This window comes from Epinephelus moara, chromosome 10 (genome assembly GCF_006386435.1).
Source record: "Epinephelus moara isolate mb chromosome 10, YSFRI_EMoa_1.0, whole genome shotgun sequence".
NCBI classification, from domain to species: domain Eukaryota; kingdom Metazoa; phylum Chordata; class Actinopteri; order Perciformes; family Serranidae; genus Epinephelus; species Epinephelus moara.
In genome coordinates this window covers 21,683,202-21,816,789 of record NC_065515.1, presented here as the reverse complement: position 1 = coordinate 21,816,789, position 133,588 = coordinate 21,683,202, and the positions used below count along the sequence as shown (strand labels likewise).

At 41.6% G+C, this 133,588-nt stretch overlaps 7 protein-coding genes across 19 annotated transcripts in view; 3 read left to right on the top strand and 4 right to left on the bottom strand.

The window, feature by feature from the left end:
- Nucleotides 1-4,542, top strand: part of tbxa2r (thromboxane A2 receptor) — a 17,432-nt gene extending 12,890 nt beyond the window's left edge. The window contains exon 3 of the mRNA XM_050053981.1: nt 1,484-4,542. Coding sequence (XP_049909938.1) covers nt 1,484-1,807 — 324 coding nt within the window. The 3' untranslated portion in view covers nt 1,808-4,542. The remainder of the gene's footprint in view (nt 1-1,483) is intronic.
- gipc3 (GIPC PDZ domain containing family, member 3) lies at nt 4,269-37,288 on the bottom strand. 3 transcript variants are annotated; one of them, XM_050053982.1, is made up of 7 exons: nt 37,166-37,196; nt 20,910-21,307; nt 15,131-15,316; nt 14,845-15,025; nt 9,187-9,296; nt 8,578-8,659; nt 4,269-6,114 (listed from the first exon to the last, which is right to left on the bottom strand). In XM_050053982.1, exons 2-7 carry the CDS (start codon nt 21,180-21,182, stop codon nt 5,963-5,965), a joined length of 984 nt encoding a protein of 327 aa, XP_049909939.1. In that variant the 5' UTR covers nt 21,183-21,307; nt 37,166-37,196; the 3' UTR covers nt 4,269-5,962. The 3 variants fall into 3 exon arrangements, with proteins under 3 accessions (XP_049909939.1, XP_049909941.1, XP_049909940.1); XM_050053984.1 differs by lacking the exon at nt 20,910-21,307 and having other exon boundaries at nt 37,166-37,288; XM_050053983.1 differs by lacking the exon at nt 37,166-37,196 and having other exon boundaries at nt 8,578-8,656; nt 20,910-24,594.
- On the top strand, nt 27,412-43,860 carry si:zfos-943e10.1 (GRAM domain-containing protein 2B). Of its 6 annotated transcripts, none has more exons than XM_050053975.1 (13): nt 27,412-27,617; nt 37,190-37,363; nt 38,094-38,157; nt 38,241-38,313; nt 38,406-38,509; nt 38,627-38,725; nt 38,898-38,969; nt 39,289-39,357; nt 39,465-39,561; nt 39,826-39,915; nt 40,297-40,402; nt 40,929-41,036; nt 41,575-43,860. In XM_050053975.1, the coding sequence occupies exons 1-13, from the start codon at nt 27,526-27,528 to the stop codon at nt 41,588-41,590; spliced, it is 1,164 nt and encodes a 387-aa protein (XP_049909932.1). In that variant the 5' UTR covers nt 27,412-27,525; the 3' UTR covers nt 41,591-43,860. The 6 variants fall into 6 exon arrangements, with proteins under 6 accessions (XP_049909932.1, XP_049909931.1, XP_049909933.1 ...); XM_050053974.1 differs by having other exon boundaries at nt 27,413-27,617; nt 37,187-37,363; XM_050053976.1 differs by lacking the exon at nt 27,412-27,617 and adding an exon at nt 33,085-33,242 and having other exon boundaries at nt 37,187-37,363.
- A 1,897-nt stretch (nt 43,861-45,757) lies between these two features.
- lim2.2 (lens intrinsic membrane protein 2.2) lies at nt 45,758-48,595 on the bottom strand. 2 transcript variants are annotated; one of them, XM_050055073.1, is made up of 5 exons: nt 48,473-48,595; nt 47,366-47,588; nt 46,928-47,068; nt 46,633-46,767; nt 45,758-45,924 (listed from the first exon to the last, which is right to left on the bottom strand). In XM_050055073.1, the coding sequence occupies exons 2-5, from the start codon at nt 47,541-47,543 to the stop codon at nt 45,854-45,856; spliced, it is 525 nt and encodes a 174-aa protein (XP_049911030.1). In that variant the 5' UTR covers nt 47,544-47,588; nt 48,473-48,595; the 3' UTR covers nt 45,758-45,853. The 2 variants fall into 2 exon arrangements, with proteins under 2 accessions (XP_049911030.1, XP_049911031.1); XM_050055074.1 differs by lacking the exon at nt 48,473-48,595 and adding an exon at nt 47,884-47,977.
- Nucleotides 48,596-48,997: 402 nt separating this feature from the next.
- On the bottom strand, nt 48,998-61,559 carry LOC126396633 (WD repeat-containing protein 47-like). Of its 2 annotated transcripts, none has more exons than XM_050054860.1 (15): nt 61,371-61,559; nt 61,064-61,147; nt 60,520-60,604; nt 58,606-58,914; nt 58,044-58,486; nt 55,410-55,506; nt 54,297-54,469; nt 53,956-54,201; nt 53,754-53,829; nt 53,485-53,642; nt 52,974-53,143; nt 52,527-52,697; nt 52,280-52,411; nt 51,825-52,043; nt 48,998-51,733 (listed from the first exon to the last, which is right to left on the bottom strand). In XM_050054860.1, the coding sequence occupies exons 1-15, from the start codon at nt 61,526-61,528 to the stop codon at nt 51,591-51,593; spliced, it is 2,664 nt and encodes an 887-aa protein (XP_049910817.1). In that variant the 5' UTR covers nt 61,529-61,559; the 3' UTR covers nt 48,998-51,590. The 2 variants fall into 2 exon arrangements, with proteins under 2 accessions (XP_049910817.1, XP_049910818.1); XM_050054861.1 differs by having other exon boundaries at nt 58,044-58,216.
- Nucleotides 61,560-65,514: 3,955 nt separating this feature from the next.
- camsap2a (calmodulin regulated spectrin-associated protein family, member 2a) lies at nt 65,515-126,288 on the bottom strand. 4 transcript variants are annotated; one of them, XM_050055476.1, is made up of 18 exons: nt 125,185-126,288; nt 119,459-119,718; nt 99,646-99,807; nt 97,030-97,113; nt 89,538-89,570; nt 87,911-88,052; nt 87,057-87,196; nt 78,465-78,561; nt 77,287-77,383; nt 76,995-77,026; nt 76,816-76,885; nt 74,550-76,605; nt 73,229-73,365; nt 72,900-73,123; nt 72,284-72,380; nt 70,251-70,366; nt 68,153-68,271; nt 65,515-67,930 (listed from the first exon to the last, which is right to left on the bottom strand). In XM_050055476.1, the coding sequence occupies exons 1-18, from the start codon at nt 125,321-125,323 to the stop codon at nt 67,625-67,627; spliced, it is 4,311 nt and encodes a 1,436-aa protein (XP_049911433.1). In that variant the 5' UTR covers nt 125,324-126,288; the 3' UTR covers nt 65,515-67,624. The 4 variants fall into 4 exon arrangements, with proteins under 4 accessions (XP_049911433.1, XP_049911434.1, XP_049911435.1 ...); XM_050055477.1 differs by having other exon boundaries at nt 72,284-72,356; XM_050055478.1 differs by lacking the exon at nt 89,538-89,570.
- Nucleotides 126,289-126,436: 148 nt separating this feature from the next.
- Nucleotides 126,437-131,967, top strand: ddx59 (DEAD (Asp-Glu-Ala-Asp) box polypeptide 59). Its single transcript, XM_050055831.1, has 8 exons — nt 126,437-126,555; nt 126,941-127,803; nt 128,183-128,365; nt 128,467-128,556; nt 129,061-129,312; nt 130,789-130,941; nt 131,384-131,512; nt 131,600-131,967. Exons 2-8 carry the CDS (start codon nt 126,958-126,960, stop codon nt 131,858-131,860), a joined length of 1,914 nt encoding a protein of 637 aa, XP_049911788.1. The 5' UTR covers nt 126,437-126,555; nt 126,941-126,957; the 3' UTR covers nt 131,861-131,967.
- The last annotated feature ends 1,621 nt before the right edge of the window (nt 131,968-133,588 follow it).

The window sequence follows — 133,588 nt, the reverse complement described above, 5'->3', positions numbered from 1 at the left end:
TAGATGAAATATGTTAAGAAAAAGTAGGCATGATGGTTCATTTCAGATATTTTAGCAAGTTCTCTAGAAACGGCGTTTTTGGGATTGAATATTTGAATAGGCTATAACAAATATCTAGAACAGCCGAACTATCACGTTATTATCATTATTATTATTATTGGTGGGAAATTATAACAGAGGAATATATTTGCCGTTTTAATATCAAGAAGTTTTTGTGTGTATACAGGAATGTTAAAGATATCATTGAGGAAAACGAGGTTGACGTGACGTGACGACGAATCAGGGAATCCGTGTGTCCACCACGGGAGAGGACCCTAATTGACTTTACATTGGCATTGTTTTCGTGGTGGCAGCACGTAATTTCAACCCATTACGTGCTGCCACCACGGAATGCGGTGTTAAGAGGTCGTGGTCATTTCACGTATTTCTGTGAGATCAGGTTGGTTTTGCAGTGCAGCCAGCATCTCATCCTGGTTTTGCTGCTGCTCTGTGCACTTCATTCCATTCCTAATCGGTAAATAAAAACCTCACTTAAATAGTTTCAGCCCTTTGTCAAGTTTGTTTATTGCCCTTGCGCCTGCTTTCATTCCCTGAAACTAACACAGATGGCTTTTCATCAAAAACCTGATAGCTTAACCATCTGCAGATTGTAGTTTTGTTTAGTTACTCAAGCATTTCTTTGAAGCAGAGCTGCAGAAAATCCTATAGATAAGAGTTAAACATCAAAAGTTGTTATTCAGGCTTAGTAAATGTGATGCAACCTTGCTACAGTAACTTATCGAGCTTGAAATAGCCTGTTGCCAGTAAGCAAGATCACAAATGCCACCTTCTGTGAAAATTTAAGTCATCAGAAAACTGTGACTCTGTTTCAGTGTCCAGAGCAACTCTGCCTCTGAGAAAAGTTTGCATAAAACTAAAACTATGGTTTGCACTTCATCTCAGCACTTGCATGCAACAGTTTTTTTAACATGATGAAGTGGATTTATGTAGCGGTTTCCTTAACACTGCTAGGGTGTAAACCACACTTGAACAGTTTTTTGTCACTAGCTGAATTTGGAACAGAGACAACAATAAGCCAATTTGTCATTTCTTAAGGAGCTTGTTAGCATGTTTTTCCCCCACAAGAGACTGGTGACCTGATGCTAATAAGGCTACGCCTCACATAAAATGCTGCAGCTTAAGTAAAGCAGGGGGGATAATTGTGTTGCAGCAGCCACTGCCTCAGAATGGACATGGCAAAATTAGTCTAGCCATTCCCTCAGTGGACTTAACACGTATGTGTGTGTCTGTGTGCATCTGCACTATTAACCAATTTAATATTTCCCTTCTTGTTCCTTACTTTCTAATCTCTCCTTCCCACTTATTTCAACTGTAATTTGCTGTCTGTTGTAATCTGTGTCTTTTCCCCCCTGCAACTGTTTGACTTCCTCTCTTTGCCCCCTTTCCTTCATCCTTATCCCCACTTCTGTCCCTCCACCAACAGGTCTTTATTGCGCAAACGGTGCTGTCCGGAGGTCCCCTCCAGATCAGATACCTGCTGCTATGGATACGCTTCGCCACCTGGAACCAGATCCTCGATCCCTGGGTATACATCCTGTTTCGAAGGGCAGTTCTCAAGAGAATCTACCCCCGCTTCGACTGGTCTCGGAGCTCCATCATGACCATGTACCCGTCTTTAGGTGAAACCATCCGAAGGTTCACACGCTCTTCAATCGGGAGCGCCCTGAGCCAAGAAGAAACAGGAGAGACAGAGAAATCAAACGTAACAACTCAATCTACACTGAAGCCACCACCTCTTTCTCCGTGATTGCTTGGATTTGATATGTTGCATCAGACTGAGTGTTGCAGTATGTGTTTGACTGTTTCCAAGCTCTGATGAGTTTCGTGTTAACTGTGACCAGGATAAGAAGCAGGATTGCACTGGTAATCTGGAAGGATTGAATCTTGCTATTTTATTGCATACCACTGAAATGTTTAACAGTATTAACAATGACACAATTTAGGCACGTGAAAAAGAGAGCAGGGTCTGGTTGGACACTTATGGATCACACCTGCAACCACTCTACAGTGCACTGCAGTCAGCTAAAACAGATTTCAAGCTATCTACATACACTGCTCTGTCTACATGTACTGCTCCATCAAGTGCTTTCATGATATTTGAGTTTTAACAGCTTTTCACAATGGATAAGCACACTTATGGTCATTCAGGTGATAGTTTTGATATGACACTTCATTCTGGCAGGACATTATGCTTTTAAGCTCATTTACACTTTGCTCAGGTGCTCACGAGTGTCATATTAGACCCACAAAGAATTATATAACTGTTTTTTAAGGCTCATGTTCTTTGTTCTTTTGTTGTTCCCTTTCTGAAAGTACCTTTGAAATTATTTAAAGATCTTACCTGTTGAAGATACAGTAACTGTGCAACAGTAGCATCTAACACTCATCCTATTGTCCAAATTGTAGAGATGCTTAAAGGTGAAGATGCTTTGACTAAAATAGAATATAGCTTAGATTGCCTGAGACTTCCTTTATAATCTCCACTCCAAGAGTTTATAGTACCTGACAATGCATGGAGTTTGTCACTGTTTTGATGATGCATGCTACCTAAACCAAACTTTCAAGACCTTGAAATGATCAGTCATTAACTTTTTCAGAATCCCTGGAATGGACCCTCGGGTTCAGTCCTCATGCATGTCATTAATAGGCACATGTTTGGCTGAGGAATAAAACAAAAAGGAAAAGGAAGTGGATGCCAATGAGAATGTCACTGTTGTAGCAAATTAAATTGTGACTACTTACGCAGACCCAGAAAATACAACATTTATGTGTCAGTGGTAGAACAGTCTTTTCCACTACCAACTTAAGAAAAATGTAGCAGTATTAATTTGAGATGTATTACACAGCATGAAAGGTCATATTTGCATAAGTAGCTTGAGTGCCCTGATAAATAAAAAAAAACAGTGCCTGACATTAGCTATTTAGTGTTACTGATATAAAGATCTGAGAACATGTAACTGTAATTGTAAAATGAAGATTTAAGATTAGCATCCTTGACAGTGTTATGTATATATAATAGATAAGTAATTATACCACTTTACTGGTTCCTCACTGTGTCACTGGTGTGGTTATTAATGTCCGACTCTCCCATCTCAAACCATCAGATCAACCATATCCAAAAACATCCGTTTTCTCACATACCACTATTGTTGCTTGCAAAGTGATTTTGCAAATAGCACATGTTCCTGGATCAACATCCCATGTTGCGTCCCTGGACCGACATTGTGACCAACCAATATTATCCTTAATCTTTGTTAGTTAACAATAATTCAAGCCTATTGGCAAGCTTATTCGTTAGCATAGCCTACCTACTTAGCAAGCTAATTGCTAAAATAGTAGCCTATTGGCAAGTTTACTTGTTAGCATAGCCTGCCTCATTAGCAAGCTAACTGCTAAAATTGTAGCCTATTGGCAAGTTTACTTGTTAGCATAGCCTGCCTCGTTAGCAAGCTAATTGCTTAAAATGTAGCCTATTGGCAAGTTTACTCGTTAGCATAGCCTGCCTCGTTAGCAAGCTAACTGCTTAAATTGTAGCCTATTGGCAAGTTTACTCGTTAGCATAGCCTGCCTCGTTAGCAAGCTTACTTGCTGATCCTGCAGTGGCTTGTAAGGATTTTGTTCAGTGTTACTGAGCCTTTTGTTCAATTGTACTAACTTCAATTTTGAAAACTTAGCTCAGAAGAAAGGAATTTTGAAAACAAAAAGATAAAGCACAGGTGCAGCAATGTTGATCCAGGAGCATGTCCTACTTGGCAAAATCACTTTGTGCATCAGTATTTAGCCATGAAGGTAGCTGTATGTTGTAACTGCCAAGATTTTGAGATATTAACCTCTGACATTTCTGCATTGAAGGTGAAAGGAAGTTAATTTGTGCTGCTCAGACTGATGGAAAATTACATTTAAAACTTTCAACAACATTTCTATAAGTGAGGAAAAGGTGCAGAAGGTTATTGTAAGTAAGGTTAAAATTGGGGGAAACTGGGTGAACTGACCACTTAAAATCAGGTTTACTCAGTTGTCTTACTTGACTTTTGACTTCAAGGTGTGTAGCCTCCTATAACAGTGTAAGGATTCTTTGGGGGATGATTTAGTTGTTGGATAATTCAGCTCAGCCTGATCATTTTAGCAGTGTAATGACAAACATTGTGATGTAGCTATTGTAATATACATTTGCATTATGATATTATAATGAGATTATAATTTATTGTAAAAAAAAAAACAAAACAAAAAAAACTGAAACAGTCATCTTTTGCTCTTCTTGATCACTCAGTCACCCAACTATTCATATTTATCTGTTTTCAACATTGTAATATCAGTCATACCGGTCAAAATGTCACTCAGTTAAGCAAATCACTGGCACGGTCATTGATAATAGGTAAGATGTGTTTTTCTCTAACTCCTGAGCAGCAGCATCCTGTAAAATGAAGTGTAAATGTTGAATGTGCTTTACAGAAATGGCATGTGATTGTACATATAAATAAACACCTTTAAATCTTCTAAATGGGCTTTTCTGTTAAACACACACAGAGAGACAGGCTTAACAACTGTGGTTTCAACTGTTTTACTTAAAATTTAAACATGTGAAATGTGCCATACATTTTCAGGTCTTCACAAAGAGGCGCAGTCATATACAAAGAGATTAAAGACAGCATCACGATCAGAAAAATACTGAGTGAAGTCGAGTCGAGTCAACACATGGTTTGATGCTCCCTTCTTCTTACAGTAAAGATTCTTCAATGCAGAGACAGACAAAAAAGAGCAGCATATTGATACTGAAGAATAAAGACTGCAACAAACTGGTCAAGTATTTACATTCTCTTATTGAAACAAACCAGAAATGTTTCCTGTAAGCTTATGGCAAAAGTGGAAGCAAGTGAAAAGTTACTTTAATATTAGTGGGCATGAAGACCTTCATTTTTTTCAGGCAACATCGCAGCAGGGAACTCCAAGGAAATGGTTTACACGCAAACAAGCTAGCTTAATTTGTTTGGGATTTTTTTATCGTGGGAAATATGGGCTTAGTTGCCAGTCACCATCATATGGGAAATTGCAGGACAGTGCCATCAGCTGGAGATCGTCCCTTTGACCTTCTTCCCCAGATGATCCCATTTCCAGATGACGAATTTGATTAATGTCTTAAAATAGTTTAGATCAGTCACTTCCTGAGGATTGAAAATATTTAAATTGGTTATTTCAATAGAGTAAACCAGTTCTATATAAATATAGTAACAGCCTGTATGAAAACATATTATAACTTATAGATAATGCACGTAGATCTCTAGCCTGTGTAGGTTATTGGTCATGGAGAACTAGACAAATACGTTCTCACCATTCCTCTCCTGTTTACCCCAGTTGTCCTTCATCAGAGGAAAAAGGCCGACTGTAGCTTATCTCACTTCCTTAATTCCTAGATGGCTGGCTGATTGTCCGCTGTTTTACAGTTGTGTTTCCTGACACATTGTTTACATATCCTATACACAGTGGTCTATATGTATGGAGAGAGAGCCCTTATAACATTTGATAAACTTTTATCTTTAATCAAAATGGAAGTAAGTATGTATTTATGTGAACCAACACATTTTACTGTCACTTTTTTCTAAAGATCATCAGCGACACACAGTTGCGGTTCAGTTCAATTTTTTTTGTTTTTTAGTCCAAATGCATTTAAGAACTACTGCAAATATCTGTGTTTTGTGTTTATTGGTAAATTTTGTCAAATTGCAGGAAAACATTAAGAGTGATGATCTGTTTATGGGCAATTTGTTGTCATTTAACTGTTCAAAGGGAAATGGTTGAATTAAATTTGTTAATTAATAATTAATAAGTCCCTTCTATACATTTTTCCCAGTAGGATGTACCAGGGAACAGAGCTCGCTCTCAATGTTGTGCATATGGTAAATGTCTACATTCTACCATTCTTGACGTCTCCAATAGCTCCCCATACATCAAACAAAAACACATCAGGGAAAGCAAAATCTCCCAGAACGGAGTCCAAGGCCTCGGCAAAGTCATCAGGGTTCTTCTTGTCTTTGCCCGCTTCCACGATGGTGGTTGCTGTGGAGAGGAAGGGACAGGATTAACTACAGCCAAATGCTGGTAGCTTCTGACTGTAGCAAGTATATTTTCTTTCTCTGCAGCCTAAGCATAAACACCAAGCACAGACAGAGTTATTTAGATGTACTATTCTGGTCCTTAGAGTCATGACGTATACCAATTAATCATGTGATTTACAAGCTAAAACAGTACTTACACAATGATGAATACATTGGTGGTTTGCCAGGATGGGTCTGGGGATTTGGGAACATCATTGATGTCACTGTGTTTATGAACTGCTGCCACTGATAGTATCGGTTAATATACTCTTGATCATTAATATACTTTGTTGGGACACTCAAATATAGCCTATGTGTGAGTACCATAGACCATAACTTTTAGTATCTACTTTATGTGGAATATTTTTGCATTAGGGCTTTAACAAACATGAAACTTAACATAGATTAAAATGTGCACGGCCAACTTCTTTATGCACAGGAAATACCCACATTCAAAATCTCCCACCAAAAACACTGTGTATCTTAATGTTATATTGATGTTCCAATGACATAGCAAACCAAATCGTTTAATCAGCAGGCAAAATGTAATCCCCACGTTTAACACACTATCAGTCTATTTAAAGCCCCATTTCCGCCAAACACTTTCGGTATGGTATCTTTGGAACCAAAAGTAACCCTTCAGACATGGTACCTAGACCCTAGCATTTTGTTAATCATCCACAGAACAAGGTTGAATGCCGACATTTTCAGAACAAAATAAAACAGGCTGCAGTGAGAGTCTCTCTCAATGGGATATTTAAAAATAGCAGCTTTGTGCATTTAGTCTTTCTCAGGCAAGCTCAGGGGTTAAGTGGTGCTGGAGCCCGAAATTAATATATATAAATGCTTTTAGATCCACTCATTACTAAAAGTGTATGTCATATAAAAGCTAAAGTGATGGTCAAAGCTGTCATATGGAATATTTAAGGTGTATTGATTGAGTCACGTCATCACCTTATGCACTGAGTAACATTGCGGGTTAACGTACCACCTTAAAAGTTGCTGGTAGTCGGCCCGCTGAGTTATTTTTTTACTCCAACTCCAGCTGCTGCAAGAGGCAGCAAAACATCCTTTCATTTTATAGTTACAGTCTACTAATAAAACTCTCCACAGTATGAACAGTGGTCACATGAGCCTCAAAACCAGCCACAGCTCAGCCCTGAGCAGGATGACCGTCTGCTATTGACCAGTCAACGGACTGCAGCGTTCACAGCTCCACCTTTTAGCACCAGATCTGTGTGCTAGGTACCCCAACAGAGGGGTGACCAAAAATGGGAACAGTACGGAATGGTTCCATTGGTACCATCCACAACTTTTCGCAGTGGAAATCTGCTCTCATTCAAGTGTCAATACTATCACCGTATGTACATGTGTATCCAGACAACAGGACCTCAAAAAGGGTTTGTATGGCAGCTAGATTTCCATGTGCCTACAGGTATCTGAGTAAATGAATGGCTTGGATCCCCACTGACACATTACATATAGCTGAGTGTTGTTGCATTAGGTCAGCAACAGACATTTGTTAGCAACGTTGTTTTGTCTCTCTAAACAAACTGTCTATAAGAGTGAATCATATTTTTTCAAGTATTTTTCCCTCCATTGTATTGGAAATAACCTTCCAACCTCAAAAATATTTGGGTCAAAGTATGCAACCAATCAAAGTTCATAGGGTAAATTCCAAGCATAAAACAGGCAGGCGAGCATATTAAAAAATCATAAACCCATTTCAAATGAGGTCCAAACAGCCAAACGTCCATCTGGAAATCAGGCCATTGGCCTTGGAAGTCTGGGAAAGGGCAAACTTGTATCTGCAATTTTAAGTACGCATGTCATCCAAATTCTTGATTCATCCCAGGACGTTGAGCATTGAGAAGCCTCTCTTCTTTTACTTTAATTCTTTTTTAGTGATGATGCTGCCAATTGATTTTATGTCTGCTTATACCATTGATGCTGAGTGTAGAAAGTATTCTTGACCTTGACAAATGGCAACATCTTGACTCAAGGTCCAACACAATGCACAGAATGATGAAGAGTCACACAAAATGCATGAACTCCATGATCCAAAAAGTTGAGGGAAAATAAGTTAAAAAAAAAAAACTAAATTACAGCACATATGAGAACATACATAACTGCTCCCTAGAGATGCATTTCATCATTATAAACTATTTGGGGCAAGTATAAATTCTGAGGAGGAATTTTCCCTTAATCAGGCGCAGGGCTGAAGTTGGCTGGCCTTTCTCAGCATGCCAGAGTAGACAGTGAGTGCGGCAGTTTGCCAGTCTAGTACAGCTCACAGTAAACCCCACTGACTCTCGGATCTCTGTGTGAACATCAGTTCAGCAACAGTTCACATTCGTATATTCAAACATCAACCCAAAGGTGAGGTCTATTTTAAGGCCCCCAAGTGTTACGTGGGTGGTCTTACCCAGCTCCAGATCTCTAATACCCATGTAGCTCTCCAGCAGGTCGTCCACTTTTTTGGTGGCCTGTTCTTCAAACTCGTTCTGCTGGCGGAGCGGAGAGAGAAAAATACAGAGGTGTCAGGGGAAATTTAGTTGTGCTCACGCTCTAAATATGGTGATACAAACTCTGTGAGAGCAGAATTGCTCATGCCAAAACATGCAAGAGCCAAATATCTCAGGCTATTGTTCATCACTTATCTTTATGTTATATAGATATAGCAAAGATTTTAGATTAAATCGAGTATGATTGGAAGGTGTTCACCAAGTGTTTTATATTTGTGACTTAAAATGTGGACCTTTTTGCTTCCAGACTTTCCCCAAGTGATATGATCTGTGGATTCACATCATAGCAGAAGTGTGGAAAGTAAGTAAGAGACATTGCTCGGGAATAACACGTACTGTGTGACTGTGTATGTGTGATTGTTAGTTTATGTGTGACCAGAGTCAAGTGGTTTTTTTTAGTTCAGTTCAGTGTGTGTGTGTGTGTGTGTGTGTGTGTGTGTATACATGTCATTAACTGAGTACACGACGAAGTTAAGAAGTCATTGTCCAGCAGAGCGTGTGAAACTCACCACTTCCTGAACTGTAGCAGCCCCCTTCGAGCGAAGACGCAGCGTCTCCCTGCCATTCACCATCTTGCCCTCGTTAGATTTTGGAGCTCTGGTCCTCATCCCAATCATGTCTAACCACACAATCACACACACACACACACACACACACACACACACACACACACACACACAAACAAACAGGATGCTAGCCATTAATCAGTTAAAGAGATGTGGGATTTTTATTTATTTCTTTAGCTGTGACATGGTGTCCTTTCACTTTGGATTTTTTTAAAGATTGAGTTTGTTTGTTTAACCACTGATATCTCTCACTGCTAACTATGGTGTCCCTCTGTCAAGTAGAAACCAAACCCCTTTTAACACAGCACATATTTCCTGGGAAAGAGGAAGACTAAGCATCGCACTATGGTTCACATTCCTCTGTCCTGATGTGAACTTCTTGCCTCACAAATGACAAAGCATTCAACTAATTTTAGCTAATATATAATTTATGACAGGCATCCTGAGTTTACCTGAGGACACCCAGCCACTGCTGCTAGTTTTAGAGCATGAGATATTGTTTTAATAACCAATACTTGGTGTGTGATGAAATGAGAAATCATTTTTATAGAGGCATGCTGCCTGTGAGCAAAATAAAATCAAATTTCAATGTGTAGTTTGTTGTGGTGTTGTGTCCCATCCACAGAGAGAACAGTGTTAATGCCAATCGTGTATATTCATTATTATTGTGTTTCCAGAGTTCCAGTAAAAGAGCAGTTCTATATGGAGTTTATGTGAATCGTGGATTTCCATTTTCCATTTAATCTTCCATCTATTTAACTGACAAGCCTCATAACTTTGTGTTAACACTCAAGTTGATATTACAAGAAAATATTGCCACAGCATCGTATACTTATTGCTAGTCATTCTGTTGGTCAGTCGCTTCACTACTTAAATCCAAAATGAAGTATATGAGGAAGAGTCTTACTGACTTTAATGAACCGTTGTCCATTTCTTCTGGTGCCAGCTCAAAGCTTTCACATACAACAAAATATCTCAGCATCTATTACACGGACACAGCTGCCACCATAAAATACTAATTTTTGTTTATGAGTAAAATGTCTTAACAACTATTAAAATGGATCGATAAAATTTGGTACAGACCAAAACTGACTCATCCTAGCTCATAGTTTTGTTGACATGTTGAATTCTCAACCTAGTTTCTCAAATAGTTATTTTTAACACACACGCTCCAGGGTCTGCGAAACGATGCACATCTGTTTTCCATATGATATGTCACTGATCACAAAAGGGAATTAAACTCTTTCCTGAGGGATGTCAGAGGTCAGCATCGGCTACGTCACGCTGACAGTGTGTGTGACTAAAACTCAGGAAGCTACGGCTGTTTGTCCCCTGATAAGTTTCATTATTTGACCTTGAAATATGATGAAAATACTGTATTCCTCTTTTAAATAAGATAATTTCAATACAGTAGAATAGTGATATCAGACCCAATGCTCAAACATACAGCTCATTGGAATTGAACTTTATGGGCCACTTTCACATCTGCATTTATTGCTTTATTTATTGCAGTTGTTGCTTATGAATTTCTGCCACCTTGGTTACAAACACGGTAAGCTCATGTGCTGTGGCATCATTTAAAAGTAAAAGTTTAGTTGGAAATAATCATTCACCCGGGCGGCACGGTGGTATGGTGGTTAGCACTCTCGCCTCACAGCAAGAGGGTTGCCGGTTCGATCCCNATGTCAGCTGGGATAGGCTCCAGCCCCCCCGCGACCCTCAAGAGGATGAAGCGGTTAGAAGATGAATGAATGAATGAATCATTCACCCAAGTATTAACTCATGCCACCTCTCATGCCTTTATAAATCATAGGTTAAAAAGTTTATCACAAGGATGATATTTTGTTAACATGTGCAGTTTGACTGTGTGTATAACCGCATTTAAATTGTTGGAGACAATAAAAATATTTTTCCTTTCAATCTGTAATTGCCAATGTGAATTACTCTCACTCTGTGCACCACCTAATATTCTCTCTCTAATATTTCTGACATTTAGGGCCATAATGAAGTCCCAGCTCTGTTACATTCTAATTAGTGTAATAAATCATTTTACACACGAAATGTGATCCATCGTATGAGGATTTGGCTCTCAGCCATTGTGTGTGTGTGTGTGTGTGTGTGTGTGTGTGTGTGTTACAACAATTATTAAGAGATTTATTACACACCCATGATAATGGTGACTGGCAGGTTTATACAGCGAAATGAGGGGACGTGTTTAACTGCTCTGCTTATCACTTCAACCAGATACTAAACTGTGACTCCTGTTTGACTGTACACAAAGCTACTGCGTGCCTGAGGACATTTTACCCTGATGTTACCTCCAAAACCAGGTTGTGGTTTGATAATATATACACATCTAAACATCCATGACAACTTAGCAAAGTCAATCTGCAAATGAAGGCCAGTCCAAAGCTCCAGAACATGAAAGAGAGTTTGTGAACCTTGAGTTGAGATTGATTTGTCAACTACTTTGCTATCTTTCAGCAACAACAGTACATGGTGACAATAGAAATACTATTTGTTCACAGGAAATTGGCACTTTGACCATGGATTTGGTTTCCTGTCTGATATGAGGTTGTGGACAGTTGGGCTCCAGCCTAGACTGCTATATTCACATTATAAGGGGACCTCTGTTGCAAAGCAGATGCAATAAATAAGCCTCTTATTGTACTTTGACAGGTAAAACACATCTTGGAAGGGAATAGGGAAAAGGGAAGAGGGAAAAGGGAATAGGGAAAAGGACGCCCTTATGTTTTAACCGAAACAAAAAAAGGTCAGAGGTTCAAAGTGCATGAAAAGAGCAGAATTCGGTCATCCGCAGAAGGCAGATATCAGGTGATGTCATCTAATATTTTGTTTAAAAATATTAAATAAACTTCTCTGATCATAATTTATCTTTTCCCAGTGTGACTTACAATATAAATATGTAATATAAACACAATAATAAATACAGCAGAAGTCAGAGAAAGAGCAAAGCATCAGAAGCAAAGCCAAGGTTTTGCTAAAAGTTCAAGTTGCTGTAACCCAATGAATTTGTTTATCCATTTTAATTCCTGGCAGATTAATAGCTGAAGTGTGTACGGAGGTGCTGTCCAGGCTCTCTAGCAAAGAAGAGAGTACAACAAGTACATGTGGATCAAATATTTACAGTAAGGTTTGGCCCTGTCCTCTGTGTGACTGCAAAGCGAATGAAAAGAGAGGCACTATGCTCTCTCTCTCTCTTTCTGTGTGTGTGTGTGTGTGTGTGTGTCACATTAGATGACACATTATTCACACTGTTATAAGGCTGATTGTTTATTTTAGGGACTTCATTTGGGGGTTATAGGGAAGTTGAATGTTGGGGTTACAAATTAACTGGTGAGGTTAGAGTGACCAATTTTAAATCCATACAATGTTCTCACATGCATAATAGTAGTATAAATGTGTGTGTGTGTGTGTGCTCCTGTACCATATTTGACACTTTGGACGGGTTTTTAAGGGGTTGAGATATTTTTAGCAGTGGATTTGGAACTGGATCTTCTTACACTATAATGACGAAAGCTCTGTCTGTCTGTGTGTCTGTGTCTGTTCCACGTTTTTCTCCTCACTGACTTGATCAATCCATGTGAAATTTGGCACAGTGGTAGAGGGTCATGGGAGGATGCCAATGAATCAATATTACATCAATTGGCCAAAGGGGGGCGCTATAGCAACCGATTGAAATTGCAAACTTTGAATGGGCATATCTCATGCCCCGTATGTCGTAGAGACATGAAACTTTGCACAGAGATGCCTCTCCTCATGAGGAACACATTTGCCCCAAGAACCCATAACTTCCGGTTGTATAGATTTTCCGCCATTTTGAACCGTTGACTGTGAACATAATCTAGGGACCAATATCTAAAGTTCCCTCTTGGCAAAAGTTGGAAAACTTACTAAAACTGAGCTTCTATAAGGCAATGAATATTGCGGAGGGCGTGGCTCATCACATAAAGGTGTATAACATCTCAAGGGTTTCACCGATCACCACGCAACTTTGTAGGCATATGACCACACATAATCTGAGGGGACTCCTCCATTATTAACCTGGTCAAACAAAATGGGGGCGCTAGAGAGCTAATTTCTTATCTAGGCCTAACCGCTATATCGATTTTTACTAAACTTGGTAGATATGTAGAACAGGACGCCTCAAGGTGACTGGAGAAATTTAATTCTAATTGGCAACTGGGTGGCGCTATAACAACAGAAAAATGCTTAAAATGGCTAAAATGCGACCGATCACTGTGGCTCCCCCTGTGGACCAATGTTTGTTTTTTTCTTCTAATTTTTGGTATGACTAAGTCATGGTATGGTATGTTGTACATAATCATGGAGACTGTCAGTGTGTCATTCTGTCTGTCCCATGTTTTTCTACTCACTGACGTGCTCAATCTATGTGAAACTGCACATAGGCATTGAGGATTGGCATAGGCAGAAGGTGACAACTGCACATAGGCATTGAGGATTGGCATAGGCAGAAGGTGACAAAGCTACCAATGGGTATGGACTTGTTTAAGTTAAAATTAAGGTAGACTCATAGAGGTATAAATTTGTGTGTGCTTCCAGATTGTTTATGTATTCCTATAAAAGGTTTGCTTTGCTTTTGTTTCATGTGTTTTATGTCTGGAGTTAAATTGTTAGCTTAAAAAAAAGTTTAACTATTGAAAAGAATACCCTGTGTTTCTCTGGTGGTTGTGATGGTGTGAAGAATCCCTTAAGCCTTTTTAATTTTGCCTGTACTTGATTGAAAATGAAAACTTATTTCAGTTGCTCATTTTAAGGAGTTGATTTCCAAAGCACTATTACCAATGTTCTATTTCTCTGTAATAATTACAGTCACTCTGTAAACAAGAGCTGCATTTACTTACAACCAAAGACATTTATTTTGTTTCTATGTTTTGCTTCAAGTTTTTCCAGAGTTTGAATTGATCTATCCTTGCAGAGCCATTTTAAATCATCTACTGTCACACAAAATCCTTTGGGCCGAGGCTGAATAACCACTGCCATAATACTGCTCAATTAATTGTAGCTGCTAAGTTTGAGCACTTTTCCAGGCTCACTGGCAGACAGCCTAGTACTCTCTAAAGTGTTCCTGTCTCTGTTTTCTGTTTGGATCGTGAGATATGAAAACATACCGGAGAAAGCTGAAATCAATCAAACACTCAGGCCAACTGTGGCTAAGAGAGGCTCCCTGAGGAATCAGCTGTTGGTGCTTTACCTTGCATGGTCAGTCCCATCATAAAAAATATACCCTAGGGGAAGCTTTTGCCACCTGGGATATTAATAGTCAGTGTTATGAATCCCGGCCAACACACACCTTTGCTTCCTGCGTGTGCTGAGACCTAACAGTAACAATGAAATGTTTGTTTTTCCATGATCTTTATTCCAGTGCCTGCACTTCCTGGTAGTCAGCGCCTCTGCTCTGCTGGTTTTTATCCTGTCGTTTAATCAGAAATGGATTTATACCACACAATATCAGTGATTAGCAGACAAGGACAGTGATATTTTTAGTCCAAATATTTGTAAAGACTACTGAGCATTAATCGTACAGTCCCCAGTCACAGAGAAACATTTTCCACTCACCAAAGGCCTTCTTGGGCCCCACCAGGCGGAGAGTGAAGGGTATGCCTCTCGCTTGCTCTTTCAGCATCTTAGCCACCTCGTAGTGTCGACAGCCTACAATGCTCTGGTCGTTGATGGCCTCGATGTGGTCACCAACACATACCGTCTTCAGCCGGTCTATGGTGCTGCCTTCCTTTATCCTCTGAAAGAAACACATTTAACATTTTTCACCTGCTTAGATTCCCAGTTAGATTTAAATTGAGATGACAGACAAGGCTCAGCTTGTTAAACCCTGCCACTTGTTCACCTTGATGAAAGCGTATCCGGCTCCATTGTCTGTGATAGTGAGGCCCAACGCGTCTTCTGTCTTTGTCACCTCCACCTCCTTGGTCTCCCCTCTGACGTGAGCGAAGATGAAGTCTTCCAGTCCGATCTGTCCCCCCAGCAGCTTCTGCATGTCCACTTTGTGAGAGTTGAGGGTGCAGAACAGGATCTAAGGGAAGATATGGACCAGAAAGATGCTTGTTCTAGTTAATAACTAAGCAGAATACAATCGATATTCATATATTATTATATGCACCTTAAGTTAGCCTGATTAGGTTTGGATGGGCACCAGGTGTAGCTCATTCATGGTACTCTATATATTTACCATGTAAATCCTCAGGCTGCAAAGACACTGCTTCTTATTTGTGTGTGTTGTAGCCAAGATTTTCATGTGATGGCCAGCACAGTGAGTGAGGGAGGGCTGGGGCCTGTCCAAGCCGGGGCCTAGCTCCCTAAGTATCCACTCTTATTGCATGGTTGAGTGTTGTTTTGCTGTTTTCACCTTGCACTTTATCTTACATTTTGTGTGTCTCTGTGTTTGTGTATATGTAACCTCGCTCCTTTTTTTGCATTGGCCTGAATGGGTCTTAACCCTAAATCCCCCCCAGCTGGGTGGACAGCAACTCCACCCACTGACTAATAGTTCTTAATATACACTCAGCTTTATGCAAAGCTCGCTCCTTTACCCGTACTGGTCCACCCATTAAAAAATCTCGATCTGACAATCTGGTTTGTTGTACTACCTTCAGCCCCATTAGTAAACAAATGAAGGAAATCATAACTAGACATTGGCATATACTATCTGCTGATGATGTGGGAAGAAGTCTATTTTCTAATCTGCCTCTTTTTGTTCACTCCAGAAGCTGCAATATCTGCGATATGCTGGAACATGCAGATTCTTTTCATACTGGACAAGGAGGAAGCATTGACGGACCCACTGGCTTCTTTCCTTGTCGTCACTGCACTTCTTGTCAAAACCACAAGAAGGCTAATTCTTTTGTTAGCCACACCACTAAAAACAATACAAAATTTAGAAATTCATTACTTGTCACTCTACTAATGTTATTTATCTGCTTTCATGTCCGTGTGGCCTACAATATATAGGTATCCGCCAACTCAGAACCAGAATCAGTGAACATGGGCGCTCCATCCACAGAGGTAATCCTAAATCCCCTGTAGCTAGACATTTCCAGGAAGCTAAACATCCAGCTACTGAATTTAGATTCTGCAGCATTGATAGAGTGAATCCCAGCCATAGACACACAAACCTTGAAACAAAATTTCTTCAGTCTGAAAGCAGATGGATTTTTCTCCTTAAAACTGAACAGCCTCTAGGCCTTAATGAAACACTTAATTTGTCTTGTTTTCTGTAGATGGCCCTTTTCCATCCCAATCTGCATGTGCCAGCATGGATCTCCTGTACCTATGTAGATGTTTTTATTCACATGCATGGTTTAGTGATAGTATTATTGTTGCTGTACATATCTTCTTTCCATATATATATACATTTGAATATCTCTGTTGTAGGGTCTTTTTATTACCAAGAATTGTATGATCATCACTTTTGTGACACTGCTTCTGAATATAGTAGTTGTACTCACAAATATGTCACATCTCGTTAATCAATATCAGCTTCAGCTGCTAGACTGGCCACACCTGGTAGGGCCTGCCTGTCTTTATCTCTGTTGGAAAACACATGTCAGCAGCACTGATGATAGTCTAGGACTGAAACGTTTGCTTGCTGCCTCTTTTGCACTTTTTTTTTTGGAGCACTTTTTTGGTTTTTACACTTATATATTAATTAAAGTTTTGGACTTCTTTATATTGATCTCAGCCTGTGGACTCTTTATGTGGCCTTTTCCAGCCCATTTCTTTGTTGTGTGGGTTACTCCTTTGTGGTTCCCCTCACCTCTTAACATACACAGCCATTTTTTTGTTTGTTTGGGTTTTATGTTCTCCTAGGACTGCCATATATGCTTTTATGGTCACCAACAAAAAATGTTTTTACATCTTGTTTTTAGTATATATAATTAATAAACATTATTGTCACTTTTTGGAAACCTTGTTTCTGCTATCCCTTTGTGTCAAATCTGTAAAAATGACTGAAATGGTCCCAGTCTTCACCCTCTGGTCACAATTATATTAACATAATAACATTTTATTCACCATTTCAGAGTGGCCCCTTAATCTTTGATAGCGCACATTTCAGTTATAAAAAAGTAAACTGTTTTACCTTTTAAAAAATGTCTGTAACATTGCCCAAGAATTAGTGAGAATTTCAAGTGGATGCAATTGTTTATGTATTGCTTGATCATCCTTATAAATTACTTTTTATAAAATGAATGAGTTATGTTTTGGAAAACAACAATAATTGCCTACGTATTCCCTACAATAAATGTGATTATAGTTTCTCTGGCATTTCCTGGTGTTTTATTTTTTACCTCCTGTTTTATTACCAAGCCAAATGGAGCCCCTAAGAATTCCTTTAGTTGTGCTGTATAGATGTTAACCAGCAGAGGGCAGCAGAGCCACACTTTGATTTTGCTCTTGGCCATTTTGTGTTGAGTTATGAATGTGGCAACTCATTCAGAGCATTTGTATATTTCAGTGTTAACAATAGAGTCAGTCACAGCACTCTTTGATTTGGATATATGATTGCATGTTTCTATTTGTTTTAGGAGTTTTCTGCCAAAATCATGGTTGTTTTCGAAGGTTAGTGGTTGAATTATTGATTGAAAGTCGAGAGGTCATCAAATATGACTTAATCTGTGTATGTGTCAGAATAATTGTGGTTTAAAAACCAGCATTGGCACATTTTATATTGTCGGACTAAACACGTGACTCTCTGATAACATCTCCAGCCCACACTTTTTATAGTTGCTTTTATAGTTCAGAACAGTAATTGCCTTGTTTTGGGAATAGCTTTAATTTTTGCGGAAGTCTTTTTGTTGTCTATTCTGAAACCCGTGGTTAAAGTTCAAGTTTGACTATAATAAACCTATAATCCATAGCGGAAATTCAAGATAACCCAGGTGAACTTTTCTCGTACTTGGAACAGTTCCTGTAAGATATTGCTCATCATAGTTGTCTTGGTGGGCGGAACAGTCTGACTGTAGTCCAAGGTCATCTTTGGCATCTAGCTGTACTGTAACTTTATGCTGCTGCTGTTCAGTCCACAGGAGGTCAAGGAAACTGATGTACTTCTCACTATCACCGACTAATTGCTTGATGTTTTCCATAGAAAGTCTTGTGACTTGAATATTGGCTGCAGTTCAAGGTCCTGATATACAGGCTATTAAATCAGCTATAATTTGAATAACGCCTCATAAAACATTTAATTTAATGTCTTAAAGCATTTAAGACCAGAAAAGGTGCGTGTTTATAGATTATTCTAGTCTTCTGCATTAGAATTAGAGACAGTCTACACTGACAAAAACTCAAACGTCTCAAGGTTTGAAAGATTCATCTTTACCATTTATCATTATGTATATGTTACAATGTCAGACTCAAGCCCTTGCATTACTTGCTATTATTGGTCATCAATCTGACCGTTACCTAAATTGTTTATTCCTTCCAGACCACTGGAGATTATCCCAGCACACACTTGGCAGAGTATACCCCGAACAGGCCGCCAAGTTACCGCATGGCTTACATAAGTATATAAGAAGACAAACACATTCACAGGAATTTAGAGTGTCTCATTCTGTTAGTACGAAAATGTCTGAGTTACAACATAGCATGCAGACAGCAGTGAGTGCAGATACAGAGGATCCCGTTGCTGTGAGGAAATAGCTAGAGCTAACAATATGAAATGAAAAAAATGTGGTGTGATATCCTGTGTTAATGAGCATAAGCTGACAGTGTCTTTCTAAAATAGATATTTAGCATTTAAACATTGGATCTTATGTAACTTAACAGGCCAAAATATAAGACACAACCAAGGCTGGGTGTTGCCTGATAAGATCATCAAGGTTAGCTCTCCCACATCGGTCTATATCCCTTCATCTCCAGTCATTCGTGTCCAACAGGTAGTGATACACTGATAGGGAGAGCCTTCATGGTGGCCTTCATAACGCTACTGATAAGTATTAGATAAGGCCAATGTGTAATATTTATTGCTGCCTTACCATAATATACAGGAGAAGCATGCAGAACAGCTGCATACTGTACATGACCACTGTTATATGTACTTAAAATCTAAAAAAGGTGGAACTCTTTCTAGATTTTATGTATAAAATTGAGGTGTACGAACAACCACAGTTGAGTTTGCTCCTCCAGTCCACATGTCAAAGTATCCTTGGGCAAGATACTGAACCCCAAATTCCTCCCGATGGCTATTGCATCGGTGTTACTGACTAGCAAGTGGTACCATGTATGATAGCCTCAGCCACCAGTGTGTGTGAACGTGTGTGTGAATGGGTGAGTGTGACATGTAGTGTAAAAGTTTGTGGTTGGAAGGCTAGAAAGGCACGATACAAGTGCAGTCCATTTTACCATTTAGCCTACTTTTGCATCCACTTCCAGGAGCTCTGAATAAAAGTCACGTTTGAAATACAAAAATAAAGTGTAGACTTTGATAGGTCTTTCTTTGCCATCTGCCTGAGACAGCCTGTGGCCTTGGCTGTGCTGAGCATTGAGAGCAGTATCAGGCTGCAGTGTGGTTTGGCCAGCCCTGACCTACTAAAGGTTTAGTGACTAGACTTCTTTTCAAGGATTCTGGCCTTGCGCAGCTGCCTGCTGTAACCTGACTTCAGACTACACCTTTGATCCCCTACAGTGCTTTGAATCTTGCTTTGTTTAGTCCCACAGTGTTGGATAACCATTTCGGAAATAGGGATTGCCTGAAATCTATTTTTGAATGTCTCTAAATCAGAAAATTCAGCCACTTTTTACAGCTTAATCAATGCTGTATTAAGATATTTACGGTAATGTTACTTCTTGGGGTTTTTGAAATGGGAACTCTATTTTTACACACACACAGTCAGTTTACCAGTCATGTGGGGTTATAGTCAGGCTATGGAAACAGCTTTTTTAATGTATTTTGGCTTTGGAGAAGCTTTGTTTAGTCTGAGGAAATAACCCTTGTGATGACATCAGGGGATTATCTTGGATTGGGTTTGGGAGTGACAACATTACAAAAGGAAGCTTATATTTCAAACTGAGTTTGAAAGATGTGGGTACTCACAAGGAATAAAGAGTCTCATGGAAAGTGTCTAATGTTTGCATTATGGGAAACGTAGGATCCCGTGTTTAAATCTAAATCTAAATCTCTGGATTTGATTATTTCCAATGAAATAGGCAAATTAAGTACAGTAATTGTTGTTACCACAGGATAGGATTTGGGGGATATTTGCTCCAACGTAACTGAGCACTTGTTTTTTTTTTACCCTACTTTGTTATCTGAATGACTTTCAAAAATGTTCATCACCTGGTTTTGTTTTGCAATAAAGTCACTACCACTTCTATTGGTGTTTGCTGACAACACAACATCATCTGTTTATTTGTTTCCATTATTGATCCTGGTCAAGGCGCAGGCGAGTACAAAGTCTGGCAGACAGTACTGCGGCCAAATGATCTTCAATAGTGCATCATGGAAAATAGCCTAGAATGGAAACCTAATACCTATTTGCAGCTGGCCTGCCTGAGCAGAAATGCAAGAAAGAAATAACACCATTTTTTAATCTTGATCATTTCTCATAAAACTGGAAATGTCACAATTTAGCTAAATCATGTTGACACGCAAAGCTGAGTTTGATTTGTACCTCTGAGGGGGAGATGTTGAACACTTCAGCGATCTTGGCGTACAGCTCCTTGACATTGGTGAATCCATGGATGCGGCCTGTGGGACTCCCGTGAGCCAACTGGGTGTGGAAGATGAGCCGAGGTCTGGGGTATTCTGGTGGCCCTGGTGGTGGCGGTGAGGGAGGAGGAAGCGGCGGTGCTGTGGGCTCCACACAACCCTGATTCTGGTGCTGGGCCTTCTGCTCCTCCATGGCCTCAGAGTCCTGTGGGCTCATAGCCTCCCCGTTCTGCATCGGGCCCCAGCTCAGGTACGGTGCTCCTCTAGGAGCCCTGATGGTGCACTGCTCTGGCAAAAAGGGAAATTCTGTCCTTCCCCCCGCTTAGCCGACCAACCACCCAACCAAATAGCCACCGAGAGCTTTGGGGTGAGGAGAGCAGATAAATAAGTGATGAGAGTAGCCTGGTAACAGTAGCTGGAGGAGGCCAGCCAGACCCTGCTGGGTTGAAACCCAACACCCTCTGAGCTGAGGACTGTATGTGTTACACCTGAGCCTCTGGCAGCTCACGCATAGAGAACACAAACAAAACACACCAGGTACAGGTTTCTTCATGCACATGACACGCTTAAGCTCTAATCCCCCCATATCAGTCTGGGTGCAAGACATACATGACCCCGAAAATGTGAACATCCCTCTGAAGTGTGAAAATGCCCAGCATACCTGCAAAATGTTTTCCAAAGTGGGCCGCTCGAACATTTGCCACAGACAATGTCCCAGTGTTACAGGTAAGATGATATCAGAGGGTAGGGAGTGAGGTGCTCCCCCCTTCACTGGCCTCATTAAATGAAATTGGCTGTTGCTGAGGTGAATCCTTGGTGATGCACTGACCTTTTTGACCCAACGGACAGACCATACAGAAGATGACAGTTAAAGCCACTAAACATGTTTAATCCATGTTGGCATGATCTGCTTCTTGTACTGACAAGGTTTTTAGATATCAGTTTCCAACGTTACTGTACCAGACTGTGTGTACACATGACAGGAAAGCCCTAAAATAATAGATATATTATTATTACGCTCCTAGAACTGAATTTGATATAATTGTGCCTTAAACAATTATGAAAGGTAAGCATGTTTTGAGAAATGATGGACTGTCTTGACTCGAAACAAAATGCCTGTTATACACGTGACAAATTATGGAAATAATGCTAAGATACTGTAAAATGTATGATGAGACACACATTTTTTTACATCTTAAATCTCAGAAAGATGGATTGAAACACATAAACACTAACGAGCCATGCATTCCTGTTTTGTTCTGCCATGATGGTCCGATGGTCTGATGGCCTTAACAATTTTATCTGTCACACTTTGTCCCATGTGATGCCTTACTCATGTGCAAATCAAGGAAGCTGTCATGCCATGACACAAAAAGCTATCTATCCCCGTTTAGCTCTGGAAATTCCACAAAAATCACATTTTAAAACGCCAGCTGGGAATGTGTTGGCATTCCATTGTGATTCCCCTCAGACAAAGATTCTTTCAGGCAGGATGTACGGTATGTATGAAAAGACGGTCTGAGATGCTTAAATTGAAATGACTGATTGAAATGTCTGAAGTTACATAACATATAACATACACACATACATCTCCTGTCTCTCAGTATTACATGAGTAATACTGCCATATATTGGGCTTTATTTAGAAACACACTTTTCTTTTTGATATGTGTACTCTGTTTAAGTATAACATCAAGCCAAACATTTACATTCAGTCATTGTACAGTGGGGATACAGCCTGTGATGTACTTTTATTTTACTGCTTCATAAGCATCCCTGCACACCTGTTCTATAACGTGCAGGACTGCAGCTCTCTGTGCGTCACAGCCTCGTTTTTCCAGGCCAAGGTCTTGCTATAGCCTCCCAAGGTCAGAGCGTTTACACCAGTAGCTGATAATAAGGATCTCACTGACAAAACATTCCTTCTGCAACAGATAATGGATAGGTAGTCCTCCAAGCAGAGGACATCTCACTCTTCTTGTAGAGACATACGTGACAGCTTCTATCTAGCTTTTCTAAAGCAAACAGATGTCTCACTTAGGCAACATCAGAGATAACAGACTGACTCAGGTTTCCCAGATTTGTAACTGGCAGCACAAATACAAACATTTTGTTGGAAATGAGCTTTTATCGTGTTTGCTAAACAGGAGAGGATCTTCATTTAAAGGTCCAGTGTGTAGGATTCAGGGGCATCTATCGGCAGAAATGGTGATCAGAAACTGTTTTCATTTGTTTAAAATCACCTGAAAATGCGAATAGTTCTGTTTTTGTTACCTGAAATTGAGCTGTTTATATCAAAGGGTTCGGGTCCGCTTTCACAGAGTCTGCCATGTTGTTCTACAGTAGCCCAGAACGGACAAATCAGACACTGGCTTTAGGTTAGGCCATTTGCATTTTTGTGTTTTCTTATGGGCCATCGTAGTTATCCTACATACAAGGTTGGCTTTGGCAAATTGCATATTTCTTCTTGGTGTCCGGTTCAAGAGGCCAACTAGCCTACTAGGTATTGCATTAAGTCATTATAATTTGAACCTGTACTAAAAGAAAATATGTGCTTGCTTTTTTCCTGTGGATGCACGCAATTAACGTTAGGTGGTGCTCCCAGTCCCAAGGACAATGAAGCTGAGGGACAGACTAACCCCAGTCGTGATGAGGAGGAGGATGAGACCAGAAATATGACAGGTGCATTGTGAAGGCATAGCCTACTATGCATTACATTTTAGCCAGAGGAAAACCTTTTTAGTAGTACTAAGTGGGATTTTTTTGTTGTAGTAATAAGTTGACTAAAAGTTGACTACAGGGCCTATTGCCCAATTTATACCTCCTTAGTTCATGGCTGTGAGCCATGGAGATATAAATTGGGCTTAATGTAATACAAGAGCAGGGTTGGGCAGGGCAGGGCAGACAATTACTGATGTCTTTGTATAGAAATTAGTCAGTGCATTTGTGTAGTGTGTACAAGCATATAGAGGATCATAGGTAGAAACGTGTGGGCCGGTGCGTGGGCCAGTGCGTGGGCCAGTGTGTAAGCCGGTGCGCCTGAATGTCCCGGGCTGAATTTGTGTCCCAGTCCGCCCCTGCTTGGCACATGGGAGAAGTTTCAGTTCTGCAACCTCACCACTAGATGCCACTAAATCCTACACACTGGATCTTTAAAGGCGCATCGTTTAAGATTTAGGGGGATTTAATGGCATCTAACAGTGAGGATTGCAGTTTGCAACCAGCTAAAACTTCTCCCAGTTAGAATTCTTCCACTGTTCGTTGTTCAGGTTTTGATACCGCTAACTGATAAAAACACTGAAAACACTGAATAACGCGGTTTCATGTTTTAAAAAACTGTTTTTCCGACGATGCTAATCGTGGAGGAGCTGCTAACTATGGTGGCTGATACAAAAACGCAAAAACATAAATATGTGAATGGCCACATCGAGAGCCAGAGTTTGGTCTATCCATTTTGAGCTACTACAGAAAAATGGCAGCGCAACATAGCTGACTCTGTGGACAAGGACCTGCTCCACAGATATAAAAGGATAATTTTAAGATAATGAAAACACAACAATTCTTATTTTGAGCTGATTACACACTAAAGAAAAATCCTTATTATATTATATTCCTTTTCTACCAGTGTATGTCCCTAAATCCTACACACTGGACCTTTAAAGTTGTCAGTTGTGGCTGTTGCCCACTTTGGAAGGATTTCCACCCACCAAGATCGTAACATGAACATTTTCATTGTTCACTGGCTCAGAAAGGAACAAACGAATCAAATCAAGAAGTTGATGTAGCTTCCAGTTATCTCTCAAAGCCCTATTCTTCATTTGAAATGTATTTTCACTCATACACCAACACTGCACAAAAGTTGCACCCTTCTTCTTATGTCATTTGCAGCTACTGCTTCGTTACAAGTTAAGGCAAAGACTTTGCTTGTAAATTTTATAACTGAAAGAACTAAAACTTTATAGTGACAGCTCAAACACTCCAAATGCAAACAATAATGAAACATGCAGGATTCATAACAGCAGCCTGTCAATGCTTCCTTTATCTACAGTGGTTATATATTACAGAGAAGTACAAACGAATGTAATAAAAGCCAGTAATGAAAGCTGCTAAAACATTTCTCTTGTTTGCAAAAGCATATTCTAAATACGCCCTTCTTATGTGACTCTCAGCTGATTGGCTGTGAACAGATGGCGTGTCATTTACAAATATTGACTACATCAAGGGTGAATAATTCATGCTTCATTACTCAGACTGTTAATATTAGCAAAATGTGTGGACCAAAGACATTTACAGTGACATATACTTTCTTTTATTCTATTTCATTTCTTTTTTTTATCTGGGCTTTTTTGATGCTTGGATCATTCAGCAATGACTGTCTGTGGTGCTGAATGTGAATTCCATGTCACTTTCACATCTCACTGACACACAGGGCCTCAAGGTCAGGATACTGCATTGTTCATATTCTCGAACAAAACACCTCAAACCAACTGACACACTTTGAAGCTGGGGCTTTTGTCAGTCGTACATCTTTGCGCAGTTCCCCACTTTGCCCAATTATCTGTCCAGCTTTGATGAATCAACATAGGAATGCCTGAAATTGCCTACGCTGCATCTACACCCCCTTATTACATCACGTACTTCCTTATGAAGCGTGATTTCCTCCTCTTTATCTGCTCAGTTTCCTGGCGGGGAAGACGGAAGGGAAGAGCGTGGGCTGGCTGGTGTAGGCCAGATTGTATGAGTAGGTGGGTGGTGTGTCTGCTGTGTCATGAGGCGATACATTGCCTCTGCTGTTCCTGGTGGCACGGCTGCATCTGAGCTGTCTTTTCAGGGAAAAAAAGGCTTTTACTTCTAAGATTTGTGTGAATTTCTCAAGCTGACTGATGTTTTTTTTTATAAGTGTTCAAGGTCTCCATCAATAGAGTTGTGAAATACTCTTGAGAAAGCTGTGCTGTAATCGGAGCAAATCGTGTTTCAGTGGGAACCCACTGATTTGTCATGATGTGACGTATCAGTGACATCAAGACAAAGACTGAGACAGGTATTGGAATTGACTAACAAGTCTCTTTTCTTAATAATGTAATTTCTAAAATATCAAAAAGCAATAATATTCAAGACACACATTCAAAGAAATTGATATTAAAGGTTGTAAAATGTTGTCAGCCAATATAGAAACTCTTCAACTGCAATTCAGTCTTAACACTAACCATAATAGGACATATTTTCCACCAGCAATGCCATGATCTATGTCATGTATTCTTGTTTTTATTTTTTGTACAGGATCTCCTCTCTCATGTAGGTCAATGTTTAGGGTCAGCTACAGAAAACCCTTGCACAACTGAGGGACACGTCAAATAATTGCTCTAACAGGAAGCTCAAACCCAGGCTTTTACGTAAAAAGATTGTCTAAGAAAACACAACCCCTCTGGAGCATATTTCACTGTTTTTAAATACATAAGGCAGGCACAAGTAACACACAGTCATCCAGTGTGACTACAATGTGACTTAGTTGATGATTTAAGCTCTGGCTTTGTGGCCCTGGTCTGCTGATTGTACAGTAGGTGTGTGATTTCACCACTGGTGCTACTATTGTTGCCTTTTTCTCCAGTAAAAGGGGGGAGGGGGTGAGAGACTTGGCCTTTCATTAGTTGCCCGCACAATGAGGGGCCAAAATTAAGTGTTTCATGCTGTGGCACTAGAATAAAAGCCACCAACTGAGCAGCTGACTGGCCTTCTGAGTCACTGGCCTCCACTTCCCTTCACAAGAGCAGGGATAAATGCTAATTGGATCCCTGGCTCATTATGATTCATGAGATTAGAGTAATTTCACTTTTTAACTTTATGGGTGCTGCCGGCTTTTGTAGTCCATTAAAATACCCTGTGCTTGTTCTGAAATATCACAATTTAGCCTAAAAGTCTAAATGTAGGCCTAATATTAATTGATCAGAAATAGCTGACAACCGATGTAAACCTTATTCAGATGATGATGTGTTTTGTTTTCTGTTACTGTTATCAATATTAGCATGCAGCAGTATATTTTGGGGATAGATTTATTGTCATACAATACAATTTATGTTTGTGTATGTATAGATGAATGTAAAACAGCCCCACCCTGGTGTACCAGTGCAGTTATTTATTTTATGTCAGATTAAATATAGTGTAGTGTGGCAAATAAAACACTGTTGTTGTGTATTCTCCGAGGTATTTGCACGTGAAATGTTGAAATCACATGTAAATGATTAGTTAAAAGGACTGGACCAGCACAATAATAATACATGCCCTACGTGTTAGATGTCTCAAGAATGGGAGTACCCGACTGCCATATATGGTAAACGGGGGGCCGGTGAAATCCAGCTGCGTCATTCTGATTGGCTAAGCGGTCTGACATGACCGTTTTTTCACAACTCGTCACCGACGCTGATTGGTCGGCTGACTTGGTCCGATTTAGGCTCATTATCTTAATCAGCCGTGGATGGAGTGAGAAGGGGGGGGAAAAAAAGCAGAAGCCAAACAAGAACGGTGGAGTCTGGCGTGGAGCGTCGTTTCTACACGAACCGGCGACCACTGGCTGAGGGAAGAATGCTTGAAAACAAGAGAGAGAGGTTGAAAACCTTCCTCAGGAAGATCGACGAGAAGGCAATCGTCAGAATCAAGCACTTCATGAAAGAGAGGTGAGTGCAGTGAACGCGGCTCGCGCTGAACCGCTATCTGCCGGGTGAGCACCATCAACAGGGTGGATGCTAACGGTTAGCATTTCTTTGATGACAACAACCTGCCCGACAAAACTGGATTGTTTCGTCTCTTGTCAATGTTACTCTTTAACACAACACCAGGAGACGTATTATTGGGGACTGACTTTAAATGAAATGTACGTAAGGGGAGAATACGTCTTTAAGCCAGTGGGTAGATAATGCTAGCAGGTTAGCATCCGCCTTGTTGAGGATGTGTTGGCATTTCAGTTATCTTTAGCTAACGTTAGTGACACATTCAATTTCACTTACTGGCACTATAACGAAACAGAAAAACAGTAACGGTTGGTTTTTAGTTAAAATACACTTGGTAGCGTCTTTACAATGCTAGTCTACAGTAGCACAACCAGTACTGGAGGCTCCATATTGGGGTTTACCATATGCTTAGTATTACGTTTTTGGCTTAGTCAACATTAGTCATTGATTGAGCTGTTGGTGACTTAAGCACCTGCCACCATTGATGTAGCGTGCTTAAAGGCAGGCTTGGAAAACCCAGAGTAAAATGCTTGTTATTGGTAAAATTTAAATACTTGGTAGCACAATGTTGTTGTCATTTATCTGGGAAGTATTCTCACGGTTTTAGTTTAATTGGTAACCATTTGTTTCTTTTGTCATTGAGTCATTTCCAAGAACACAATGATTGACCCACATTATCCCTGTAAATAGGTGTTATGCCTGTGTTGTTTATGTCTAGTAGCTGGCTAATCTAATTCAGGCAGTGTAAATAAACAGCATTGTATGGTAGAGTGGAATAAAGGGAAGCTAGTCCAGATCTGGTCGGTTCTTAATCTCGCCCAGGCCTCCTGCTCAGAAATCATGACTTCATCCGATGGCCTATGTGGGTCAGATTGGCATCACTTTTGTGTCCCTCTGTCATGGATGATCCAGGCCCGTTGAGATTCACAGCAGACCAGCCTGGCAGAGGTGCGTTTATGCACATCCAAATTCACTGCTACACTCTTTTAAACCTGCACACATATATTGTGTTACCCCCAGGGAAGCGCACACGCGTGCCTGTCACACTAGGGACATACAAGTCTATGTTTTCCCAGAAAAGCCTATTTTTAGCTCCCATGAGTCGACCACAGGTGGTACATGGTGTTATATAAATGCTCCCTGTATCTCACTGTTAGCACTCCTCGTCCTCTGAGCTTTGCCTTTCACTTTTCTCCCCATAGATAGCCATTTGCTGCAGAGCCGGGCCAATCAGACGTGGCCTGCTGCTTATCAGCATAGCTATGATGTGTCTGTAGTATGGTATATGGGGTGATTATCTGTTACCACAACACACACACACACACACACACACACACACACATACACATACACATACATATACAGCATTGTGTTGTGGCAGTGTCAGGCTGCAATAAGCCAGGGCTCGGACCAAGCTAATGCAGCATCCACACTCATTTAATCTCCTCTATGTTCTACACAGTTTTCTTTTTCTTTCTATGTGTAAATGTTGCTATATGAAGATTAGCCAAGTAATTTAAAGGAAAAAGAAAATGAGTAGATGCAGTAACACTGAGCACCTACTTGCTAGCTTTTAATTCACTCAGCATACAGGTTTGCAATGCACACATCCTCAAAAATATGACCAGCCTTGTTTCAATAGGGAAGAATCTATTGCTGCAAAGTTTGTTTAGATGAGGGAGCCTGGAATAGGCTGGGTGTGGCAGCTTTGCAGGCGTTTTGTTGGCTCCAGGAAGATGCTCCCAGGACAGAGCTTCCTTGCCGCTGTGGGCAGTGGAGACTGCGTAGGTCTAAATTATGAGATGTGCTGCAGGCGCAGAGGAAAAGCTCAAGTTAGATGGAAACCACATCTGCAGAAGGGTTTATCGCTAAATGAGGGGTTGCATACTAACCAGCTGGTCACGGTTGAAGTTATGTGTTGCCTCTGTCAAGCTAATGCTAATGACCACTCCTCTGCCCTTGTGACAGAGCCAAGGAAAAGGCTGTATTCTTCTTGGCTTACTCACCTTTTGGTTCTCACAGTAGCCTGGTGAATTCCACTTAAAGTAGATGTCACAGCACAGGTCAGTCTAATTTCAGACACATGAGGCTTATCTAAAAGCTTGGTGTTGTGCTCAGCTTTGATCGCCGGGATAACATTTGGTATGGTACTTTGCAGACAGAATACCCTTTCTTTGGTCATAAAAGACTGTGCAAGTCAGCTTTTTTTAAATACTATCTTGATTTTAAGTTAGACCCCGTCCTTTCGAAAGTGGGAACACTGCCTTGGCATCACCATGTCAAGGTGAGCTGTTTGTAGAAGGCTGGAGTAAATGTAGAGAGAGCAGCCAGGTGTACTCATGGTCAGAAGGAATTCAGCAGGGAGTTACTTATCAATGAAATCAACTGCTGTAGACTTCCTACATACACTTTTCCCTCCACGATACATCGATGAACCCTCCTACACTGTGATTCAAGATATCTAGAATTTTTGAGATGGATAGTCTTGCACATTAAAACTGGGTTGTAGCAGGTTTTGGGGTGTACAAGTGGGACTCGAAATGGCTTTGGCACATGGAATGTTTTGGATATGATAATTTACCTTGACAACATGGTCCTCTAAGGAGCTGAGTTCAACAAAATTCTTCTGTAGATTAGATCCAGCCTCCCGCTTGTATACAGTAAAGTGGCCTACTTTTACTTTTATGGATTTTAAAGTCAGGTTGGATTTTCCAGCCACATTCATTCCATGCCATCCCCCTGCTCACATGCCTGGTCACTGAAAGTACTCTTGAGTCGCCTTGAAGAAAGACCCTCTCTGTCTCTGTGCCCAGTTAACGCAGAGGAAGTGGACGGAGATGCTGCATGCACAAGGCCACATGACTTCCCACCAAACACACTCGCACACACAGTTATTCTGCAACACACGTACACAGGCGTGCTCTGTTCCACTTGGCGCACACACAGTTTTCCTGCAGACTGAGCCCTGGCGGGGCGCCACAGACGGCATGTTATTTCGCCATGACCACTGGCTCGCTTCCCTGCCCTTCCTGACTGCTCTTATTGAAGCTCACACACATACATGCATACATGCGCAGGCACATAACCCATTCAGTCTTTAATTTTCTTTTTGGCAATCATTTGTTAGTTTCTGGTTTTTGAAGTAGGTCAAATCGATTGAAAAGAAAAACTAGAAAACTAAACTAGATTATCACAGATTAGGACTCTCAAATGCTTTGTGTGTGGTTGCAAAAACTTGAACATCTTAACTATCCCATTTGGCTCAATAAAGCGCAGCTGCAACAATCTGTTGTTTTGCTCCAGAGTAAGCTGGCATTGATTGGGTGATGGTGAATCAGCTGTTCACATGACAAGAATTATCCACGGCTCTCCAGAAGATGGTGCTATCACACTATCTGGCTCTGCATTATTCTCAGATGATCTGATAGAGGTTGCACGGGTGTAAAACCTTTGTCAGCCTCGCATGTGAACCTGGGGCTCATGTTGTTGGAGCAGTCACACTGGCTGTAGGAAAACTTTGAGGTAGGCATTCTATATGGCAGCAATTTTGTCTTAAGGGCACTGGCACTTAAAAGCTGACGTATGGCTGACGTCTGCAGCAAGACTCCAGGGATCATATGTCTCAGCTCGGGACAGCAAACAGAAGCATCATAACTCTGTACCCAAAAGAGAGATTTTTTCTGCTGGAATGTCCTGTGCTGGAGAAATTAGCCCCCATTTCAGTGCAAGCTAGCTCCCAGTAAATTTAATCATCTTTTAATTGTACTGTAGATTTAATATCTAACTTTATGGATTTTGTTTAAGCATTACAGAAATGTGGTTATGGAATGGAAAGAGGCATTCTTTCCCTGATTCATATCATTGTATCATACAATTTGTGCAGTTTAATACTTATGTGGTGAAGCTGGTTTTCCAATTTTGAGATAGGAGGAGTATTTTAAATACGAGTGCTTTTTCAGCAACAGAGATGAACGTGACTTGTGAGAAGTGCTCTCGCACCGCCTTAGAAGTGGTATTGTGAAAGTCTTATCTGTAGATAAAATGGGGAGTGACAAACAAAAGGTGGAATTGCTCATAGGTATATATATATATATAGCTGAATTTGTTATGCGAGGTGAATGAATAAGCATTTCCTTTTGTCCACTTGGCAGCATTATGATGCAGATTTGTCCTCACATTGTAATTATCAAACTGACCTGGCCAAAAAAAGGGACCTCTGAGACACCCTTTTCCTGCCTCACTAGGATGAAGTGATATGTAAGAAGCTAATTAGACTTTTGGGAGATCTGGGTGTCAGCATTATGCATTTAAGTTGCCTGGTTAAGATGATTGTTGTCGTGTAAACTATGTTGTGGATTGTTTGTACTATCTCTGGGAAGTGACTTCATGCAGTCAGGATTAGCAGACTTTAAGGAAAAACAGCAGTCTGTCGAACCTTTTCTATCTATGGATAGCTTGCAGTCAAACACTTATTGTTAAAGGTATTAATGCATCGGACAAAGGTGTAGTTTGTTGATGAGCAAGCAGGAAGTTTAGTTTCACTCTCGAGAACTCTGCAAGGCCACGTGGCTGTAGCAAAAAGCAAACCTGTGCAGTTTTGATTCTGGGAAAATGTATTTATAACACAGCCCGCCCACTGACTTCATCCTACACCTTAACACCAAGAGGTGTGTAATGAAAACATAGGAGGTGGTGGTTACATTGGAGAGCTACAGAGGGATATATGGCGGCTAAATTAAGACCAATGTCACAAGTGCAGTTGGACTTTATCTATCTGCTTGAGTTTCCTGGATGGTGATATCATAGGTACAGAAATAGCCTATTGATCAGCAGCTCTCAGCTGTTTGTGATTGAAACAAGAGTCTGTTACATTTAGAGTACACTACATTAATCTATTGACTGTTTTTTATTATATATTCTGAGCTTTTCTCCCCCTCTAGTCAAACACAAATATTCCTGCATGTGATGGCTCCATTTACATCATCCACAAAGAGCTAGCTTTTGTCATCCACATTGCACTGGCTGCTTTTAAAGCAATCTCTTTGCTATTGAGAACAGGCTATTGAGTGTTGTTGTCCAGCCTCCTAAACTGAGAATAACCTGGCAATGTTTCACTCACCCCCACGTTTCTACCATCTACCCCCTACTGTTGTAGCTGTTTCCAAGACAACACAGGCCGAGAAAGGACTCAGACAGGACAAAGCTTGGGAGGGCCTTTCAGGCTTGAACCCCAACCAGTCTTTTTTGTTTGTCTTTTCACCCTCCTCTCTTTGTCGGCCTCTTTCCGGCCGTGTGTTTCTGGCACTATCATCACGTTGAGCTCTTTGGCGCTTTGAAACGTTGCAGTAAAACAGACCTTTACACCCTTTTGATTTGGCTATTAAAGCTCGGGGTCTAAGTGCAAAACTGCCATACTCTGTCCTTTGGCTGCCTCAACCAGTAGTTGCTGCAAGCTTTTTAAGATTGTGGGAAACGTGGAGGGAGAACTTGGTTAGTCATGGAGAGAGGGAAAGGCTTGTCGAACCAACATGGTGCTGTGGCTGATTCTCAAGCCGCTGAGGACCCGGGACGGTAAGGCTAGCAAGCAGATAGAGTTTTTGATCTCAGCCAGTGATTCTCAATTTGTCGCAGATAAGAAAGGGCTTTCTTGAGCAATATTGAGTAAATCTAGGCTTGTTGTTTGCCTATGTTTTCTTTCCACCAACCAATGATAGAACTTTTTTGTTGGACTTCTATTGTGTGGTCATCAATTTCATATCTGTGCTTCGAATATAAAAAAGTAATCAGTGCACTTGCTTGAATAAGTCGTGCTGATTTTTGTTTTCTCAATAGACCCTCTGTAAATCCAAGAAAATGTGCTACCCCCCCCCCCAAGACAAATTGTGCTTTGAAGCGAGTAACCTCGTGCATGTCCATTTTAATCCTCCGCTGCAGAGAATTTGTGCCTGCTTTGAATGTGCATGGTTGTACCACTAGGACTAACACTGAGTTTGTTAGGTGGTGTTAACATAGAGCTCCAACATAGAAGTAGGCCAGAGGTCAAGGCCTTTGCCTGGCCGTTACACACCCATTTCAGGTAAGCCGCCTCCTGCTTTGTAAACATGAAGCGGCGGTTAAGAAACATAGCTTTTATGCAGTGCAAAGTTCATTTTATAATATGGTGTTTTTCCTTGTTGTAACATTTCGTGATTACACGCATAATGTCACGCACGTGTTTATTCTTGATGGCTTTGGCCTTGAGCTTTTTTTAATAGGTCACTAGACTGACTCAGGGATGGACAGTTTATCATTTTATACATTTTTATACATATATTGATACTGTGATGTGGGACTAGATAAAGTCTTAGATTTTGGTTACTGTAATGATGCCTTTTCCTGGCTCTAGAGGCTGCATTGCATTAAAGTAATGTCAAATTCTGAATTAACCAGACTTTAATAGCTGTTCTATTAGTTGCCTTTACACACTCAGTATGATATCTACATAGCTGATAATAAATTTTCAAAAATCACATGGTGTAAATATTTTGTGAAAGCACCAATAGTCAACCCTATGATATCACTGAAATATTGATAACGATGTGTTGCATCAAAAATACTGTGAAATTAGATTTTTTCCTATTTAGCCCAGCCCTCAGATGACTGAGGTGGTTTCCGCCAAAAATGTACTTTCCACACAAACATGAATGATTCACTGTTAGATGTTAGATTATCAGTTTCCCGCAAGGGGGGGGTTCTGCCTGATGTCCATATGTGTAAGTGATACAACCTGCCAGTGCAGACACTATGCCAGTATTTCCTGGAACCTCTGCAATAAACATTATACACAGTAGGATTGAGTGGCTGACTGCCAGACTGTATTGAAATAAAGTGCATGTTAATGATGGCATAGATAATTGTTGTCTGGGGTCTTATGCCTGACTAATACAGGGACTTTATTTTGATAATACTAAACTTAGAGCACCTATGGAAAATTTGCAACCCTGCCCTTCAAATATAAAGGGCATCCTACTTTAAGCCTGAGTGTTACAGGAAGCAGCTTCAACGTGACCTTGTTAATGGTTACGGTTAGTCCTGAGCAAAGAGAGGAAGCTGTTGAGAAATTCAAACGGTCTATAGTATTTAAACACTGCCTATATTGCCCTGTCTCGTGGCAATAGGTCAGGTGAGCATATATGAACACAGACACCTGGTCAACAGTTCAGCACTGATGATGAAATTGTTCCCACTGAGTGCTGCCTTTGTCTAAACACCCGCCACAGTAGCGTACTTTCCCCAAAGTTTACCAGCTGCTTTGGATATTTTATTCATATTTTAGAGCATAGAACGTCTCTGTAAGTGTTTGTTACCTCCCTTATGTTTCAGGAGTAGTCAAACTACAAGTAAGAGCTACAATTAACCTACCACAACGGGTTTTATTTAACGTGGTTAGGTTAATAACTAACAGGCTTAAGCTTTCATGACACTTAAGAATGTTCCACTACACAATCAGGAAAACGTCTCTTGAATGGTTTTCTCTTTTGTGCTGATGAGGACGTGTTGCTGTACACTGTTTAATAGTCACGACTGATTGCAGAGTAGGCATCCACCCGAGGCTGCATTTCCTGACCTTTACTCCAATTACTAAAGTGACTCAGTAGTGAAATTGTTCAAGAGTTACTGACAGGATAAAAGACAGTAGTACCAAGATTGAAAATTATTTTGTCCATGTTCAAAGCAGTGAAACAATATACTTATAATATTTCTTTAAATGTAGCTAATGCTGCCAGTAAGAGTCTGTGTTTTCAAATGTCTGAGTTCGCACCCTGAGTGTGTTTAGGGAAGACCTTTGAGATTGTGTTGTTGCTGTACTGTCTCCTTGGTATGATTCTTTGCCTGAGGGGAGGTAGATAATGCACCACTCCTAGATCGGGCCAGATGGGCCAGTCTGAGCACCTCACAAGTATTTTACTTTCTTACTCATGCACATGTAGAACTGTTTTCTAAAGAGTCCTGATCCTGCTTCGCCCTAGCAGAACAAATCTCAACAAGACAGGATTCTGATATTGGATAATGTTTCAGTGGAAGATTTTTATGGGATGGGCCCTGTTTTCTTTAACATGTCAGTGCCTGTGTTGTGCTTGTGTGTGAGGGAGAGAGGGATTGTGTGTACGTCTCTCTCGTGCTTTTTTTCTCTGGGGGGGAGTGGCTGAGTTTGACGTCACTCACTACGGAGTGTCACACCATTCTCAACACAAAGTGGCTTCCTCTTAACAGCACATTCACAGAGCAATACACCAACAGTTTTTTTTTCTAGCAGGATAGACCCTCTCTTAACTAGGTCAACAACTTATCTTGGACCACATTCTTAAAACAGAGGACTATAAAAATCTTTTTGGGCTATTAGTCTTTATTTTGGAACTTCTCAGATTTGATGGCGTGAGGCCAACAAGAGCTTAGAGATAATAGTGTTTTGAGTTGTTTTTCTATAAGAAAAGGAAATGCCTACTGTCAGTAGGTATATGAGTTTCCGTTCATCAAAGCGATTTAAATTGACCAGGTAAGGTGATCTTTGTTGTTATTTGCTCTAAGAGGTTGTTGTTTTTTGTTTGTTTTTAGTCAGTTTGTTCTGTATTGTCATTGTTAATATAATTGGCAGGTTTAGATTTGTGTCTTAGACTTCAGCAGACTCCTCAGTCTTTGAGTAGATTTGTGTCTTGTTGGTTCTTGGTCAAGGACGGGCCATAGCCTTTGAAGAGCACTCTGACTGTAGTTTTTTTTTTTCTCAGTTTATTGAGATGACATATTTGCAGAGCCTTGTCAGTTTTAGATCAGGTTGTAAAGCAGCCAGGAGGTGTAATTGTAAAGGTGCAGCCAGAGCGCTGACGCATCAGTAAAACTAAGTGATTTGGAAAAGTGTGATCTTTTCCAAGACATCTCAGAGATAAGCCCATTGTCTGCCAGATATCAGTCGAGCCATCACATTGCCTTTCATTTGAATAGATTGGTGAGCAGCCAAGTCAATGTTAAGCCAGATGTTTGCTGTTAAAATGCAGTGTTTAGCAACTGTTCTTCGGTGCTAGATGATGACACTGTGTAGAGTACAGGAGATTGAGATAGGCATCTTCTCTGAGACAGTTCATAGATTTAGTGTAATTCAGCTGGTGGCTGATGTTGATTTCCCGCACTGACTTCCTTTGGGGTTTTTTTTTAACATGTTCTCATCATCTTGGTCTTCGATTTATCGTCTGTGTTTTTAGCTTACTGTGAAATGACTGGTGAAGTCATGCGCTATGTTTGAATGTATGCTTCTACAGAGGTGAAGAGTTTTATCAGTGGGTGTTTTGGCTCTGACTTTTTGTGCTTCTGAGAATAGTCATGCAGTGATAAAATTAGAAGTAGTCGTGCTGTGTTTTTTTGTTGTCCTCGCTGTAACTCCTCCAAGAGAAATTCTATATGCCCACACTGTGTGCACATGAAAATGATTTTAAAACATTTTGCATGTTTCTAAATCGTACCCTTTTTCCCTCCATGTCCAGCAGCTACCCAGTAGACAGCAGTGGTGGCGGGCTGCCAGCCAAAGTGAAGAAAAGCAGGAGCAGCTTAAGCAATGGCAGCATCAAGAAGGCGGAGAGCAGGAAAGCCTTGAGCTTGGAAGCAGCCCAGCTCGAGATCCAGCAACAGCACAAAACCCTCACCAGACAAGTAGCCGTCAGGTAGGACTGATGGGACAGAGGGATAATTGTACCAAATTCCATAAGGTTTCTGCAGCACCTGGGGAAAAATGATCTGAAAAACAAACAGAAATGCTAAAACTGTAGCAGATTCATAATGAATCACACGTACCTGTATGTTCCAATAAGCCAAGAGATAGTTTTGCTTTCACACTTATTTCCATTTTTAAAATTGTTTTCAAAATCCAAAACCTGAAATGTAAGTGATGCATCTCACAGACTCAGATTACCATGTGCGGGGAAAATATTATTTCTCAGTCTTCAAAATGCATAAAATCACACATTTGATGTAAGAGAGACTCACAGCTATTCTGAGCACAAATCACAAGACCAGACCTAACCCTCAGCTGGTGTTCGGTCGTGACACACTCATGACTGCACAGCCATCGTGGACTGGCTGTCTCTTCACATGATTCACATGTTTGAGGGTGGATTTGTGACATTTATCGCTGTGAAGAGCAATATTCATCCCTACTACTGCCTATGTGACGGAGCGATTACACAGCCGTTTGCAAAATATATAACGGATTGAGGGACATCACACTAACCAAAGTTGAGTCACGGAATAGGCCTGTTATAGCAGGTTTCTTCAGCAAATTAGAGTGGGTTGGAGAGAGTTGTGTGGCAAGTGTGGGGTCTGTATCTTCTCACATTAACCTGTTGAAGCCGCAGACTTCCTTTGAATTAACAGCTGTGATGTTTGTCTCTGTAGGTCGCAGACATTTGATGTTGACAGCGGAAGCTTTGAGAGGACGGAGGGCACTGGCACACAAAGTGTAAGTCAGGTTAAAGTACATACATTTGTGAGTCTTTTAGTGTCCTGGTTTTTGTTCTAATTTCCTTCTCTTCTCTCTTTTAGAGTTTCATAAAGCACAACAAGACATTCCACAAGTTGTTTCCAGACATTCCTGAGAATGAAGACTTGATACATGGTAGGTAAACACAAATTAAAGAGAGAGCGAATGACTGAATGAATGCGGAACCACATAAAACTAAAGGTGCCTGTGCTTATCTCCTCTCCCAGCATACATCTGTGCCCTGCAGAAGGAAGTGCCCTACCACGGTCGATTGTACGTCACTGACACCCATGCCTGTTTCTACTCCTCAGTTCTGCTCAAAGACACTAAGGTAAATTATGTTAATGTAATACCTCCATTTTAATGCATGTCTTTTTGTGTTTGGTATTTCACCACATTGTTCCACCTTTTCTAACTGTTTCCTGTTTGTTGCTTTGTGCTTTTGCAGTTAGTTATTCCAGTTTCCTGCATCCTCATAGTGAAGAAACAGAACACAGCTTTACTGGTACCCAACGCCTTGTCGGTCCGCACTACAGAAGGAGAGAAGGTCAGTTTCTTCTTCTTCAACTTCAGCCCCACACATTTATCTTAAACACTTTTAATTGTCAGAGTCTGTTTAACTAGAAATCTAATCAATGACTGCGTGTATTTTGTGGTTCAGGTTTGGTGTGTCATATGGCTAATATTCCCTTTTTTATTTATTCCCTCTCTTCGTGTAGTTCCTGTTTGTGTCGCTGCGGAACAGAGAATCATGTTATCAGCTGCTGCGTTCAGTATGTCCTCAGATAGAGGTGAGTTACTGCAGTCAAATATCGGAGATTTTAGATATTTAGATGTTCTGCAATTCAAAACAGAATCTCAAATTCAGTCAAAAATATAGTTGTAAAAATCTATTTTATAATGAAAAGAAGGCAGCAAGCCTGCTACTGTAACCTTGTTGCATATCTCCAGACATTTAAATGATTTATATTTTGACTACATGCACAGAGTCATAGCATGTAGACTATCAGTCCATTCGTCAGAACTAACCTTATGATAAGACTATCAAAATAGAAGTTACTATTCATACACACAACTTTGAATAAATGAAAACATGTCTGTCTGTTACAGGATGGCAGCACAAACAGTAGCCCTGTCTTCTCCTCAGCTGAGAACAGCTTCGATAAGAGCAAACTCGTGGTAAGAGACCTTTTCTTAATACTCAAATAAAAATGTATCGTCTCTTAAAGGTAACATTTTTCCTAGATCAGTTTGTGATGGTAATTCTTACTCTCTTACCTGGACAGAACTCCAGCCAGTCCAGTCTGGACGACAGCTTCGACCAATTTGATGGCTCCGAGTCACAGTCTTTACAGGACCAGCCTCTGTACAGACCACACAGAGGTAAGAGTCCTTTACATTATGTTTACATATATCTAGAATTATCTGGTATGATAGAGAACTCTAAACAGTGTCTATTTGGGGGGAATCGGTAGTAAGACCTATCTTCGGCTGACATCAGCCATGCGTAGTTGGACTAAAAACTGTTGACAGTTTGTTTTGCTTCTGTTATCTCATGTCTGTTCAGTCCAGTCGACATGCAAAGTCCAAGGTTGCATAGCGGGCTAACATTGATTTCCTTTTCCCCCATCTCTCTCTCTTCTTCAGAGGCAGTGCCTAATGGGAATGGCCCGACTTTCAGGAGCCTTCACATGCAGCAGAGTGATAGTTCGTCCTCAGAGGAGCTGTCAGTGTCAGGTAAGACACACTCGCACACCGATTGCAAGTTACTGCTAGTACTTTTTTTTTTAATCAAAGTGGCTGCTAGTGTAGAGGGCTGTCATTTTTAGCACTTGAGGGGCACGCAATAAAAAGTGGCGTGTGTCTGATCCCCAGAAAGACAGCTGCTAGCTTATATATATATTCAGACAGTGCTAGTTGGAAGATGTCTGTATTTGAAATCTCACACAGTTCATTTTAATTGTAATGATTTTCTCATAGCTACATTTTGCATCTCACTCTGTGCTGTCATCTACAAAATATGCACCATGTTGTGCAGAAGTAGAAATGCACCCTCAGTTACAACCTCCAAACAGGAAACCATTGATATTCATGCAATGATTGCATTTCCTTCTCCAGGTTCAGGTGGATCGTGGGTATGGAACGTGACAGAAAAGGCCAAGTCCCTGCTGGTTCAGAGAGAGGCCAGCACCCTCAATACTCTACTCTTTATTTACTTGATTTTGTGAGTAGCACTTCCTCTCTATAGCATGTTCTGTCTTCTTCTCTCTCCCTCTCTTCATCCTTTAATCCAGTGCCTTTTGCGCTGATCTAAAGCTGCTTTTCACAAGTCACTCCTTAACGGAAACTCTGAGGAATTTCACAAACTTACCATGGTAGTAACAAACTAGGTGATCTTGTAGGATCTCATTCCGATGTAGAAAACCCAAGCTTGCCAACTTTTTAGGGGGTTTTCAAGACCAGTTTTTGATAGCTCATATGCAGCATTTCCTTGACTTGTACAGTATTTGAAGCCTAACATTCCTTTGTTGTGAGTTTGAGTGTTGTAAACTGTAATGTGAACTGGTAGTGCAGTTAAATGCAAGGTACGCAAGTGTGACAAAGTCTTTAAGTGCAGGCTGAAAGGCCTAAAAAGTATTCGCATTAATTAAGTGTTTAGCTGTTGGTTCTTTTTGTACCTGCTATAAGCTGATATCATTGACCTTTATCACAGTGAATACACAGGACTCACGACTCATTTTTTGTTACAGGGTTGTGCTGCTGCTGCTGTCATCTGGCTACATTGGTTTACGTATCGTGGCCCTGGAGGAACAGCTGACATCCCTCGGGGCGCTGCCTGAGTTCACCTTACAGAGCGGGTGAGAAGTCTTTCTTTGAACATAAACACCACTCACAGGGTGGTTGCTAAAGAGATAAACGTTGAAGCGAGTAGTTTATATCTGTCCAGCAAAGCAGTTCTTCCTCTTAATTACACTGTGCCATTAAAGACAAATTCAATGAAGTCAGCATTATGTGTGCCCCGAGTGCCACAGTCATGACTCATTACTGCCACATGGTGGTCAGTGTCGTGTACTTGATACAAAGAATAAAACTGAAAACTGACTTCTTTCTCAAATAATTCTTTACTCCCCATGTCACAGTAATCCTTCGTTTCATAAAGCTCTTAAAAAAATACATGTATCCTGTTCACTCCAAGAATTTATTGAGAATTATTAGGTGTTGAGGTGTTGGTTACGTAATTTGCTTTGTTCTCTTTCAAGGAAACATTGGAAAATTCCTGTAATAGGTGCAGCCTTGCTGCCAAGTAACTAAATGATTGAGTAGTAGTTGTTAGGCGTGTATTTAGTTTGCTTTCGATATGCCGCTCTCAACTGGTTCCCTCTCGTCTTTTCACAGGTACCAAGACACATAACACTCAGCGACTGAAGGAGAGATTGGTTGACTCGTGATCGGAGGATGATTTCGACCTCTTCCAGCAGAACACAGAGGGAGAACTTTTATGTACTCAAGACTGTGCTCCCAACATGACCTCTGCTGTTGGCTAGAGGAAAAAATGGCCAACTTGTGCAATTTCAGAGACAACTTATTACCTTGAAGGGCTACACTTCCTCCTAGTGCAGTAGACAAACGGACATGCCACGACTTAGACTCACAGAGCCGAGCCAAACTGCATACACACACTGCCTGGTTGCAGCGTGTCTGTCGTTGAAACCAAAGCCAAACGGCTCTAACTTAGCAACGTGCCACGCTAGCCGAGTTGACGGGCACTTCTTCCTGACAGGAATTGTTCCACATCCGTCGCTTTTCAAGCAGACTCCTCTCCCTGAGCATGCAGTCTGAACAGGGCTATACCAGTCAGCATTAGCCTGCTGTAGTGCTTATTATTGCACCTCAACACCAGAGACGTAGTGCTATGCATAGCCAAAGATGCACACAGTGCACGTCTTTTGCATGAGTGCACTGAGATGATTTTTTAAAATGGTTTTCTATCTCTTATTTACCCTTCCATCTATCAGTGGTGTATACAAATCTGTCTCTGTCTGTGCACTCAGCAACTGTCGGGTACTTCTCTTCGAATGGTTCTCATCTTCCTAATCAGCTGTGGGTTGAAATGATGATCGTAAAACCTCAAAATCAGATCAGCCCATGGAGGCTCGATATTCTCCTGATGGTCTTATCCTTTCTCTCTTTCTCCAATCAGCAATGATTGCAGTATTACTTTCCTCGTCTTTGGTATGATTTAAACCAGTTTTAATGATCAATGCTCAGAGGTTATTTCCCTGCAGTCTCAACTGTGGATGAATGCATCATCAATGCACAATATTTAATACAGTAGGACACAAAAGGTTGTCTCAGAGGCATCAACATGTTTTTGTGTACGACTTTTCGATAGCTTTGGTCTTCAAGATTAGAGATTTAAAATCTGTCTGGCTCAGATGTCTGTCGATGTACTGTCTACCAGTCTGACCACGTTGTGTTAAAAGTACAAAACCTCTCTCTCTGACAGGCCTCTTGAAGACCAAGTGGCATTTCTAGAACTTTCAGGTTATGTAAAGTAGCACCAATAATGTATTTCTAATGTTCATGCATGTGTCTGCAATATCGACACTCGACTGATACTGTATCTGCGTTCTCACTCTGTCACCTGGAGAGGAGAATTTGCAACCACACTTGCTGTGAGGTCCGAGTTTTTCAACAGCGAAACAAGTGGTCCCAAGAAGAAATTTCAATATGCAACAAATTATTATGCATGGCAAAAAATGTGATTTATCTTGGTGTGCTGTTTTTAAAAGGAGTTCGATGTTTGTGGGGAAGAAATTGTGTAAGAAAAAAAAAAGATTAGAGTGAAAGGAACGGCTCGATCGAGCGTGCGCACTTTAAAAAATGTGTTGTGCCTGTCACAATCCAAGACACTTTGGATTGATAAGAAATGGCAAAGCTGGCGTTCTGTGGTATCTGACGGTGCTAAGACCTTTTTTAAATTGTTTTCACTCAGGGGTGGTGGGCACTACCTGCCACGTGGTTTTTAGGTTGTCATCTTTTCCTTTGTCATTTCAAAGTCTAGTGCTCGTGATGGGGTTCACATTTCGTACATCCTGGCTTTGGTGATTTCTCAAATGTCCCTTTGAGAAAGAACACTAGTCACTGACATTCACTTGACTTCACTATTTGATGTAATTGTATACGGCATCTCAGAGTGCTTTCTCCTCCCCCTCCCCTCCCCCATGACCCTTTTAAACTAACCTAACAATGCATATCCACGCCACATCTAAATGATTTAACATCACCCTTGTCGTGGAAGCTGTTGTTGACGAGGTGTAGCGAGCAGTTTTGCCTTTGCTACACCCTGTTTGAAGAGTCATATTCTTACCTTCAGCTTAGGTTCTTGTCAACATGCCATATTCAGTACTGTCAGATCTTATTATCCTCCACCAGGGGGCAGCACACACACACATCCACTGTCCTTGAATGGACTCAATGCAAGAATCTCAATGATGAGGGCAGTATTTGTGTGGTTTTGCACTATTCAAAGTGTTGTAAATAATTTTGTATCAATTGTTAATGTCCTTAATTCTACTATGGTCCTATATATATTTATTTGCATTCTGTGTAATTCAAAGTAGTCTCTGTGAGATGGCTTTGCTATTGTTCAAAATAAATCAAACGTTGCGAAGTAAATAATGTTTTGTGTATTTGCTGTTATTTACTGTTTCCACATAAGACTTGACCAAATGTATGAAGAATTAACATGATCAAATTGAGTTTTTGGGAGTGGTACAGGTAAACTGGATACGAGTGAAAACACTCACAGAACACACACCTGTTTGCATTTCACATTAATGTTTGTGATAAGACAAAGCAACTTTAAATCTTCATATTCAAGAAATTAAATTTAGAAATTTTTACACAAAAAATACAACTGCTGCAAAGTTGCAAAGCAATGTTTGACAGTAACTTGTTAGAGTTTTGCATCATTAAAACTTGACTGCAAATCGGACTGAATCTGAAATATAGAAAATACTTGTAAACTAACTTTATACTGCCCTGCTTTTGATATTTTATCATTATGTCTGTGAAAAGAAAGTCATCCATGTGAGGATATTTTAGAAGTGCAATGTCAAATGCAACTGTACTTCTATACAAAAAGATCCTTCGGTCCAGTTACCTGTGACTTAGCGTTAGCACCATATATTGTATTATTTCCCATTTATGTTGCTTCTTTTTTTTTATTCTTAAGATACAGTTAGATTCTCAATGACCTCGCAAACGTCATCTTTTGTTAAATTTGCTGCTCCTGAGCTGCTGATTGTTCTTAAGATTGGGTGCTCCAAAAGCCAACTAATCTTAAAAAAAAAGAAAAAAAAAAAGTCAGACTTTACTTTGCTTGGTCAGTGAGAGGATCCTACATATGGATGCTAATGCATTCATTGGAGAAAATACATATATTTTGTTGTTTATATAAATAAATAAGAGTATTATATCAGAATTATGGATAAGGTTTTCATGACAAAAAAATATCTTGTTTTTCTGCACTCCAAAAAAACTGTTCATGGAGTCAGTGGATAATGTTTGTCAGCATTGAAAAAATATATATATATCTTTGTTTAAGTTATTTTAAGAAGCTGGTAAAAAAAAATGACATTTTTGAGTAGATGGAATTAAAATAAGTATAGTGTGATCACAAAATATCAACACAACTTTTGGATAATTATTAACTTGGTTCAACTTAATTCCGCTTTTCAAGGTCAAAGCAAATCATGTTGGTTGTACTAAACTAACTTGAGTTTGTCACATTATGAAGGACTCATGGGATTGACTCATTAATGCCGGAGTTGGAACTACTTAAAAAGACGCAAATAGTTAGATTATTTTTTTTTTAGTTGGACCAGTGGATTATTTTTAGAGAGTGAATTAATGAGATAATCAAGGATTTTATTTATTTTGCTTTTTGGGCTGATTTTTTTTTCTATGAAAACTTTTCTCATAATTCTGAGATAATAATCTTGTTGATACAGAAAAGGGGATGCATTACGCTTGCATGCATTATTCTCACTCAGAGAATGCCAGTAATGTGAACTCACTTTGGGACACAGCAGGCCTTATCTTACAGCAGTGGTGTTCTGTGCCTCCTACATGTGGCATAAGACCGCCATCTAGTGGCAAATCTCTAACACACAGACATTGCTGTAGAAAACTACATTACATTTAGAACAGATGTTTTAATTCTAATCAGTGGCACACACCACCTAAGCAGTGTTACAGGAGGCCTTTGCTTGATTTAGTTAAATAAATAAGAATTTATCTTTGATTTCATTTGGTGAAAATAAGTGTAGTATTATTATGAAATGTGCTCTACACACCTATACAATAAAGCATGTTTAAACATAAAAATTGATAAGGGTATGATAAGATGTTTGAACGTTTGCTCTGCTCATGTATGGTGTCAAATACGATGTCCTGCCAATTTCGCTCACAAAAATGGTCAGATTTTTTTTAAATGTTTGGTCAACATCTACATATGTATATAAAAAAAGGTTGTTGTCAGTGAATCAGAGTTGCAGTAAAACCACACAGACATCTATGATTTCTATTTATTCCATTCTAGGCAGCCACTCAAAAGCAGCGGTGACATCCATTGCAACAGTCCTGGAGCTAATCGGCGTCTTCATCTTGTTCAGCTGTCCGGGTTATTTGAAGGAGGGGGTTCTGCAGTGGTCCGCTGGTAAGCACAGAGTTGGAACACACCTGAGAGAAACCACAGTTAACCAGACAATTAGGTAACACATTAAACTGATAAAGTTTCATTTTTAAATGACATGTCATGGATGGAAGTTGTGGAACATTGTTAGTTATTTAGTCTGTCATTGTCACCAAAGACTGAAACTTTCAAATCCAACATGTAAAGGTGCTAAATTCTTGATTTAGCCGATGATAAGAAGAAAGCAGTTTTGCTTTTCTGAAAACCTACTGGTTTAATTCGTTTATGCCTTTGGGCTGCTATGTTATCATCTAATATAAAGTAGTTTTACCACACAGTATTAAAGTGTTAGATCCCGGATTCACAATACAGTATGTACCACAGCCACTTAGTGTGTGTGTTAACTCGCTTCAGAGTATGGAGATCTAAAGGTGCAAAAATAATTGTTTTTTATTTAATAACCAATGAAATGAGTGCATATTTATGGTTCACTTCCTGTATATATTAACATGCTTTTGGGCTTTTCTTTGTAGTTATCTCATTTTATGTTTTATATTGCTTGTTTTAGAGCCTCATATTTTTTTATTCTCTATTTTTGTTCTATGTTGCTGCCTGTCTTGGCCAGGACACTTTTGAAAAAGAGATGTTTAATCTCAAATTTTATGGTTAAATAACCTGTAGATAGTCTTATTCAGGATGTTTTTTTTTACAAAATAAATAATCAAAATACACAACTAATGAAATATAGTAACTACCTGCTGCAAAAGCCAAAATGATGGCCACCCAGCCGATGATGTATGACCAGGAAAAGCGCCAGTCCAGGAAGCGTTTGCCAAAGAAAGTAACAGTCACTCCAGTGTAAATTGCCAAAGCCAGCAGAGCAAGAAAACCTGTGAATAAAAAGAGAAAGGACATTTAAAAAAGCACACCAGATGCATGTAAGAAACTCACACAAAAATAGCCTGTTAATATTGTGTGCACTTAGACTAACCTTTGCTGTAAAACCCATTGCAAAAAGTCCCAGACAAGCTTGCTAAATGTGCGTGTTACCTGACAGGACCAGGGCAATGCCGCCTGTACGGACCCTCCTGTTCTTGGTGCCGTTAGTGAAGGCGCTCAGGCCGAGCACCACACCGGCGAAGCAGCTCAGCACCGCCAGCAACATAAAGGCCCGCGTGGCGTCCCAGAAGGCTGGACACAAAAAGGTCAAGACCACATACACATCGACAGATACTTACACTTGGATTTGACACAAATACTCATATATTAGTTTGCATGCTGACACCTGTATGTTACATCACTCACAATGCAAAGTTCCTCTGTAGCACAATGCAGCATTTAAAAAGTTTTCTTTATATATTTATTATGGTGTCTTCCTTCAACCTGCTCAATTTAGGCACACTTTTAGACAGCCTAATTCATAGTGAAGCTCTCTCGGATCAGAGACTTTTAGTGCCTTTATTTTGCCCAAATCCCTCAAGTACTCACCTACAGTTATGGTGTGGGCATGGCATTTGTGGTTGATGCAGAACCTCCAAAGCCCCTGATTAGCCGAGCTACCCGAATATCGATACTGCATCCAGAAATCTGTCGCTGTAGAAACGATGAGAAGCACAAGGGCAGCCACACCGCAGAGCGTGCCCCCTCCTGCTAAAGTATACAGCATGGTGGAGAAGCCAGGGGTAGAGCTGTCCTCCTAAACATTCAGCAACTGTTCGGGGAAGAGAGGACAAGTATGGATAAGGGTGCAACATGTAGACCATGTACTCAGTGATACGCTTTGAATGCCAGAAATGATCCATTATGCATCATTATCTTCGTCCATTGAAGATAACAAAGGTCACGTTATTGTCTCTCACATCCTTCCTTAGTTGGAAGTCCTAACAACTGCAATAACTGTTGCCTCTCTTTTACTATGTGAGCCAGGTTTAGGTACATTTGTAGAGCAGACAGAAAAGACCAATCACACTCTAAAACTAAATGTCCTACAAGAAACCAATTCTTACTCTTTTAAGGTGATCATTTCAAACATACATGCGGGCACATGAGAGAAGAGAGCGAGTCATTCGTCAGTGCCACAGCCAGCAAAGCACTTGACCCAAACCGCCATACGACAATAAGCTTGCCTATCAGGCAGTTCGGAGCCATTGTTCACCGCTAATTCCCCTTTGTGCACCACAAACTAATCTTCTAGTACTGAGCAACTGAACTGTCAGCAGTGTCGCTCTCTGTCACACGGCCAGCAAACCAATGATTTCATACACTGATTTCTCCTCTGTGCAGCTCTTGCATGTCCAAATTACAAAATTACATCCAAAAAAAGATCTATGGTATACATCTGAATCCCAAATCTGTCTGACAATATTAATTTTTAGCAAGCAACATGAACAAAGATCAGGGTCCCAGCAGGCCTAGTTTGTTAGCTGCAATCTAGAGGTCTCCAAACTTCATCTCTTCTGCCCTTGTAGTCCAACTTGTTCTCCACATACAGGTTCTCAGTCACTGCTTTGCCTCTTAAGCCCTCAAAGAACGCAGCATCTTCCTGGAAGTGCAGTAAAAACAGGTTGTGTGTAAGTCCAAGTTTTAGTCTGATACCTCTGGGTCGGCCGGTGTCTCTCCAGGGTTGCTGGTTGTGACAGTGTTCGTATCCTTTTTAAGCGCTGCACCCCTGGCCCTCATTGTCCATCCCACAAAAGAGGGAATGATCGAGCGCAGCATGTGAGTGATGGTAAATCCCCGCTCGCGCTCCTCTCTGCAGTTACCTCCATCCCTCCCATCACCCCTCTGTCTCTTTAACCTCTTGCACTTTGTCTCTTTGTGGCCTGTGTGACTTCATCTTGTTCCTCCTGTTTTCAATTTCTGTCTACGTGTCTTCTGCAAAGTATCTGACCATACCAGACACCTAAGGTAAATGCATCAGATTTTTTTTTCCTGCTATCAGCATGTTCCAACCCCTACAGTTTAGCCATGCCAGTGATGGGACTCTGCAGGACATTAGCAGTCCTTACATGCATTAGCAGCAACACAGGCAATTACACAGAGCAGGGACATCAAAGGCACATTTCAATTTTTCATTTTAATTTGTACGCTCTATTTGGCAAAGCAACACACACACAGTAACAAGCAGTGTGATGAAACTTTCAGTCTTTATTTCATCACTTAACTTACAGCTCCAAAGAGTAACATAAAAATACCTTTTATTCATTTTTATTCAAAAGCAAGAACATTACACAGCCACTATTTGATTACTTTAACAGTTTGAACCCCGTTGACCCCGTGGCAGTTCCATCATTACACAGTGTGCACAAACATTGTCTAAAACCACACAGCCACTGTAAGCCACTACGTAAGGTAACATATGATGCATTAATACCCTCGTCTCTGTCACATCCATCAGGTGTCTGCATAGCTACTTAGTGAAAGCGAAGATAAAATTAGAGTCGTCTTTGTTTCAGTTGAAGATGTGACTAGATTTGTCATTTCACATTGTGCAGTCCTGCAGCATTCCTGTCTTTAAAGTGCCTCGTCTTTATCCTGCTACCATTTTGTCTTTGTATTTAAAGGTCTATGTTTTGGTGGCAACAGCTGAACACCTAATTTCTAAAAAAAAGAATTTGCCAGGATCATTTTTTCGTAATTTTTCTTAGGGTACTCCGGCTTCCTCCCACAGTCCAAAGACATGCAGGTTAATTGGTGACTTTAAATTGTCCGTAGGTGTGAATGTGAGTGTGAATGGCTGTCTATCTCTATGTGTCAGCCCTGTGATAGTCTGGCGACCTGTCCAGGGTGTACCCCGCCTCTCGTCCAATGTTAGCTGGAACAGACTCCAGATCCCTGCGACCCCTGACAGGATAAGCGGTTACAGAGAATGCTGAATGGATTTTTTGGAAGCTTCTTAATCTGTGAAACAGGTGGAAAAAACATACACAGGAGGCAGCAGGGCACCACTACCCCATGTTCTTAACAGAACTAGAAGCATTAATGGTTTCTTCCGGGTAACGGACATAACAGTAATGATACGTAACTTGCTAACACACAATATATACACCTTGCGTTTAAAGTGCACCCACCTGACAGAAAATGTGAATGCTTTTAGTCCTGTTTAGTACACGGGGTTATGGTGCACTCCAGCCTCTTGTGGCCAAAATGAGTACTACAACAATGAACAGAATACAACTTGAACACAACTACAAACACTTTTTTTTTTTTTTTTACCAGTTTCACAGACGAAAAAAAAAAGGAACTTTTTTTTTATCCTGGCAAACCTTTTCCCCCACCTTTTCAAGTCATAAACAAACTTAGAAATTGGCATGGTAGTGCAGTGGTTAGCATTGCTGCCTCACAGCAAGAGGGTTCCTGGGTCGAACCCAGGATGAGGGAGCCCTTCTGAGCAGAGTTTGCATGTTCTCCCTGTGTCAGCATGGGTTTTCTCTGGGTACTCCAGCTTCCTCCCACAGTCCAAAGACATGCAGGTTAATTGGTGACTCTAAATTGTCCGTAGGTGTGAATGTGAGTGTGAATGGTTGTCTGTCTCTATGTGTCAGCCCTGTGATAGTCTGGCGACCTGTCCAGCGTGTACCCCGCCTTCCACATTCCCACCATGGAAAATGAATTGATTTTTTTCCCCTCTTTGCCTCTCAGGGCTTCTGTGGTACAACGCCAGTTACTCTCTCTTTTTTAATAGTAACAGATGTAGGGAAAAACACTTTGGGAATACAAGTGCGCAAAAATGCCAGTGGATGATCATTTTTCGCATTACAGTGACATTACAAAAATGTACAGATGCCAGGGCATATGAGAAAACATCAAAATAATGCTGCAAATAACTAAATAAATAAATCTCTCAATCAATCCACACATCCAAAAAATCTCTACAAATGTTACAAAAAGGCACATTATGATATGCATAACCAAATGTGGCTCACTGCTTCCTATAGAAACTATAGCGACAGCAACTTCTTTATGTTGCACCAAACTCTATTTACCTTTGAAAGTGACCTTCATGTTTCTGACAAGTTCTGACTACAGCTGATTTAAATGTAGTTTGGCATCGTGAGAAAAAAACTAACTTGAAGGTGTGCTTGCAGTGAACTTACTCAACCCTTCAATACAGGCATTAGTCATCTCTATATCGAACTACGTATTTGCCAAGTAAATCTTTAAGTAAATCCGAAAAGGTTAATCTTTCTGCTTTATTTACAAAAGCTAAAAGGTGTTAAGCAAACACACACACACACACACACACACCTTAAACAGGCAGAGCCTCACATGAATTCTGAATAGAAATATTAACGCTAATTTCCATGTTTCCTCTTTTTAAAGCAGCAAAATGTTCTGATTAGTTTCCCTTTATTTTGCTTTACTTTTAATTACACACACATTGTCAGAATGTTGCGTTTGCTTGCACACACACACACTGACACACACTCACAGAGACATATACAATGACTATTTTCAAAGTGACTAGATTTTCCACCTCAAAAACATCTGTCACAAGTTAGACACACACACACACACATATGCACACACAGCACACACACAGTTAACTCTAATGGAGCGGCTTATAAATAGCGTGCCGCTCACAGTATGTATGCGCACAAACACACACCCACACACACACAGACACACTGAAGCAGTCAGGGTTCCTATGCTCGTGTTCTTGTGCTTCCTGCTGCTGCTGCCGTAGTTACCCAGTGTTCCTCCAGTGAGCAGCTCAGGGGCCCGGTGCCCAGAGGACGACAGTTCGATCTGCGGAGGAGGAGAGGAAGGTTCGGTCGTGGGGGTGCCACCTACACTGGATCACCTTGTCCCAGTGCTCCCCTGCCACTGTCTGAGGGAGGGGCTTTGTTAGGTCACCTGGGGTCAGAGAAAAGAAAGATGTATTTTTGTTACACATACTACACACAATGTATTTTGTTCCTTTCTCTCCCAGCGCAGGCGTTTCTACCTTGAAGGTCGCTGATGATGATTTTGTTGTCGTAAGAGCCGGTGAGGAGATGATGGGCTCCAGGTGAGAAGCGCACTGAGCGGATGTCGCTGCCGTGGGGGCGGTATGTCTGGACTATGCGGCCTCCTTTGATGTCATACAACATGCAGGTGCTGTCCTCCTGACCTGTGGCCAGCAGGCGGCCGCTGGGATCCACTGCCACAGAGGCAACTGCACTTCCTGTGTGAGACAGAGTGGTAATAAGTAAGTACTTTTTTATTTTATGAAACAATAAATCGATCAATGTGAAGTGTCTAATTTAAAATCTGTTCAGTTACTGGCAGTTCCGCTGTGTCCAGAAATCTTCATGAAGCATTAGTGCATTCTTGTGGGTTAACTGTGATGCCACACCAACCTGAAAGTCATTTGCTGCCACATAAATGATCCACCCTAGTGAGAGTCATGATGCAACTCACCTGTGCCATGCAGAGTTGTGCCCACCACCCTCACACAGCTTGGCACCCGCAAGTCCCAGAACCGCACTGTCTTGTCCTGAGAGCCTGAGGCGATCATCCACCCTCCCCACGTGTACAGAGTCAGAATGTGACCTGTAGAAACAAACAGTGACATCTTAGATACCATTTTTTATGTCTTCAATATCATTTTTTTCTCATTAAGGATCAACTTAGACTGTTTCTTTCCCAAGAGCTGTGGCTGACGTACCAGTGTGTCCACTCAGGGCGTGAAGACCCTGCCCTCTCTGACAGTCTGTTGTGTAGATGTTACAGTCTCCGGCTCCGGCACTGATCAAAATGGATCCTCCACTCTCAGGGCCCTCCATGAAGGCCAGGTCCCTGATGGTGCCATCGTGCATGCTGAACTCCAGGTCGGGGCCTGAAACAGAGGTGTACATTGGGGATGGAAACAGTAACATTCCTCAATATCCAGAAAAAATGAATCACTTTTTCTTAATTATTCTTCAAACTGTACTTGTTGTGCATTTTTTAAAGGGCAGTTAAGTTTTACAAAATGACTCTGACCGCAACAGAGGCTACTTGACCTTTTGAGATAGGTCACGGTAGGCACAAACAGGCCTGTACTGTTCGAGCCAGTTGGCTGGGAAAATGGACATTACTCATCATATAGACATTTTAACACATAGAGTAGTACCTGTGGCGTTGCAGCTGTCTGCATTGAAAGGCAGGACTTTGACGAATTTATCATTGGAGCCAGTAGCCAACAGTTGTCCGCAGTGGCTCCAGGCGACACAGTAGATTGAGCCCTTGTGGTGTTTGTTCCTCCTGAAGCGCACTGCTGGCTGCTTCACTGCACCAGAACCACTGAATGGGACAAGAATATACAAGACAGACAGATGAATATGTGGGAAGGTGTGAATTCTAAAATGTCATACATCTATGGGAAAAAATGCAAACTGGATTTCACAATTTTGGATTTTTTTTTGTGTGAAGAAGTCGATTTTTTTCCCTTAAGGTTTCTTTGTCTTTTTGTCAAAAACTTGTCTGTTTGCTTCTGCTCATTAAATGCTGGTACAGTCCTCATCATGTGTGTCTTCATGTGGAATTCTACTGTAACATGCTAATAAATGAATACATGAATAATCTAAAATCTTGTAAGAATATCTCATAGTTTGGATTTGTTGCTACCTGTAAATGGCTCCTACCTGGGTGTCAGTGTTTCTGGGTAGGCACAGACCCTCAGGGTTTTCGAATTGGAGCCGACAGCGTACAGTGCTCCAGAGGGATGGAAGGCCACTGCACGCACCGCCTGCGTGTCCTCCAGCTGGTTCACTTTAACAAACTGTGATTTGGACTTCCCCGGCTGTACAGGATCAGAAAAATAATCTTTGGAACTACGATCTACGTGAAAGTCAAAGATTTAGGTGGTTACAAAATAACAACCTAAATCTAAAAGTAAAGTAAGTTGCTGTACCTCATGTGAGTTACGTGTTGTCGAGCAGCCAGAATCATCTTGGACTGTGGGGCACGACGCTCTGATCCTCTCAGCACTGATGATAAAAATGCACACACATATCCAGCTCAATTAATTCTATATCAGTTTAATTTATTATGTACACTGATATTATTTCATAATACAAAGATTAGCATTTTGGAAAAGTAAAGGAGGCTCTTACCTCTGACTGGCAGGAACCGGGGACTCGTTAAGGTAAGGCAAGCCCTGGCTCCCGGTCCTTAATGGCGTGCTGCTGACCCCTCCACCTGGCTTATCCCTCGGCGGCCCGGTGTCTGGGGTGTGTCGGGTGTTGGCGCTTCTGGGACTGGACGTGCTGGTGTTCCCTGGCAGTCCGTTCCACTGTGTCATCACCTCGTCTCCTCTGTGGTCAATGCCCACGTTCATCTCCTCCAACTTCTGAATGGACCTAGACAAAAAGAAGACGTCTTTGTCTCAACGAGGCGGCACTGAGTTTGAATTTTATTCATTAAGTCACTGAATCTTTTCATGTGGCTTCCTCACCTGCTGAGGAAGGTCTCTGTGAGGTTGTTTTGGGCTCCGTCCAGTGGCTTCACCCCTCCCTCCAGCAGCATCTGCTGGTAAAGCTGTCTCTGCTGCTGCTTCTGCTCCAGATGCTGCTGCACACGGAGACGCTGCCTGTAGTACTCCTGGATGTGCTCTGAGGAATCAGCACGCTGGACAAACACATGCACACAACTATCAAAATAGAAACACATTGTAAACTTGTTTGTGCAGAACATGTAGAAACTCTGACACATTTTTTGACAGGATTTGTTTTACCTGAACAGTGACCCAATATTTATCATTGCCTTTCAGTAGTCTCTGCCTTAACAACTCCACACACACAAACACACATGCAAGAGCACACACACCAGATTATAATAGACAAACTCTCTCCCAAGAGCCACTACTGATAACTCTTCAACTCCCAAGGCCTCATCCTCCATCATCTATCCCATAAAAAGTTTTCAAGGACCTCATCATATCCAGCGGGTCTACAGTATATTCCCCTTCACCTCTCTCACCACTTTTCATACACACACACACACACACACACACACACACACACACACACACACACACACACAAAACAATCCAATCTCTACTTTGCTCCTCTGGATGGGACCTGGGATGCATAAAGATGAGCGATGATGGAAGCAGCAGGCTATCTTGGGTGTGACCGCACATCAAACCAGATTATCTGCCTCCAGCGTCCATGACCTCCACCCTCTTCACTGGGACAGGGGGCTGGAGGGTGCTAGTACCCCTTGGACAGGTGTGGGAGAGAATTGGGGAAGGATTTATGAGGCAGTGGAGGTGTGGAGACACGGTGGTTCAGGAGGGTTCACGGGGAATCTATTCTAAATCTCTTAAATCTGGAGTAATGACAGCAGAGAGTAGACAGACTGAAAATCTAACTCTGACTCAAGTGACCAGACAGACGACCAGGGCTATTTCTTTTTACAGTCCTCACACAAGTCATGAAACCAATTTAGCTGGAGCAGCCAAAGGTGAGACGCGCCACTCCTCTATTCCTGAAATGTCTTTGTGCTTATCATTGATCTAAGGTCGATACCACATACAAGTCCACACACAGTCTGCAGTTCTAATTACCTCATTTGTTTCTGTGTTGGAGGGGGGGCCACCATCTTTTCCAGGGGTCAGAGGCGTGCGTGTGGTGTTGGGTCCATCCAGCCCTTGAGGGTGCTTCCTATTGCCAGGAAAATACACGTTAATTCCAACCACTTTGTAAAAATTTGAACTGATTTGAGGTGAAGCAGGAAGTAAAACAAAACAATACAAGCTGAAAACTAAACAGTTCATGCATAACCTCCTGAGACCATGTGTCCTCATATGAGGACTTCACATTTTTGGTTTCCTGCACCTTAATACTTTATTTTGCTTAACTTAGACCTGTTGTCTTTGTTTGTGGACACTTTTATGTGCCATCTAGTGGTGGTAAGAGCACAGTACACTTATCCATGGAAAAACAAGATGGCAGCCATCTCTGCCAAGTCAGTCTGCAGCTGATCTCGACATAAAAGTGGACAAGGTTCAAAGCCTGATCACATTACGATCGAAACTTGTTTACTTATGATTAATAAAATTTGTAGTTTGATATGGCAACACATTTTACCAACTTTAGCAACAGTAATGAGCTAAGACACTGTTAATTAGGAAGTACTTATTTAAGGACATTGGAAATTTATCATCAACTGGTTTGATGACATTGGGACTTATCGTTGAGAATGTTTAGTTTTTTTATACTCATCAGATCCTACTGATCCCAGATAGCTAGGGGAGAAATTAAAAATGCAAACCAAACAAAAGTTCAGGTCTCAGGCGGATATTAAACTTAAGGACTATACTGTATATAGCAAAAGGAAAGAAATAGCACTAATGTGGGCTACTCATATTTTTACAAAGCTAGCCAACAACAGTAACAAGGTTAAATGCCACATTCCAGTAAAGTAGAGCTGTATCAAATAGTTCAAAGTTTCGAAGCTTCACTCATAATGTTGACATTTGAATTCTAAATCAACATTTGAATGCTACAAGCTTTTATTTGCATGTCTACTCTTTCTGTTTAAACCCTGTATTTCTGCGCTGTTGCAGATAAAGACTTAGCTACACTAACATTATTAGTATTACTCCATTTCTAGAATTAGATTCCAGTGGTGGCTGCGTAGGATTGATCCCAACTCATGTGATCCAAACATTTACAACAACTATAGAATCAAACTTTAGTCAAACTTTATCGAAAAAAGATAGATGTAATTGTGTTTTTTGTTTTTTTTAACAAAGCTTCTGCCTCAATCCATATTTGTTGGTTATTATCTTTCAAAAAACATTTTCACTGTGGTCAAAAATCTGTTTTCTCTCCCACTTGCTGCTGAAATACTGAGGCACACACCTGTATTAACGGGATGGTCGAGCAGCAGTCTAACGCTACCATAAATTACATTTATGCACTGAAGAAAGTTCATTTAATAAAAAAAAAAAAAGAAGGAAAAAAAAAGAAGATTAATTTAATCTGACAAATCACTTTATTCAAATTAAGGATGTTGTTTGATGATTTCTGTCCTGCTTTTTAGGGTGATGACATCATAAAATATGATGAGAGATATTCAGAGCTTCATTAAAAAACCTCAGTGGAAGCTTTGAATTTTAAAAATGTCATTCAGTGCAGCCCCACAGTGAGTGAGACATGAAAACCATATTTACCTTTGCTTTAACTGAAAGATTAATTTTGTTGTTTTTCATATCTGTTTCATTGTCATCTTGTATAAAGTTGCATACAATATTTCTAGATAAATTCCTGCAGGGATGAGAAACTCTTAGAGTTGTGGTAATTAATTGTGTCCAGCAGGTGGAGCCAGAGAACATGGCAACATCAGACAGTCTGGCGAACTGATCCGTTTCTAGTAGCTTTCATTTGATTCCATTAAAGCCTGTCTCCTCCTCTCACTCAATGGTGTAACATTTTATTTGCTGTTACCTTGTGATGCGAACCTGTCGTCAGCTCACCTGTCATGATCTGATGCCTTACTTTCTAAGCATTTTCACCACACATATACCAGTTACAATGGCCACAGTTTGTGCTGGGTGATTGAGGTATCTTTTTCCTACAATGCAATTTTTGCTCTCTGTGGCCAGTCCACTGTGACAAAAACTGACCGGCAAGAAAGAGAAAGCAACAGCATGACTAAGATCCTGAGCCAGACATGTACCCAGAAGGCTGCAGTAATGACCAAACGAGCCACAGAGACCCCACTTAAACCACATTTGAGCAGTAAAAACCTGGTCAGCTCTGAGTTTCCATGAGGAAAATCATCCTTCACCATATTTACAGTCTTAATTTAGCGACAGCTTCAGCACTGTGATTTTCAATTATGAGTCATTAGGGTGAAGGCTCAAGATTAAATTGCATCCATCAACACTCTGCTGCAGTCTGATAAGCTTTGTGCAGCACTGGAGGAGATGACAGACGAGGCAGTTTGTCTCTGTTAAAGCAGGGATAGTGGGATTAATGGAGCTACAGATTGTGTCATACAACAAGACCTACCACTAGGTTTAATACACACACATGCTAAGGGAGAGAGCTTTGTAGGAAAGCTCCGGGAAAGATAATATTATATTCATGACTATAATAACTATGCTTTGACATGTGCTGTACAGTGCTGCAGACATCTGGTACTCCAAGGAACACCAAAACTTATTCGTCCATTGTGTGCTTCAGACTCTTACTTTTCAGGTGAATCGTCCTGCTGGTGCACATTATTCTCCACCAAGCTCCGACTGAGGGCAGACTTCATGTTCGCCTCCATGCCTCTCTTGTCCTGGGCCGCCAGACCGTGGGACAGGCCATCCAAAGCCGGATTGAGGGACCTGGACATGTAGGTGTCCGCTGAATGAGGCCTCTGGCGGAAGGGCGAGGTGGGGCAGCACGGGGACAGGCGGTTGATTAAAGGAGTGAGGAGGTCGGCGTGACCGGCCTTGCTGGGCTTCACCAGGCGGTCCACGTGGATGTTGAGGGTTTTTTGCTCGAAGGCGCAAGAGAAGGCACCCGGAGAGACATTCTGCAGCCAGGAGAGCAGCGACAAGTCCAGTTCGTCACAGCCGTTCCCGCAGAGCAAATCCACACCGAGCAACACCTCGCCCTCTGTGATCTCCTCGCCAGTTGCTTTACTCTGGAAAAGAGAAACAGAGGGGAGTTTGACCATCACCCATAACTGACTTTGTAGAGTTCTTCTGTAAGTCCTGATAATTTTGAATACCTAACCTTTTCATTTTTAGGGTATCGTATTACCTGACAGAACTCAACACAGCATTCGTAAAGGATCCCTTTGATGAGCAGCTGGAAGAGGCGGTTTCCACTCGCCCTGAAGCCTGCCTCGCTCAGCTTCCTGTCCGCAGGGATGAACTCAGCCACCATGGCGCAGGCCTCCTCAAAGCAATGGACACGCGCCGTGCTCGGGTTCCAGTCTTTGAACTCGGCGTGGTGGGTGAGGCGCGGCAGGGTGAGGAGGAGACACAGCTTGCTGTAGTCGTCCTTGGATGGACAGAACTCCTCCAGACTGTGGAGGCACTTGACTGCTGCCTGCATGGTGAGCTCCAGCTGGAGTGGACAGAAAATGTAAAGAGGAGAAGTGAGAATGTGTTTTTTTTTAGATGCTTTTCCTGTTTTTGTAGGACCACACTGGTATGTGTGTAAGTTTTAGAAGAAGCGTCATATTCACACACACATGGCCATCCCAAGTTATGCTGTGATAAAACCGTGAGTTTCATCTCAGTTAGTGCACCCTACTGTGATCTCCATCGTTTGGTGTAAGGTGGTCAATGTACTCAGTCCAAGCTTTCAAAGTCAGTCTTTTTCTCGTCTTGACATTCAAACAAAATCAAAGATGTTTAAGTTCAATGACATGAACACCGTCAACAACAATATCTGTGCTCTCTCCAGCACCAAACAGGAAGCAGCAAGCCGGAAAGACAGTAAACATGGAGGGGACTCCAGGACATGAACAAGTCCTGGTTCGGCGTGTATATGACCACCAAGCAGCTCTTATGTTAGTTAGAAATCATAATTCTCAAGATTTTTTCAACAGTTGAATCCAAATTTTACGCAATATTACTATCAGCCACATTGTCTACCCCTAAAAAATCTATTTCAAGATTATACACTGCTCTATCTGAGGCTAAGAACGACAACACTAATTATATTAAAGAGAAGTGGCAACGAGAGGCGAGGATTAGACTGTCAGAAGAGGCCTGGGGGGATATTTGGCAATTTCAATGGTCCTCAACTAACTCTATAGACTGGAGAGAACACTGCTGGAAAAACATAATCAGGTACTTTAAGACACCGATCCAAGAGAAATATAGAGATGCCAATATGCCACGCTGGAGGCAGTGTGGTTCACGGTTGGCAAACCATTATCACATATTCTGGGACTGCCCCAAACAGAAATTGTTCTGGAAGGGTGTTCATGACTCTCTAAGTAAAATGTTAAATATTGGTTTCAAGTGTCAAATATAGTAATAAAACATTTGGTTTAACCAAAAATAACCCTTCTGTTTTAATTCCTTTAAAAGGTCATAGCAATGATAATTCTGTAATACCAAGATACTGTGAAACCACAATATTTTCTGAGACAGTTACAGTACCATAAAAATCTCATATTGTTGCAACCCTAATGGATTACACTGATGCCAAATTGACAAGAATGCTGTTGACATATGAGGGCTTTCATCTCATGATTCTAGAGCTATGTGTTTTTGCAGACATGTATGGAACTGTTAATATGTCTTATTTCTTAAAGGCAGTTTGGCGAAATAGATCCACCAGGAGCAGGATGGGAAATAATCTCAAAAGGAATCTAGTTGTAGTCGTGCAAATAGTGACCCTGCGAGTTCCCCAGTCTTTGCTAAATGTCAAAGTGTGTGACTAAAAACTCACATTGTCTTTTTACGTGAGAGAGTGTCACAGAAAGTCTTTCCAAAGTCTAGTAGTAGTGTATGCTAGGCATTAATCACAAGCTTCCTATACCAACTGCTGAGCAGCTCCATTAGGTTGCTATACTCGAGGGAATTTTGAGTGTATTTGGTTTCCCAGCGAGTGGCGTTCTAGTGGTGAGCCCACTCTGACGGCCTCCAGGCTTCAACTCAGACTGGTTTCACATTGCCAGTACTTATATACCATTTTCCTCATTGTATATTTACGTACATTCTGAGGGTCTTCAGCAGCAGACATGGCGTTATTTACACACAGAGCCTCCAGGAACTTCTGCTTCAGGATGATGTAGCGGAACCTGGAAGGACAAATCTCAGTATTAGGACATATACTGTAAAGATATTAAGAATTGATTAACTCTCAAGTGAGTTATTGTAATAACCTAGACTAATTTAATTAGGTGGGACAACTGAGTTTTGAACGTTCTGTATATGTGTTGAGTATTTGGTGGGAAACAGGGGCCGACAGTGATATGACTCGATCATGCCACCACAGCACTGAGACTTGACCTAATTTCGTTCCAGTCTCCTGCTTTACTGGCGAGTCCGACCCAGTCACCAGTGAAAGGAAACCTCAATACTGTGCTTAATATTAGACTAGACAATATTCGAATTGAGACAGTGTCTAGCTGTAGACATGTGACAAAAAGATGACGTTCAGTCAGGCCTTATGTTCTCATAATGCCTCAACGATTAATAAAACTTCTCTGGTTGATGTTTTTAGACGGTACAATAACACCCCATATTATGTCGGTCACCTTTTCTTGTCAAACTTGTCCATTCCTTCTAGAGGTTGAATGAACTGCAACACCTCCTCCCACTGGCCGTCCAGAATGAGCTGCCTGTTGAAAGCAGCAAATCAACAATTTAAAAAAGCCTCTAAAATCATTGTTCCCATCACAGTGGTGCAGTCAATAATGGAACATAAGAAAAACACAAGGTGGCAATTTGCGTCTGAATTCTTACAAACAGCTCTGCTACAAAAGCCTGTAAAACCAAAATCTTCCCTTTTAGGACACTATGACCGTCTCCTATCTGCCATTTGAGTCAGCTGTACGATCATACCTGAGGAAGAGCATGTCGTCAGAGTAGAGTCCATTAATGACGCCGCTCTCCTTCTCTAAGGCCAGCATGCTGATGTGCAGCTTCCTGGAGTTCAGGAAGTCCAGCATCACCTTGATCACCTCCGCCTCCTTGATGCTGATCGTCTCCTCTGCCGTCATGGTTACAGATCTGTGGTGGCAGCTTGCAGGTCGGTTGGGAAACAGAGAGAGGGAAGACGAGACGGACATGGTTGCATCAAAAAAGAAAAAGGCTTATGTGTATGGGACTTACCACTGGGATTTTCACACACAACCATCTCTAGGGTTTACAGAGGATGGTCCGACAAACAGAAAATATCCAGTGAGCAGCAGTTCTCTGGGTGAAAATGCCTTGTTNCACACTTTGGGCCCCTTAGTACCAACTGAGCATGGTTTAAACACCACAGCCTACCTGAGTATTGTTGCTGACCGTGTCCATCCCTTAATGACCACAGTGTACCCATCTTCTGATGGCTACTTCCAGCAGGATAACGCACCATGTCACAAAGCTCAAATCATCTCAAACTGGTTTCTTGATCATGACAATGAGTTCACTGTACTCCAATGGCCTCCACAGTCACCACATCTCAATCCAATAGAGCACATTTGGGATGTGCAGACGACAAATCTGCAGCAACTGTGTGATGCTATCATGTCAATATGGACCAAAATCTCTGCCAGCACCTTGTTGAATCTATGCAACCAAGAATTAAGGCTGCCTCTAAATATCTACTTTAAAGTGAGTTCAGTGTGCTCCTCTCTGTTTTGTGGTCAGCTCCAGTGGCATGGCATATCTGGAGTGTGTGGTCTCACATGAGGTGTTTATTCTACATTAAACATTTTTAAAAATCACCTCAATGCACTATAATGTGGATTTCTCCAGTGATCATGTTAGGAAATATCTCAGGATGCAGTTGTTTAGGGTCGGGCTGTAAATGGTTAATCACAGCCACATCACGTCTACAGCTATACAAAGACATAAAGGGGTCTTCATTATGCATGATCCACCCGCTCTGTATAAGTGCACTAAGAGCAGTGATGCCCCCGGGTGTCTGGAGGCAGAGCAGCCGGTGACACCGCCCTGTTCCTCCCAGCACACAGTAACAACATCCAGCTCTGGTGCTGGATGTGACAGCGGGTCTGCGGCCCAAACCTGACCGCCTCAGCACTTTTATCCGCGCGCAGACACCTCTCTTGACAGCACATTGCGCACACACACGGCCAGTCCAGCAGAACAGCATGCACAACAACACACTCTCACAATGTCTTTCATTTTCCCTCTTAATGTGTAGGACACCGCGCATGGCTACCCACCGGTGTTCCAGGCTAACACGCCGCCGTGAATCCGTGCCAAGTCCTCACCTGTCAGTCTGCGCCAACGACACGCCGCATTAAAGCAGCTCCAGTCCGTCTGCGGTGTCCAAATGTAACAGAAAGCAGGGTATGTACGAATATGAGCGCAGGGAAATTGGTGTCTGGATGATAAAATCCCAGCCAGCGTCTCTAGAAAGGTCTCTCTGCTCCTCCGTCTTGTACACAGCTCGCGGTTGCCATGCGGACGCAGCCGCAAAGCACCAATCAAGTGTAGTGATGACGCCCTGCGGTCACACCTTCAGCACAAGCACTCAAAAAAAAAAAAAAAAAGGTGATTATAATATCCCATACTATACGATACTATACTATACAGACGGGGTCTTGCTTTTAAGATGAGCCCTAAGACCCACCTTTATTCTCTGGCTTTTAAATGTGTTAAACCTGATTTTTTAAAAATGTATTAATATATGTTTGTGCGTCAAAATGTTCAAAGATTTAGTTTAAGTACAACCCCTCTGTATATATTCAAGGAATAGTATACTTATATTTACTTTAAATATTTTTTCTTTGTGTGTGTGTGTGATTTTTTTTTTTACCTCTTTTCTCCTTCTTCTTCTTCTTCTTCTTCTCATTATTATCATTATCAATATACTAGATTATTATTATTATTTTTATTTATTTTTTTACATTTTTGGATAAGTATGTTTGACCATTTACATTTTCTTTTCTTTTTAAAATAATATTGTCTAATGCACAAATGGAAACCTGACATTTCTGGAACTGCTCCTGCACTGTAGTTTGAGCACCTGTTAATAAAAACGAAACTTGTGGAAAAAAAAAAAGGAATTGTATCTAAACTTGTTTCTGTTTTAATCCTGTTTTATTTTCACAAAATCTATGCACTTACATGTCTCTATGCTGTGTATACATATGTCTGTCTTTGTGAAGCACCCTGGTGCAAACCTGTAGGCTGCTATATAAATGAAAGAAACTTGAAACTTGATTATCATTATAATTTAGGTTAAATTGTATTAATAAAATCACTGATAAAAACACTAAAAATAACCTGTGTGGTCTGTTTTCTCCTCAGACATTCAGCTTTGCTTTTACATATGGGTTAGCAAGTGAAAGTTAGTATTCTGGTCTGTCAAAGTCGCCCCAAAAACTCACACAACACTATGCACTCTACAAGAGAGGACAGACCAGACTCTAACTGCTAAGGAGACTGAGGTGCTTTGGTGTACAAGAGGCACTCCTGACGATCCGCTATTACTCTGTGGTAGCATCAGCCATCTTTTATGGAGTGGTGTGCTGGGGCAGCAGTATCTCGGCAGCTGACAGGACTCAACAGACAAATAAAGAAGGCCAGCTCTGTCCTGGGATGCTCCCTCGACACGGTGGAAGTGGTGGAAGAAAGGAGAATGATAGTCATGCTATCATCCCTTATGGGCAACATGTCCCACCCCATGCAGGACACTTTGACAGCCCTGGGCAGCTCCTTCAGTGACAGGCTGCTTCACCCGTGGTGTTTGAAGGAGAGGTATGAGTGGGTAATCTAAAGTGCACTGAACTGAAGAAGTCTCTTGGATGAGAGGTGAAATGTCTTCAAGAAGCTCAAGCAAGTCCAGTTGCCTACGATATAGCACTTAAGACTACCATGACCTGGATGACTGAGAATAATCTTCACCAACATGTTGCTAAACAGTTTGAGAAGAATGCTCTTCAGCTGCTACAAGAATTTGAAAGAACATCTAGGAAGAGAGACTCAGAACCAGCTGCTCAATGACCGAGTGAGACAGATTCATATCACCACTGATGCACTTAAATCTAAGACTGAACAGATATTTGAGCAACTGGCAGCACTTCTACAGTGACGTCCTGGAAGATGTCTCTAAGTCTGTTGAGAGAGCACAGACATCGCAATACACTAAGGGCAAGGAACAAGGCAAGCTCCTCCTTGGATAACCTAAAGTGTTCCCAGGCCAGATGAGATATGTAATCCCTCCAGCATATTCTGGGTCTGCCCTGGGGTGTCCTACCAGTGGGATGTGCCCAGAACACCTTCAACGGGAGGCACCCAGGAGGCATCCTGATCAGATGCCCGAACCACCTTAACTGACCCCTTTCAACACGAAGGAGCAGGGGCTCTACTCCAAGTTCCCTCCGGATTTCCAAACTCCTCACCCTATCTCTAAGGCTGAGCTCAGCCACCCCACGAAGGAAACTCATTTCGGCCACTTGTATCCACAATCTCATTCTTTTAGTCACTACCCAGAGCTCATGACCATAGGTGAGGGTTGGGACATAGATGGACCAGTAAATTGAAAGCTTCACCTTCTGGCTCAGCTCCCTCTTCACCATCATGGTCTGGCACAGCCGCACCAAACCGCTGATCCATCTCATGCTCCATTCTACCCTCACTCGTAAACAAGATCCCAAGATACTTGAATCCCTCGCTTGAGGCAGTAACTCTCTCCCAACCCAGAGGGGGCAGATTTGGAGGTGCTGACTCTGATCCTTACCGCTTCACACTCTGCTGCAAGCCACCCCAGTGCATGCTGGAGGTCACAGTGTGCTGAAGCCAACAGAACCACATCATCTGCAAAAGCAGAGATGCAATTCTGGGGTCTCAAACTGGACCACTTCCTCCCCCTGGCTGCACCTCAAGACCCCGTCCATGAATATCATGGATTTCTATACCATACTATAATATCAGTCTTCCTGAGTTTTCTTTCAGCTTGCCTGTGTTGACTCACGGATCCCTTCCTCCTTTAAAAAAAGACATTTAGTTTTTAGAGTAAACACCACGTTAATGCTGAGGCCATGCTTAGTTTTATTGAATGCCAAAAAAAGGAGAAGAAAAAAAAAGAAACTACATGTTCAGCAATATGTTGAATGACAGCACAGCGTCTGACGAAACAAAACAAAGTCATCATAGTGAATAGGTATGAGCTCACATGAACACACTGTACAATATCATTACAGTTTAAATAACCATTTACCTTGGCCTTAAACAGCCATAAGCAGGTGGACAGAGCTTCTGAGGACAAGTAATCCTTCCAATAAACAACAGAGGAACACTCCGTCATACTAGATTACATTTTCAAAGACATGTACATGCTCTCTTTTGGTCATAAATATCCCCCCCCCCGGTTTAAAACAAAGCACCGTGTTCGCAGATCTGTTTTCGTTGGAACCTACAAATGGTGTTGATTTGACATTCGGCGGTGAAAGGAACGTGATACTGACACCAATGAAACTCTGTGGCGAGTCTCTACCCGTATGCAGCGACAAGGATCTGCCCTATTCTGCCTTGCATTATTGTGTGAAGGTCACTCTCCTAATAATAGAAACAAATTGGACATGTTGCATCTATAGGCAACTGGCAAATATGCTGCTTATACACACTCTTGGGTCAACACACATTTGTGTTATGTAAGAGCAACAGATGTGTTGAAACTGACACAACCATAATAACAGTGGCCATTTTAATATATCTGGCGAGACTTGCTGTGATGTATGACTGGCCTTTTTTCTCTTTTAAATAACAGAGCATTTTATTTTTAACTAATCAGCGATCTAAACTTTGTATACACACTGTTTACTAGATTTGGTGTTTGGTGGATGCTTTTACCAAAAGTGCCTTAGAGTATAATAACTTTTTTGAAGATGAGTAAGCTCAGTGTGAATCTGAAGAACACAATGATTTATTTAATTTTAATTCCTGATATTTATATAAAGAGAAATAGCTCCTAGGTGTCATGTCCTTGTCATATTCCTGATACCAGCGGGTGAGAGTGTAATCACATTATTATTTTATACTGGAAAAATCCTACATGGTTCAAAGGCAGCATTAAAAATAAGGATAAAATAACACTGAGCTGTTCAATTTGTTCACAAATCTGCTGTAAACCAGCAGCGAGATGATCTTTTATTTTCACTTTCAGTCAATTTTTCTTCTTGGAGTTCGTCTTGAGGTTGAAGCTACTTCTGTATATCATGAAAGAAAGGAACTGAACACAACAGTTACAAACATGACAGCATACTTGTATATTAGAAATATATTTTTACACGTCACGCATTATAGCTCAAGTCGTCTGCAGGTGTCCCGACCCACAGGCTGAGAACCAGTGATCTACAGTAACGTCCTGCATTCTTTAAAATCACTTTCTCGAAAAAAGGGGTTCTGGAAAAAGCTGAAACCGCTTTGCTTTGTTGAGCTGATCACACACATCCTGTGTGGCTAATGCTAGCTGTATGCAATTCGTTTTTTTTTTGGCCCTTTGTAAGTTTTACGTACCTTAATATACAAACTGTTGTACCCACAGAGATGAAGAAAAAAGTGTTCTTCCAAATACAAAAAAAGCCTCTGTATACGCTTTTGTTTTTTCGTTCTTTTTTTTACAATCACCTCATTGCACTCACACACTGAAACAAAACGCGCATAAGGCCACGCCTCAACAGGATAATGCAAACAGAAATCAATCTGTACATGAATTAAAAACATTCAGTGCTTCAGTAAAATGTCCTAGCATTCATACTGTCTTTTTTTTTGACGTTTGGCACATAGGAAACAAAATAACGCTCACACACATGCCTTCATGATTCGACTCAAACGTGACAATCTCTTAAAAACACGGGGTGATAAGCATTTACATCATTCTTCAACAGTGGCATACATTCCAGTTGTTCATAATCTTTGAATCCTGTCATGTCCAGTCCAGAGTTGGGAGGAGAAACACGGACGGGAATGCAATGAGGGGGACAAAAACGAACAAACATAAAAAAAGACACATATGCATTCATCTAACTGGCATTGCAGGTGCTTGAATCTTCATGGATATGTACAGTGAAGTGCAAATTGAAGTTAGTATGTTCTGTTTGAGGGGGGATGGGAGGAGGGATTGGGGGTATCAAGTTCCATTAGGACTGGGCAGGCACTACTTTTTTAGGGGTGGCTGGCTTCTTGGTTTGCCACAGATGGCTGTGGATCGTCACTGCATCCACGTTGGCCGACATGGTCTTGGCTGGTATCTGGCTGAACTGCTTCTTGTCTGAGTTGTACTTGTAGAGGCCGTCGATCATCTTGCGCGTGATGCTCTTGGGGCCGATGCCCGTCAGCTTGTTGATCTCCTCCGTCTCGGGGCAGTAGGTGTAGAGGGAGCGGAACTGGCAGCCGGCGTCTCGGAACAAAACCAAGAAGTTGTTGGCGCCGGATTTCTCCATTTCCTGTTAAATGGAGGAGATTGAAGTTTGAAGATCACATGTGCTACAGGAGGGCAAAAGTTTTGGTGATATTTAACTCAAAAATAGGAAGAGAGACAAAGGTCCTGCGTCAGATTTTAATCCACAATGTTGAAAGCATGTGGTGTGCGTCATCAGCACAGCCACCAGGACACCCCGACCCTTCAGAGTATATAAAACAACACATTAAAAGCTCTGTGCCGTTACCTCCAGGATCTTGTTCTTCTGGCCCTCATTAACCTTGCCTGCGAGGCAGCAGTGGGCCAGAGCGTTCTGGATGATGTGCTTGTTAGATTTGGCACTGGGCTCCTTGTATAGCTTTGGTCCTGAATGAGAACAGAGAAGAGGCAACATTGGGATGGGACTGTTGTCATGGCAACTCCTCCAGCTATGTCAGAGAAAAGACTCCCCCTCCCTATTTTTAATCTTTCTTTTGATAAATCATGTATGAAGATTTCTATTGGTGGCACATCCATGTGGTACTGTGTGTAGGGACAATGGATTTTGAGCTATGGATGCAGTGTTTAAAAATGTGATCACACAGATTATTTATTTAAAGGGGAAATTAGCCCTAATTTTATGTGGATGTCCAGGCAGTGTTGATGGTAAATGTAGTTGAGTGAAGCAATAAATTCCTTAGTTTGTGCTGTAATGACTGAGAAATCAGAGTTTGTAGCTGCAAAATATGTTCTTCCTGCATCCAGCACTATCATCTAACGTGACAGTGCCGTAAGCCCTTTTTAAACAGGAATTGTGCAAATTTGCATGAAAGCCCAATCAGTCTTCTTTCAGCATTGGCAGTATAAAAACAAAATCGGAGAGTGCAGCAAAATGCCACCTACCTACTTTTGTTTATACAGAATGCACCTTTTTCGGGGCAATGTGGGGCATGAGCAAGTAACAAAACGTGTAGCCACGGCTAGTTAGTCCTTCGGCGATTCTCTCATAAGTCGGCCCGTTCTTCACCGTCCCCGTCACTTGACGATTAATGGCCTCTTCATTTGCGAGGACAAGAAGGGCGCACAATGCCTTGTCTCCCCAGTTGCTCATCTTTACAGTGTCTGTCCCTCTTGCTACTAGCTGCTCACTAATTCCTGCTATCAGCTGTTTCCTGTTTATCCACTGCCAGTGGCTTGCATGTGCGGCGTCATCAACAGCTCCTCCCACAAGTCATCAACAGCCCCTCCCGTTGCGGAAGGCCGCCTCGGTCTGTTTAAACTAAAAGGGTTCCACCAATATGACTACCCTACGAGGCGGAAAATTGGGCACCTCGGATCAACTCACCAATCTGGCTCTGTGTGTCTAAACACTCGCAGCTTGCCGGCAAAACGGCCCAACATTCGCGGAAAATCTGGCAGTGTAAAAGGGGCTATAGTCGGAGGCAAGGAAGAACTGATCTTCCACCTCTGGGTAGCCAGGGGGCGCTCTAGATGCCACTTGTTCTCTTTGCTTGTATTGCTTGTTACCAGCAGCAAAAATGGCATCCCAAAATTTGAGTGCAAAGGATGTTATAGACAAGGACACATTATGAGGATAAATTTACTTGGATAGTTTGCTGTATTTTATCCAGAACCTGAGCTGCCATGAAAAAAAAACTGACCAGTGGTGCCTGTGCTCAATTTGCTCCCCAATGCCAACAGAAACTGAATCATTTGGCCGCAATGAATATCAGTGTGGGCAGTATTTGTTGGATGCTGTCACTGATGCTGGAAGAGCCCCGACAGAGCCTGTGTGTGAATTACTAGTGAAAGTGACTGCATGAAGGCTTTGCTTTTACTTGGACAGAGGTGTGTTGGAGACCTTCTTCAGGATCCCAAAGATAAAAAGGCAAACAAGACCAGCAGGCAAAGAGGGCAGATGACCATTGAATGAGTATTTCGTCACCTGACACTATATTTTGATATGTTTTTTGCTATATTCGAGTTTTGTTTAGATGTCAAAAGCTCTTCGCTCAATGCATCCTGGTACATGTAGGCACTGCCAGCATGGCTCCCGGTCAGGAGAATGCCGCTTTCTCACTCAATCTAGCATCCATTGAGGAATTTATTGCTTCAGTTGATTACATTTACCATCAACACCGATTGGACATCAACATCAAAGGTGGTGAATTTTACCTTTAATTTACATTTTCCATCTACTAAGGTACCCTACCAAGAGACCCTACAGTGAGACAAGGGGGACGTTTGAACAAAAACACATTACAATATTAAAAAGACAAAAAAAAAAAAAAAACACGGTGCAGACATTACACAAGATCCAGACATTGATCACTGTGTTGATAACTGTTACGATGAAGCTCTCCTACCAGTGTACTCTGTGTTAGATGTAACAGAGGACGTCGTGGAGCCATTTTCCCAGTCCTTCTCTCCATTTCTGCTGCTGGAGCGACTCGGGGACAGGAAGCCATCTGCAGAATCTGGCCTGGAACACACACACACACACACAAACACGCAGAGTATTAGGTCACCTTTCTGCACGGGCGCTGCTCCTGTACACTCAGCAGATTACACCGTAGGCAGGGCAGGAAACTACTGTACTATGATAAAAGCCAGCTAAATACTTTGAAACACAGTGCCATCTCCATTACACAACAGCAGTGTGAGGCTGTTGGCTGGTGTCACTTTCCCACCCTGTCTACATCATGTTTGTACAGATTTATCCTTCACTGAGGATGAAACTGTGTGCACTATTTCAGTGTGCTGTTTGAGTTTGGGCTTGGTTTGGTTGTTGTACATCCTTACAGTAACTAGTAAAGTAGCAAAGCTTGCAAGCACAGGCAGTGTGTGCAGCGGTGTGAGCAGTCTGGTGCATCAAAGTCAATAAAGGAGGTATTGATTGACCTCTTTGTGCAGCACTTGGCATTTACTTGCTCTTTTTTCTGGACTGCAACTGCACAATGTGTCCCCACCTATGTAAGCAAGTGATTTCCATATATACAGAGTGAATACAGCTAATTCCACTGCAAAATGCAGTTATAAAACACACTATCCTGCCTCTGTAGTATGTGAAAATCCACAAGCAGGGTACAGTAAGAGCAAATAAAGCCAAACTCAAATGTGCTTGTGCTTTTTTTATGAGTGTAAACTGCCCACATTAACAAGTCATTTTAGCTTCAATTTCTCAAAAAGGCTTGATCTTCCATTGGATATTAAAGTCTCATTTGGATATTCACGTTTCATGAACTGATATCTTAAATCTTACGAGCAGATTTTAAGACATTTTCTGGGTTAAATGACTTGATAAGATGGATGTTTTATGCAGGGTGTGTTCAACAGAACTGGATTGAGATGTAGTGATAAAAACTAAAACAAATTGACATGTATCAGGTGTGAAAAAGCCAGAGCAGGAGTGTAACTTGGTGAGGAGGGCACAGCAGAGAGTTAAGTGGAAAGAAAGAGATTGTTTTTCGGTGGTGAGGTTCATCTTATGAAGTTCATCATAAGGAAATATGATGCTTTTCTTTTAAGTGCTTTATCAATCCCTCATAAAACCCGGTGTGGTGACAGGGTCTCAGTGCAGGATTGGACGCGGGGCAGCATGAAGCGCCTGAAGGTGGAACTGCCAAGCAGGAACTAACCTTCTCCTTCTCAGTTTAGGAGAGCTCAGAAAGTAGAAGAGACCGCCAGAGGCTAAACTAGCACTTCTGACGTGTGTGAAACAGCAGGAGAGAAAGTAGTAAAAGATGGAAGGTAGAAGAATACAGGAGAAATGTTAGACCTGTAAACCGGAGTTAGTCTTTAGAGCTTGGCTTTGAAAAAAGGTCAGAAAATATCACCATTACTGCACATGAAGAACAGTTCAACAGTCCATAGTCAGAGTTTCTCAGATATTTTCAGGTTTTGGCATTGTTATAACATTATATATGTCCAGTCAAATTCAGATCTGACTACACCCTGAAGGAGTTTTCCACCAGCTGTTAAGGCAAAAACACCTGCTGTTACATTTATGCACAGACTTGAGAATTGAGCCTAAAGAGATTATTGCAGCATCAGTTTCTGCTCTGCATAATTCAGTCTGCATTTACTCTACATATTATGCATGGATTTATATGATCCTCTACAGTGGCTTGCTGACTGTAATTCTAAAAGCAAGTGAACCAGGTTAAATGACTTTAGCAGGATGACGAGTCTATGTTTTATATTTGATCATACAGCAAATGATTAACTGGCATGAATGCATGGAGGTTTTTACACTTACCATATTTTACTAATCATATTCCCCAAAAGTATGAAATCTTTTGAGAAGTCCCAGTTAAAATCAAAACGCTACACCAAAATAACACCCTTTCTTTCATTCCATGTTAAACCAGCAGCTATAGACTTGTAAAAAACATCTCACCTTGGCGATCTCTTCTCAGAGTGAACGCTGTCGCTGTCTCCCAGGTTGAGGGAGGCGAGGGACAAGCTGGAGACTGAAAAGACACGTTGGCGTGAACCTGGATGTGAGACGAGAGATGTGGCACAGCACGACACAGTTACACCGACACAATGGATAACAACAACACTGTGCTTTGTGCCAACCCTGTCACAGAGCAATGCAACCTCAGTGTTATGATTGAAAATAACCTTTCACATCAAGTAATAGGCCGACACACGAAATTCACATGGACACACCCTATAATAACATGCATATATCTGTATTAACACACATTATATAATGCTTAATTTAACCGACATACAAAAACACAGAGTGCTGCATTGCTCCTACACTATATCATCATGTTCAAACCTTTAATTTGAAGTTCTACTGTATTGTTTTGGGCTCAAAAACATCGCCAATAAAAAAGATATCACAGTTAATCCAGTTAAGCTTTAATCTTATTATTTAAACAAGAATAACTTGTTTAAAGTGTGATAAAATGTGACTAAGGCACTCTAAAGTGGCACAAAGCAAAGTGGCAGCAGGACACAGATGCGACAGATGGGATGACCATGAGTGGGGTTACCATGGTTACCTGTGGCGGCTCTGACAGGGGTTTTGGGGGAGTCCATGCTGTCGCGATGGATGGACTTGGGACGGCCCCGCCTCTGCTTGGCCCCGCCGCCCGGTCGAGGTTTAATGACAGTGTCCATGTCCTCCATCAGTTTCAGCTGCTTCCTCCTGAGATACTCCTGCTTGATGAACTCCCTCCTGGCCTTGTCCTCCTCCTTCCTGATGCGCTCCTCCTCTGCTTTCAGTCTGAACAGACAGAACAGAGTCAGGGCAGAGAAACACCGTGGGGTGGGGTGTGATATTAGAAATGTAATTGTTCTGCTCTTTTAATTGCATGATGTGTCAACATACCGAGCTTCCTCCTTCTTCTGCTCCAACTCAGCCTCCTGCTGCATCTTCCTCTGCTGGCTCTCCTTCTCCCTCCTCATCCTCTTCTCCAGCAGCGCAGCCCTCTTCTGAGCCATGTTCTCCTCGGCCTTTCCGTCCGCCTGGGGTCACGTAGGAGACACAGTCAGTCACCTCACACAGAGTGGAAGACCCAGTAACATTTAGAAAATATTATACTGTACTGTTTTGGAGCTGCTGTTTATTAATCAAGGCTGACCTTCCATGGCTCTGACACAGATTACTGTGTGATACTCTTTAAGTCTTTTTATTCATCTACTCCGATATGATGAATTACATATTTTAAAGAATCTGAGCTGTTACTGTGAAAGGTCAACCCTCCTTTGTGTAATTAAATGAGATTGTGAAAAGGCTGGCAGAGGCAACAAATGAGCAGATTTGTGGGTCAGAAAGGCTAAATTGCTCTGTATCCTACACAATTAAATACTTTTCATGCAATTTTATGTTATTATTCTGTTTTTATCCATATTCTTTGCATTGCTGAACCATGTTGTTTCCGACACAGGCACACCAGGCTGCTAATTTCCGTACAAATTGGTTTCAACCGGAGTTTTATTTCAACATCCTTTGCTCATCCCCCAGCAACCACCCTCACATCCACCATCTACTCAACCCTTCTTCAACCCCACATCTCCACAGCTGTGCCTGAATTATTCACAACAGCCCCAGTTTTATGACCTACATCGAAGCCCCAGACTGCAGCTAGCAAGCCATCTTACAACCTATAAATGGGAAGATGATGCTTTTCTTAGCTAACATGTTTCTTGAACCATTCATCATCTTGTGTTTCTTGATGAAAACAAACATGGCTGCCCTAGGTTCAAATGTAATTGCCTTTTTTCCCCCAGAATCTTAAAGTGGAGCTGCGTGGCTGCAACCTAGATGCTGAGATTTTTATGAATTATGCTGCTGGTTCTTTGGTCTTACTTGTTGACTCCGCCCTTTGGTTCCAGTACAGAGTCCAGAACCAATTCCTCATTAGGGACAGTATATCTTATTTTGTATGATCTTGCATCGTATCGTATCATCTTGTATCGTATCGTACTTTGCCGTATCATGTCGCATCGCATCGCATCGCATCGCATCGTATCGTATCCCACCTCACCTAACCTCACAAAACATTGACTGGTAAAGTTTCATTCAACTCTCTTGAACGACAGTATTTTTGTACATTACACATTGGGCTCTGTGCTAATCCAATTTTTATTTATCATTAGAAGAGAAAGTGCTAGAAAATATAGACCGGTTCTTTGAATCAACTGCCTACCTTGAAGAAGAAACCCCGACACATCTTCTGATCGTGATCCGGGCCTTCCTCATCACCCTGCTGCATCTCCGAACTATCATCGAGTGTCAGATCCTCCAGTGGCTTCACGACTGACAGAGGAACCTCAATCAAACTGGTCTTGCCTTGGCTTGAGGCGTCTGGTAGGGGAGGGATCTCTGTAGGTGTCACGGTGAAGGTCTCTACCACAGGGTGGGCAAGCACTTCAGGAAACGTTGACTCTATGGTAGGTTTCAGCTCTGCAACTGGCTTCTGAACAGAATCTGCTTCTGTTTGTTCCCTTTTGGGCGAGCTGGGCGGTGAGTTGGCTACAAATATACTGGCAATCTCCCTCTCTGGGGAGAGGAGTGACGCCGTCTCCTTGTTTTTATCTCCATCTGAGGCTACTGTGTCTGGGTTGGCGGTTGCTGGTTTCTCCCCCAAGTAAACAAAGGAACTTGCCAAGGGCTGGCAGGGAGAAAATCGCCGTAGCCTGGGGATGCTGTCGACAGATTGCGGGGCAGTTAGGACTCGATTATAAGGTGCCAGCTTTAGCTCGCTGGGTCGAGCGGTGCGAGGATTACGTGAGTGAAAAGAGGCAGATTTGCGTTTGATGCTGGTTGGAGAGCGGTGGGTGGAACGAGGGGAGTCAGCAGGAGAAGAGGGTCCTGAGGATCGAGTAACGGCTCGACTGTGTTTTTGTGGTGATGGGTTTGTATGTGGAGGAGGGATTACCCACGCCTGCTGATGTTGTTGCTCCCTCATGGCCATGATGACTTCCTGCTGCTGAGCGAGTCGCTGCATCTCAGTCTGGAGGAAAGCTAACGAATGGTTGAGTTTCTCAATAGAACGTGTATACTCAGTGAGGTCTACCTCGGTGAGCTGAGCATGGCTTTGACCACCTTCCTCTCCTGCACCAGGTGATTTTGTCCAACAGGAGGCTGTGCTGCTTTGCTCTGCCCCATCAGGTGTGTCTGCCTTGCTCCTCCCAAATTTGAAGGTGGGACTTGCTGCCTTGCCTTCTCCCTCAATCTTGCCTCCTTCTTCTCCGCTGGCAGCCCCATCTCCTTTTCTCTTCACCACGTTGAGAAACGCAGAGTGACCCATCTTTTGCCGATGCCTTGTAAAAGCAGCCTCCACTTTCTTCTTCTGTGCTTCGATGGCTTTGCGCTTCTCCTCCAACCTCATCCTCAGCTGCACCATCTCCGTAGCCATAACCTGAGCTGGGTCGTTGGGTGGAAGTTGTACAGGTGTGGGCGATGCTTGAGCAGTGAGAGTAGGTGTGGTTTGTTGATGGATGGGGCTGTGCTCAGGGGTCGGGGCCCAGGAGACAGATAATGGGAGGCCAAAGTCAGAGCCCTCAGGAGTGGTCTTGAGGGAGCTGCTGCTGCACCTCCCTGAGTCTGGCAATGATGGAGAATGCTTCTTCTTCTTCTGTTCTGCAAAGCTGGTCATCCTCACTCCTGAGGGGGATTTGCTTTGATTGCTCGGGCAGGGGCTTGGTGTGTCCATATCCAAGTCCATGTTCACAGAGCAGTCTTTCAGAGAGGAATCCTCATCCAGCATGTCCTCTGTACGAATATGGATGCCAGTGTCCACTTCGGTGGTGTCTGTGGTGCTCAGAGGACCTTTGGAGTCCGACTCTGACACTGGCTCCAAGACACTTACACTTGCCCCGTGGCCCTGAGAGTGCAGGAAGAAACCATTGTTGATCCCCTCCAGTGGGGGCCTGTTTGGGCTGTGGATTATCTGAAGGGCTTCCTCCATGGAGGGAGTTGTTGCTATGACATTGCCATGTCCATTGGGGAACGCTCGCCTAGTGGGCTCCACACCTGCCAGGCTGTCTGGGCAGCCCTCCTCCTCAATACCGACACTCTGACCATTCACTGGCTGGAAGGACAGGTTACGCTTCATTCCACGGGGCAGGTGGTGGACCTTGAAACCAGAACCATCATCAGTGCTGACGGATCTGACCATGCCACGTGTAGAGGAAAGACTCATAGAAGTAGAGTCCTCTTTGTCAAAGGGGATGTCAAAGGACACTCCATAAGGCCCAGACCTTAACAGGAAAACAAAAAGGAAACAGAATTAAATCTTCAGATACTTGTTTTGTGTTTCGATTTCTAAATTCTACAAGGTTATTTGAGGAAAGAGTCTAGTTTGGCAACATCGCAACACGTATTTCCTTATCCCCATGGGATCATTAATTCTCTTCGGGACTGGATATTTTAAATGAGCAGCACACAAACAGGTCAGTAATATTACAAACCTTTTCTCTTTAGGCCAGGTGCCGAGGTTGCCATCGACAAAGGACATTGAAGTTGACCTCTTGATCTCTCCTGGATGACATGAGTAAGCAAAGTAAGAATTAAAACACAAGTTTTAATTTTAATTATGCAATTCTGATTAAACAACAACAAAAAAGGTAAATAAATAAATAATAATCACCTGAGTTTCGAGGCTGGGGTCGTAAAGGCAAACTACAGGATGAGAGAGAGAAAAAAACAGACATGTTATACACTATAATATATACATATTTTTTATTGTCCTTTTTTATCTTTAGTTTGTCCAGGTAAGGATTTTGCTGTATGAGCTGATCTTATTTGGCTTAATAAATCATAATTTCATACCTGTTGGCTGCCAACCAACACGCAGCTACACTCAAGTAAATAGCCTTCCTCATGCACTTTTGATAGATTACAGAGTTTCACATTGAATATCATGATTTGGACTAGCTAACCTGGGTCTTTCAGGACTTGGGGGTCTTTCCATGAAGCTCCTCTTGGTTGCCTTGGAGATGGGGATGAGTGGCATATTCTTCAACAATGATGAGGGCTCTAAGGTGAGACAACAGAGACAAATGATTAAACTGTGCTTTCACAATGTACAGCAAAATAAAACCGCTTCGCTTTGCATGAGTTTCAGATAAAATACACTTACAGGTACCTCTACGGCTACAAATCCCTGTTCACATGACACTATGGTTGCTATTGCTACTCCCAATGCTATCATAAGGTCTGAATTTAAGACGTCAATCAATCATCAGTCAAGCAAACGTATTGTATCTTTCAAACAAACAAGTGCACTTCAAAGTGCTGTACAACTGAATGACAAAACTTAGGATGTTAAATAAGGGAAAATGTTGATACATTAAAAAAAACCTAATGATCAGCAATAAAATTGTGATGGAAACAAAATAGTGTAAAATAAAAATTAATGATAATTTCAGAATAGTAACACTACAAAATTATGGAACATTACATAAAAGCCAGACTAAATAGCTGGGTTTTTTTCTTTATTTTTTTTTTTTAAAAAACTATCCTTATTTTCAGCTCCTCTGGAAGGCTGTTCCAGCACCTTGGAGTGTAATGGCTGAAAGCATCATGGCGAAATATTTTTGTACTGCTTTGTGGAACAGCTAAAAGAGAAGAACCAGAGGATGCTAGGGGCCTTCATGAACCAAAGAGTATTTCTTTTGCCGCAGGTTGGAACCTAACCTGCAGCTGCTGGGGCAAGGACATTGCTCTGCACATGGGATGCCCGCTCTACCCACTGAGCTACTGGGCACCCAACCAAAGAGCATTTGTGAGAGGTAGTCTGGTGCATGGCCATGTAGTGCCTTATAAACTACTGTAATAAAATAAATAAAATCAACACAAAAACTAAAAGGTAACCAGTGTAAAGCCTTTAAAATAGGCATAATGTGGGCTCTCCTTTTAGTCTTGTGTCGTGCAGCAGAATTTTGAATTAACTGTAGCTGATTCATTGTATTCCTCAGTAGACAGGAAGCAAAGTGTTAAAATAGTCTAGCCATGTGCGTGCATCAGTCTCTCTGTGTTGCTCCGAGAGAGAAATGGCCTCACTTTGAAGATGTTCTTCAAATGATATTTCATGAGATAATGAGGATTGAAGACTTGCCTGTGCCTTCGTTGTCCAGCATTCTGGGCTTCACAAAAGACGGCTTGACCACCTCAAACCACCAGAACAGCTCTGCCATAAACACCAGGTAGTTATTCTGAGGACACAGTCGAAAAAGATGAGATTAAATAACACATAATCACTCAGCACAATTTCTGTTACAGTGCACACATTTTTGTAAGTGTCCTGTGGTCACTTTACCCTCAATATTGATGGACATGTGATTGCATTTTACCCATTTCTCCAGTAGGTGTCTCTGTTAAACCTCACAGGGAACCTCAGATGATGAGCATTACTTCTATCTCTCAGTCTGCATAATAAATAATTCACCAATCTTGCTCCATTTCATAGAGTATCCTCTTAAGGGAAAGATGTTTCAGAGTTCCTACAGTACCTACAGTGGAGTAATTTATGAGGGATCTATATTTATCATCCTTTTTTAGTAAGGCATTTTCCAAAAATCTGAGACCTTTAAGTAAAATTTAAAACATAGCTTTCCTGACTTATTCAGAGTCACGCTAAGATAATATAACCAACATCATGGCTTTTCATGTAATAGATCTTCCACTTTGCTAATAATGTCAACAGTACCTGCCGTAGTAGAGGAGTGATTAAGGCATTAACCTAATTTATAAAATAGAGGTCAGCTATTTTTTTCTGCTCTCAATCACCAGCGTGTAATCCACCAGCCAACCTGAATTGGAATCGGGCAAGAAATGTTGGAGTGATCTTTGCTTCTGCTGTGCCCACTCGTGTCCATGTCTGAATCAGGTCAACATACAGTGGGAGGTCAAACTGCTTGAGGACATTGCGCTGCAGAATGTCCATTTTACAAAGTCATTTCCCTCAGTATTTTCCCAAACCCACTGTTTGTTTTTTTACCTTACAACAAAGGAAAAATGTATGGACCAAGAAAAACCATTATACCAGAGCTAGGTGAAATATGTAGCCTTTAACAGACATTACTAAAAACACCACATGGTGCAACCTGATTTTGTTGTTGCCCTCATTGTCAACACTAGAAAAGTCCATTCAGTCTCACATTCAGTCAAAACACTGCATTTTTTTAGTGAACAAAGGTGTGTGACACCATGAATAAAATAAAAAACTTGTGAAGGACATTTTAAATAAGCGTCATCTTGAAACAAAGCAAAGAATGAGTTGAATTCCTCCACTCAAAAACAAGGTGATGTGCTGATGCTGTTGATCCACTTTTTAAAGAATTCATAAAATTGCCCTCTGGATGACACTAAAGCTGCTGCAGCAACCAAAATCATTCACAAAAAGTTCCATTTCCATATTTGTGGACAATAAAGATGATCATTATTATCATTCTTCTTCTTATTATTTATTTATTTATTCATTTAAATTGTAAAATAAACTCAATTCAGGCCATTTTTTTCCACTTAAAAATATTTCAATAATCAATATTTAATCAATTCTCATGCCAAACTGGGCGTCTTTTGCCGCGAACATGCCGGCATTCACTCACATATGCACACGTGCACACGATATGCAAAACGAGTGCAGTGAAGCGGGGATGACCTTGAGGAAACACGCCCCCTCCCCACCCTCGGTCCGTGGTCTCCAGACAAAGACAATGCTGCATGGCTCAGCTCTAAAGATACCTGATTTACCTCATCAGCAACATTTCATTCTGCCGAGCACCCACCAGTAAACACACACACACATCACGCATACACCCCACGGGCCCCTCAACTGCTGCCCAGAAGCACAGCAGGAGGGGCAGAGGCAATTAACACCAGTAGCAGTGGTCTCCCTCGGGTGTTACTGCAGCATTTTAGCAGTTTTTTTTTGGGGGTGGGGGGCTCCTTTTTGTTTTCTCACATGGCAGAAAGGAAAGCAGGAAATGTGTAAAAAGGTGTGTCGCTGTGACAGAATGTAGGTGTGAGAAGCTGTAGTGCACATGGCTACCAAACTAATCAAAGTAAAGCAGAGAAATATTGAATTATCATCTTAATGTGCAAACTGAGCAGTTGTTGGTTACAGCTAGATTCTCATCTTTCAATTCCATTTTTTCTCTTTTCTCCTCTACCTTTGATTTGAGTTACATTTACCTTTCTAATATCTCTGGGGTAAAATAACTCTTTAACAGACAGCTGGTCAAATACTAAAATGCAGGTTACCTTTAGGTGTGTTCAGCTTGGGAAGCATTCCTCAATGGCTTAAGACGAACAGAAGAAAAAACAGCCATGAAGGGAACAAAAAGGACAGAAAGAAATAAAGAAACACAGAGAGAGACAAAGACCTCCTGTCGTCCGCCCAGCCGGGATTGGTGGCAAAAGCCCAACCTGACTTCTCTCTTCCCATCTGCCTGTCTGACTACTACTGACACACCAGGTGTGAGTGCTCTCGCGTAATACCACCAGTCAGCAGTCACACACTCACACAGAGCCCCAAACAACCAACCACCGCTACGCCTATCTCCCTGTTGACTGGCATTGCTACCTCTGCCAAGTCTGCAGCGTTGCCAAAGCAGTCTTGTTTAGAGATTTGAGTGTCAGTGTGTGTCACTCTCAGGATGAAAACAGGAACCTGATTGGTGATTACTGGAAGACAGCTCGGGGTTATGAGGGGTGGAGGGATGAGGGAGCTAATCCACTGTACAGGGATGGGCACAAACAGTGCTACACATGCACACATGAACGGTATTAATGCATCATCAATATTTAAGGTTTGCATGCATAAAGATGCACATAAACACCCTCAGAAATTGATCCAACTCAGCAAGACACAAAGCTTAGACACACACTGGGTGTTTACTGGGCATTAATGTCAACAGTCATCGGGCCTGAGGGTTGATTAAAGGATCTAGGTCCTGCAGCCAGACAGTCAGACTCAATTTGGAAAACCCGCTCCCCTGACTTAGCGCCAACTTTATCGGCGGCCTGCAGAGAAACCTTTTTAAAGTAGGAAAAAACATCCAAAGAAGACTGAACTTCCATGCACACATTTCTGAAAGTGTCAATGCTTATAGCTTCACTGCAAAAATTAATGATTATTACTTAAATCCTTGCACTCTTTATCTGCTGGTGGTCTAGAAACTGAGGCTTATCACAGTGCACTGCAAATCAGTCCGTCAACTAAAGCAGTGGTTCTCAACCTACTGGGTTGCGGCCCAAAAATGGGTTGTGGGTCCACTCTGAATGGACCACAAGTGACTCACAGAGTTTTTATTCTGAAGTGTCCGTTTCCTGCAAGAGAATGAGTAAATAACGGACAGCTACTTGACAGACTGGCAAACTAACTCCATGACATGGCCAGATCTAAGTATGACGCTGAATGTATTAAACTGTGTGGACCCTGAACTAATGACTAAGGAGAAATCTGGACCCTGTGGCTGGACCAGTTGGGAACCACTGACCTAAAGACCCAAATGCTAATTAATATAATATCTATAAATCAAACAGATAAACCAGTCTGTGTTTGAAAGGGGCAATAGCTTCAAACATTTTTTACTTAGCTGGTTTGTAATGGTGCACCAGAAAATCCGAACTTCCGAGTTCTCAGTTGGAAATTTTAACCTGAACACCCCTGACGTTGGATTTCCGACTTGGAGAGTCAAAGGAACTTGACCGACCAAGACCTCAAAATCTAAAATGGCTGCTCTGCGCATCAACAGTAGTGAAAGCTGCAGTAATATAGTGTTTATTAGCACTTCCTTCTTACTTGTGTGTCATTAAAACAGTCATACACAAAATTTTGTCCAACTTTTATCTCTGAACATGTTGCTATGTGTAAAAAACAGCGTAATGCGCTGGTATCAACTGGTACTGCTAACAATGGCTAACCTGGCTATTGCTAACAACATCTTGGTTTTCCAACTGGTTGCACTGGAACATGATCGACTCAGGTGTGACGCCATTCCCAGCTACAACCTCCAACCTCTAAAGTAAAAGTAATTCTGTGTGCCACTTTTTCTGCTGATACCATGCAGTGTACCACACTGTACATCCTAATTACTGATATCTAACAGTCACACTGCACATGATCCACACACTTAAAGCCAAGTTGAAGAGGCAGCTTATGTATTACAGTAAGTGTGTTAATTGCCTTCCTTGGGGCAACCTCAGCACGTCTGCCTCTATAAACCTCCTGGTTAAAGAAGAAGCAAAACGCTGGCAAAAGCCCAAAGCTGGTGAATTTCATTTCTCCGTCTTGGATCCACAGATGGTAATTTAGATGTGCTGTGAATTAATTAAATGAAGAGCCAGTAAATGGGAGTGGGCTGGCGTGATTTACTAGCCTGGTGTCCATTAGGAAAGAAAAGGGTCCTGAGTAATGTGTGCATTTTATGGTTTTGGGGGGTTGGGTGCTGCAGGCTAGTCTATTGTCTCATAAAGACATACTGTGGATAATTCTGTGGATAATGTGGACTGATTTTGTTTCCACCAAACATTCAAAATGTTGTTTTTATGGAGGCTTTCACTGCGAGCCTTGTGGTATCTTGAGAGAGAAGGGGGCTCTTAACTCTGGTGAATTGATGTGCAGTGCTCTACATATTCAGCCACAAAGAAGCACATGGAATCTGACACGGAGATGCCACACAGGCTGGCGTGTGTGTAAGCGTGCAGGCATGAGGACGCACACTCGCTCAGCCGTCAAATGTTCAGGCTGTGAGGCTTCGATTCCAAATCTCTGCACATATCTGATTTCTCTGGATGACTGATAATGTCTATTAGAGTGTCTAACCCGCACCAGCTACAGTCTACAGTCTATATTTGGTTTTCATAGTGTTGGTTGAACACAACAATACATCTGAATATGTCATTGTAGGCCCAGAAAACTTATAATTAGACTTTAGAAAAGACATTTCATTAATTAATCAATGGATAAGAATGGAAAACATCAGATCTTAATCACATCTGATGGAAGGATTAGCACATGAACACTTCCAGCTCATGTTTATTTGTCACATTCGCACCTCTGTCGAAACACATCCTCAACTTCCTGAAAGACTGCCCCCGCCCGCTCCGTTCCATCCATCTCCTCTCTAACCGTTTCAGACTCTCCACTGGTGTAAGTGTTATTGCTCTCCCTTGTTCCCTTCTCTCCTGTTTCCATTTTCTTCCACATCAACACCTCTCTCGCCTCCCCCCTCCCCGCTAATGTCTCGGCTCAATCTCTATAATAAGGTCTCCATTAGTATGACGGGCCACGGCGTACAGCCTCTGAGGGTGTGACTGCTTGGAAACTGGGTCAAGGTTAGTGAATCTAACTGGTTCTGTACGCAGTTCTGGCTGCACCGCTGCTCTCAGGCAACAGCTCTGCCCCCGCTGTTTTTTTAATTTTATTTTAAAGTTATCTCGGTGAAATTGGTGTCAGCAAAATAGTGTGACTGGCTGGTTTGTGATGCTGTGTGTTTAGATGTGTGTGAGCTGCACTTTATCCATCACCTTATCCATCTCACAAGGGCTTTATTTTCATAAGAGAATTAATTCAAATTTTCTTCTTCTTTTCTCCCTGTTGGCTTGAAATAGAAGCACAGAATATGAAGAACCAATTGCATTTTATATTTAAAGAATATTTCCATTACTATTACAAAAGTCTTACATCAGTGTCCAGAAAGTCCATGTAATTAATTCAACTCAGCCGACCAATGCATTTAATCTAGTGTGTATAAAAATGCTCTCAACAGCAGGCTGGAAACACAGCTACAACTGCACTATAAACAACCTGTTTTTAAGTTCACGGTGGCTTGAGAGCTGATGTTAAGTCAGTTCAAACAGTCCGCTGATGTTTGTCCTCTCAGTGACCTGTGCTCAGTCAGTGCTGAGAACAACAGCTCTCCGTCAGAGGACACGCTGCGGCAGAGTCAAAGTCATCCAGACACATCAACCTTTTATACTGCTTATGCAGCTCTCAGGCAAAACAGAGACGGACGCGTCGGGGACAAACAGAAACACAAAGCACGGAGGGGAAAGTCACACAAAAACCACCAGACAAATTGTGCCTTTTGTGTGGCCGAGTAGTGAGAGTCGCCGTTTTGGGAAGTTGTGGGAATTGTGGCCGTTTGATGAAAAGGTTTTCTGCCGACAAAAACACATTTATGATCGCAACTAGAACAATATTTTTAGAGCAAACACTGATCTTTTACATAAATATAATATTAGTCATGCACGCCCACACAATGTATAAATGTAGCATGTGTTTCTCAAACTTGAGACCTTGCTTCCCATAAATCCTACAACACTGGATTTAAGCAAGAGGAGGGACAAGAATAAGAGCGTTTAACAAGCAGTGGTGGCCCTGACCAAGTAAAACAGTATGACATGGAGGAGTACCAAAATCAGGTTGTGTATTTCATGAAAGAACAGCAGTAATCATGCATTGTGTCATCTCTGTCCATCATAATAAAAACATTAAAGCTTCCTGACTAATATTGCCTCCTTAGCTGCGACCAGCAGCTCTCTAGCTCGCTCTGTCAGTTGGTTGGTCAGTCCACAAAAATATCCCCACCCTTTGGTGGCCACACTTTTTGCCCTCTAGGAGGCTGAAATTTGGCACGCAGCTTGCAGCTATTCATGCTTGTTTTACCAGACTTTGGTTGATCTCAGGTCCTATATATGTTTTTATTGTAGAGGAAAGGAAAGTAGGGCAGGGAGCGAGTTTACTGTCACAGTTTTCCAAGCTGATTCTATCTGGCGCACTCCAGCAGCATCATACATTTATATATATACAAAGAAATTACAATCAATAATCTCACATTAGTAGCAGATAACCTTGAACCACACACACACACACACACACACACACACACACACACAGTGGTGACACTGGTGTTAGAGAAAATGAAGCTCTAACAAAAGTTCAGTCAGGAAGATTCTACTTTTGAGTGCTTAGGCTTGTCATTTATTTCTCATACGGTCTGCCATTCTCTCTTCAAAGACATGCTTACTCGCGTTATTTGCCGTCATTGTCTGGGGCTGTCAATTGAGATATCAGCTGTTCAATCAGCTAATCACATTTAACCAATAGCACGGTGACACACCTTCATTGTTAGCCTATCATCATGCTGCTGTCTTTTTAAATATGATTCTCTTTTCCCCTCTAATACATTCATGCTGCAGATGTGCACACTTTCCACCTCCTAATCATTGTTTAGCTATCGCAGAGTCATCAGCCTCATCACCCTCATCAGCCTCTGGAGAATCACCGGCCACCAGCCTACACCACCACCAGTGTCTGGACTCCACGGGGGGATTTATCTTGCTGTTGCTCAGGGTACAGTAGACACCCCTTGATTACAAATCTCCCTGTAGAGTCCAAAGTCTTTTTGTTGAATGTTAATCATCACATCTGTAGGAGCCAGAATTTGGCATGGATTTCTTTGAACAAGTCACAGTTATGAGCCTACTCAGCCTCTTAGCGGCTTTTTCATTGATGGTAGTTGCCACAATATCCATTATTCTATACACCTGTAATCAAATTTAAACAATTTACTTTATTCATGTGCCTCTCCTAACTGAAATGCAAAGCAAGCTGCAAATAAGAGAGTGAAAAGAAGTGAGTCAGTGAAAGAAAGACAATGATTGATCGAAGGAGACAAAGAACGACGGGAGAAAATTAGAAAACTCACAGAAAATCAGACTGAAACACAAAAGGAACAAAAAAGACAGAAAGAAAAGTGGGGAATGGATGACTGAACATGTTAACGATGGAAATGAGGAAAGAAATAATGAAAGAAAAAAGAAAGAGGAAATTAAAGAAGGAAATTAATAAAGAACGACAAGGAAATTGTGTGTGAGGAAAGAATGAAAGAAACACATGCAGACATGCTCAGAGAGCGGCGCAGCTCTCCAGGCTTGTGGTTGGTGAAGACAGATAGTTTGGATTGAATGGTTTTTCCACAGCATGACTCACCACACTGGCCTACAGAGCTGCCCATTTCTCCTGTTTCATTTAGCCCTTTCTCACTGGATACCGCACCATATGCTTTTCTAATCTGTTTTGTCGACAAGCTCATGAATGAATTTACACGTACGGGATTTGTGTCCGTTTATGGAAACAACCATTAACTTAAGTATAACTCCACATTTTGATTTGCCTGTAATTTTGCAAATGTGCAAACTACAGTCTGACATTAACCACTTGCTTGGATTTTATGTTAACAGCCATTTCAGAGGAGGTCCCTCTTTTCTCAGATGGTGGTTTTTCCACTAACTACAATTGGCATTTCTTCTTTCTGCTGGCACACACACATTTGCAATATCGTAAAGGCTCAGTTTCAACAAGTCAGTAGTTCAGCAGTTTACATTCTGACAGATATTTGTCCAAGACTGTAATGACGATTGCACACTAACTGTAAAAGCGATTTCAAAGCGGTGGAGAAGTGGTTTTCCAAAGAGAAGCTTTAGAAACCAACCAAACAGGATCAGTATCACAATACAAGCATCAAGTCACTCCAGAGATTTCTATTCCGTCAGATGTAGCATATTTTTGACCGGAAAGAACAGAAAGTCTTTAAAACGATCATAAAAACCGATCCATGTAAAAGACTTTAAAATAGATCTCATTTTGGAATTGGACCTCCCACCCTTGGTGTTGAACGTAGCCAGGTTTGAGCCGTACCTTGATGGTGGACGAGGCGTAGAGCATGTCCTCCAAGCTGAAGTGGCAGCAGCTGTTCAGGTTGTCTTTGCAGAAGTCCTGTATGAGCTGCAGGTTGTACAGCCGATCAGCCAGCGTCATGTTCTCCTTCAGACAGACATCTGGCAGGGCAGAGGGAGCCATCATGTGTCAGTGTAACGTCAGTCTGAATTTGATGATTTAAGGGGTTCTACTTTGACGCACACCTCGGTGGTTTTCAGAGCACTGAGATGGGTGACGTGTCTTAAGAACAGTGCTGAGGGTGTTAGCAAGTAACTGCTGAGGTGTTAGAGACCAGTGGTTTGTGAATGACAGACTAATCATGACAGCGAGCTGCATGTCATCAACCTGTGGGTGGAGCTGTGCGTTAATGTATCTAAAGGGTAAACAGTGTTGAGTGATTGATCTTTTGTCCCTGTGATGTTCTCAGTTGCATTAAATGTTTGTGTGTGTGTATATGCATTGTATGTGTGTGTGGGGGGGGGGGTGTGGGGGGGTGTTTGTTTGGCCCACTGACAACACACTTCATTATCAAATTGATGTGATTATAATACATCTTCTGTTTGCGACTGATCTCTGATGTATATAAAAAGAGAGAATCACTGTGCTCAGGTTTGAATGTCCTAAAAACAAATGTTTATTTTGGTGACACTGGAAAGAAACTTATAAAAAAAGGTTGGAAGCATTTTTCATTTTTTATTTGGTTCGGTCGACAGAGCTCTTAAACTGCTGATATACTGTATTACGGTCACCTTCAGCTACATTGCAGGATGTCCTGTCCCAAACCAACACACACACAAACACAAAACAGCCCACACTAACTGTAAGCTCCTTACCGTCCAACGGCAGCAGCTGAGGACAGTAGAAGTGCAGCAGAGCACCCAGGGCCGAGCCATCCGTGCTGTCTTTCAGCAGGTTGTCCACTGGGGGGATCCAGGGAACCGACTGGGTCGAGGCCTGCTCCTTCCTGTAGCGAGCCTGTATAACATAGAACACGAATATATAAACCATAGCTGCACAAAGTGCGGGTTTCGGGCCAATGGTGGCCCTCAGAAACAATTTGTGCGGTCCCTGAATGTGACATGAAATGCATGCATTAAATTTTTCCGCAATCTCGCCTACATTTAATACACTACTCGCTACTGTATCAAGCTGTGTCTGCCTAGCAAGCATCTGTCCGGTTAGCATTGGTTACTAGAACTAGACTGGTTGCATGACAAAAAGCGATATCTTGTGACTGTCACAGGAATTATGTTCTGCCATCAATGCTTGTGGTGTTAGCTAGCAATTTCAGTGGACCACTAACAACTACATTTTTCCTGTACGGCCCTTGATTATATGCTGGCCTTCTAACTAACTAACTAAGCGAGAACTGCATTGTGCAACAGTAACCTACCTTCATCCACAGTACACTTCCTGTTTCTTTATCCAATCATTAATCACAGCTGCAAAATTAGCCATGCATAATGGTGCAACCATCACGACAGCTGTATCTTTATTGTCACTCTAAAACACATTCTGAGCCTTCATTAAATTTACTCATGTATGAAGGTGATTGAATGTTTGTGGAGCCTTACAACGAGTGTAGTAAAATGTTACAATTGTTGAGAGGGAATAGTCGTAGCGGGCCCACTGAGAGGGAATAAAAACCCACCATGGTAAATATCAGCACTGCACAAATACAACTGCAGTGACTCACTGATTATTTTGTTAGTCCTAATGGTGTGATAACGGATAATTATTCTCAACATGTTCAGCATTTTCAATTCAACTTCAGTTTTTCATGTACAGTAACTGTGCGTGCACCCCAATGGCATGACTTTCCACTACAACACACACAATGTTTGAGGCTGAGAGGGACAATGTTACAAGAGGGTCTACAGTGTGAGCAGCTGGCACAGGGACTATGAAGCAATTTCGTGCCAAATGCTCCGAGACATCCCATCTCTGAACTCAAATTTTAATAAAAAATAATCTTTTTTCTTTTTGATTAATCCCTTGAGACCTCTTCAGTGATTCCCCTAGGGTGTCTAGCTCCACTGACAAGGACCTTCACATTAGCAAATACAGGAAGTGTCTCAACTCCAACACTCATGCTCCTAATGTCTGTATCCCACAGGTTTCAGTAAATGCAACCTTACACTAAACTGCAGTTAATTAAGACTCTAGAGAATAAAGGAGAACTGATTTATGACGCAATTCACACTCTATAAATACACATGTAACATATCATAATTTCTTTTCAAAGTTTTTTCCTGTACAGTCAATCACATGGACGCAGCACAAGGGAACACTCATTAACCAAAAGAAAAGCTGTGTTTATATAACAATGGAGTCACAGGTTGATGTGCACACATGTAAAACAAAAAAAATGATGGCAAAAAAGGCAGAGAGAGGCAGGACGGAGCGGAGACGGTCACTATGGATACATAGATGAAAGAGCACAGCGCTGATTAGACTTACGGGCACAAGCTTCATGTACCACTTGGTTGGAGACTGCAGCAGCACAGCAAAAGAAAAAAGACAACAACGAGGAAATACCTGTTAGTGAGATTAGTTCGTAATGCGATTAGTAATACAAGGAAAGACATGACAGCAGCGAGATCAAAGGGAGAGAACCTGTGTTTTGTTGAGAGTGCACGAAAAGCGGCCCACACAACCCAAACAACCCTGAAATTGTGTTCATTGTAATGCGGTGTTAAGTTCTGTGTGTGTATCTCAGGCTTTTGATACTCATATGTCTGCAGAATTAGAGTTTAGTTATGGCCACGGCATATATGGGTTACTTCATAGTCACAGTGTCTCTTGAATAAAATGGCACTGCAACTAAATAGTGAACAACAACAGTTCAGTTAGGACCACTTTAGTCAAAGAAAACTTTATTTCCATTGCAATTTGATATTTGGTGGTATGGCTCTGTTCTGGGACCTCTCTGCCCCTCCATGTGCCTATGTGGAAAGCCAAAGGCAGAGAGAGCAGGCCTCTCCACCCTTCCCACGCCTGCGTGGAAAGCTGACGCCAGAGAGAGCAAACCTCACTGCCCTCCATGCACATGTGAGGAAAGCCTGAGGCAAAGAGAGCACACCTCTCTGCCCTTCCATGCGCCTACATCGAAAGCCTAAGGCAGGAAGAGCCCACCCCTCAGCCCTTCTGCGTGCCTATGTGGAAAGCCTGAGGCAAAGAGAGCACACCTCCCTGCCCTTCCATGTGCCTACATGGAAAGCCTAAGGCAGGGAGAGCAGCAGCAAAGATGCCCCCAGGAACAGAACAGAGCAGCATCAGTGACAAACAGAAATGACATTGATAAGTCACAGCATGAAAAGGAGAAGCTGGGGTGGGGGCAGGTTGCAAAGCGGTTTGCAGAGAAGCAGCAACAGTAGGCAGGCCTGAACAGTTTAAATAAGGTGCCCTGAATGAAATTTGCCAATTGGTTGCGTAGAAAGTAATAATGTGATCTATCAGCAATCAGCTGATCGGGCTGTTTGGGATCAACTGTTGTAGCTGGGATGTGAGCTGAGCTTAACACCGTGGCCTGCCTGAACTAACGCTATGCTCCATATGAAACATTTCAAGAACATGGATCATTAGACCTGCAAGTAAGCTGTATTACATGTAGCACACTGTAGGCAATCTATAATAACAGGCATGCATCCTTCTTTACTGTCTTTAAAGACACACTTCCTAATTGGGAGTCTTTTAAGTGTCCCAAATTTCCTCTGAGCTCACTGCTGATGTGTGGAAGTCTTCACTGAGAATTTCATGAGTTTAAATTGCTGACATGAATCTTAGAATTAAGGGACACCGTATGGCACCTCCAAAATCAGGAACTGTATTGTACTGTTGCTAAAGAGAAGAGCATCCGCTAAATACCCATAGTAGCTAAAAGAAACCAAATAACAATCCCACTGCATAAATGTAGCCAAACTGTCAGCTATCCACTGACAATGTAAGCTGATTCCAAAAGAGTGGAGGCTTGCCTCAGTTAATAGCTAATTCCCACACTACCTCGAAGCATCAAAGAACCGAATGTGAGTGCCACTCAAAGTGGCTGGCAAGTGCTCAGCTTCAAAGGGCGAGCCATGACTCGTGAGAAAGTACAGCCGCTTTGTACTGAAGCCCCCCCAAATAAATAATACAGACAGCGAGAGGATAAAAAGATCAGTTGCAGCTTTCTCGGATTCTCCTGATTTGATTGCCGTCACAGCTCTCTGAATGGTAATTTTAGTCAACAGCGAGAGCCTGATGCCATCAGAGGAGAAAACATGATGTAATCTAATAAACAACATATTAGGTAATCAGTTGTATCTGTTTGCCAGTGAATGGACTGCCTTTAAACCTGATATTGCTCCATCATTGTGACTCTGGATGTGATGCTGTAGTGTATATTTTCTATGTCCGGCATTATTCTCTTGAAGTATATGTGAGCTCCTTTCTTTATTGTGCTACGTATTTTAGCAGATATTTTTTGTCATTTACATTGTCATGATTCCATGTATTTATCAAACACAAGGATGCAGGTTCCTGGATATTTGTTGAATCTCGCAAATTTGGTTATACTAATACATGTCTTGAAAACAAGACCAAGATCCCTAACTTAAAGAAACCATTAGCTGTCGTGCACTGGAATTCAATGAACATTGCAAAAGGTCATTCAAGGCAGAGAGGGAGAAATAAAGTCTGCCCTCTGCCTTCCAATACATGACCTCATAAAGTCAATGCAAGCTGAACATTTGGTTGGCAGGATAGGAGCATGGCATGAGACAGAGCAGGGGAGATCGATCTTTGGGTTATGATGAACTTTGGGCTTCTCTGACTGTCATTGAAATTCTGTATACGAGCAGGAGGTGAGCCTGGGGTTTTGATAAAGGCTGCTGTGATGATGCAAATGGCTACTAATGCCCACAGATAGGGGTCAATGTGAACTTTCAATGACAGGGTATTCAGAATACGCAAATCGAAGCCTTGCTGCCCCGGTTAGTTTGAGAATATGATGGAGGAGATCAAGACTGTCTGCATCTAAAGTGATGATCTAAGACTGTGGGCTAAGCAGGGTCAAACAGAGTTTAAAATCTGTTATAGCCACCAATCAAACCCCTGGGGAGAGGTAAGGCCTTCGTCCATCATCTCCTTACAGAAAGGCACACACACACACAAAAACACACGCACACAAACGCACAACACACATACACTCCGTCCATCTCCACTTCAATCATCCTGCAACTCTCCCTCTTCCCCATCAAAGTTCATCCTCTGAAGCCAGACATGTCCGGCTGAGCTGCGGCTCAGCGTTTGCAACTTAAAAGGATTAGCCCTCACTTCTCTGTCCTGACGCTGCCTTTGCAATCACCCACCCCCCACACACCTCCCTCCTACTACCCTCCACCCACCCTCACCCCTGGGTATGGTACAGTAGGTTAAAATAAAATCACTGTTGCCCCGGTGAGCTCTAAGGGTTGTCCTAGGAGGGTACGTGTCTCTCTCTGTCTGACTGAGACAGAGGCTGCCTGTGTGACTCACACTGCAGTCATACCGCAAAGACAGAAGGGGGGAGATTTGGGGAGGTGGGGAATGATGGAGGGATAGAGGAAGGATAGACAGAGTGGCTAGACGTCTGCAAAAAAACAAACAAAAGGGAAACAGTGGTGCACAATTTTTTTTTTTTGCACGTTAGTGCAGTTTAAATCATTTTGCGCCCCCCATACCCTAATGCAAATTACAGACAAATTCCTCTCTTTGTCACCTTGTTCTGATTGACTGATGTAAATGAGACCCTCATTTCCTTGCCTCATTTCGGGCCAATCAACTTACGTGATTGTGTGTGTGTGTGCACAATTAGGACATTAATGCTCAGGCTTTGTTGTGTCTCAGTGAAAGGCAAATAAAATGAGTGGTTTCTTTCTCTCATAAAACAACACAGCTTATTGTTAGTTTGGCAACAGAAGACATATATTTCTGGCCTGATTGCAGAGGCAGAGGAAGGACAGAGAGAGTCAGACAACAGCCTTGTGGTTTTATGACCACCCAGTAAAATTTATGGTCATAATAGCCATTTTATGACTGATACACATATGTAGAATATCTACATGTATATAAACTGAGACACTGAAAGGCAGAAGACAAAAAACACTTGGATGGAAGCAGAGTCATTATTACATTTGAATACCCAAAACGCTGACTGTGCCTGCCTTGCGTCTGCCAACACAGCAAGCAGTTGTTATGCAACGTGTCCTGTCTGAGGCAGCGAGACCACTAAGGTAGACACAAATTAAAGTTTAAAAACTGTCCTGTAAACAATATGCAGAGAGTGGTTTTAGAAAAGGCCGATATTTCACCAAGTATTCATTTGGCTCAAATTTCACATGTACAATGCAATGAACAACACTGTTCTTTCTGATATTCAAAAAAAGTATTTAAAGGGGTATTTCACTGCTAGAAAGATCATCTTTTTAGAGAACTGGGCTGCAGTAGAAAGACAGAAATAATTTTGAAATTGGTGCTATACCTGACCAGAGAAAACAGAGGAAAGAGGCTTTTGCTCAAGAGGTAGAAAACCTACAACTTCCAGAAGCACTGTGCCACACCGGACCAATAAACGCTTCCACTGATAGGTGACGGTGATGTGAGCTTGTCCGTTTTAACACAGAAAGCAATATGACGGCCGGCTGGTTATTTGAGCTGGTAGATAAGCAGCTGGCTGCTGGCAAGATGGGAAGAGGGAAGTTTACCCCATACTGTACACATGGTTATGATACAAAGCTGGTTAAGAGTTTGAGAGTACTTTATCGGAAAGTGTACAACTACATCATCTAATGACTGTGACTTTCATCACAGTTCAGACTAGAACAATGTAGCCATGAGCAACAGAGAGAGACAGTCATCATGAGGACACACACTCCCTCAAACACACACACACACACACACACACACACACACACACCAATCCGCGTGAGCCTCCCTGAGGTTAGGGATGATGTTACTGAAGGGCCAACACTCACGCTTGGGGGGCCAAACAAACTGATGTGTTGGCACTAACATCATGAGCAGGCATGGCTCCACATGTGAGACACTCAATGACAGGGTGACTATGCTGCAAAGAGACTCTGACTTAACTCGAGTTTTTCCGTTTTGGAAAGAGTTTTCTTGTTCAACAAGCATGCAAAAATGTAGATGAAATGATTGGTCACTTATTTTTGATGCAACTTCACCAGTTAAAAGTGTGTGTGCTCATGAAGGATAGCTGAGGCATGCTGTGTGCTGCGTCTGCACACTGACTGGTCAGATCAGCATCAAACATGGTGGAAGTCTGCACAGCCCTGGGACTGGGAAAAGAACCACACACACACACAGTGCAATGCTTCATGTCAACTCCCTACAGACGAAAACAAAAGGGACAGGGTTTCAATATTTTCCTTAGGTAGTCTTTCTAACTCTCTAAACATTCCTGCAAAGCAGCATCACTGGCTGTGTCACAGTTTGTTGCCTGGCATAAACTGTGACAGAGAGGAAGCTAGGAGAGGAGGCATGACCCTGGGGAAGGGGTGAGAAAAGATCTGATGATTGAGGAGACAGAGTCTTGAGCGTAGGAGTAGAGTAGAGATCAAGGGCATGGTGAAATTGAAATGTAAAAAAAGGAAATGAATAATAAAAGAGAGCGGAGACTGAACGGCTGCTGATGAGTGTGAACTGAATTTTCTCAGGGTTATCTAAAATGTGTTGAGGGGGTTCATGACTTTCAGGGATCACTGAAACTTGCTAAAAACCCACTGCATCATACAGAAACCACAAAGGTTACGTTTCTGTTTGAAAACTGCTGGTGGTGCATAATAAATGATACAGAGGTGAGAAGCAGAAGCATGAAGGATGAGACATCAGTGTGACATCATCCACCTGCTCCCCCCCTCTCCCTCCTCTTGTCTGATCATCTCTCTGCTGTGTCGGGGTGATAATTAGTGAATGCTATGCCAACCCTGACCCTCACTGCCAGACCATAATACCTAATGTAGCACTGACCAAGCACCCAGGAACAGTGCTGGGCTTTGAAACCATTTTTACATAGTGGTCAAACGTCCAGATCTGTCACGTTATGCCATGGGGCCTAAAAATACTTTTCCCCATAGACTTACATTGTAAAAGAGATGCCTGTAAGTCAGTGGATATATTGTTTTGAGCATCACAACCCCCACAAAATGACATGTTTCACGATAGGTATTTGATCCAATCGGTTAATAACGTTTCAAAAGTCTAGAAGTGCAGATTAAATCATACTTTTATCCCCACTCAAGTTAGCAGAGGGCTAAACCAGAAGTTGCTCTATGGGCCCCACAATGCAGAAGATACAGAAATCAATCTTTTTTTGGCTTTCCGTGCCACTGAGCAACTTTCATTGGAATGTAGGGGGCTCCGCTTCAAACACCATATCCAGTTCTCTTTATACATCCATGGTACTGACACACAGACATGGACCTGACTGAAATTTATAATCAGTGATAAAAAGGTTTAGGCCCAGTGTCCACCAAAGCTTTTTTGCTATAGATGCCCAGCTGGGAGCGTTTGAGAGCTCTCTGAAGGAGCACCTTTTTTGCAGCTGGAACGCTCTGGCTGCTATGATACAGAATATCTGTGGAAGTAAACATGTCGGCACAAGATAGAGTACTTGCTTTGGATGAGGGGAAGACTATAGCATGCAGCGAGAGAAGACTGACCCACCAGTTTGTGTTGGTTCAAGAGAGGATATATAAGATATATACAGTGTAGTGACATATTTCTCCCCCATAGCTGTTTTTGTTGTTCAGCACTTGTATGTGTAAGATGAGACGGTTTGTCTTTGCGGTATTTGTCCCTCCTACACTGTGACTGCCAAAGCGACAGTGAGAAGTGCAGCATTCATGGTCAGGGCCTCATCATATTGCCAGCGTTTGTAGGGCACCGTAAATATGCAGCACTCCCATTGCTAAGGATTGAAAAAATACACTGGCCTCAGAAAAAAAACCCGCTTTGGTGAAGACAAGCCCTTAATGTGGTTTTTTGCAGGGCTGTGTATCGGCAAGAATCAATACCTGTGACAATACAATTATGATTAAATATACTGCAATATAGTGTGATACTGTAAGCAAGGCGATATACTACACTAAAGATAAATTACAACACTTAAGGATCTAGCCATCAGGGGTTTAAACAAAACAAAATGAACCACTGCTACTAATCTTAACATGTAAACTATTAATTTAAAACATAACATCATGATATAAAGGTGTATCAATATTTTCTTGCCCCCCTACTATTTTGTGAGATTTAAATTCCTAAGTGAGCGAACATATTAATCAGTGTATATGTGAATAATTTATTGGAAATGCAGCGTCAAACTACAGAATCCAAATACAGATTTGTCTAGTTACTCAAATACATACCACACACACACACACACACACACACACACACACACACACACACACATACACAGTTATATAACAGATTTGGACTGAGGGCAGGACTTCTCCCTAACCCCACATGGATGACCTCGCACTAACTGACTGCTGGCCTAATGAGACCCGAGAGCACTAATCTGCTGGTTAGGGCACAAATGAAGCTCGTACTGTCGCCACGTCAGATAAACTTGTCATCAATTTGAAGATGTCTCCTTTTCTCATTTAACAAATACAGACTGAGCTTACGTCTAAAACTCGGACATATGTGAGTGAGATTTTCTTTGATGGTAGCTGGGTGTTAAGGGCTTAAGATCTTCTCGAGGAAACTGGCCTCAGATATTACAGTGACACAGAGGTCTGGGACAAATATCTGTCAGTCAAAAGGAGAATGCTGTGGTAAGTCCATTAAGTGGCACCAATGATTTCACTTAGCTTAGTTGAAACTGTCCATCAAACTGGCGACATCTGTATGTTGAAGTGTAGTTAGTGAAGTGTTGGGAGAGAGGAAGGGAAGGAAAAAAAACACCCACCCGAGGACTCCCAGCAGGCTCGGCACTCTGCGTCTCCCTTTTCCTCTGTTCCTGAGAAATGACCTCTTTCAGATACTCGTTTACCTGAAAGAGAGAAGACAAGATTCAAATTCACAATGAGTAACATTTAATATAATATAATATATATTATTATATAATATATGTCGTATAAAGAGTAATAATAAAGTTCCTTATCACATTTTTATCATGAGCATTTTAATTTAAATAAAACTAGCTAATTGTGCTTTTGTGTTATGTGTCAATTTACTGTCTCTTCCATAAGGAACCATGATAGAATCTGTGTTTAAAGGCATACATCGTAGGAGTTTTCGGATTTACTGAATCAATTTAATCAGAATGAAGTCCAGTTGAGTTGAATCTAATCTAATCTCACTCAAGCCTACACTTTGGACAACTTACAGTATGTCTGCTTAAATGTATACGGCTCCAGTTAAAGCAGAAATCAGCTTTCTTTAATCTGGTGAATTTTTGGACCTTTGGAACACAAAGGGACTCCAACAGAGAGCCATATGTCCGACCAGTAGGACTCCATGACCACACCTGTTAGCTATTGTGTGTGTACGTTTGTGTGTGTACGTTTGTGTATGTGTGTGAAGCTCAGAGCTGGCGGCAGCCCAATGTTCCCACTAGAAGAATGTAAACAGACTGGGCCCTGTAGCACTGTATGGAGGAGCCGCAGCCATCTGTACAGGCAGGCCATGGAGCCAACCACTTACTTCATAATGTAATGAGTCTCATGTACACAGTGCATGTCGGTTCAAAGGGTATTAGGCCACATTTTACTGATGTGTAACATGTAATAATACTTGTATAATACCTACTGTAGTAATGCATTTTACAGATCATTTTTAAAGGGTCGTTTGCATTTGTTTTCTTGTAGCTCCTAAAGCACTTTATGTACAGTATATAAAACTTGGACTAAATCCAAATATTAAATGCATGAAAGAATGTGCTTTGCACATTAAAATGATGGATGGCCCCAAACAGCATTCACCACCTGTAGGCTTGTCAGTTGGCTATAAAAATGATGTAGTTTGATCACATACATTTGCAGCATCACTTCAGGTTTGCGTGTTTGGGTGAACAGAGCTGCTACACCAAAATAATCTGTCTGTGTTTCAGTGGACATTAACTGGTTGTAATAGAGTGTGCCAGTAAACCTGGAACTCTGTTAGCGCTTTTAGCACTTCCGGTTCTCTCGTCTAAAAGTCAATACGTTTTTTGAATGGGATTTTGGTAAAATGCCTCAAATAAGGTCTGTGGTTAACAAAAGCTTAAGCGAGTTTCAGGTTTTGTTCTACGACATAAAACACATCAGTAAATACTCTACTTGTGAATTTTGAAGCTTTTACGTGTCTTAAAAAAGGCGGTTGCTAACAAGTTGCTCAATACGACTACAAACCCTGTCGTGGACAGTAAACGTCATCACCCCCGAACAGGCAAGAGTGCTGGCAGTCCGCAATTACAGCTTCTTATTTAGCTTAAACAGTCCGATTTCCCCATTATAAAATGTTTTTAAAATAAAGCGGGTGAAATCAGTTGAAAGCTTAGTGGCGGTGACGTCAAGAGTCATGCGACCGTGGAGTAGTCATGTAGTCCGTTAAAGCCTAACATTAGCTTTTTACTTCTGGCGATCGCATTTAAGCTTCAAATGCGGTATGAAAGGTGTTCATATGTGAAGATTATCTCGCTGAACAAAACCTGTAAGTATCATAAACTTGTGTTAGCCACAGAGCTTATTTTCTGACATAATCCAAAATGCAATGCAAAAATCCCATTCACTTTCTCTTCCGGGAACCAGCGTGATGCTAAACTTCCGGGTTTTGACGTCAGCCCTGGCACGCTCTATTACCCTGATTGCTGTTCATGGAAAGAACATAAGAATACAGAAACAAAACACAGCTTAACAGCAACCTTTACACATTATTATCTGTACTACCCCTTGTCAGTTGAAACAAGAATGTGTGTTTTAGCTTTAGAGTTCAGAGGAGTCAAAAAGAAAAGATGCCTTATGTCATAGCTAATGAGAACAGCCACCTTATACATGTGATCCTTAACTGCATGCAAGATGTAGATAATGTTAAATCATACCATCATCGAAAGGAAAAAGCACAAAAATGTCACGTGACGTCACCATATTCTTGTTCCCTGAATTTCTCTTGCACATACAGTGAGTCACGTTAACACATGGCCGTCCTCGTATGAATAGCACTCTGTTAAAAGGTTATAAAAGCAGCGAAAGAAGTGAAGAATTTGACAATTATTACACCCAGGAGGATGTTTGCTCATGTGCTGCAAGTTCACCTGTACACGTCATATGGTACGACCTCAGGGTGCACATGTAACAGACTTGATGGTATTTGGGTCAGTGTTTTTGAGTGTAATATCTTGCTGTGCACTGTGGAATTTCAGAGGTCAAGCTGTATGAGCCCAACATTGATGAAATGCCCCTGAGCGAGGGTATCTACAGTAACTTGTTCAGCACCAGCCTGCTCAAAGTTTATGATGTGACACAACCCCAACGGCTAGCATCTTACAATCTGTCCTTGTAGTGACAGTAAATCTGTTATTTTAAAAAGATATACCATTACCCACCTTGTTGATCCAGGTGGTCACTGCGTCCTCTGTGTCATAAGGTGTTTCCACCTCAGGGTCGCTGGATGAATACTGACGAATGCAGGCCATCACCTTCTCGACGCTCACCATCTCCACCGTGTACGCCATCATCAGAGTGTCGATCATTGCCAAGTGGGCGCTCTAAAGGAGAGAACAGCACAGAGAAAGATTTAGAGGGTGAAATGAGTAGCTTTGAGGTAGCTGGGGATGCTGGCAGATGCTCGACTGTGATTCATTTCCTACTGATAGCAAAATTGAAGTATTTTAGCAAATTCTCTCAGTCAGTAGCTTCAAAGGTCAAACCCAACTGCAGCGATCAACACCTTGGCCAAGTCTAAAATAGTGCACAATAAGAGGTTAGAAGATGAGAAAATTAGCGGTGTGTTTTCTTGACAATGTAGCTAAAGAGACAGATCACTGTGCTCTGAGAGGAACTGAACCTCAGACCACAGCAGTGGTTTTATCTCAGTTAACAGACTGAGTTGTCAGACTACATGAAAATCCGAAGCTTGAACAGAATCAAGATAACACATATGTATAAAAATGAGCACTTCCTGCATGTTACTGATTGCAGACAAAGTCAAAATCCTGTCAGGCCCAATTGAGACCAAAAACAAGACATGAAAAAGCCAACAGTAAGACAACACGGCAAACATATTCCGGAGTGTGGAGCGAGGCATTGAAAGGGTAGTGATTTATAGGACTGAACCAGGATCCTCCGCTGTACTGTACATCTGAAACTCTGTCGTCAGTCGAGCAGTCCCTTGTGGTTGTTGCCCTGGAAACTACTGTCTTCATCCCTGGTTACAAGACCCAGTTTGCTCACAGCGACTGCTAGCCTTTGAGAATCCTGAATAAGACATCTTCCTGACAACAGAGTCCAATTAATAGAATTGGCATCCACGATAAGCTGCTAGGGTAGAGTGGGGGGTTTTATTTTGGAAAAACTACAAATATGAATCAATTTTTGACACAGAACCGTAAAGTTCATCACACAGTGTCACTGTGAACATCTTTCACTGACTTACATGTCCTACTTTTCACTAGGTAAGACTGTGGTTGATTCAGTTCTGTGCTATCAATCAGTATTCTGGTTTATCTAAGACAAATATCAGACTGTGATGGATTATATTCTCTGCATGTTGTATGAGTACTCCTGCACTTTGGCTTTGCTCCCAATAGGAACTCTTTAGAAATACCACGTTTAAATCTGATATTGAACGCAACACAAGGACCAGAACAAGGAGAGGCGTGGTTACCAGTTCTTCGTGGCAACATGCAAATATATTGACACAATCATTTTCACTATCTAGTGATCAAATAAACTATAGCTGTAAGTTTATGAGAATTTATGTTGTTACTCTTTTTTCAAATGATGGGCATCTGTTTATGATGAAACATGTCACATATTTCTCCATAGTCTTTATCCACAGTGTCACCTTGTTTCTTGTCTTTACTATTTCTTTCCTGCAATCATTACTAGTCATGCCATTGGTCTGGTTTCCATCAAAAAACAAGGACTACCTCATGGATGAGGTACAATGTTCTTCAAAAACTGTTTAAACGCAGAAAAAGGGTTTACTTTTTTCATTAATTTAACCTATTCATGAGATGCAAAGGAAACCAACTTCAACTTTCAGTAGCTTGTGTAGCATTCCACAGCTGTTTAGACTCATCAGGCTAATCTTTAAATGGTATCAGCTAAAAACTACTTGAGGCATACGTAAAGTCACATTTTGGATCACCTAGCACCACTCTGCTCGTAAACTTCTATTACAGAGCCAACGTCAGTGTCTGTTCCACCATAACAAAGGAGAACGGTAAACTCTAAAACAAACATGTCAAAAAAATTAAAATTTCCATTAAAATCAAAGCAATTCGTTTTAAAGAGAGAGATATTCACACATCCAACTGTCTCGGATGCAGGTGTGTCGGAAAATATCACTTGATTCTTTGAACAGAAAATCCTGAACACTTTAAACACTCTTGATAAAGGTCCAGGAGGACCGAAATAATGGTGTTACTAATAACTTGTGAAGCTGAGCAAGAGAAGTGTTTGGGATTTGCTGTTTAAAGATCAAAATCGAAGCAACAAGGCAGTCACAAACAATTAAATTGTGCACATAATTTCTGTTGTTACACTAAAGAAGAGTAGCCTATGGGACTCAAACCCCATATATATAGTGTGTGGGTCAGTTCATATCACAGATCAAAGCATAGGTGGGCAAGTTAATTAACAGGAAGCTTTTACTCTAAATTTGGAGTGCATCAGTTAATAATAATTGGAGGCTATCCTCTGGAAGCAAACCATCCAGCCCTTTTGACAAAGCACAGAAAATCTTCTATGTTCTCACACTGCAACTAAGTCATAAGAAAGAGGCTGTTATGATGGATTTGTGTATGACTTTGACACCTCAGACAGGTGTTCACTCCTACCAACAGTCCACCTTTGTTTCCTTTAACTACAATGAGCTCTTGTAACCAGGACCCTTCCCCAAACATAATGTCCTGATCATGACAACAATCAATCTTAACTAGACTTGCTCAGTGACAGCTCGGTGTCCCTGTTGTACCAGCGTTGGTTCCCTTCTCTTGCTTGCAGATATAAATATGTTTTTAGATTGTAAGTTTATTTTTGAAGACTGATGCCTAATTAGTGTATGCTAACTAGCTAAGTTACATCATAAAAACAGGCCTTATGATATGAAAGGCAAGTTCAAAGCAGCAAAAATAATTTAGCATTAAAATAATATTTCTCTGGGTCAAAACAGACAAATATATCGTCAGGAAACAGTCCTGTCAACTCTTAAACTCAAGCATGTTTACATACTGAGCATATTTTAAGAAAGACACTATGCTGAAATGTAATCAATCACTTTAATTTGCAATGTCGGTAGTAATATAAGATAATGTGGAAAGTCTTCACTGCAGCATGGTGGTATGGTTACGGCAAACTGTGTAATCTGTGTATTTCAGTCCTCGGCTCCTACCTTTAACTCCCTCCATAAGTCTGCACTGTTTTGGGTAACCACCAAACACTACCCTGGAATCAAAACGCCAAATATTTATACTTGGGCCGCAGGTTTTCCATGAGCTAACCCGATTCATCAGGCGTACAGTTAAAGCGGCCCCTTGAAGATCCACAGAGATGCAGTGCAAGACAGAGAAAAGGAAAAATGTATGAAACATATCAGTGGAGGGTTTTATGATGAAAGTGATGTTGGAGAGCTGCATGTTCCCTCACTCTGTCGTTAACAGCCAATGTGTCATTTTATGCTGATAATAAGGCAGAAGAGATTAAGCCAGAGTGCTTGGTTAAGTGTTTCATTTCCTCTTGGACCACTCATGTGTGCTGTTTTGCATATTATTCGCTCATGTTTTCTTCTTACTGTGTGTCATTTGTTTGATGAAAGCTGGAAAGACCAAGGGATTTTCTTTCCCCCAAAATGTATAATGATATTGTAATATTGGCTGTCAGGTTAGCAACTACAGTGCATTTTTAGATATGAAATGAATTTGCTTTGTGACACTACATTAGCTTAATGCTTAATTTCCACTATCTCTGATCTGGCAACCCAGCAGCAAACCAATCCCATTTAATAACACACTGCCAACATGCTTCCTATTGGCCTTCATTTAGCCTGTCCAAACATTGTAAAACACGATCCCAGACACAAACAGCTAAATGCATGTACACATTACACGTTCTGTTATCAATTTGTAGAGCACATTTACAAATCTGCCCTGTATTTCCACTACAAATGATCAACTCCAGGCAAGACTGATTTCTAAAAGGCCAAGGGACCAGCGTCATTCCTCAAAGGCCTATTTTGCCTCCAGCTTCCTCCCCTCTGCTGAGCAATTTGAGGATATTGATTTGGATCTGCTGTGGCCTGATGAGATAAAATGACAATAAGGAGAGGTAATATTGTTTACCAGACCACAGACCTGCAGTCTCTAATCATATTGAATGACACCAGGCCATTGTGTGGGAGGAAGAGGCTAGCGTCGGACCACATGCTTCCAGGATTTGTGTGTTTCTGACTCTGGGATTGTGCATACTTCATAATGAGACAAAACAACTTCATTCAGCACTTAAAAGTCAGAGGTGTTAGCAATTAGCAGCAGTTTGGAGTTGACACAATACTTGAAAGCATGAAAGCCAGAGTTTCGATCCATCTCTGCAAACTCAAACTGTTTAAGACTGTAATTAAATGGAAAAAGAGAAGAGTGGAGAAGGAGGAGGACCCAAACAAAGACAGTGATGAGTGAGGCACTTTACACAGAGTCAAGAAAATCACTAAACATCTAATTATGTTTACCTACTTTTAATTACTAGAAATCTTTAAACAAAACAAAATTTAGAGCCCCGTTTAAGAAAACAAGCAGTACTGTTTAGCATTTCTAACAATTGAAAATGAGCAAACAGCTTGAAACATGTTTTAGTATCTGGAACAGCTTGAAATCATGGGGAGATTGCGTTGGCTGTTTGGGAGGCTGACTGACACATATTCCCCCTCTTGCAGTTTTCAAAAAATGTTGACCGTGACTTTTTTTTTTTTTTTGTCACGGTCAACATTTCAATTTTGATATTTTAACATCACTTTGCTAAAGGGTGTAATGAGTTTGGCTCTTGAGGAAAAGTTGCACTCAAGTTGTTGACATGTACTTCAAAGTGATGACACTGTGAGGAACATGGGCTTCTGAAGGCTGATGGAGAGGCTGGCATCTTCTGCATGTCCACTGTTATGCCACAAATATACAACTTGACATTATTCAACATTTCAATCTCTGACTTTATGACAGGATAGAAAGCCCTGAGGCTAGAATTGCACTTGGGACACTAAAATGCCGCATTAATATAATTTATAATGCACAGGTGCTATATGAACCATCATCAGGGCTTCCTACCTGATGTGTGTGGTGAGTCTGTAAATCAACATTAAGCAATGTCATGCTTAAGATTTATTATCATATAATAGTAGTGACCCCCCCAAGCCACTTTCACACTGCCTTTTCGAGGCGGAAATTTCACACCATTATGCCTCTACTGTGTGTAAAAGATACAATTGTGGAATGGGAGGACAGAGTTATCTCGCCTTTAAGTCGGCATCGGAGGTAGGAACAGCGCAGAAATGAGGTCTATATAAAAGGGACAGGTGTAACTTTTTGACAAAGTGTTATGCGTGCGACCCACCATGGGAGATTTAAAAAGTAGCTGATAGCAGTTAGCAGCTAACTCAAAGAAGGACAACTACTGAAAATGCGATCTGGGAGCACCTCACCGTCCCAACAGAGGACGAGAACGACTGCCATAAAACAGAGATGATAAATGATTATTATTATTGCCATTTTAATGCATTTGTTATTGTTCATAAAGCGTCGCCGACTCATCTGTTATATGTCATACTAGAAGCCTACACTCTTGTGTTACATGTCACACCCATCGCACCTCTTCTGCTTCCACGATGCCGGCATGCAGTCTAACATCACACAGTGCTGTTGTTTGGTTCTGTGTAAAAATGCAAAGGCAGCATACAGAAGGGACTTCATAGTGGCACTAAAGCACAATCTCTGTGTAAAAAGGGCTTAAGAGGCTGTTGCACGCTATTTTTTTTAAGCTAGACAACCTAAAGCATCCATTGTCAGTATAGCTTGTTGGTATCGGGGGCTAACTAATGCTCCAAATTTAGGCGAAATTGTGGCGAGGGAACAACTGGCATGGCCATTTTTCAACTCTCACCTCAAGACATCTGAATGAAAAAGGGTTCTGCGGGTACCCAAGTTTCTCCCTTATACTTATACTTGAGAAGGCTTGTTCCCAGTAAATGCTTTGTTTCTTCAATCAATGTACCCCTTCAAATTAAAGCTGTACATTTGTCTCTTTAAGGCAAAGACAACTAGCCAACTGAAGAACAATGTATCGCCTAACACATATAGATACATAACACATTAAAACAGGACAGTTGTGGAACCAAAATGGAAAGTGTACCAGTACTAGTCTGTGCACATCAGATTATTAGTAACATTAATTGTAAAAAAAACAAACAAAGTATGCGATTCCTATACTGACATATTTTAGCTAGCCTATACAGCATACCACAATAGCAAAAGCGAATTCCTGAAATTAACTTATGGCTTGTTGATTTTGGTGGGCCACTCCAAAGTTTTCAGTCAACCCATCTGGCCACCCCCATGAAAAATATCCAGGGGTGCCACTGTCAGACAAACCAACACTGAAGAACTGATAAAGGGCCGATAACAAAGCTTTTTTGGTTCATCAAAATAGATACAACTGTCTCATTTTATTTGAATAAATGTGGGAAATCCCTCTGTAAAGGTCTTCTGCACTCACTGCTCACAAAGCATATTGTGCTTCAACTGCCATACTGTGTAACTCTTGCAGAAATGGTCAGTGCAGGGTCAGCTGACTGTGCGTAAATGTCAGGTGAAAGCTAGGGGGAAGAAAAGAAGCTCCAATAACTGGATGAATGCAGAGTGACAGTGGTGGTTAGATGGAGAAAAGTAGTAGAAGAAGAGATGGAGGAAGAATGGGAAGCAGGAAAGAGGTAAATTCTTCACTGCCCAGGGCGAGGGTTAGCCTTTCTAGTCAGAGAAGACCTGCCAGTCGTTTGCAATAGGGCTGTTTCCTATGTAATACCCCATGATGTCATGTTTCAACCTTTAGGGCTGCTGAGCACATATGCTTTCTTTCAGCATTGCTTTTCTTCATATTTTATACACATATCCACACCTTGGAGCACAACCTCCGTCTTCCACTGCTAGCCACTGAGCAGCCCCACTGGAGCATTCTGGGATCAAATGCCTCGCTTAAAGTTATCTCTCTGGCTGCAAGAGGGGAAAATATTGCTGATTTACTCCATTTGAATCCCCCCCAGGATTCAAAAAAGACTGTTTCTCTAACCTTTAGTCTCTGCTTACCCCTAAAATACTGCCTTTCCCATATGCTCACTATGAAAACCATAATGACTAGTTATTTTAATCACACTTCAGTGAATGAATTGCATACATTTAAACAGTCACAGACCATTTCGTAGACACAAAGACAGACAAACACACACAAGCATTATTTTTTGCTTTCTCATCTAAGCTCATTACGTCCATAAATCTTGTTTTGATTTCTCATGTGGTAAGAAGATGCTCCTTCACGGTCAATATCCTGTTTTTATTGTACCGCTACATTGCTGCCTCTCTGTATTTCCACCCAGGGAGATAAGCAAACACTGTTCATCTTTAATACGGCTTCTCGTTGGTGAAAGAGGAGAGATGAAAATCCACCGTAGGAGCCTGATTTAACATTGCACAAAGGAAGTGCAAAAACAAACCGCAGCGACCTACAAAAGATAGCATGTGATGCACTTCACCTCAGCATTGTGTGTCTGTTAAATAAACTAAAATCTCTATTGTCAGAGCTCTGAGCTGCTTGTTGTGGCCTGAACCAGGTAGCAGCTGATGCACAATGCTTCACTCCCTCACTGGTACTGTAAAGAATCTCAGAAAGATTTGGTTCTGGGGAATCGACACAGCTTTATTCCACTGCAAAATGATCTAAATTGAGGTAATGACAACAGTAATGTCTTTACCACAACGTACAGTAAAAGCTTTAGGGGGCTCCAGTGGCTCACAGCTAATGATCAGTCTGTGCCGGATTTTTTTTTATAGGAGTGCAAGGCCTCATTGATTATTTATAATAATCCTAAAAGTTTTTTTAGCAACTTCCATCAAAGAAAGTGGGAGCAGAAAATGACCCTGAACTAAAAAACCCAAAATCCTCAAACTTCTGCACTGCAGTCTCCTGGACCTCCTCAGGACTGAGGAAACACACACGCACCACACACACACTGATTCAACATTAGCTCAGGGGACAGGGGTGATGTAATATTGAAATGCAGTCTGCTTTTAGTATTACAGCTCTCCTGTCCAGACCCAGAGGCTCCATGCTGGGGCATATGTCTAAAAATTGAATCTGTCTAGCTTCAGGTAACTTCACGCCAACTCAACTGGACATGGAAAAGCTCTCAGCTGTACCTCTTCTCTTTTAAAGGTCACCGCAAGTACTAAGTTAAAGGAGAAAAGCACTTTTTCATATAAATACGTATTCCCTGCTTTATTGAAAACAGGAAAGAGACGATAACATGCAACAAAGTTCAAGAGTTGATCTTTTTATAGTTTGTTTCCAATAGCAACATAAAAAGAAAGAAATCAGTTCATCACAGGAAGGTGTATGATAGCCAACACAGAGCACTGTTCTGTGGCATCTTAATTCAAGGATATAATATACTATAATTTATATTGTGTTTAAAATGTAACCTTTGTTTTACCAGGATAGTCCACAGAGAGAAATGTCAACATAGCCGTACAGTTTACTGACAATACAAACAGCTCAATAAGACATGAAGCGAAAAACAGAAAAACTTTAGGTTACTTGCGTAACCCCGGTTCTCTGAGTAGCATGAGTGAGTGTCTGACAAGGTCACGCTGTAAGCGTTCCCAATGTGAGACACGAAACGAATGCTATGAAAGAGAACTTTCATTTTATGCACTTGCTAATGTTTACTAAAAGTACCAACTTTGCAACAAGGTGACAGATACCTTAGCCAGCTATAGCAGGAAATCCTTAACTTTAAAGGAAATGGCTACTTTAGAATGAAAACACAGACAGTATTTACTGACCCTCATGCCGACAAGAAGTCCAGTGTAGTTTTTGAATCCACAAAACACATTCGGGGTATCGGAGGATAACAGCTAGCCGGAATAAGACGTAATTTACTAGCAGGAGAGATTCGAGAACTAGCACCCCCACTAGCCATCAGCTAGTCTTGCGTGAGTTGCCATGTTAACAGACCACGGTGAGAAATTATGCTATTAAAGTGGAGTAAATTACGTCTTTTCAAGTCAATTTTGCTTGCCCCGACTTCAGGGCACTTGGATTACATTGGACGAGCCGTTCTGACGTTTTTGAAATGTATTAGCGGAGTTTTATTACACTTTCAAAATGTGGGTTCCATGCACTTCAAGTGTAGCTGTTATTCCGGCTAACTGTTATCCTCCGATACCCCGAACGAGTTTTGTGGATTAAAAAAAACTACACTGGACTTCTTGTCGGCATGAGGGCCAGTAAGTACTGTCTGTATTTTAATTCTAAAGTAGCCATTTTCTTTAAGGGCTGGAAATTAGCATCAACCATTAGCCAAATGCTGGTAAAATATGCAAGTGGCTGCTAGATCTGCTTGAGTCACCAGCCAAAATAACAACAGTAATCTATTAAATGGCTGGTAGATTTTGGAATCCACCAGCCACAGAGGCAAGTGGACAAAAAAGTTCATTTCCAACCCTGGTTACAACTAAATTGATGTGAAAGTTTTAAGAAAAACCTGATGAGTGAAAGTCAAACTGAACTGAACTGAACTGAACCACTGAATGAATTGAACCATGACTGTTCCCAGTAAACACAGTTACTCAGCCACCAGTCACACAGGTACTGGTGCATCTCCCCTAAACTCAGCTGAATTACAGAACTGGATGTTGGACAAATTCCCCCACAATTATCAAAAATCCTTTAGAAACATAAAACCTTCCTTTTCTATCCCTTCTCTCTGCAGTTTCCTTCTTGAATGGCACATAGATGGCACAACTCCTTTCACAGCTCGCCCAATGGTGAGCAGAAATAAAAAAAGCTCTCGCACACAATTGCACACATGCCCATTTTGGAGGCACAAAATACCAACTGTGAGGTCTGGCATCATTTGTGGGAACGGAGCTTTTAAGCAGAATACCTTCCCCCTCCATATGCTCCAGACCCAACCTAGCAATTATATGGAAACCTCAAAGCTAACCTTAGAACACTATCTGGGGACAGGATCACGGCTACCAGCCAGTGTTGACCCAGCCTGGAGATACGCCTGCACTGCAAATCCTTCCATCATGTTTGAAAAGCAAGGCCTTCTGGGTTAAAACTGTTTCATGTGTGAGTGGTGATAAAATACTGTTTGATTTAGTTTAAAGGGAAATACCACTCATTTTACATAAACATGACATTTACCTGGTGTTCAGACTAAATCCCTGCAACAATACAGATAGGATTTCAAAGTGCAACAGTAGGAAACCTGCTCTTAGCTAAATCTGATACATAATTCTGTTCTATTTTTAAAAGTTCTATATTCTCACACACTGTCTTTGTCCAAAAAACCTTGCTTTTCTCTTCCTGTCATAGTCTCCATTTTACACTATATGAAATTTAATTGCAAGAACCCTAAAACTGGGTCTTTAACAAAGCAGTTTTCTGCAGTGTTGTTGATTTTACCAATGTATGTAGGATCATGGTTGTCTTTCTTCTGGCTGCACATATGTTGTGCTAAATGCTATTTATGTGGTGGGAAAGAGAGAATTGTTTTCTATGATCATGTTTATACGAACAATCAAGGCTGTTCTCTGACTGAAGTCACTTCATTTTAATTATGAATCCATTACTGCCATTTTGTTGTGTTGTTCTTGTACCTGCTGACACATTTCAAAATCACATTTGACGTTTAATTCATATGTAAATTGCAATTAAAGCCCAAACTACAATAGTATAACCAACAATAATGCTCCTTTAATTTAATCTCAGAAAATGAGACTCCTGTATAAAGCTCTGCACAGGGCCAAATCTGTAGCAGCATAAATTCATTACGGATTAAGTGCTATTATAGCCTCACCAAACCTTGCATTTGTAATGTCGGTAATAAGAAGAACCAGGTGAATATTTTAAGATCTGCAGAGTGAGAACGATTTGTCACAAAATCCCCTGCGCTACATTCTGAAGAGAAAATGACACAGATTTTTCCCTATTAGTATAATAAGCTTACTGTGCCATTACACCAGATCAGAATATATAGCATTTAAGCACTAGCATGGGTCAAAATCTGCATAGAAGTTTTACTTGCTACCTTTTCATGTATGACTGCTGCACAGACGTTTCAAACGTTTTGTTAAAGCTGACGTGAGGAATAATCTTTTTCAAACAAGTGAGGAAATCTGAGCCTGTGTGGTTTTATTTAGATAAGCTTTCCAATTTCCGACACTGAACTGAGAACATGAAGGTGTTGTTAACTACTTAGTTAGTTAAGTAGTTACTGGAGATTTTTTTTTCCTCAACAAAAAAATGTGTCTAAGGGCAGGTTACTTCTTGAGGCTGAACCAGGAGGCGCTCATCTGTGAGCTTCCCTCCAGGGCCTGGCTCCAAAGGAGACCAAAGACAACGATCCATACAGCAGATTACTTTGAATTATTCTTAGCCTGGCCCCTGACCTGGGATCAATTTGCCTTGGGTAACCCTTTCAGGAGATGTTCCCTCTGAAGACAAAGCTCCTGGGCTCACACTATCTCCTGGATGCAATTGACTGATTTTTCCCCCTTACTACATTTTGAATAATATATACTGTAGATTGACAAATAAATTTCCTGATTTGGAACATAAGCTTCCTGTCTGCACTGTTCAAAGGCTTCTAGACAAAATTTAGGCTCCCGTGTTCAGGGTTATTGTCTCAACCATCATCAAGTGGACTGTTTTGTTCTTTGCAGACAAATAAAAAAATATATCAGTCTGAAGCACAGTCTTATCTAGTACAGAAAGATGCTCAGGACTCAGGACATCACATAATGTGCTCCCTGCCTAACCATCCATACTGTGCTGCCTGGGAGTCGCCGCTGGCATTGAGCATAACATACTGGCTGTGACTTCGCCGAAGCCGAGGACAGAAAGTACTTGGATGGGCTTCCCTTCCACCCTGCTGCTTCAGCTCGTCTTTGTTCGTGAGATCAAGTGCAGAGGGAGAGAATAAGGACAGAGGAAGCTAGTTTGATGTCGAGAGATATTTTTTTCTGCCTAGCACTCAGGTTGGCTTTCTGTACTTCACCGTGTGTCTGTGTGTGTGTGGATGTGTATCTTTGTGTGTGATGCAGCGCCTTAGAAATGCCATCTGCCTGTTTGTACCAATCCAGGATTTCAGTGTTCGCCGCCTCAGAGCGCGGCAGTGTTCTCACTACACATAGCTGCACATACAAGCACAGACTGCGCATACGACATATGCAAGCATAAGCACCCCCACTCTTGCACCCACCTACACACACACACACACACACACACCCTGCCTGCTGGAGTGTAACCATGGAAACGGAGCGCCTGCCCAATAGGGGTTTGTGATGGAGGAAGCAGAGGAGAGGGAACATGGGAGGAAGTGTATTCACCTCTATTCATCCCAGCTGTACAGTTGATGAATCAATCTGTCACACAGCAAACCTGCACTGGACACTTTTTAAAATGACTAGTGTGTTGAGTATCAATATAATATTCTTTAAATATTAAAATATATATTTAGGGATTGTTTTTAGGGAAATTTTTGCATTACAGACTGATGCTTACATTTACTATAGCACAATGCTGTTGTTACATTCTTGATCAAATGCTGTAACACACATAGAAGCACAGTAACCGATCATACAAATATTTTATTACATCTATCACATAAAAAATGAGTGTGGTTGTGGACTATATTGGGGTTTTCCTTTTGTTCTATACAATATTTCAATGTTTCTTTTCATATAGCTTACAACTGTATTGTGGTTATTTTTCTGTATTTGAGATATTTTTCAAATGTTTTATATACTATTGTCTTTGTATCCTACACTTTGGACTTATGTGCTTCTGACTGAGTTTCTAAGCTTAAATTGTTAATTGGTTTCTTGTTGTTTTTAGTGCTATCAAGAAAATCAGGCCTTTACATTTACTTTTTGCACATCAGAAATCAGAAATTAAAAATACTTTATTGATCCCGGAGGGGAAATTATGATTGGTTACAGTTGCTCTGAGGTAAAAACAGAGAATTACAAGAAGTAAGAATGAAAGTATGTAAATATAAAGCAATAAAATAAAATAAAATAAAATAGAAATTAAATGTGCATTAGAATAAAAAATATAATGTGCATTATTCTACCGTGCTTAAAATAGTACTTAAGATATAGAAAATAAAAATTAAAATAAAATATATATCGCCACTGTGCTAAGGCTGCAAGTGAGAAAATGTAACTACAATATATACATCAGTAGAATAAAACAACAATAGCATTGGAGTAAATGCACACTCATATAGGTGAACATCTGACACTGACAGGTCATAATAACATTATTAAGCATTAGTAATAATGCTGCTTTATCACTTGCAAGAGCGATTTTTGATGGTGATAATGATCTGACGTTCCTGTGTTGTATGTCAGCAGCTCACCAGGAGTTAATGAGTGAATGTTTTGGCTTTCAAATAACTTGCCCAAAACATCTGTCTTGTGCCGGGTCTGAAATTAGCACCTAGCACCCACCAAATGCGGCTATATTGTTGGCAGTGGCGTGAAAAAACGTCAGGCGCAACACATTCTCACTTTGGCAGACAGACAAAGAACAGGCACAACAGACAGACACGTCATAACTGCTTTAGATGCAACACTATCGGCTGAAGAACCGCATTTGTTTTGATTGACAGTGGAGGTTCACTCAATTCTAACCGATAACCAGCAATAAAAAGATGAGATATATCAGCTGCATCAAACATGTCTGACATTATTCTTTACATTGAATGATGTTTAAATGATCTAAATATTACTGCTTCATTTAGCACATAGATTTAAAAGGTGGCAGATATAATTTCTGGATGGCAGACAAAAAAAATAAAACAAAAACCTTGCCTTCCACAATGCCTGATTGTGACAAAAAGCTCATTTTCAGACCCTGGTTGTGTGACTCCGACTGGTGCTTTTATTAATATACTACAAGTGGCAAACAACTGAGAAGAAAGCCAGCATGGGAGTTGGTTCCACATTACAATGGCCTGTTAATAATTTGCCAAACAAAAAAAAATATCAGAGTGCTTTCACACTAAAGTAGCCAGAATAAACTGGCTCATGTTCACATTAGAGGCACATTTGCCACTAATGCTGGATTTGAAAGCATTCTCTAACATAAGTGTGACTATAAACCTGTCTGTGTTATAGCTCTACTGACATATAGTCACAGACACACCCATACAGCTTATAAAGCTACTCAGATGCCATATAAGGTGCTGTGCCTCTTCCTCTCTGTAGTTCACTGCGTATAGATAGATGATAAGAGTCTGATTTATATACTACATTAAAAACTCTAGGCAGCAACGTGACCTATTTACCACCGCGTTATTAAATATTAAAGCTGTGACATTCAAGGTTCGGCAGCCTGGAAGAACATCGATCCTCACCACGATGAGGTCAAGGAAGTAAAGCATACAGTTACTTTCCTGTGGATGATTGACAGGCTTTTCCCCAGGAAACTGTGAAGCAGAGGTGGTGCTTCAGATCACGGCACACTTCGTCATGTGTGCAGTTCATTTAGTAGATGATAGTCTTAACAAGAGCCATATGCATTGCATTTTTTGCATTTATTGTGTGACCCTGTTATTTCTTCCTATATATTATTTATTTAATTTTAGATACTGCTCTGATTTTACATTTCATCGACCAAAACGGGCGTCATACATCTACGACCTGGTGCTTTTCCCTTTAAATTTTACTGAACTTTAGTAGCGGTGGCTAGCCAGAAGTCTCTCTAGCTTGGCTAGCTATGGATCCGAATCCAAAAAAGGACAAGTCTTGAAGGAAAACAGTGGATTTAATATGTTCGGACAGATTTATTTGCTTTCACCACCAATGCTGCAAAGTTAAAGTACTAAGTAATTATAAATAGCCCACTGCAGAGTAGCCACCTTGTAGTAAATCATATGAATGAATGCTCATTGGGACCTATGTAATATTGATGGGCTAATTTGGTCTTAATAGGCTGCTCCCTTTATTCAAATATATTGAGCAATTACAGACATATTTTCCCCCCCTTTTTTGGCTAATAAAGGCTCTTTTAATAGTAAAGGTGGACACAAAATTAAATGAACACCTGTACCATCTACTGAAATCCAAAACAACAATCCTGCATCTTTGCAACTAAAAACCGGTGAACTGGAAAAAAGCAATGCTTGTCCTTTTCTCGTTATCACTGCTGAGGTGCCCTTGAGCAAAGCAATTAACCATCAGTGCTCCAGTGGGGCTGCTCAGAATCCAGCAGATTGTACGAATGTGGAACAGAGTGTTGTTGCAAGAGTGCTCATGTTGAGTGAAAGAACCCAGAGTAAATAGAATTAAATCTGAATATGCCAACCACTGTTTCTATACAATAATCACCCTCTCTGCCTTGCTGCAGGGCACAAGGAGCACTTCTGTGCCACTCTACACTGTGCAATTAGCTTCATAGATAATACACTCGGATGTACTTAACAACACAGTTACACACATGCGTATGTGCAGGAGCAAACAGACTTCATTTTCATTCATCATCTGCTGTTGATTCCTTGGCTTTTCTGGATCTTGACGTCATTCTCATCCCACTCAATCTAACGTCTCCGTAGCAACGGGGATGGATTAGCATGTCGATTCATCAAGTCAAGATACTGGTCTTTAATTCAGAAATGTTTGTCAGATGATAATGGTTACCAGCTTTAATGTTACGTTTTCTAACTGACCGCAGCTGCAAAGAAACAATCTGAGAGAAAGTGACATGCAGATAATTTCCCTGTACACGTTTGTATGATTGTTGTTTGTGTGTGCTGGAGATGAATTCTCCATTGTCCCAGAGTTTCCACTCAACCACCACGAACAAAGCTGATCACACAGCACCGCCACTTTGAAAAGAACACAGCCAAGAACTAGTATTATCAAACTGAGCAATTACAGCCTTTTGATAATGAATTTTATATTATAATACCTGCACAGCGGTGCCTCATGTGGGCTGTAATGTGTAATGCTAGAATAATATTTTCAGATCCTCAGCCCACCTCCACATCTCTCCCCTCATTCTCTGCAGGCACTACAGGTGGAGGAGAGCGTCAGCGATACAGAATGTGTGTAGGCGACCGAGTGGGCGGTTACTGCGATCATCTTCACATGTGGGAATCCGTCACATGGCCGAAGACAGAAGGATGAGTGGGCAGAGCAGTGACAGAGAGAAGGAGCGGGGACAGAAAAAATACGATTAAAATGCGAAGTCAATTTGGCAACCTCGTGAAAATGTCAGCAAATGTTCTCAGTTATGACATGTGTCAGACAAGACATCAGCAGCATCTGACTCTGCTGCTGACTGACCTACTAAAGCTCCCTCGCACATCCCCGGAAGTTGCTTATTCTTAAAATTCTTCCACCTTATGCAAACTGCTGAGTTACAAAAAAACGCTTAGCTTAAAATGCAATGAAGCAACATTTAATGACATTACTGGCGCTCTTATTCCGAGCAGATTACAGTTAGAACTGCAGGAAGGTGCTCAGTCTCTTGATCTTTCACAGTCTGCTCTAGGACTAAAACCAGTTGTGTTTTTCTTTGAGGTGAGCCTATCAAATCATTAAAGTGTCCTCTCTATCTCTCAGAGAAGAAATGTTTTCCTCCAACTCTCCTTGAAGTCTCTGCACACCCCCGCAGCACTGAGCCTGGACAGCTGCTGGTCACCTTGTCAACCTTTAGTTGGATGTTGAAGCAGTTTCTGAATAATAGATGAGCCCCCTCCTGAGCTGTCATTCCGATGTGCAGCAGAAAATCCACATGAACTGTCTCAAGTGTGTGATGTCCTGATAGTAAGCAATATATAACACTTTTGCATAATTTTTTGTTTCTCATCTCATTGAAATTGATTAAAAACACTGAAAATAATAATAAATAAGGCTAACAAATCTGTCTAACATCAGCTGGGCTACAACAATAAGGGCCCTGACACCCCAAGCCGGCAGTCGGAGGTTTGTCAATGTCAGGCCGTCGGTGAGCATCTGTCGCCCTTGTTTTTGTGATGTGACCAGCACAGTTTGCCCTTTTCAGCTTTTTTCGGCTGATTCGACATTTTGAATCCGCCTCTGAGCCAGAAGAGCCCTTTGGTGAGTAAAAATCCAGCTGATTGGCTGATCAGCTCAGTGCATGAGAGGGGAAACGGAATGAGGAAAGTAAACAAAAAACTAAAGTAGGTAAGATGATCTTTTTGGCCCCTGAGCTCTTAGGCAGAAAATGTTTGTAATTCTTTGTGTTATTGTTCACTAGAGCACAGTAAATAACATTTATTCTTTCAACATGCGGTTGTGTCGTTCATATGCTAGCTGGCTACCTAGCATCTTGAATCCGTCCTGTTGGTCTTCCGGCTTCTCTTTTTGAATAAAGAAGACAGGCTACTGCTGTCTGCTGATTTGTAGACTCATTTCTTCTCATGCAGGTGCAGAATGTATGTGTAAGTTGGCTGTTGGCTGTAATGTTTGCGATGCATTCAAGTGCAAGAACTTAAGGGAAACAGAAATGAGGAAAGTAAACAAATGACTAAATTAGGTAAGATTATAATTTTTAGCCCTTGAGCTCTTAGGCAGAAAATGTTTGTAATTCTTTGTGTTATTGTTCACTAGCGCACGGTAAATATCATTTATTCTTTCAATATCCTGTTGTGTCATTCATATGCTAGCTGGCTACTTAGCATCTTGAATCCGTCCTGTCGGTCTTCCGGCTTCCCTTTCCGAATTAAGAAGACAGACTACTGCTGCCTGCTGGTTTGTAGACGTATTTCTTCTCATGCAGGTGCAGAACGTAAGTGTAAGTTGGCCATTGGCTGTAGTGTTTGCGATGTGTTCAAGTGCAACTTTATACAGACACAGGTGATGTGAGGCAACGCAACAGTCTGCCTTTGTTGCCACTAGTTCTAGATCGATTGGGTGTGTCTAGGCCTTTTAACCTTTAGCATTTATCAGGCCATGATTCTGCAGATCTAGATCTGAATCTAGGTGATAGATGGGAGTGATTAATAATAGAAGTAAAAAGGACTAGAGGAACACTGGAAGAGGAGGAAGGAATAAAGATGGAGGTAAGATGCAAGAATAAAGTAAGAAATGTGGATAAAGAAGCCCCAGGGATGGAAGAGGGAAGGGGTTTGGGAAATTTTATGGATTGAGGGGCAAGATGGCGGAAAGGGAGACAAGCAAAAGTGGAGACAAAAAGAAAGTGTTGTTAGGGCGGTGGCAAAGGGGGAGGAGTAAAAGGAGGAACGCAGAATTTAAGGCTGGAAGATGGAACAACTGAACATAGATAAATGAAATGGCAGAAGGTAGGTTCACAATCTTCTAGCAGCTCATTTTCACATTCATAACAACCTGCTTAGTCACACACACACACACACACACACACACACACACACACACTCACACACACACACACACACCCCGCTGCTTTCTGGCAAACCACTCAGTCGTGAACTGTGCCGGCTTAAAATCAAGTGCAAAACCCTATTCAGCTCTGGACCAGAAAATAAACTGTGAAGAAAACTCCGTACTCACACACATGCACATACACAACATGTGAGATAAGCTCGCACTAAAAATACTTGTTGTCTTCACTAAACAAAGTGCCTGGAATCTAAACCCCAACAAAACTTAAATAACTTCTGAATTAGCATACAAGGGAAATTAAAACCAGCAAGACTCTACAAACAGACTGCAGGCAAACTGTGTGCTAATCGTGTCTCAATTGCAACTCACTGAAGCAGTAAAGCTTCCTATTGAGACTTTGCCCCCAAATAATGAGGATCCCTCGTTCTCAATCAATTGGATGCCTGCAAAGTTATCTCTGAAGTGAGCTCCAGCACAGACAGTTGAGCTATAAAGATGGTGAGAGATGACACATACACACAGGGCAGTAGATGCCTTCGGGTCTAAGTCAGCTTGTGCTGTTCCAGTACAGACAGGCTTGAAAAATCTGTACCTGGAACACTGAATACATTACACCCCTTCTGTCTTGTAACTTTTATACTGGTTATCCATTGTTGCTGTGTTGGTTTACTGCACTTGTTTACTGGGCTGTGGTGGTTTTGGATTATATTTGAAATCAAATGTGTTGTACAAATTGTTGCTATTATAGGAAGTTATTGGCCATTGAGAAAAAAAAAGTACTTTCCACTACACTGAAGTGATTTCTTTCAAAGTGCACAATGCAAAATGGATGGGAACCTCATTTCCGAAGTCACAGTGGTTGGCCACTTATAACTGAATGACCACAAAGTAAGCATTTTACAAATCATGCCAGCAGAACAGCTGCACTGATCATTATCAGCGGTAAGCTTAAAGGTCCATTTATTAAGGTTTATTGAATTTAATGTCTATTTTGACTTATTCAGCTCTTACTCTTTATACACACCTGTGCTAACTCTTAAAAATAAAATATCTTGACTAAAGGCTGAGCAAAATATAACATTTGCAAAACCTGGGCAAAACTTAGCTGCCTTCGAAGCATACCACTCTGTTGGGATGCAGCAGGATCAACCAACTTGTGCACGAGTGCATGTGAGCACAAATATGTGAATGTGGGCACAGCTTCCTGTTCTTGTACCTTGCTTCTTCAGAATGTTCTCTTTCCTGATTAACTAGAGTTTGAAAGGCAAGCTGGATGGAATGAAGGAATGAGGAAAGATGTGCAAAATATGCCTCAGGGATTGAGAAAAAGAAAAGTCGCTATCACTGTACGGTACAGAGCTGGTGTCGATTTCTACTGCTGGGAATACTCAAAATAGAAAGTTGGAGGATTTCCTAGATATGAAGACCACTATGAGATAATATGCAAAGCAGGAAGTTACAAAATTGACTGTATATCCCCATTTCAATCTCACCAGTACCCCTGCAACTCAAATATGGATTTAAAAAGCTCTCTCACCATTTGAAGAGGCCTCTTTCGAAGGTCCCTCTCAGTGACCAGCCTCTCCTGGTCAGTGACGTAGAGTCCGCGCTGAGCCAGTGCCTGAATGACGGCGTCGTGGCCCAGCAGGGGCTTGGGAGCGTCGCTCTTCAGGATGAGGCTGCCGGCCCTGCAGTAGAGGTCCGCAGACAGCAGGAGGCTGGCCACGGGAGGCTTCAGGTGCTCCTGCTCATACTGGTCTGTGTAGAAAGGGTCCTTTAGGTCTGCTGGGATGCTGTCTGTATGAGGGAGGGGAGACAGTGAGATTTAGAGAGTCTTCTGATCTCCTGGGAGGCTCAATAAAAAGAACATGGCACTAATGTATTTCACTTGAGGCATATGAACAATTTGCACTTTAGATATTAACATGATGGCAACCAAGACCACCACAGTAGCATATTTCTAATTTACGACATCATAAAAATCACCACCATCAATGAAATATACAGCTCGGCAGGCTCACAGAGAAGTGTGTGATAAAGAATACGGTAAGTAAGTAACACCAAAGAAAAGTTCAGATGCAAGTTCAAGATAAAAGCAGAAAAAAACACTGCCTTTCACCCATTTTTCACAAGCAATGATTTAAATTCTGTTGCAAACTGTGGAAACAAAAAGTGAAAATACAGAGCTGATAACCTGCAACAGAGTTTGGCTTTTTTGGGAAGATTTTTCCTCTCAGCGCACAGTGCTCCCTGCCATCTTTGGCAGGCCCGCTTCATTTTTCATTGCCATGCTTTGACAATATCTTGACGTAGATATGTGTGGATAGACCTTAGCGTTGCTATAGCAACTGCAGGAGGAGTGGAACCCGATCGATTCATCTAGTCTGTATCTCTGCAGCTTCCAGCTCCCTGGGAACACCCCTCTCACTGCCTGCCTCATCAAAGAGGGAGCCTGCCTGCATGTGTGTGTGTGTGTGTGTGTGTGTGTGTGCGTGTATCGTGTATCACCTCAAGCAAGCCCACTGCAAGGGGATAGTCCACAAATAATTCAAAAACATTGGGGTTTTTTATTGCCTGTGCCTAGTACCTGTCTTGCCAGTGTTTGCTGAGCTGGGAACCTTTCTCTATAATCCAGTGCTTGAAAAGCATTGTACAGAAAATATCTGTGAGAGCCAACCCAATGCATATCCCTCTTTTTCCACGAAAAAGATTGCCTAGTTCCAAATAGGATGCTGCTGCTGCTGTGTGAAAACATGAAAATACATCTGCACACACTCCAGATCCAGATGCAGAGCTCATCGCTGTGTCAGCAGCAGAAGAATAGATGTAAATTTCAATCACTGCCTGGATGTGTGCGGAGAGAAACGTGCCATGTGTTGACATCTTTACACTCCGACACTGCTGCCCATCCTCCAACACACACGCACGCGCACAAAACAGTCAATGAATCACCTGCTTGGACTGACCACTATCAACAAGGTCATCTACAGATGGACTATCTAGGTTATATCCTTTTCCTGTAAGTACTATATGTTATTGATCCAAACAAAGAAATTTATGTTTTCTCCAGCCCTCCCCCTTCACCCTCCATAGAAGGGTCAGTGGTCATGCTGAGTTGCAGAGCAGCACGCCTAGAGCTGGCAGCGTGTTCACATTTTGCTCAGGTACTTTGCAAATTGCATTTTATTTCATGTTATTTTTCCTGAGCCCTGATTGTGTCTTCCAGTATTCGCTGACCTTGTTGTCACTGTAATGTCTGCTTATTAAAGAAGACTACAAAGTCAGCAGTGTTTGTCTTTTGTGGCTCAGTTAGCTGAGCTTAAATATCACATTACTCTAACGACAAGAGCAGTGTTCACATCGATCCATGGTGTTCACTGCAGACAGAAAACTTAACGTGCATCATTTCATCAGTCATATTTGATCGAAGATTGCACATAAAATTTACTACAGTGATTCATCTTTCAATATGTCATTACATTTGTGGTATTTAAGGTTTTATTTATGCATGGAAGTCCAAGAAACCTTTCTTTACAACAATATTCCAGCTGCTGTTTAGAGTTAAATGTATTGAACAAGGGCAAGAATTGCACAAACTTTCACCCCAATATTTTACCCAGGATTCAAACAGGACAGCTTCTGGTCACAGTGAATCTCCTCTTAGCTCTGCTTGTGTACCCGAGTTATATATATCGGACATTAAACAGTGGTTTCCATTTGTGCTGTTTTTCTAACAGCACATGATCCGCTGCACAGGCTACATCTTGCATCTACTGGACTGCATATTCTTGATGCACTCCTGCATTGGTGTAATGAGGCAGATGCATGTGAAGTATTCGGAGCAGCGTAGGCAGAAATCTGGAGACGAGCCTGCTCTCCCTCTCCCTCTCTTTCTCCTTCTTTCTTGTACTCTCGCTCCCTCCCTCTCTCTAACTCTCTCTCTGGAGAGCTGTATTTTTGGAATCAGCCCATTTCATTCAGTCCTGATTGAAAATACACAGAGGATCTGCAAGGAATCTCATGTTCACTGGGCTATTACAACACAGCGCAAGGAATAATGTGCTCGGTGGCTAAAGCAGAAGAACATCATTCTGTCCGCACTGAATACAGATGGAGCTGAGTTGGTTATTTTAATTGTATTTTAATAACTTCAGTTATGGGGATCAAAATGAATAACAGAGTGAATGGGAAAGAACAGAATACAAAAGATTAACAGACAGACTGTCTTGCACCTTGCATTTATGAAGACAGATTCTCTCTGTTACTAAGTGCTGTTGAGTCTGTTAAGTTATTTCGGGGGGCCGCCTACATAGATGTTTTTGTGTTGTAGTTTTGTATTATCTTTTATATTTCGTACTTTTAGTCATAAAGACTGCGATCATAAACCGTTGATTGAAACACTCACACAGTCAGCTTCTGAGTGTAATTCTGTTTCCCCACCCAACTCTAAATGAGAGATGTCGGAGCTGTTCGACACAGGGGCTAAGCACTCTAAACAGATTCTAAACCTGTATGAAGAAACATGTTTTTTAAAGACGTGATTCTGCTCTTGATGTAAGTCTAGGCAGAGGAAATAAAAACTCTCAAAAGCTCCCACTTTCAACTGTGCAGAGCCGTAACTTAGTCAACCGCACACTACTGTATTTCCAAGGCCTTTAACAAAGAGATCTGCCTGAGGACTCAGCTTTAGACAAAAATAATTTCCACTTCAGTGTAAGTGAATGGAGCACGGCATTTAAGGACAAACTGTTGCTCATTTTCATTTTTTAGTGGAGCATATTTTGCTTCCGTTATATGTGTTTCGAATGATTTGATGCATCTCTCTGAACATCAATAAAGTTGGCTATCAAGTCCAAATTACAGCTCTGATTCAGGTAAATGACCCACATTTAGGTACTGTAATGGGAATGCTGGAATAAGTTCATATACATTAGTGTGTGGGTCACACATGTGATTTGTGTCACATGGGAAATAAAAGCAAAATTAGGACAGAACACAACCAGAGAACGTGCATTTTGACCGTATCCTCAGTGCGACACTCTCTGTTAGAGTAACTTCAGCTGCGATAAGAGCAAATGTGCAATTTTAAGAATTCTACATTTCATTGTTCTTAATCTGAAATGTGGTTTTGTAGCATCTTTCACATACCCTCCTAACGGAATACATATAGAAGGTCAATTAATAAGAAGTTATAAAAGAAGCAGTGAAAGCAGTGACTTGATTTTTTTCAATCACTTGCCGGGAGTGTTGGGAGCATTTATTTCCTTCATTTGGCCAGAGGCTGTGCATTACAGCTTTAATTGTAGCTCTAGGGCTACGCGTTGTAAAAGCACAATGCCAGTCATACCAGTTTTTCCACATTAATGGCTCAGAAGAAAAGTGATCTTGTTATGCATCTTTGTTCACTGATGCCACCTTATCAGCCCTGGCTCTGTCACCTAACATAGCATGAATGCCAACATGTGCAGTGGTGCACTTGACTAGAATTTTAAGAGACTAAAAGAATGCAAGCAGTCCTCACTCATTGTATGTGCATTTTGAGCTGCTTAAGGGTGGAAAGAGATGCCGAAACCATGTGACGGACATCACAATTTAGCACATTTCCACTCGAGAATGAAAGATGTTGATGCATTATCTCTTCACTACACATTTCTAATAAACACCTGCTGCTCACACTGTGAAAATGTGACTTAACTGTGTGTGTGTCAGTAACATATCACCATTTCTTAGAGTCACAACAGTATAAGGGGGGTTGTGACAGAAATGTTGATGAAAAGAGATACTGTTAATCCATGTTGTTGTAATTTCTACTGTTGGGCAACAGAGGGTGATCGAAGTTATGTGTCACCTTTGGTAGTTTGTGTGACAGAGAACATCCATCCATCTGAAGTCAAACTGATGCAATACTGTGGTTGTACAATCAAATACATTTTATATGTTCAATACAAAAAGAGTTGCCTGTGAATGCACAGTCCACTTCAATGCACCATTAAACGACACAGTAAAACTTTACAGAAGCATTGACTTTAATCATTTAGAGTGGAACAAATTTTGCAGCAAGTTTCTCAGCAGCAGTATAGTCTAACACAAACAACTAGATGCAAGAAAAAGATGTTCCATTTAAGGTAAAAACAAACAACACAGCACCACATTTGCTGTTTTGAATCAATTTTGAACCCTAGGGTGATGATGTAGAGGTGAGACTCTGGACCACGGTGTTACAACCCTCCTCTTTTCTATGTGTATTGCCCACACTAGCCAGATAATCAGACCGAAATGTGTGTGAATGTGGGTGGCCATCCAGAGGTGTAGAACCAGGTTATATGCATACATTCCCTACGTTAACGTCACATCTCTCTCCAAGATAAGAGTTGGTCTCGATCAAATTTAAAAACCCCATGTCTGTCAATTTTTAATACTACTATAACAAAAGAAACCTCTGATAACTTTTTAATTTTAAAACAAATTTTACCCTCATATTCATATTCTGAGTTAAATCCATACTGTCATATATATGAATCAAGAGTGATTTCAACTGAGGCAAGTTATGAGAGTCCATAAGGAAAAGCATTTATCAGTATTTCTGAAAGTACTATTGATTTCTTTCTGTGAGGGTTGCTGACTACAGCCACAAGCCTTTTCATTTACCCGCATAACCGTAAACAAGCAGAGCATTTGTGTGCTATAAAAACCCTGCTGACAATGTATAAAAAATCTCCCATGTGATGCATCTCTTCCTAAATTTGGATTGCTGTTTCCTGAAGGTGACATCATTTAGGACACCTTATCTGCATGTTTCTACACTGACTGAATGCTCCCTTTCCATTATGTTGGACAACATATTTATTGATCACTAGGATCCAACACAGGGAGCTGGTTTTATCTGTCCTCTAGGGATGATTTTTATTGGCTTTCCAAAGGGCAATTTATTTAAGATGATCCGCAATGGGCAACATAACACAAAGGTGTTTGGTTTTACTCTGATGGAAAATCACTGTTATATTTCTACAGGGGATACAAGTGCAGAATGCTGGCATGGGTACTCAATGATGGGTCCATACTGGATATCTATGATGTCTCTTCAGTGTAAAACATTTTGTGTTTGTTTTCATGTTAGAGCCTTTTCAAACTAAGGGCATATTTAACACGTATTGCATCAGCTCCTGTAGTAAGTCATTAAAATTCTGGCAAGCATGCATTTGAAAATCAAAACCATCCATGCAGCGTGCAGCAGACTACACTGAGGTACAATGATGCACCTACCTGTCCCGTACGCTTTGGCCACCAGCCATGTGAGGCTGCAACAGATTTTGGCTCGGGAGAGGTCATAGTGCTCAAAAGACTTTATTGCTGGGGCAACGAAGGTCTTCTTAACATCCCTGATATCCTGAACTTCACCCATATTTCTCCCTGAATTTCAATTCTTGAACCCTATGAAGCAACACAACGCGAACGCATCCCACTACTGGAATTTCGTGGAAAACAATAAACGGGTGTAAAACGGTGAGATGCGGTGTCTCTCCGCAGACTGTTCACGGGTCCTTTCAGTCATAAAACACAAGACAGACTGCGGGTTTTTTTGTCTTATTCAGTCTCGTTGACACAATGAGTCGCTAGTCTTGGCGTCTTTCATCCATACTGCTGTCTACCAGTTGAAATGGGCTTCGTCAGACCCAGCCGGGAAGGTTTCCTTGGATTTCAGAGGAAAAGCTGGTCTTCACCTGGAATGGAAACAGATATATTTCCATTCTTTGGATTCTTTGGAAGCAGACGGCTTCTCCCTTTCACGTCCATGTAGTCTTGTATGGATAACGTATGTGTTTGGCATTCCCTCCCCTCTTCTGTCCTTTGGTGCCGTGGTGCGGTTTTCCTGCCGCACTGTGGCTCTCCAAGCCCAGCACCTTTGTTGCGCAATGCGCATGCGCGGTGGGTACATTCACAGATATCCGGAATGTTAACACTTTTGTTTGGGGACTGTGTTGTATTGTTATATTTGTATTGTTTTTATAGTGTCGTGTATTTAAAGTTGTATGGTGTTGAGGACTACATCATACGTTTACCCCATGACAACACACAAATCCAAACCTCGTCATTTCACGTCCTTATTCCACATAACTGCACATTTTAGGATTAATTCTTGAGTTTTCGATGAGCATTTGAATGCAGCGTGAAAAGGGGGACAGCCTGCGTACAATTAGCCAGAAAACAAAACAAAACAAAAAACCCTGACGCTTTATAAGAACATGTCACCATATGTTCATAATTTTGACAGCTCGACTTGACGTCAGATCGGTAATTAAACCACTTGACGACCAGCCAGTGGTTAAAATACCTTGTAGTAGCAGGGTTAAATTCTCCAGCCACACCCCGTACAATGTAAAACATGACATCGGATAGAAGACTCAAAATTTATAGAAATCCCAAATACTTAATTATTTTTTAATCACTTTTATTTTTCAAAAACACAAAAAGAAGTTAAACGCTGTTACACAGGAGCCTTACGACCGGCAGAAAGGTAGAGCAAAAAAGGCGCTGCTCTCCGAACCACATTTCCCAACGTTCCCCATTACATGACGTCATAATTCTGCGTCGGTGATTGTTTTGAAACGTTGGAAGATAACGCGTTGGAAGCAGGTATGTAATGCTGTTAATTTAAACATTCAGCTAAGATACTCCGCGGCATTCATGAGTTAGTTATGGCCGAAGTTTGGTTTGACAAATGTTTTCTCAATAAACACGAAAAATTTGACTTGTTCGCAGTGGAAGCCAGGAGGAAGCTTTATCTGTCTCTGTGAAACTTTACTTTGGTTACTGTACGTATATAACTGGACTCTACGCTGCAAATGTCAAAGTAAAGAACACCCCTTTTCATTGTTGTAAATAAAACGTTATTTTTGTGGAATAACGTCATGCTATACAAGCCCAGTCTTCCACCACTTTGAGAAGCTGCTGTTACATCAAAACAATGACCCCTTAAACCCATGACATTAATGTGTATCTCTGTTTCTGTTGTACACAGGTTAACTATCCATAAGAATGTTTATGCCAAGAGCCCTGAAGGTGAAAAGACCTGCCCAGGTTTCAAGGCAAGTTTTGAATAAGAAAAGCAAGGTAGATCAGGAGGAGAGGAAAGATGAAGGTACTTCAGTGACACCTGTTCAGAAGGAGGAAGCATGTGAAGACACCAACACACAGGATGAGACACAAGCAGCTGGAGACTCTGCAGGGTTGACAGAGAGCTCAGTGCGTGAGGATGGACATAAGTCAAGTGCCTCAAGTGACACAGATGATGAGGAGGAGGAAGAGGAAGAGGAGGAACCTGTCAAATCCTTCAAGAAGAGCCAAAGGTGGCCCGAGCCAGGGGAGCCTGTGTGTGTAATGTGTGGTCGCTATGGGGAGTACATTTGTGACAGCACAGACAATGATGTTTGCAGTCTTGAGTGCAAAGCCAAACACTTGGCACAAATGGGGATGGGCACCGGGGCAGATGTGTTCACCCGTAAGGACACAAATGAAGGTGAAAGGACTCAACAGCCAACAGCTGACACTGGTGGAGTGAATGAAAGTGAGGCCGGCTATTCCTACAAGGAGGATCGGTTCATATCAGGCCTCACAGATGAGCAGGTGCAACGAATTAAACAGGAGCTGGGCATTGAAACCCAGGGGAGAGACGTTAGGAGACCCATCGTTGAGTTTGAACACTGCGGCTTCCCTGCCACGCTAAGTGGCAACCTGAAAAAGGCCGGCTATGAGGCACCCACGCCGGTCCAGATGCAGATGGTCCCTGTTGGTCTCAGTGGCAGGGATGTGATTGCCAGCGCTGACACAGGCTCAGGGAAGACTGTAGCTTTCCTGCTGCCAGTGGTAGTGAGGGCACTGGAGGTACAGTGATACTCAGTCAAACCCAGAGACACCTACTTTAAAATCAGTTGCGAAACACCAGCAACCTGCATGTCACAAGTGCACATTTTAAAAAAATTTTAACAGCCTGATTTGTGCTTTACATGTCTGCTAACTCTGTTTATGGCTTGTGACACAACATATAAGGTACAGTAAATCTCGGCCATTACATAACATTAGGTTGTTTGAATTAAAGTATTTATACAACTTGGAAACTTGTTAGCTAATTCTCAGCATTTCTTAAAACATTTTTTGTTCCAGGGCACATTTCTGTCCTGGTTTAAGCCAGTTTCAGAAGTAGGACCACTTTGTGTAAAAAGACCAGGTGTTAGAAATACTATATGTTTTCTATTTTTTTTAGAAGCCAGCACACAGTGTGGGCAGCCCTGTGGCTCTCATCCTGACCCCCACCAGGGAGCTGGCCATTCAGATAGAGAGACAGGCCAAGGAGCTTGTGATGGGCCTCCCCAACATGAGGACCGCACTGCTGGTGGGCGGCATGCCGCTTCCCCCACAACTCCACCGCCTCAAAAGCAGCATCAAAGTACAGTCTTTGTTTTAAGTATTTCCTCCTCCCCTGTTTTAAACATTTTATAAGTCTTCAATTTTCATTAGCATCATGTTCCCCTGTTAATCCCCCTATAGATTATCATAGCCACCCCAGGACGACTCCTGGAGATCCTGAAGCAGAGGGCAGTGCAGCTGGACAAAGTGAAGGTCGTGGTGGTTGACGAGGTATGACAAACACAGTGCAATTCAGATTGGCTGGAAGTTAAGCACTCAAAAGGTCTTTAACATTGGAACAAAAACATTGCATTTTGTGACTTTAAGAACAAAAAGGACCTAACAGGTTAAATTAACGGATTTTATATGTACTGGTACTTTGATCTTTTGATCAAATGAAAATTAATCCACCAAATATAGTTATGTTTCAGCATCCAAGGATCAGTACTTAAGATCCTTCAGAAAACCCTTCATGTGTGGTGATACAGCAGCAGTTTTAAATTATGTTACTATTCAAATTTTGCATCATGATTAGCAAACTGTGGATTTTATGTTTGCTAATTCTGACTAAAGTCATGCCATATCCCAAAACATGCTGTAAAATTGAGAATTTACCAAATAGCATAAGAGTGATTTTGCAAATATTCAGTTGAAAGCTGTTGAGTGTGTAGAAATCATACAGTTTTAAAATGGAGAAAGTCCTGGAACCATTTGTATTCCTGGTGTATCATGTAGGTCGACACTATGTTGAAGATGGGCTTCCAGCAGCAGGTACTGGAGGTTTTGGAACAAGTCCCCGAAGAACACCAGACTCTGCTGGCGTCGGCCACCATCCCAACAGGGACGGAGGAGCTGGCTGCCCGATTGGTCCGTGACCCCATCCGTATTGCTATTGGAGAGAAGAATCAGCCCTGTGCCAACGTGAGGCAGATCCTGTTATGGGTAGAGGAACCCTCCAAGAAGAAGAAGCTGTTTGAGATTCTTAATGTAAGTTATAGACGCGACGTTCAGATGTTGAGCTGTGTGTTGAAGAAGAATGTTTTAAAAACAAAGCACAAAGTCTGCTTGGTTCTCACTTGGGTGGAGTTTTACTTAAAGCTGACTTTTACTGCCAACATGGGGCTTTGTTTAAGAGGTCAGCAGTTTTCTTAGTTCTTGTGTAAGACCCGGTCTAATTGTTCTCTGAAACACCATGAAGTGCTTTGTAGGGACAGACACAGAAAAATAGTCCTGATACACACTGGTACCAGCTTGGTATTTTATTAACTGGCTGTTAAATGGTGGTAATTCCTCAAGCTCCAAGACCAGTCTCCCCACTACACCATATTTAGACAGCCATAGCTGCAGCCCTGGCCCCCGTCTGGAGGAAGTGGGTGGGCCCTGAGCCATGGACTCACTCCAGGAATCCCAGCAATGGCTTGTACCATTTATACAGGGCAGGGCAGGAAGGGTCCGCTTTAGTTAAGCCAGCGAAGAAGTGTTGTTACACCACTGTGTGAGTAACGGGAGCTAGTTCTGAGTGGAGGGTGGTTGTGATGGTGATTTTTTTAAGGTTCATTATTTACGACTGCTTATTCAGAGTATTAAGGCTACTGTCTGTGACAAGGGAAAAGTGGTGGAGCTTGCAGGAGTACTGTGGAATTGGAGGGGACCAAAACTCTGGAGTGGATATGATGCAGAAATCATTCAAAACAGCAATTTAATTTGTTGCAGCTCTTACAGCATGGTATATGAAAGTGTGCTCAAACTAAAGTTAGATAATCATGGCAGGTTCTCACAAATTTGAGCTGGAGCAGTAGATTTAGAGCTGAGAGAAGCCCCACCATTATCACATAAGCTACCCTGCTGCTCTAGGCAGAAACACTGTATTAATCAATGTGGGAAATAAGCATTTGGAAAAGGAGACGGATGCCAACAGCCTACTTTTAATGGCATGCATTTCAGCTGTGTAAAGTTGTTCCTGCCTTGTCCAGGTATGTATTGCAAGAAATGAATAGGGACCAGATAATAGGGAGCATTGACACTTATATGGTACAGGTTGTCAAGGTTAAACTTGTTATATCTGCTGGGAAAGACCTTTTAGTTGCAGGCAGCAAACTGGAGATGTAAGCAAACTGGTAAATGATCTTTTCAAGCCGGCCTTGTCAGCCGTTTTTCCTCAGAAGTGTGTGTTGCTGGCTGGAGTGTCATGACTGCCATCTGCTGGCAGATTTTGACCATTTGAACCTGTCCAAACATTTGAAAAGCCACCTCCAGCAAAGTGACATGCACATTTTTTTTTTTACATTTTTAAAAATTCCTTGCAGCCCGATCAGTAAATCATAAATCAAAGTTAAAAAGTAAGTCAATATACATAGCAGCTCAATCTGTATATGGAGTTGCTGAATGTAGAGATATGGTAATGTTGTAAAATGCCAAATAAAATGTAACATAGCTCCTGTGTTTTCTCTTGTGGCTTTGCAGGACAGCAAGCTGTACCAGCCCCCGGTGGTTGTGTTTGTAGACTGTAAACTGGGGGCTGATCTGCTGTGCGAGGCGGTCGCCAAGGTGACAGGCCTCAATACTGTGGCAATCCACTCCGACAAGAGCCAGTGGGAACGCAACCGCATCCTCAGGGTGAGGCCAGAGGCAGCCAGAACATGCACTGTCAAGTGGATAAGTAGCAGCTCTCCCATGTTTGGTGTCCAAGAGTGTTGCTCCTGAATCACTTTTAGCTGGAAGACCGCAGACACGGAGAGCTAAGACGTAACAGACACAGCAGTTTTTATTAGTATATTGAAGGCAGGAGGATGCTGTCAGAACCATGAATCCTGTGGGCAAAACAAACCTAGAAAGACAAAAGTAAAGGGCCCCAAAGTTTCTTCATATTTAGAAGATGCTTCCTTCCTGCATTGCAGTGCATACATACTCTGTCTCTGCTAGTTCACCTCATTCAAGCTATTTATACTTGGGTGCATACTGGTTAAAATTAGGTCATTCATAATGTTGCAGTCCACATAGGGTTTTGAAAGTGCTGAACATGTCCGACAGTGTAATGTTTGCCCTGTTTCTTCCTCAGGGTCTTTTGGATGGAGACTTTGAAGTGGTGATCAGTACAGGTGTGTTAGGAAGAGGACTGGACCTAGTTAACGTCAGATTGGTGGTTAACTTTGACATGCCAAACACAATGGATGAGTATGTCCATCAGGTTAGTAACACCCAGAGTGGAAAAGTTGAACTTCAGAGTGTGTGTGTCTTTTTTTAAAGCAACATCCCTTCCTTTCGTCCCCTCTAGATGGGCAGGGCAGGTCGGCTGGGACACAGAGGAACAGCCATCACCTTTCTCAACAACAATAATAAGCGGCTGTTCCTGGAGGTGGTGAAGCGGGTCAAACCCACAGGGTCCATCCTGCCCCCTCAGCTCCTTAATTCACCTCACCTCCATGAGCAGCAGAGAAGGGAGAGACAAAAGGCCAAGCAGGGGCCTGATGAAACGCTGGTCACCAAGAACAACCTCATTGACATCATAAGGAAACACGACCGTCGCAAGAAATAGCCTTATCTTTCAATCATTCCTGTTATGGTTCTGTCTATTTATTGAGTAAATGCTAAATGTTTATTTTGTATAGTGTTTTATTAAAAAATAAACTTTGAGGTCTCATACGTATCATATCAGCATTTTTAAATTGAAGTAGTATATGAGCTGACCTTGTCCTCAGGAGGTGAAGAGGAGGGATGATGAAGTGACATCTAGGTGAGATGCCTGCCATGCTCCAGACCACTGTTCAAGACCATTAAACAACAACAACAGCTGTTTTTCTAGTGAGTCAGCGCTGTGTTTCCGGCAGCTTTATAGTCGCCAAACATGAGACCTGTTGCTGTTTCTCCAGCCGGGTTAATGCCGCAAAAAGCAGAGGTTTTTTCATCAAGACATCATTGTGCTAACTGTTTTTGCAGTTTTAACAAGCTGTCATTAACGTGTGGTGATGTTAATTTTTTACTTAAGATAATTAATATAGTGCAAATGTAACATCTGTGATTTGCAGATATGCGCATTGTTAACATTTATTCTGGCAATTAGGTATAATATTCAGATCTTTCAGTTTCAAGTAAAACTACGAATACCACACTGTAAAAATAATCTGTTACAAGTTCAAAGTCCTGTATTGGAAATGTCACTTAAGGAGCAGTGTGTGGGATTTAGTGCCATCTAGTGGTGGGGAATTCAGATTGCAACCAGCTGAAACTTCTCCCAAGTGTGAACTCCAGGTTAGAATTCCTTCAGTGTTCATTGTTCAGGAGGTTTTTATTGGGAGGCAAATTATCCAAGGTCTCTTCCTCTCCAAAACAAATGGACCAGGTGTATTAAACCTGTGAAAACACGCAATAAAGCAGTTTCATGTTACAAATCAGTGTATCTCTGACGCTGTTTGGTATGTCGGAGACAGGCTGCTAGCCTAGCACTGGCTAATGTCTGCTCGCCATTTTTCTCTAAGTAACCTTAGATCAAGACGTTCAGGAAGTGTTTACCAGGAGCTGAATTGCCTGCAGAGGTCTCTTCCTTTCCAAAGCAAACAGATGTGGTTATTTAAACCAGTAAAAAAGAGTGAATAAAGCAGTTTCATGCTAAAAACATAAGTATTTTATTCGTTTTTAAATGATTATACATTTAAAAAAACCTTTAAGTAAAAGTATTAAAGAGTGATCAGGAAACTGTAGTCAAAGTAGAAAAAAATGTCCCATGAATGTGTAAACAACAGAAATTGTAAAGTAACTAAAACTAAAGCTGTCAGATAAATGTAGTGAAATAAAGAGTGTATTTCCCTCTGAGATGTAGCACAGGAATTAGTATTATTTCACTAATCAAATCACTGATTATTATATGTTTTGGGGGCTTAAAAGAGGTCACTTTCACAGAAAAAACTCAGCTGACTAAAGCTGAGTTTGAGTTAAAGGTGAAGTTCTTGATGCTGGCCGGCAGTGCTGTGATGCACAAGAAGGCCGTTGCGAGAACGATGGAGAATGGCAGGATGCAGATGATGCTGTCCGTCGACTTTGTTGCTGTGAGTTACCATGCCTTCTTACAGTTGTTGTAAAATCTCTCCTCGTATCACTGGATACGGGACACAACTCTGATTAAACAAGACCACTGATAATAAAACAATCAAATCAAAGAGCAACACAGCTACAGCAACACCAAAAATCACAAGGCCAGTCTTATTTTACAATGCATTTTAATAGATTTCACTCCTATTTCTTTATATAGTGTATGTTGCTAGAATAG

Coding starts and splice junctions, on each gene's coding strand:
- gipc3 (XM_050053982.1), bottom strand. CDS start 21,182: ATGCAGAACGGGGAGGCTATGAGCCCACAGGACTCTGAGGCCATGGAG. Junction 15,026..15,130: donor CCGGATACGCTTTCATCAAG/GTGAACAAGTGG, acceptor TGTTTCTTTCAG/AGGATAAAGGAAGGCAGCAC. Junction 6,115..8,577: donor TATTAGAGATCTGGAGCTGG/GTAAGACCACCC, acceptor TCCTCTCCACAG/CAACCACCATCGTGGAAGCG.
- si:zfos-943e10.1 (XM_050053974.1), top strand. CDS start 27,526: ATGCTTGAAAACAAGAGAGAGAGGTTGAAAACCTTCCTCAGGAAGATC. Junction 39,562..39,825: donor TCTGTACAGACCACACAGAG/GTAAGAGTCCTT, acceptor TCTCTTCTTCAG/AGGCAGTGCCTAATGGGAAT. Junction 39,916..40,296: donor AGAGGAGCTGTCAGTGTCAG/GTAAGACACACT, acceptor TTCCTTCTCCAG/GTTCAGGTGGATCGTGGGTA.
- lim2.2 (XM_050055073.1), bottom strand. CDS start 47,543: ATGCTGTATACTTTAGCAGGAGGGGGCACGCTCTGCGGTGTGGCTGCC. Junction 46,768..46,927: donor CATTGCCCTGGTCCTGTCAG/GTAACACGCACA, acceptor TTTTATTCACAG/GTTTTCTTGCTCTGCTGGCT. Junction 45,925..46,632: donor CATTTTGGCTTTTGCAGCAG/GTAGTTACTATA, acceptor GGTTTCTCTCAG/GTGTGTTCCAACTCTGTGCT.
- LOC126396633 (XM_050054860.1), bottom strand. CDS start 61,528: ATGACGGCAGAGGAGACGATCAGCATCAAGGAGGCGGAGGTGATCAAG. Junction 54,470..55,409: donor CCAACACAGAAACAAATGAG/GTAATTAGAACT, acceptor GTGTTTGTCCAG/CGTGCTGATTCCTCAGAGCA. Junction 52,044..52,279: donor CACAACTCTGCATGGCACAG/GTGAGTTGCATC, acceptor TGTCTCACACAG/GAAGTGCAGTTGCCTCTGTG.
- camsap2a (XM_050055476.1), bottom strand. CDS start 125,323: ATGGGTGAAGTTCAGGATATCAGGGATGTTAAGAAGACCTTCGTTGCC. Junction 97,114..99,645: donor TGACCACCTGGATCAACAAG/GTGGGTAATGGT, acceptor TCTCTCTTTCAG/GTAAACGAGTATCTGAAAGA. Junction 76,886..76,994: donor ACCCCAGCCTCGAAACTCAG/GTGATTATTATT, acceptor CATGTCATCCAG/GAGAGATCAAGAGGTCAACT.
- ddx59 (XM_050055831.1), top strand. CDS start 126,958: ATGTTTATGCCAAGAGCCCTGAAGGTGAAAAGACCTGCCCAGGTTTCA. Junction 128,366..128,466: donor GCCTCAAAAGCAGCATCAAA/GTACAGTCTTTG, acceptor ATCCCCCTATAG/ATTATCATAGCCACCCCAGG. Junction 128,557..129,060: donor AGGTCGTGGTGGTTGACGAG/GTATGACAAACA, acceptor TGTATCATGTAG/GTCGACACTATGTTGAAGAT.